The sequence below is a fragment of the Myodes glareolus genome, chromosome 22, assembly GCF_982192425.1.
Source record: "Myodes glareolus chromosome 22, mMyoGla1.1, whole genome shotgun sequence".
Classification (NCBI taxonomy): Eukaryota; Metazoa; Chordata; class Mammalia; order Rodentia; family Cricetidae; genus Myodes; species Myodes glareolus.
This window is the reverse complement of record NC_142047.1, coordinates 20214244-20342779: the sequence shown is the minus strand read 5'-3', so window position 1 is coordinate 20342779 and position 128536 is coordinate 20214244. Positions and strand designations below refer to the sequence as shown.

The 128536-nt window shown below is 44.1% G+C and overlaps 2 protein-coding genes and 2 long non-coding RNA genes across 6 annotated transcripts; 1 reads left to right on the top strand and 3 right to left on the bottom strand.

Annotated features, from left to right (window-relative positions):
* Positions 1-16049: 16049 nt before the first annotated feature.
* LOC125395418 (uncharacterized) lies at positions 16050-18184 on the bottom strand. Its single transcript, XR_014998971.2, has 2 exons — positions 17375-18184; positions 16050-16648 (listed from the first exon to the last, which is right to left on the bottom strand). It is a non-coding gene; the product is annotated as an uncharacterized LOC125395418 (long non-coding RNA).
* A 39096-nt stretch (positions 18185-57280) lies between these two features.
* Positions 57281-61876, bottom strand: LOC146890271 (uncharacterized). The gene is made up of 3 exons (XR_015735992.1): positions 61483-61876; positions 60019-60205; positions 57281-59765 (listed from the first exon to the last, which is right to left on the bottom strand). It is a non-coding gene; the product is annotated as an uncharacterized LOC146890271 (long non-coding RNA).
* A 2047-nt stretch (positions 61877-63923) lies between these two features.
* Aktip (AKT interacting protein) lies at positions 63924-74153 on the top strand. The gene is given in 10 exon segments (XM_085682026.2): positions 63924-63992; positions 63994-64143; positions 68281-68486; positions 71027-71091; positions 71176-71276; positions 71693-71781; positions 71859-71957; positions 72055-72162; positions 73153-73213; positions 73377-74153. Coding segments are annotated over 10 exon segments (1044 nt in total). The 5' UTR covers positions 63924-63938; the 3' UTR covers positions 73488-74153.
* A 43-nt stretch (positions 74154-74196) lies between these two features.
* Rbl2 (RB transcriptional corepressor like 2) lies at positions 74197-126790 on the bottom strand. 3 transcript variants are annotated; one of them, XM_048426767.3, is made up of 22 exons: positions 126471-126789; positions 125672-125802; positions 123890-124090; positions 121696-121760; positions 117653-117781; positions 115177-115322; positions 115033-115097; positions 113914-114100; positions 107292-107458; positions 102262-102371; positions 100183-100286; positions 97089-97226; positions 95524-95688; positions 95044-95155; positions 91323-91589; positions 90879-91159; positions 90615-90791; positions 84180-84251; positions 82824-82929; positions 81641-81843; positions 80885-81049; positions 74197-75747 (listed from the first exon to the last, which is right to left on the bottom strand). In XM_048426767.3, the coding sequence occupies exons 1-22, from the start codon at positions 126699-126701 to the stop codon at positions 75577-75579; spliced, it is 3393 nt and encodes a 1130-aa protein (XP_048282724.2). In that variant the 5' UTR covers positions 126702-126789; the 3' UTR covers positions 74197-75576. The 3 variants fall into 3 exon arrangements, with proteins under 3 accessions (XP_048282724.2, XP_048282725.2, XP_085538151.2); XM_048426768.3 differs by lacking the exon at positions 126471-126789 and adding an exon at positions 125934-125969; XM_085682025.2 differs by lacking the exon at positions 84180-84251 and having other exon boundaries at positions 126471-126790.
* Positions 126791-128536: the final 1746 nt, after the last annotated feature.

Here is a 128536-nt window from a genome sequence, read left to right as displayed (position 1 = left end):
GAGTGTCAGACACCCTGCCTGAAATCCCACCACTCGGGAGACTGAGGCAGGAGGATCAAGTTTGTGGCCAGCCTGGGATACCCTGTATCTAAAAGGGGCAGGAGGAAATCAGGAGAAAAAAGACTAGAAGATAGAAATATATATTCCAAAATATCAGGACTAGCTACTTGGGATTATGAGTTATTCCATTGTCTGCAACTTCTAATTCTACTAAGTACATATTATTTGTGGAACAAAGGTTTTTAAAATAAAAGACACAAGTGACGACGTTATAAGAATTCCTCTCCTGGGGGAATGTAAACAATGTCCCCTCCATCCTCTTATGGTCCATTCAGTGACAAACCAAAGTAAGAGTCCACCCTAGAGACCGGTGAGTTTGGCTTATTTATTGGGTATGGGTGAGGGTTTCCTGGCAGGAGTGTGGGAGATCCCCAGAGTAGGCACTCTGGGAAACCATCACGCAGCACAACTGACCACTTCCCCACAGAAGCCCATTAACCTCTCCCAGCCTCCTCCAGCACCTCTGAGGCTGGCCGATTAGGGCAGAATTGGACCCCGTGGCTAGAAAGAGCGGCTGAAATCTCAGGAGAAGATCTGATGATGCTCTCCACCTCCCTGATGGTGTCTTGGAGGCAAGCTGACCTAAAGAAGATGATGGGCTGTTTGACCTTGAGGACGCTGCTCTACAGACAGGTAAGAACTTGGCAGTCGGGGCCAGGGCTGTGCTGCATTGTGGGTGGGAAATGAAGGCCAGGCTCTGAGGTGGGAGAATTCTGAAAGAATGTAGACTGGGCTGTTTCTCACCCATTGGCTGCTTTAGCAAGAAAAGCGTGTGTGTTAGCACCAAGAAGAGACATTCACTGGGCATGCAATTTTCTGTATTCACAACGCTTGTGTTGACACTTTTGGAACTTCCCTGACTTCAGACAGAGGATCATCTGCCCTCTTCCCTCACCTTAAAACCGACCATGGGTAGAGTTTATCTGTGATTAGGGTTTCTATTGAGGCAGAACCCTTCTAGCCCTCTGCGTGAAGCTGGTGTATTTGGAAATGCATGCAACACGGTTAGCGAGGCGGCCTTGGAGGGAAACAAGCCTAGGAGTGTTGCTTGAGTTTTCTGAGTGATTGTGGTGGGTCCTGTACCACATGCAGTGACCACTCAGGAGATTGTTCTTTTATGCAGCACTTAAGAGAAAAAAAAAGTGTCTGGGTTTTTAACGATTGTCAGTACTGTTTGTCCGTTTGACACCTAGGAGGCAGGCCTCTGGGCACACCTGTATGGGGGTTGTCTAGATTAAGGTTAGCCTCTGGGAATAGCTGTAAGGATGATCTTGACTAATTCCAATGTTATGAGAGGGCAAGATGGGGAATGGGCAAGACCACTCCCTGGCGGAGATCCTGAGCTGTATCCATGGAGAGGACAAATGGGCCTAGCGTGCACGCACTGACTGTTGCTCTCCACATCTGACTAGGGATGTGAGCAGCTGCTTCAGGCTCGTCTGCCTGACTCCTCTGCCATGGTGAGGTGTAACCTGGAAGGGATCTCCTTAAATTGCTTTTCATCCAGGTATTTGTTTATCACAACAGAAAAGACACTAAGATCATCATCCTACAAAACAGCCCTTAACACATGACCCGTTCCCATCAGCAGCCAATCATTTGGTCCAAGACTGAAATCCTTTCTTCTTCAAGCCTTCATTTTCTTCGTGGTCGAATGGCGCAAAGACAGCTCCGAGGTCAGGATTGTCCCTTTAACCCTGTCATTCTCTAGATCTCAGCCCTCTCCGGGAGTTATATACCTTTCAGGATGGGAGACTAGGCCTAAGCCTCAGATCCTGATCTAGTGAGGGGTTTGTTGCCTTCAGAAAATAACGTCCTGGCTTGAGTTTTGATAAGGAGAAAGTGGGAGAAGTTGGTGTTGACTGAAAGACCCTAATTTCTAGGATTCAGGGAAGGATCCACCAGACTCAATTAGCCACACCAATGGATGCAAACAGCAAGAGGATTTTTTATTGTCGAAGGCGCCAATGGGAGACTCAGTACTCCAGTGAGACTGAGCCCCCCTTGCATTTTTCCAGCCAGCCATTATTTATAGGGTCTCAGGGTTACATAACGGGGAAGCATAGCAACATCATTGGCCAACTCAAATTAAATTAACATATGGGGTGGATCAACATCAGGACAGAAGCAAGTCTAAATTAAGCTAGTTTCAGTCAGTTTCTACCCCCTTGGGTTTCAATACACAAAGGACTGGGTGTTTTTCTCAAGACTGCTTCTGCCACCCACAGATATCCTGTTTTCATCCTCTTGGCAGGTGCAGCCGGTCTTAAGACTGCTTCTGCCGCCCACAGATATCCTGCTTTGCCCTGGACTAGTTGATCAAACATCTTAAGATGGAGACTAGGGTTGGGATCTTTCAATCTTAAGATGGAGACTAGGGTTGGGGTCTTTCAGACTAGGATACTAAACAAAATTCATTTCCAGAAGAAGCCAGCCCTGTTTAGAGAGGTCATCAGTACTCCCTGCTGGGCCTCCCTGGAAGCCTTGCTCTTGGCTTTTCTCTCCGGTAAATAGGAACCATTGGTTACTTGTGTAACAGCTCAGTGTTTTCCTCTTAACTTTTATCCACTGTCCAGGGAAGGCTCCCACATCCCTTCTACCTGTCCTGACTGCCATCGGCGTTAGTGAGGGAGTAGGAAGAGAACCATTCCCCTGGGATTTATGCGGAGAGAGTTAACATCTGGTTTTACAAGGGACTCTTGAGAAGGAAAAGAACCACAGGCCTGAAGCACTCTTAGCAGAGGGCAGAGGGTGGGCAGGCATTTGGTGTCCTAGGGCTCCTGCATAACCGAACGTTGTTTTCTGAAATGTACAGGAAAGCCAGGGAAAGATCCAAAGTAAGTTCGCATTGACAGAAAATCAAATCAACTCACCACTCATGTGGACCAGTGTGCCCCTTGGCTCTGTGCTCAGCATCTGCAGTCAGAGTCCCCGGAAGCTTGGATGCACGCAATGAAGTGTGAACATGAGGCTTGTCCCCAGATGAGCCTTTAAGGGGACACTTTTTTTCTCGTGGTGGTCAAGGGGTCTCAGGAAGTATCCCAGAGGTACATGGAACTTTCCCAGCACCCTCTAAGCTTTTAGAGAAGTAGCTCCCCACCTTCCTAATGCTGCGACATTTCGATACAGTTCCTCATGTTGTGATGACCCCCAACCATAAAATTATTTTGCTGCTACTTCATTACTGTCATTTTGCTACTGTTGGGAAACCTAATGTAAATATCTTCTATACAGGATATTTGATAGGCGACCTCCTCCAAAGGGGTTGTGACCCACAGGCTGAGAACCACTACTCTAGTGTCTAACGGTTCCAGAATCAAATTTAAAAATTTATTCTTTGGCTGTCCTGGATCTTGCTTTGTAGACCAGACTGGCCTCAAACTCACTGAGATCTGCCTGCATCCCAAGTGCTGGGATTAAAGATTTGAGCCACCACCACCCGGCTTAAAAACGTATTACTGAACACACAGGAGACTACAAGTACAAAATGCACAGAGAGGTGCTGGGGTTTAGAAATCATTTAAGTGTGCTCCCCAAAGCATGGTCCCTGCTGTGACAATTTGGAAGCTCATGGGACAGTTAAGAGGCATGGCTTGGTAGGAAGCATTAGGTCATGGAAGGCATGCCCTAGGAAGGAAGGAATGCTGGTCTCCTAGGGACTTGGTCAGTTCTGAGAGGTTTTTTATAAAAGAGCAAGCCTGGCTCCTCCATAGCCCCTCTCAGGCTCCTGTCACTGTGTGACCTCTCCTGCCAGGATGCCATCCACTCTGGGGTCTTCACCAGAACAAGGCTGACACTGGGACCCTACTGTAGAATCCCCAGACTGTTTCTCTTTCCTTTATGACAGAATCAGAATCTGGTGAGTTTGGTCTATTCTAACAGATAATGGGCTCGTACAGAGGACCTGATGGCTGCAGCTTCAATGCCCCTTAGGGGAGCAGAAAACATGGGTCATAGGCAATTTTAGAGGAGTAGATGACCTTCAGGGAACAGATGCCACTCAGGAGAGACTCTCCTGGGCTCTAAAAGTAGAGTTCAACTTTCGGCCTCTTTGACCTTGTTGGTCAGTGCAGAGTCTGAGGAAGGGCTTCATTGTCCTCTGTAGTTTTGTCATTCTGGGGGAACCTCCCCGAGCCAGGTTAGGAATGCCTCGGAGAAAGCCTGCCTTTTGCTCCTTGAGAAGTGTCCAACGGCAAGGCCAGAATGTGGGCAATAGTTCACAGGAGAAATGTCCCTGTAGGCTCAGATATTCGAACACTCAGTCCCCAGTGGGTGGCACTGTTTGCAGAGGTGGCACAACCTTACAGGAGAGCATGTAATGCAGGGTGACCCTTGCCCCACTTCCAGTTCATCTTCTGCTTTGTGTTTGCAGTGGAAGATGGGATCTTTCCCCTGCCTTCTCAGGCCACCTGCTGCCAGGACTCCGCCATTATGGATGTTCCCTTTAGGACCATAAGCCCCAAATGAAACGTGGTCATGGCAGTAGAGAAGAAACTAAGATGGGGTGGGGGGGGAGGTGGAATGGCACCACCTTTGGCTCAGCACTCTTCACCCAAAGTGCCGTGTTTGGGGTAGTGTTTCCTGAGTACAACCATACACTGCAGGAGCATCACCCAGGTGTCTGCCCTTCCCTACAAACCCGCTTAATCATGGAGTTCCTCCTCCGCTGCTCCTCTCCCCTCTTCTCTTCCTTTCTTCCTTTTCTTTTCTTTTGTTTGTTTGGTTGGTTGGTTGGTTGATTTTTTTTAAGTCTTGAGTTTTGCTATGTGGCACAGGCTGACCTGTAACTCTACTTCTTTATAACATACTCTCTCTCTCTCTGTCTCTCTCTCTCCCTAACTTTTTAATAAAGATAGGTTCTATGACACAATATTGTTCAGTTATATTTGAACCCAAGGCAAAAGCCAGTCATGCTAATTCTGTCTTTATTTAAATTCTTGCTATTTTATTCATTGTGGATTTTGTATTACATTTATGTATTTTTCAAATATTGCATTAGAATATGATCAGTCTTGATTTTCATACAGAAATATCTCACTTGCTGGCTCTTGTCCCAACCCAGCATGGTCACGAGATCTAAGCTTCCACCTTCATCACACCCTGTAAAGAGCAGCCTCTCCAGGATGCTGGATGGGAGCAATTATTTCCTGTATGTGCTGGGCCACAGACATTACAGCCTTTCTCCCCACTGTCAAGCATGTTCTAGCCAGCTAGCTCTCTTGGTCATGCCTCAGGAGTCCTATGCATGCTGCGATGTCACTATGGTCACAGACTATACTATTGTGTGTGACCTGTGTTTAGTTAAGGTCACAGGGTAGAACTCAAGCAATACAAGGGTCTTTAGAGTCAGTCACCATGTTGGTTGGAAGCTTCATGTTCCCTGAGTTGCCTGCTGGCACGTTCCTCAGACCTTGCACAGACCTGAGCAGTGTGAGACAGTTTGGGGGGGGGGGGAGGGACTTCTTCACCCTCACCTCTTTTGCAGGACTTTGGACTTCCTCCCAAGACCTCACAGAAACTCCAAAGTCCTCTGAAGACCTTCAGCCTCTTTTTCTCTAGGTCGTGACCTTGGGACAGTGCCTCTAGGACACGTCCCTGGATCATTCCTTAGGCTAGCATACCTGTGGGAAAGAATCCTGTCACTCAGCCAACCAGTTCATACGCAGCTCGCACTCACACTCAGTGATTTATGTTAAGCACCTCGCGGTGACTGGACCACCTATGCACAGGTCTCGGAGTCACAGTGCAAAAGCGACATCACCTCCATCTCTGTCCTCAGCCCCAAGAGCTGGCCGCCAAGAGCCGCCAAGAGCTGGTGCAGGGAGCAGCGGAGGGAGTGGGCTTCAGTGGCATGCACACGTGCATAGCCATTAAGCAGCTTGTCCTGAGTCACTTGCTACCAGAACCATAAGAGCTGTCCAGGAAGAACCAAGCCCAGTCCTCTTTTTCCATAATGTGTCCCTGCCTCATTCACATACCAAGACTCCTCCCTGAAGGTGCTTAGCTTCCCATTCAACAGCACAAAACCATGCCCATGAGTTTGCCCAGTTGGGGAAAGAAAAGAGCTTTTACCCCTCATTGCTCTGGTCCAGATCGTCCCCATCCCTTTCCCAGAACAGCCCATCTCAGCACAACAGACACTTTGGCAGGCAGCCCTCATTCTGGGAAACCTGCTCCAGATTCAGTGGATTCCAGTGGAGCACATGCACTAGGAATATACTGGCCAGTCCTGGGTTCAAGTGTGAAGAGGTGAATAAGAGGCAGCTATCCTGAGACCCTTGTCTAAATAGAAGGCAGGAGCCAACCCAAGGTCAAGTTCATTTCCTAACAAAACTCCACAGCCCCCTGCGGATGCTTTCTGCTTTCCTCCACTCTCTTGACGTCCTTGACCCAATGTATCAGATGACCCCAGTACCAGGTTTTTCTCAGTCTAGAATCTGCACAGCTGCAACAGGGCCATAGCTCAGCAGTCTCTGAAGCATCCCCCAGCCCAGTGTGCCAGGTCACTCCTCTGTCCTGTCCCTCCCACTTTTGTCCCCAGACTCCAGACCTGCTCCCCCGATGCTCAGGACCCTTTGCCTATTCTACCTGAGAAGAGTGTGTACTCCAATGTACACATTGACTCTTTCCCTCCAAGAAAGAAATTTACCCTGAAAATTTCCCTCCTGCAGCTAAGTCTAATCGCCCACCACATTCTCAGCCCAGGCTCTGCTTTGTCCCTTGTCAGAACCAATCATGTTCTCTATGGATGGAATTGTCCGCTCTGGACTCTTCCTGAAGGCCAATCACTTCTTACTTGTTAACACTCTGCCTAGGAAGGCTTTTCTGCACTAACTCGAGTAGGCAAAAGAAAGCAAGCTCATGGTGCTCGCTGTTTCTATATGAAGAGGGACTCTCAATAGAGAAAAATGCCTCCATAAGGTTTGCTTGTATGGACCAGGCTGCCAGGAGAGAAAGCCTCAGCAGCACGGTGAGCCACAGAGACAGCAGTGGCCTCCGGAGATTGCCTGAACACCAGAGCCTCAGCCTCAACCCCAACTGCAACCAGAGGAGTGATCATCTGAGCCATGGCCTATACATGCTTGGAAGAATGATTACAGATGGCTCTTCCTTGCTTATACCTGAAGGAATGTTCAAGGGAGCCACAGGCCCAACTACATCGACTGGAGAAAAAGAGACACCGCTGAAACACAGGCCCATCTGTTCCAACTGGAGGAAGAAATGGGTAAACCACAGAGTGAGAACACACTCAACCACATAAAGAGCAGTACAGCACCACCAGAAACCAGTGGTTCTACAACGGCAAGACCTGACCATCCCAACACAGATGAAGCAGATGACAATGACCTTAAAAATAACTATGAAGATGATTGAGGCCCTTAAAGAGGAAATGGAAAACTCCCTTAAAGAAGTGGAGGAAGAGACAAACAAAAAATTGGGAGAAATCAACAAATCCCTTAAAGAAAACCAAGAAAAAAAAGCAATCAAACAGGTGAAAGAAATGGTTCAAGACTTGAAAAGGGAAATAGAGGCAATAAAGAAAATACAAACCACAGGAAATCTGGAAATGAAAAATCAGGGTAAATGATCCGGAACTACAGAAGCAGGCATAAACAAAAGAATACAAGAGATGGAGGAGAAAAATCTCAGGTGTTGAAGATATGATAGAGGAAATAGATTCATCGGTCAAAAGAAAATGTTACATCCAACAAATCCTTAACAGAAAATATCCAGGAAATCTGGGACACCATGAAAAAACTGAACCTAAGAATAATATGAATTGAAGGAGAAGTTCAGCTTAAAGACACAGAAAATATATTCAATAAAATCATAGAAGAAAACTTTTCCAACCTAAAGGACATGCCTGTGAAAATACAAGAAGCTTAAAGAATACCAAATAAACTGGATCCATAAAAAGTCCCCTTGCCAAATAATAATCAAAACACTAAACATACAGAATAAAGAATATTAAGAGCTGCAAAGGAAAAAGGCCAAGTAGCATATAAAGGCAGACCTATCAGAATTTTTTTTGCTTGTTTGTTTTTTGTTTTTTGAGACAGGGTTTCTCTGTGGCTTTGGAGCCTGTCCTGGAACTAACTCTTATAGACCAGGCTGGCCTCGAACTCACAGAGACCTGCTTGCCTCTGCCTCCTGAGTGCTGGGATTAAAGGCATGTGCCACCACCGCCCAGCTCACCCAACTTCTCAATGGAAACAATGAAAGTCAGAAGGTCCTGGTCAGGCATCATGCAGACACTAAGAGACCACAGATGCCAGGCCAGACTACTATATCCAATAAAGCTTTCAACCAATATAGATGGAGAAAACAAGATATTCCATGACAAAACCTGATCAAATCAATACCTATCCACAAATCCAGCCCTACAGAAAGTACTAAAAGGAAAACTCTAACCCAAGAAAGTTAGCTATACCCACAAAAACACAGGAAATAGGTAATCTCACACCAGCAAATCCCAAAGAAGAGAAATGCACACACAATACCACCAACAACAAAAAAATAAATAAAATAAAAAATATAACAGAAACTAGTAATCACTGGTCATTAATATTCTTTAGTATCAATGGCTTCAATTCGCCTTTAAAAAGACACACACTAACAGATTGAGTACAAGAACAGAATCCGTTCTTCTGCTGCATACAAGAAACACATCTCAGCTACAAAGACAGACATTACCACAGAGTAAAGAGGTGAGAAAAGATTTTCTAATCAAATGGACCTAAGAAACAAGCTAGTATAGCTATCCTGATATCTAATAAAATAGGCTTCAAACTAAAATTAGTCAAAAGGATGAAGGTCATATCATATTCATCACAGAAAAAAAAATCCTTCAAGATGAAGTCTCAATACTGAATATCTACACTCCAAATACAAGGGCACCCTTATTCATAAAAGAAACATTACTAACCTTAAATCACACATCAAACCCCAAATAATAGTAGGAAACTTCAACACCTCACTCTCATCATTGGACAGGTCTACCAGACCAGAAACTTAACAGAGAAATAAAGGAAGTAGCAGATGTTATGACTCATGTGGGTTTAACAGACATCTATAGAACATTCCATCCAAATATAAAAGAATATACCTTCTTCTCAGCACCTCATGGATCCTTTTCCAAAATCGACCACATACTCAGTAACAAAGCAAATCTCAACAGATACAAAAAAAAAAAATGAAATAACCCCTTTTATCTTACCAGATCACCAAGGCTGAAAGTTACAATTCAGCAGAAACATTGACTACAGAAAGCTCACAAACTCATGGAAACCGAACAATGCTCAGATGAATCACCACTGGGTCACAGAAGAAATAGATGTTATGCTTAAAGTCCAGATCCCCAAAACATCACCATGAGACTATATTACCATGAGACTGTATCCGACAAAAAGCAGAGTCTTTATTGCGAGTTAATGCAGGTTGCTCTGTCCATCTGAAGCAGCAGCAGCCACCGCAGCAGCAGCAACAGGAACAGCACAGGAGAGACCCTGGACCGTGAAAATAGGTATCTTATATAGGGGAGGAGGTTTGAAGACTTCGAAGCCTCTGGGCTTGTGATTGGCTCCCTGCCACCCCCCACCCCGGGAATTCCAGGCTTGGGATTAGCTTGAATTGACCCTATACCCCTAAGGGAGAATTCCCAACTGCCAATAACTGTCTGAGGAGGAATACCAAGCCTCTAAGGGGCTCAGTGATTGGTCCATTTTCCCTGCTCTGGGATTGGCCAGTTTTGTGTCAGAGGCAGAGATGGCTCTGATTCTGGGGTCAAACTGTTTCTTTCTTTGGTTCTCCTTACCTTTTTGGGGGGATCAGGGTGAATATCTTTGGTATTCTCTAAATCTAGGGGCTTTAGTGCATTCTTTTGGTCCTGGTTTCAGGATCCAGGGACTTTTCTCCAGCTCTAGATTTGGAGACAAAGTGTCTCTTACCCTGGCTCTGGTCCCATTTTCAGGGTGTGTTTCTTTCCCTGGCTCTGAACCCCGAGCCAAACTGCTCAGGGATTGTGCTAGGGCCACAAACTTATTGAATCTGTGGTGTCTGGGCCTCTCAAAAGAAATTAAAGACTTCCTAAAATTCAATGAAAATACTGCACAGCATACCCAAACCTCTGGGACACAATGAAAGCAGTGCTAAGAGGAAAGTTCATAGCACTAAATGCCTGCATAAAGAAGTTGGAAATTCCCACACTAGCAAATTGATAGAACATCTGAAAGCTCTAGAACAAAAAGAATCAAACTCACCCAGGAGGTTTAGGCAACAAAACCTAAATCAAGTTGAGAGCTGAAATCAATAAAATAGAAACAAAGAAAACAATACAAAGGACCAATGAGACAAAGAGCTGGTTCTTCAAGAAAATCAACAAAATAGACAAACCTTTATCCAAACTAACCAAGAGGCAGAGAAAGAATATCCAAATTAACAAAATCGGAAATGAAAAGGGGGACATAACAACAGATACAGAGGAAATCCAGAGAATCATTAGGCCATACTTCAAAAACCTGTACTCCTCAAAATTGGAAAACTTAAAGGAAATGGACAATTGTCTGGATAAGTACCACATATCAAAATTAAATCAAGACCAGATAAGCAAATTAAATAGACCTATAACTACTAAGGAAATAGAAACAGTCATCAAAAGTCTCCCAGGCAAAACAAGCCAAGGACCAGATGGTTTCAGTGCAGAATTCTACAAGAACTTCAAAGAAGAACTCATACCAATACTCATCAAATTGTTCAACACAATAGAAACAGAAGAAACACTGCCAAACTCTTTATGAGGCTACAGTTACCCTGATACCCAAACTATACAAAGACACAACTAAGAAAGAGAATTACAGACCAAACTCTCTCAAAAACATTGTTGCAAAAATACTCAATAAAATACTGGCAAACTGAATCCAAAAAAAAAAAATCAGAAAAATTATTCACCATGACCAAGTAGGCTTCATTCCAGAGATGCAGGGATGATTTAACATTTGAAGATCTGTCAATGTAATCCACCATATAAACAAACTGAAAGAAAAAAACCCACATGATCATCTCATTAGATACTGAAAAGCCTTCGACAAAATTCAACACCCAACACCCCTCCATAGTAAAGGTCTTAAATACAATGTATTTTGGTCATATCCTCCTCTTTTTTCTCCCCCAGCTTCTCCCAGAATTTCTCCCATCCGTCCTCCTCCAAATTTCATGTTCTCTTCTTTTTTTTTAAATGTAGGAAATTTATGTGTGTGTCTGTATGTGTGATTGTGTGTCTGTGTTTGTGTTTGTGTGTCTGTGTGTTTGTGTGTCTGTGTGTGTGTCTTTGTGTATCAGCGTCTGTGTGTGTCTGTGTGTGTGCCTCTGTGTATCAGTGTCTGTGTGTGTCTTTGTGTCTGTGTGTGTGTTTGTGGTCTCTCATGTTTCCCTCCCTCTACTCCTCCCAGTTCATTCTCCTCGGCCTCCCCACTCGCCCAGGTCCACTGTTCCTCCGTTTCCCTTCAGAAAAGAACAAGCCTCCCAGGGTTATCAACCAAACACAGCATAACAAGATGCACTAAAACTAGGCACAAATCCTCATATCATATGAGGCAACCCAGTAAGAGGAAAAGGGTCCTGAGAGCAGGCAAAAAGAGTCAGAGACACCCCAACTCCCACCATTAGGAGTCCCACAAAACCTCAAGCTAAACAACCACAGCAAGTTTACCTAGGTCAGGCCCATACAGGCTCTGTGATTGTCACTGCAGTCGCTGTGAGCTCTGCTTAGTTGATTCTGTGTGCTATGTTCTCGTGGTGTCCTCAACCCCTTTGGCTCCTACATTACTTCCATCCCTGTGTTCTGAGTGGTTCCATTGGCTTGGTGTCCTTGTGGTACGCCCAACAATGGGAGTGGGTAGGCTGTTACCTCATCCAGCCTTGATATGAGAATTTGTGCCCAGTCTTATTGTATCTTGTTAGGCCATGTTCAGTGGATATCCCTGAGAATCTGCTTTGTTTTTTTTTTTTGTTTTTTTGTTTTTTTGTTTTGTAAGGGAAAACAGAGGAAGCTGATCTGGGGGAGAGGGAAGGTGGGGTGAGGAACTCGGAGGGGTAGGGTGAGGGGAAACTATAATGGAGATATAGTATATGAGAGAAAAATAAAAGTTTGATTTTTTTTAAAAAAAAGTTAGCCTATAAGCAAGTCTGTAGTGCATTTTCTTAACTGGTGATCTAGAGGGCCCAGCCAGGTACTGGGTGGTGGTGCCCCTGGGCAGGTAGTGATCCTGGGGAATATAAGAAAGCAGGCTGAGCAAGCCAGGAGAAACAATACTCCTCTTATGGCCTCTCATCAGTGCCTGCCTCCAGGTTCCTGCACGTTTGAGTTGCTACCTTGACTTCCCTTGGGATGGACTATGATAGGGAAGTGTAAGCTGAAATAAACCCTTTCCTCCCCAAGCTGCTGTTGGCCATGGTGTTTATCACAAGAAAGGAAACCCTAATTCAGACAACAAAGGCCAGTCTCCATGCTGGATACCTTTTTCCCTCCGTGAAGGAAAGTAAAGAGAAGGACTAGGTCTCCTTCACCCTGCCCCTCACTCCCCAAGCTTGCATTACAGGTTTGGGACCCAGGACCCAGCTCTGCACTCAGCAAAGCCCAGAGTTCAGTCAAGGACAGGAAGCCCAGGCCAGTGCAGGACAAGGCACTCAATGTGCTCAAACACCTAGTGAGTGCCTGAAGGCCTTTCCCAATCGGAAGTGACCCCTGGGAGCCCTTCAGGTGTGGGTAGAAGAAAGCCTTCCCCAAGGTCTGCTAATGCCCTCTCAAGTTCCTCCAAAACCATCTCTCTTGTTTCAAAGCAGAAATAGGAGCTGGCCCGGGCATCACAGACTTTGGGCCCAAATGAACAGTAGAAATGCCCATACCTGATATTAGGTGAGACAGAGCTACCAGGAGGAGCGGGTGGTCAGAGAGGTGAGGCCAAAAGCCATTTTGTGAGCAAATCTGATGCTGAGCGAGGGCCGCCGCACACCTAAAGGAATTCCAAAACTTTCCATGGTTTGATGTGTGGGGCACACCGTTGAAGTTCTGGGAGATCATTTGAAATCATTTTCTCAGCACTTTGTAAGGGATTTGGAGTGTATGCCACAGAAAGATTGGAGAGAACATGAATAATGACATCACCAGGGCCGGCCCTGTGCCGAGGAGTAGCTGGCCACACACCTTCTTCTTTGCCCAGCCTCTCTCCAGGTATGTAAGTCCACTTTTATGTTGTTACCCTTTGTAACCAGAAAAATAGTTCTACTAAATCCTTCAAAACTTGAGTTATATTTTTCAAGAACTTTATTTTTTTTTTTAAGAATATTAAGGCATTCTGAGACCAGAATGTTCATGAGTGTTCGTTCATGGACCCTCAGAATGCCTCTGTAGTACACACACGAAATTCTTCTTTAACAATGTTTCTCCCTTTCTCATTTTCTTCTCTATTCTCTCTCTCTCTCTCTCTCTCTCTCTCTCTCTCTCTCTCTCTCTCTCCCCCCCCTTCCTTCCTTCTCTCCCTCTGTCTCTCTCCCTCTCTCTCTTTGTGTGTGTGGGGAGGGACTGAACTCAGAACTTTGAAATGTGTTAAGCCACACCCAACCAAAGTTTTTTTTTTTGTACCTTTTTTTTTGGCTTTAACATGTGAAATAGTAAGTTCCATTATAACATTTTTATACACACACATCATCTTAGTGTGTGGTTACATCTAGGCTCAGCATGAAAAGAAACATTTGCTAATTGCCTATTTCCTCTCCGTTACCTTCTGTTCCCCTCCCTGCAGACCCTTTCCTCCCTTAGAAAGCAGGGTAGATGTTCTTTCCTGTGCCTGCCAGACAGACCTCCGCTGCTGGAACTGTAGCCTACCGGCATGCACTAGGCAACCTCTGGCAGCCAGAGAAACCCTTCTATAGAGATACCCAGGCACTAGCAGCTTGAGTGTAAGGCCTGCTAGCTAGGAGAAGACACCATTCGGGGTGAGGCGTCCTGCTCTCTGCTCCTGGGCCAGACTCTGTGTCCTAGAATCCTTCTTCATCACCACAGGCTAAAAGCAGCTACAGGACTCTCAGGCCTTTGCTCCCCAAGCCTAGAGAAGTCCGCTGAGGTCAAGGGGTTGCTGACTGGGGGGAAATGAAGGCTAACACCATCCCCCGTCTCCCCTCTTGCCCTGTAAGCTGCATGGAATACAGAAATGTCTGAGTTTTCTGGTTGTTCACCCTCAGAAGCTTGCAGCCTGGGAAGCGCCAAACATCTGCCTTTTACAGCCCCGCACCCCCAGCGTGTGCGCTGTGGTGGCCTTTTCGTAAGGCTATGGCTCCATCTACAGCCCGAGGAGGGAGCATCCACACTGGGGTTCAAATGGAGCAGCTTAGGGGCGGAGCACAGGCTCATTGCAATTAACACTAATAAAGTGGGTTTTTCCCCTCTAGCTGCACTGTTTATTCAACGCAGACGTGGACGATGCTGGAAGTTATTTATTTCAGACTATGTCTACAGTAACAGCTGTTCAGAATATACTAGAACCCTTTTAGCCAGAAATTGGCTTGGAATCTCTGTTTTAAACCACTGTTTGTTATGAATTGAGTTAAATAGCCTTTGCCACTTGTTTTTCTATTGTAACAATGGAGCCCATACAAGCCTTTAAAATGCCAAGACTGCATGTTCTTTTGTTCACTCCACAAACGTTTAATTAGCACCTCCCGTGGAGCTGGTATAGCGCTGAGCCTGAACCCATCCCAATTACCATCAGAGAGGGCTCCTCTTATTGACGGAAACACTTCTATATAGGTTGAGAAAGACAAAAAAGAGAGCTGGCTCATGAGTATATCAGAAATAGAGGCAGTGCAGAGGCAGCAGACATGGGATCCTTCGGTTCACAGCCACAGGGAAGGCGGAAGTCAACCTCGTACATCAGCTAGATGGTTGTCCTCTTCAATCGTTTTTTTCCCCTCAAAAGTCTAGTTTGGCTGGGCATGGTGTTGTACAACTGGAACAGGAGGACCATGAGTTCAAGGCTAGCCTGGGCTCAAGAGCAAGTTTGAGGCCAGCTTGTATCCAAAAATAAGGTGTCATTAGCTTTTTCCTAAATAAGTAACTGTTTTATGCTAAAAACAAGAAGAAAAGAGACCCATGAAAACACTACCAAGCAAAGCTAAACTGCACCCTGATAACCATGGTGTGGCCTTTTCCCTGGCCCCAGGAGAGGCGTGTTCTCCATCTGCCTGCTCAGTGTGATGCTGAGTTTCTACGGAGCATGTGTGAACACACCGTCACTTACGCTGTGTGTGGTCACCGGGCTTTCCGGTTACAGGCTTTGTATAGATGCCGCCGACACCCCCCAACAGATGTACAGATCAAGGAGCACGCGAGAGCTCCCAGCCCTCTGACATACATCCCTTTGCTGGCAAGGTCCAACCTCCTGGACTTTCCTGTCACATCTAAACTAAAGTCTACCTTCAGGAGCCCTGAGTGCTCAGCCACAGAGAGACCTGGCTGAGTGGCAAGTAGTGATCACTGGGATGGGGATGGGGACGGGCATTGGAGCACCCCAGCAGAGACTGGCTAGAGCAGGGCAGACTGGTGACAGGAGATTTAAATAATCGTGTACTGGGGACACGGGGAGTGTGGCATGCTTTTGACCTGATAAGCACTGAACTGATGGTCAGTTAGCTGGGGGTAAGAAATTATGGAAGACAGGATTGCTTTGTCCATCTTCAGCAGCCCCACCCCCAGCTTGTGACTAATGCCATTCCCATTTTGCTTTTCCTTCTTCCATGTCTTCCTCCCCATTCTGCTCTGGAAGCAACTACAGTTGTTCCTCAGTGTCTATGGCAATTGGTTCCTAGACCCTAAATCCAAGGTCACTAGCATCTCTTATATAAACCCCAAGGGTATGCCTATATAGAACCTCTGTGCATCCTCCTTGGGCTTAAAGCCCTCCCTAGACTTCATAGGGCACTCAGAACAACATCGGGGCTGTGCAAATGGTTTGTTTTACTGAATATTTAGGGGATAATGGCAAGGGGGAGCCATAAACATTCACTTCAGACACAATTCAGTTCAAATGGTTCCCATTTGTCCTTGGTTGAATCCAAAGGTGCAGAGGCTTGGGATGTGCAAGGCCAGTTCCTCTGGTCTTCGAGCCGACCCAGGCTGTTCTCAGTGTGAGGTGAGACCTCAGGGACCTCTGCACAACTAAAGGTGTCTTTCTTTGGAAGCGTCTTCCATCTTGTCTCCTTCAGTCCCTGGGTTCCTGTCCAGTTGAGAAGATGTCTCGAGGTTTAGTGAAAGGCAGATCTTACAAGGATGGAACCACAGCAGAAACAGAAACAAAAGAGCGAAAGACCGGAAGCGTCCCAGAGACTCCCAGGAAACTAGAACCGAACATCCTTCACGAGTGGAAACCGAGGCAGGACTGTCCCAGGCTGGAGTAACAAAGCACAAGGGTCTCGACTACTGGTTCAGGAATTCCTCCAAAGGTGATTCGCTCTTAGACGGGGTGGGAGCAGAATTATCTGGGAGGCTGGAATCTGCTGCGCAGAAACTATCTGCTGTCTGGTTTTCTCCGGCACGCTGAACCAAGAAGGTAGAAGGAGACCCTATGTCATTCTTCCCTCCCACTCGAGCTGCTACTGGTAAACACACACACTGTCCCAGCCCTGGCTTTAATGCCTGTCCTGTTGACTTCCTTAGTTCCTGAATGAGTATGTGTCGTGACTATGTTGGGGGTTCAGCTTCTCTACCTGAGCCCCATCTCCCATGGGTTTCTGGGTGCCTGGGGTGTGGGGAAGGGGCTCCAAGTAGCTGAGTGAGCAAAGGTACTGTCCTATAGGACACCCTTCCTCTATCCTCCATGCCCCTGGAGGATGGAACTATCCCAGTGCTCCAATTTCTTTCACCCGAGTGGAAAAACCATGAAACTGTCTTAAGACAGGCCGGAGGAAAAGTCCAAGGTGGAGCCCAGGCAGAGGTGGAGCCCAGCAGCCCTGGGCTTACAGACAGTTGTGAGCCACCATGTGAGCGCTGTGACTGTAACCCATGTTCCATGCAAGAGCAGCCGGTGCTCTTAACCATGGAGCTATCTCTCCAGCCCATAATAGCATTTCTGAGACTGGCATTTCGGTAGATCCCAGGTCATATGTAGTTACTGACCACATCCTTGGGCTTTGATTCCCCAGCTGGAAATGAAGGTTAGGAATTGTCCCTGCCCTCCCTCCCACAGCCGTCCTGGCCTCTCTCAGATGGAAAGACTACAGACATTTGCAGTGTCTGCTAGGCTTGTTCAATGCCAACACTCACCTGGAAACGTGTCCACGTATGGAACACATGCTAGGCTCCTCCAGGCGATAGCTGTAGGAGGGGCCTCAGCCTCCTAGTGCTTGGGCTCCCCGCTGATTGCTTGATCCAGTGATCAAGTGGCAGATTTGGACAAACTCAAGTTAATCGCGGAGAAGACACCAAACTGCACACTCAAAGGAATGTTGACTATGATTATATTACAGCATGATAGTGTTGTACTTGACAAATAAGAACACAGAATGTTCATTTACATTTGAACTTCAGACAAGCAAGGAATTGTTTGTCTGCATTATTTGGAGGACACACTTATATTAGAATTTCCTTCTACCTGGCCAGCCTGGCAGATGCTCTGAACCCCGTGTTATGGACAAGCATGAGTCTCACTGTGTTGTCTAGATTGGCCTGAAACTGTTGGGCTCATATGGTCCTCTCTCTTAGCCCCTCGGGTAGCTAGGACCACACCTGGTGTGAGCTGTCTAATCGTTAGAGGAAAACACACAACAGCATCGGCAGAGCGGTCGTTCTGACCCCGGCTCAGGGCGCCTCTTGGCTCAGCCCTTTGGGCTCACGGCTTTCCAAGATGCCGTGATTCTTAGCCTGGCCGCCAGCTCCATAAGTAGGTGAGGATGATCTTGAATTCTTGATCCACCTGCGTCCACCTTCCAAATGCCCGTGACAGCTGTGCCCCACCATGCCCCATGCTCACCATCCATGTGGTCACCACTCACCTGTCTGCCTGGAAGAGCAAGCCCCAGCCGGCACCCTTCCTCCTCCCCCTCCTCACAGAACTAAAACTTCAAAAAAGCTACTGTTCCGACAGAAAGACAAAGGTTTGTTTCTTGAGATGCCGAGTTTAAAACAACTCAGCTTTGCAATGAGGCCGAGAAGCGGGTTTGAGCATCAATGCCAGCCACTTCCTGGCGTGTTTACTGCTGTCAAAAATGATTTCTTTCTAAGCCACACGCATGTTGCATGCTTTCCATGACGACATTTTCCAAGCTCCTCAGCCTTCCGTGTGGGCAACTGTGACACCCTGACACCTGGGCAAGGGCCTCCCAACACAGATAAGGATGGATCAGTCTCTGCCGGAGAGGTTGGAAATAGCAAGGATTTGGAAATCTCATCGCCAATTAGAAAGCAGACCTCCCTCGAGGTGAGAGAAAGAAAAGTCAGAGATGAATATGAAATTCCATAGCCCTGGATGGTCTCAGAATGAAATGTTTTCTAAATCAAATGAAGCTACATGGTGGAAATTGAGGCGAAAGTCCTTAAGGTGGTTTTTAAATGAAAATGAAATGTCGGCTAGTAAGTTACAGGGGTGCGGTGACACTGTGTGGCAGGCTGGTGTCTCATTCATTTCCAACATAGGTTTTTATGTGAGCCTATTTGATTATAATTTGATTATCTGACCCTGTAATTAAAGTTTATTGCCAATTTGGAGGCATACATGTAAAATGAACTGGTTTTCTTCAAACCAATATACAATCTTTTGGACTCGCTGGCTTCTGCTTTTGCATTTAAATGGAAAAGTCAGCTCTAACGTGACAAACAGGTTGGGGTTTTGATCATTAATCCTGCTAAAGCAATATTCATAAATTCAATTCTGAATCAGTTGGAATACTTTTCTTTTATTAGTTTCTGTGTTATTAAATGAGATTGTTTCTGACTAATATATTTCTGGACTCAAACTGTAGCTCCGAGCTGTTATTCAAATCAAATAACATGCCCCTTACTTGTGCCTCGCACTAATAAATGCCAACTTGTGATACATTTGCAAGAGGCCGTCAGCAATATTAAAGGAGGCAATAACGCCAAGGAGGTCTCAAAGTGAACTGATTTTTCTAAAGATTTCTTCACATACATACGGATACTCAAACCTTTTGTCTTAAGGTTAAAAAAAAAAAAAACATGCTTTGGGTCACGGACACGGAACTATTGCCAGCAATTTCTTGGCCAAGAGATCGGCCTGAAAAACTCTGAACTTGAGGACCCTGAACATGAGAAGGGGGAAGTGGATTTCAGGGTGGTTATCTTTAGGAAACTAACTGGGGAGGAAAAGGTGGGGTTTTCTTCTAATCTGCAGGAGCAAAGAAAGAGGCTGCATCACTTTTGAAATTAGCTAGTGTCGTCACAAGCCATCGCTAGGTCTCCAAGCAGAGAGCCATCTCAGACCCTCTTTCTCCACTCAATTTTACAGACAGGAACTGAGAGCAAATCCCAAATGGAACCCACTCTTGATAATCCTGCCATTTTCCAGTACTTTCTTCACCAGTCAGCCTTGTTATTACTTTTAGAAACTGCACAGGAGGATTCAGAAGCCCAGCTCTGCCCTTCGGCCTTTTGGACCCCCAGAAGATGACAGCCTGAACCCCAGGAGCACCAGCCACTCACTACTGCTCCTACCTGTCCTTTCTCCCCATTAATAAGACCCGACTATAAAGTTCAAGAGGAAAACAGCTTAGACTCGCTGATCTTTAAAATACAACATTCTTCCCGGATAGTTACAATGGCAATGAGGTTTTCATTGCTCTGGAAACTTTCTCTGAGCACCCATATTTGGGCCTCAGAAAAGGTCCTCCAGACTAGGGTGCTGACTATGCCCTTGTCTTTACCGAGACACTCCAGCCCTACCTTCTGTAGTTCCAGGTCCTTCCAGGCTTCCTCCTCATCGCCATCATCGTGGGCAGGAGTTGTCGTCTCTCCAGCCTCAGAAAGAAAATATTTCAGAATCTTTGGTAAAATTTAAGTCTCCATGTTGCCGGAAGCCTTAGAGTTCACCATCTGCTCTGTTGACCATGCTCCCCATCAATAACGTCACCTGGGGTTCATCCACCCAGCCTGCACTCAGCAGGGGCCTGGCCTGCCCTCCCCTGGATCCTTGACTTAAGTGACTGAGTCAACCAGAGAAGCCATTAATTTTAGGGTCTCTCCGTTGTTCCCACCGTGAAGCAGGCACACTGCCGAGCGTTCCTCCTGGTCTGCTGGTACTCTACTGAGCAAATTTCCAGAAGGAACAGGGAAGACACCAAGGCCAGGAGATCTGGTTACTGAGGAGCAGGCTTCCTCTATCCCCTTCACCCTGCCGGCAGCTGTACCCCAACGCTGTGGGGGGCACAGCTCAGGCAGGAAGTGGCTGGTGCTGGCTCTTTTGGTTTTGTCATCAGAAATGGGTCCCCGGTCTTCCGTGGGTCTTTGCTGGCAGGTACTCTGTGATTGCTGGTACTCATGCTTTGATGATGCCTGGAAGGGGCGAGACCCCCAACCTCAGGCTGACCATGCTCCTGGTTGTGGCTTCTGGGGCAAAGGCCTACATAAGAGGTTGTCGTGGGTGTTGCTACAGGGCCGATCTAGAGTGACAGCTTAGCATTGTGCTGAGCCGAGGTAACCAGACGTGATGGCTAATCTTGATTTTCAACTTGACATGCCTAGGAAGAGAGAACTTTATTTGAGGAATGTCCTCCATCGGATTGGCCTGTGCGAGCATCTGGGGGCATTTTTTTCTGATTGCTAATTGATGGAAGAGGGCCTACTCCACTGTGGGCTATGCCACCCCTGTGCTAATAAGCCTGGAGTATGTCAGAAAGCCAGCTGAGTGGAAGCTGAGAGTTAGCCAGGAAGTAACTGCTCTCCAGAGTTCTGCCTCTGCTTCTGCTTGGGTTCCTGCGCTCACTTCCCTCAGATAAACTGGTACCTAAAGGTGTAAGATGAAATAAGCCCTTTCCTCTCCTAATTGTTTTGGGTCCTGGTGTTTATGACATCAACAGAAAGCAACCAGAACACCTGCGCTTGTGGGTCTCAGGTCTAATTGCTTGCTGCGTGCACCGGCAGCTCCTGCAGACTGGTGTGCGCCGGCTTTTTCAGGCTGGCAAGGGGGAACCTCTTTCCCAGGCTGTGGTGAAGTGCGGAAGCCTTTGCTGCCAGCCAAACACACGGGCCCTGCATCTGACTGCGCATCTACAGTATGAGCACTCCCTGTGACTCCGTACCCTGTCTTCATGTATCATAAAATCTGCCATCTAATGGTAGGGAGGCCATCCTCTCTAATGCGCTCTGCCTTCTGAGTGGGACCAGAGTCAAGGCTGTGACTGGGCATGGGTGCTGATACCATGATACCACAGCGGTTATTGTGCTGCTGTGCTGGATGAGTGCACATGGACACACATTGATGAAGTATGCACACAGATTTTGTGCAGTTCAAGTAGGTGGATGATGCTGTGACATGCTTGGGATCAGGTCTCGGGTAGTGGGCTTTTCTTTCCGCTGTCTACTGGCTCTGGCCCTCTGAACTTAGGAGCAATCTCTCTACAAGGGACATGCCCACTGTACCTAATTTTGTTTGTTTGTTTGTTGACACAGGGTTTCTCTGTGTAGCCCTGACTGTTCTAGAACCAGCTCTGTAGATCAGGCTGACCTCTAACTCACAGAGATCCCTCTGTCTCTGCCTCTTGTGTGCTGGGATTAAAAGTGTGCACCACTGTACACAGCCATATTAAGATTTTTATTATGGCAAAATGTGTATAACATATTACCATTCCAGTCATTTGAAGTGTGCACTTTGGTACACTGAAGACATTTACAGTGTCATACATCCATCACCACTACCCATTTCAACATCCCAAATGAAAACTGGGGGGCTGGAGAGGTGACCCGGTGATTGAGAATGTATACTGTTCTTCCCAAGGAACTGAGAATTTGACCACGTCCTCACATTGGGTGGCTCACAACTGACTGTAACTCCATCTCTTGGGGGAAGAAGTCAAGTCTCTGTGCTCACTGACACTCACTCACATACACTCACACACACATATACATACACACTCATATGCACACATAAACACACTGACATACATTCACACATGCACATACATACACAGACACACTGACATACACACACATACATACTCACACAAACACTCACTCACATACATTCACATACACACATACACTTACTGACACAAATACACACATATTCATAGACATATAGACATATACACACATTCATATATACAATCACACTCATATGCACGTATACACACACTGACATACACGAACACATATACAAACACACACGAACACTGATATACACACACATACTCACACAAAAACTCACTCACAAACATACATTCACATACACACACATTTGTAGACACACAGACACATACACTCATACACAGACACATACACAGACACTCACATACATACATGCACAGACATACAGACATAAACACACACACACTCACAGACATAAACAGACATACAGACATATATACATATTTACATGTGCACATATTCACATTTGCACATACACACAACTAAAAAATAAAGAAGAAATTCCACACTCATCAAACTCTGAGCCCTCCCCGCTCCCCAAGCCCTTGGTTTGGATCTAAATCTGTCCCCAAAGATTAGTTTGATGGTAATTGACCGCAGGGTGACCAGTGCTGGGAGATGGCATGGCACCTCCTGGAGGCGCTGCCCTTGGGAGAGCTTGGAGAGCCCCAGTCTCTCTGGCCCCTGCTTCACGATGTGGCCTCACTCCCCTTCCTGTTAGGACTGCAGCCTTGAATGCCTCTTCAAGAGAATCCCTCGTCAGAGTCAGGGCCGCATGCCGCTTTTCAACATCCAACCTTCTTGTAAGGCATTTCATTTTCTGATGAGGAGCGGGCCACTACAGTGACCCTCTGCGCTTCCTTTAAGAATGTCTTATTCTTGTTACCTCCCCGGCGAAATCCTTTTGTTTTTAACTGGCTTCGCCTAACGTGACATTTTCAAGGTTGGCCCATCTTGTCATTTGTATGAGGATTCCATTCTCCCTCTGGCTGAGTAACTGTATGTGTACCCCATGTTTTGAGGTTCTTCCCATCACCGCGTGTTCCCACTGTGGCTGTATCCTGTGGCAGGCCATCAGCAGTACACTTTCTCTGCACCCTTGACAACAGTATTTTGTGATCACAGATCATAGCTGTTCCTATCCCTAACTTGTGTTCAAAGTTCATAACGTGGAGAATGTTCTGTATGTTTGGGGGAATAAGGTATTTTTTATAATATTTTTATGGTTTATTTAACTTTATTTTATGTGCATTGGTGTGAAGGTGTCAGATCCCCTGCAAATGGATCTTCAGACAGTTGTGAGTTGTCATGTGGGTGCTAGGACTTGAACCTAGGTCCTCTGGAAGAGCAGTCTTAACTCTTAACCACTGGGCCATCTCTCCAATCCCAGGGGGTAAGGTATTATCAGTACAAATAAGGCTAGTCTGGGAAAGCACATGGGCACAGATGTTCTCTGGGCTCAGATTGCCTTATTATCTTGAGACCAATGTCTTGTTTTGTAGCCCAGGCTGCCTTCAATTCTTGATCCCCCTGCCTCAGCTTCCTGGGGGCTCAAATTCCAGACACACGCTACCATGTACAGCCGAGTTTATCTCCATTTGGAAGTTCTGCATCCCAGTGCTCACCACTACTCCTGGCTGTAAGAATCCCTGGGGAAATTTTGCTTTTTAAGATTTATTTCTTCGAGCTTCATGTGTAAGGGTGCATTCCTGTGCACCATGTGTGTGCAGTGTCCATAAAGGCCAGAAGAGGGCTGTGATCCCTGGAACTGGAGTTACAGACTGAGCCACCATGTGAATGCTGGGAATTGAACTCTGGTTCTCTTGTGACATCAACCAGTGCTCTTAACTGCAGAGTTGTTTCTCCAGCCCTGGCCAGGGGAAACTTCAAACTCTGGAGGCTGGCAGTGCCAGAACTTCTGCCGTGAAAAGTCTAGGTGGGGTCAGATGGGGACTCTGAAGCCACCCCACCATGGTTCTTCCATGCAGCCAGGGCCGCAAACCCTGCTCTGTACAAACATCATCAAGGATACGTCACCCACCACCAGCTACCTAGGCTCAAGCCCAACTGGTTCACGAAGCTGTCTAGTTTTTTGAAACCCGCTTTACTGAGATAATTCAAATTCCCATGTAATTTACCCTTTTAAATATACCAGCCAACATAAGATCCTATGGTTGAAGACACCACACGCTTTAGGGTTGCAGGCCACATAGAAATTAATTTGGAACTGACTGGAAACTTCCTCCCTGATAAATTGGGGAAGGGGTTAAACAGGCCACTAGGGTAGAGAAATCAATAGTATCTTCCTGGGAGCCAGACTGGGCCAAGACTGTCTCAGAGGCTCTGATGTAAGTGTAAAGAGAATTTCATTTTTATACCTTTGCTCAGGAGTGGACTTGACAAGACCAGTCAGTGTAAGGCTGGAGCCAGTGTCTCAGAGGAGTCAAAGCTGTGTTTTCTGGGAACCTGGTTCTTCCCCCTGGGCTGTGTGATCAGCTAAAGCAGTTGTGTCTGAGGTAGCCTCTGTGCTTTGTCAACACTGTCGGACTTAACTCTCTGCTGACCTTGGTCATTTTCCCTTGTTGATATATTTAGGATGCTGTACCTCTTAATACATTTGCTTGGTGTAAGTCGTCAGCTTATACAAGACCTCCTGATCCCAGTTAGTGCTTTTATCTCTTTATTGCACATTCCTGGCTCCTCCCACTCAACACCGTACCATTCAGCTCCCCTAGTCCTATGGGTTTGGGTCATTTATTACCCGCCTTTGGACCCTGTATGCTAAATACCCATTTGCCCGGCAAGGTGTGCTCACTGGTACAAATAGTGGCGTGACTATTAAAAGGGTAGGCAACAACTTTTTGGTTGGATTTGAGGCTGGCTCCACAGAAGGGAATTCGTGCCTGATACTATAAATCTAGGCAAAATCCCATGACTGAGCAGTCACAGGCTCTAGCGGGGGGAGCCTAATGTTGTTTTGCTAAATTCTCACTGTCAAGCTGCACTCTAAACATGTAAGCTTATACCCATACACACCCATACCCATAGTGATGTTTTCAGCCTTGGCCAGAGGGGCTAACTTTTTTTTTAACTTCTTTATTGACTCTTTGGGAGCTTCACATCATGTATCTCAATTCTGCTCACCTTCTGGTGCCCCCATATCCTCCCCTCACTCCTGCCATGCCCCCCCACCAAAGGAAAGAAATCAAAGTAAGCAAGCAAGCGAACAAAAGCAAAAACTAAACAACTACAACAACAGAAAAATCTCTTTGCTTCTCGTCCGTTCTTTCTTCTTCACCACCTCTTCATCCGTCTTGGTGGCAGTAGAGGCTTCAGTGTGCCGTACGGTATACCTCTTTGCCCGTCAGTCTTACTGGCAAATGGTTTTTTGTTGTTTTTGAGACAGGGCTTCTCTGTGTAGTCCTGGCTGTTCTGGAACTAGCTCTTGTAGACCAGGCTGGCCTCGAACTCACAGAGATCCGCCTGCCTCTGCCCCCCGAGTGCTAGGATTAAAGGCGTGCTGAGGAATTATTGGCAGTTCATGGCTGCTGGGCAGAGAGTCAGTTTTTTAAACGCTGTGGCCTCTTGTAGGTTGTCCCTGGTCCAGTGGACGGCTCCACACTCATGCACACATGGGAGACACTAGCTGGGCTCAGTGAGTTATTTAAAAACTGAGTTCATGAAGTGGTAAAGCAAGGATGGATTGTGCAGGATGTAGGGGAAGTGGAGAATGGATAATAAGGGCTGGATATGATCAAGATACATTATATATGTGTATGAAATTAACAAGGCTGGAGAGATGACTCTGACCATGGCCCAGAGGGGGAGTCGTTAAGAGGTGTACTCGTCTGTCAGAGGACCTGAGTTCAAGTTCCAGTGCCCATCACCTAAGGGTGCAGATACCGACACACACACAGTAGTAAAACAAACATTTAAATATGTGTTTGCGTACATTTGGATATATTTATATATTTAAATATACATGTATGTGTCAGTGGCTTTTGATATATTCCAAGTTTCTGAGCCATCATCACAATCGATCTTCAAATGCTTCACTGGAAGGAGAGGAGCAACTCCCACAAGTTCTCCTCTGACCCCCACTCAGGTCCCACATCATCCATTCTTTCACCACCCACCTCCCGCAACGCATACACGAAAGAAAGAAATGTGCTTTTTAATATGCTTAATTTTTTGAGATTAATATAGAGTTATTCCATTTTCTCTATGCCCTTTCCTCCCTCCAACCCCTTACCATGCACCTCCTTACTCTCGCAAATCGATGGCGCTAGTTCTTTAATTGCTGATGTGTGAGTGTATGCGCGCGCATGTGTGTGCGCATGCACATCCATCATCTCGAAAGGAGACCCTCTAGCCACCACCCCTGATCCCATCCTCCCCGACAGACAGCAGCCCCTTGGACCAACACAGCAGGCCAGCTGGCCACAGTTGTCCTTCTTTCTTCACTCTTGACCCACCTTCCTGAGGCTTAAGTTGGTTACACCCTCTGAGCGAAGGTCAGAGGAGACATGGGGGAGGGATGCAGAGAGGAAGCCACCAAGGTCCACCTGGTGGCTCACTGGGAGCTCAGTGAAGGTAAGCAGAAAACAGATTCATAGGTAAATAAACACAAAACAAGCCAAAGTGAGTGTGTTTCTGAGTGGGGACGTTTATCAGTAACCGATGAGAAGTGTTACTAATAGGCGCACAGACACAGAGCATTGTACCAGAGCAAGGGGAACATCTCAGTCTGCTGCTAACAGGTCTTCAGCACCTCTCTTCGACTGTATCTCCTTAAAGAAATACTGTCCTAAATTCAAGCCTCCGTCTGCCATGCTGCTGTGTTCGTCTTTCTTTTCCAGTTGGCTAGAATTTACTGACTGACCCCCCCATACCACCATTACTATTATAATATAAAGTTTACGGCTTAGAATATACATTTAATTTTAAGTTTTCAAAACTGAGTTTATTTGAAGGAAGCAATTACTTCAGCAGTAAAGCAGATGTGCCAGATGTCGCCCTAAGGACCCTAGGAAGTACTCGTGGTGGGTTTCTGGGGCTGAAGAAAGCCTCAGCTTAGCACACAGGAAGCCACTTGCTGGAAAACCACAGTCTGATGGCTAAGCATCTACAGCAGTGAGGACCTAGGCATCAGGTCCGGGACACATCCATTACAAGTAGGGGAAACTAAGGCTCTGAAATTCTTGGGTCCCTCACCTTGGCCCTGAGGGAGCAGCCCCAGGCCCTGTGGCTGTGGACTCTGCTAGGTAGGCGGTCTGGTCCCAGCGGCAGCCCGTGTGTCAGAGGGTGTCCCTCTTTTCCCAGCAGACTCAATAAGATAGCACATTTTGCTTCCAGGAACGTGAATAATGAGCGCCGTGGATCCCTCGGCTCTGTCGCTGCAGCTTCAGAAAGCTCCAAGGACGAGCCTCATTTGTGAGGAATCACAGGACTTCCCTGGAAGTAAGACAGCATCCTGCAGCTTCCACAGGCTTTCCTTCCGGAGACTGCGAAGGAGCTTGCTTCCCAGCCTATGATAGCTTTAGATATCGTTTTTTGGTTAGGTGACTAACTGGGCAGTGGTGACACACGCCTCTAATCCCAGCACTGGGAAGTCAGAGGCAGGTGGACCTCGGTGAGTTCGAGGTGAGCCTTATCTACCGAGCAAGTTCCAGGACAGCCAGGGCTACACAGAGAAACCCTGTCTCGAAACCCCCCAAAAAGAATAGGTGACTAGTATAAACCTCACCTTTGATTCCTCCTTCTGGTGCTGGGCATCAAACCCATGACTTTGTATATGACAAGCAATTGCCCTCCACAGAGATATGCCCCTACCTCCAAGGTCTGTCTTTTATCATTTAGCACAAAGTGTTTGAAATTCACCCCACGGCTGAAGAGCAACAACTTTTTCGGTTGCTGGCTGAGGAGGGAAGAGGGGAGAAGGGGAGAGCTTGAGATGCCAGGAACACGACTGCTCTCCAAGACATTGCTGCTTTCCATCTCTTTTGAAAGTTGTGGGGGTTTTTTTGTTTCTTTTTAAAGATTTATTTATTTTTATCATGCATACAACATTCTGCCTCCATGTATGCCTGCACGCCAGAAGAGGGCGCCAGATCTCATTTCAGATGGTTGTGATCCACCATGTGGTTGCTGGGAATTGTACTCAGGACCTCTGGAAGAGCAGCCTGTTTTAACTTCAAGTTTAACATAACGTTGATAGTTCCTTCTGATCCTTGAGGCCTGGTGTGAACTGGCTCCACTCACACCTCCCCCAGGGTGCTCCCCGCTGCTAAAATGATCTGTTCATCTTCAATAAAGCTTTGGTTTCAGCAGGCCATAAAAGCGAGGATTAGTGCACCCATATCTTATAGACCTTGGAGTACCTGATGCATATGGACCAGGGATGTGTCGGTTAACATTTCAAAGAGGTTAGAAGACTGATTTTAACCCTTAAAATGTCACAGAATTTAGAAGCCTATTATCCCCCAATATCAGACTTTATTTTTCCTTTAGACCAGTAAAATCAGAATTAAAGAGGGGTGACACTGTTATTGTATATAGTGTTGAATTGATGAATTGCAACAAGTCTTTCTCTGTCCTGCGAGCAAGCTCCCAAATTATGACATGAGGACTTCTTATTAATAATGAAAGCTCAGTCTTAGCTTAGATTTGTCTCACTAGCTCTTTTAACTTAAATTAGCCTGCTTTTATTAATCTACATTTTACTATGTGTTTTTTTTTAACCTTTCATTCTGTATGTCCGACTCCCTCCATGTCTCATTGGTGTCTCCCCTGCACCTTGACTATTTCCTTCTATTTCCTCTCTCTGCCTGGAAGTCCCACCTATACCTCCTACCTAACTATTGGCTGGTCAGCTCTTTATTACACCAATCACAACAATATATATTCTCACCGTATGCAAATATCCCACAACAATGGATAGAAAACATACTGGTGCATGTGTATCTCACTTTTACTTACAGTAATAGGATACTTGTAAAGACTTGATCAAGAACACACAATACAGGCTGTATTGCATGATGATCTATATATTCATTCTGATTTGTTTTGCTTTGATAAGACAGCGTCTGTCTATGTAGCCCAGGCTGGCCTCAAACTTACTTACCCACTCCCATACTTCCAGAGCCCTGGGATTAAGGTAAGCACCACCATGCTTGGGCCTATGAATTCGTATTAATTTATGGGCCCCTAAAACACTCATCCAGACCAATAACAAAAGTGGTGAGAGTGTTCATGATTGACAGAGAAACCTGAAACCACTGTTCGTCTCTCAGTCTCAGCCTGTTGGCAAATTCATGAAAGAATGCACAAATGTCTTCTGGGTTTGTGCTGACGTGACAAGCTGAGCCCCCAGCCCGTCTCAGACAGTCTTCCCTGAACCCCTAAAGAGACAACATTAAGGAGGTCCACACCCATTCTTTCTTAGCAGCCTTATCCAGCACCTCCCAAGTGTCCTTGGTTCTGTGGGTTTGTGGCAAGGTAGACAGACTCTCAGTCCCCTACAGCTTAGTCTAAAGGAGGCAGACGGCAGACCATATCCTGAGGACGGCCCCAACCTTGTCCTGGCAGCAGGAACCTGCCAGTCATTTGATTTAGCTTTCCTCGTGGCCTCGTGGACCTGTGCATGAACGCACATGTGGGGCTTGTAGGCACGAGACAGAGGATGGGACCTTGCCTAGTGTGACTCTGAGCTGCTCTGGAGGAAGGGTCCCCAAGGGCTGTCACATACACTACAAGGAAGGCAGAGAGTCTCAACGCATCAGGTGCGGACAGCAAAACACTCCAGAGGCCTGCAGTAGAAGTCATTAGAAAAAGCGTTGATTACCTATCCTTTGCCTTTTAGAAAGTGATCTCTCCCTCATTAGCTAGAGGCGTTAGGCTTCCTTGGGGAGTGTGAAAGGGTCACAGTTGCTTGCAGAAGAAACACAAGAGAGAAAATCATGCTTAGTTTGTGACATTCAGAATTGGATTTTGCATGGCAAGCCAGGCTTATCAGAATAGATCTCTCCCTCTCCGTCTTCCCTCCCTCTCTTCTTCCCTCCCCTCCTCCTTTCCTATCTCTGTCCTTCCCCCTTCATCAGATCAAGCACACAAGCCAAGAGGCATCAGTGTTTGGATATCTCCCAGTGTGCAGATGATGCCCTGGTGTCCCCTGGGATGCATGGTATACGACCCTGTAATAGCCACGAGCCTTAGCTACTCCAGAGGCCAAGGCAGAAGGGCGTCAAGTTCCAGCCTGTTAGGGTTTCAGTGCGAGGTTGAGGCCAACCTGGGTAATGAATGAGAACTTTCTACAAAATAGAAAGTCAAAGAGGGCTGAGGGTACTGCTCGTGGGATGGAGCGTTTGCCTAGGATGTTCAAAGTTCAATCCACGGTACATTAGTGGGGAGGGAAGCAAAAGACTTTTAGAAAACATTTTCTTATTTTTTTTTTAAATTCTATTTTGGGGGGTTGGAGTTGCGTGTGTCTGTGTGGGTATACCCTCAAACAAGTGTTGTGTGTGTGCACGCGCGCACATGTGCACAGTCAAATCCTCTATTGCTCTCCATCTGTTTTTTTTTTTTTCTTGAGACAGCGCCTCTCTCTGAACCTGAAGTTCACTAATTTGGCTAGACTGGGCAGACAGCAAACCTATTCCTCCACCACCATCAGATCTCCATGTCTTTACAACTCAGGACTGAGACCATGGGCATGAAGCACCACACTTGGCTTTCTCCATGAGTGCTGAGACCAAGCACATTCATGGCAAACACTTCTCAGCCACCCCTGCAGACACTCCGTTTTATTTTTGTTGATGTGGGTCACGACCCATTGACTTTCTTGCCTCCCCCAGGCCAGGCCTCAGTGTTCGGGAAACACTTGGCCATGTGGCAGTGAAGGCAGATGAGGAGGCAGGTGGATGTGTGTCCTGGACACATCTCCTGTGTCCCTTAGCTTGGCCTAGAGAAGGAAAGGGGGGACAGAAAGCAATGGGTGAGGGCAAAGGAAAAGGTGTTTCTGCCCAGCATCCCCTCAGACCCCAGATGGAAGTCCCTGGGTTAGTCCTCCTGAATTAGGCCACCACGAGGCACACCAAGGTTGTCTGCTTGCCAAAGAGGAAGTTGAGCCAGTCAGGGAGTGACCAGGATCAAGAGACACCAGGTCACAAGCCTACTAGGTAGAATGCCTTAAGGGACCAGAGACACTGTGCTGCTGAGCAAGGGAGCTACCAGGGTAGGGGGAAGACAGAAACTCGAGCCAAGTTCCTTCCTCAATGGGCAGGCAATATCTGAGGTGCTTTGCAATGATAGTATTCAGTGGAACTTTGTCTAGCTTCCCCCCACTCCCTTATTTTGTTCTAGACCAAAAGAAGCCATGTTCGCATGTCTCCATGGGGTAATGGTGGGACTGCAGAGACACACAGGCTCAATGAAAGTAAGATCTTCTTATCTTGCCCACCACCTACTGACCAGTGGGATGCCATATAAGTGTTTGCCAATGTCTGTGGTGTAGATTCCTCTTACTATGGTCAGCTTCAAGCTACCAGCAATAAAAGCAGAAAGGTTCAACTCTGAGGCACCCACAGGCTCTGTCGGGTCTGTATGAGGTGCCTGGGGTGCACTGAGCTCTTGGTCCACCCTATCTTTGCAGCCCAGACTTGTCACTTTCTTGGGTGACCAAGGACCACAAAACCTTTCCAGCACTTTCTCCAGAAGTGGGCGTCACTGCCTATGGAAAGGTCTCTCTGGCTCTGAGGAAAGCCCTAAAGGGGAGTGACCAGCCACCCTCCCCAGTTCCCACTTTTCTTCTCCAAGTTCTTCCGGGACCATTTTCAGGTCCCACCTACCCCAGAATGAGCCAGCCTGCATGACAGAATCAGAGCAAGCCACCCCCTGGGGGAAGCTCCAGAGGTCACCCCAGCTAGCCCCCTGCCTGCAGGCAGGTCTTTCCCTAAATCGTCCTAGACACAGCCTTGCCTGGGTTGGGCCATTTGCTTGGAGGGCCCCGGTAGCCCGGTAAAGTTTTGTGCTGACGCCATCTGGGAAGCGCCGACCTGCTCAGCGCCCGCTCCGCCTGCTCAGGAGGGAATCATTAGTGGAACGCAGGCATGCGAGGGCCCGAAGGCCTGTGGCAATTAATCACCTCGCCTCACCAGACAGCCTCAGCTGTCTGACTGCAGCCATCCTCAAGGTAGCCCCTTAATTGTCCCTGGAGAGGGCAGGTGGGTGAGGGCTAGCTCAGCCGGTGTTAGCCAGCAATCCTCCCAAATAAAAAAATAAAATAAAATAAAATAATTTTTTTTAGATATTCAAATATTTCTCCCTTACTTCCCAGAGTCTGTTATTGGTATAAAGGTTGAAGCTCAGGCAGCTTAACTGTTATGTGGGATGACCTTTAGTTTTAATATTAATATATTATCGTAAAGTCTGTGTGAATCATGAATGCAATTTTGGTATTCATATCAAATGCCACACGCTGAAGCCGCTGCAACTCCCCCCCTCCCTCCCGTCCTCCGGTGGGCTGCAAACTGGGTGAATTAATATGCGTTCTACTCCTCTCCCCTTTATTTGCGGAGCGAGGGTGGCCAGGCAACTTTATCAAGAGTAACATTATCAAGAGCTTTTCTGCAGGCTTCTTTATCATATTCACACCCGCGTCGGCTCGACACTTGTCAGTGTCAATCAAATCGCAATAATACGCAGATGATTTGCTCATTTGGTTTAATAAAATCTTTCTGCTTATTTGCGCTGCCTCCATTACACCACGTAATTGCCGAGCCGCGGAGGTGAAAGGCAGCCGGTTGCCTGGGGATAAGAGGAGACGATTGCTATATGAAGGATTTGTTTCTTTCCTCTGACTCTCCCCAGTCACTCATATCCCTAAAATTAATATTGTATTTGAATCCGGCCCTGCTATTCTTATGCAGGCTAACATTGTTATTACTTATTATTTGGATGTGAAGTCATTTATTTTCAGTTTTATGTCCTAGCTGTCAAGCTAAATTTCATTGTGAACTGCCACATACAATTTTTAACTGCCATTTAAAACGAGATTCAAACTCTAAATTATGGAGGGAGCTGGTTCAAAGGACTGGCCTGACAGGAAGTGCGGCAAGGGGTCTCGGTGGCCCTGGAAATCAAAGGGACTGGGTGATCATTTTCTCAGGAAGGCGCAAGGCTTTAGTACTTTATCACTTCCTAAACTGTGACTGGACGCCCAAGAGGGTTGGCCAAGGAGCCTGAGGCTGCGTTCAAGGCCCACTCAGCGCCCGGACTTGAGTTTGCTCCCTACTCGGAAAGAGTTAACCATCTGGGAAGGTGATGGGGTCTCGCGCGCGCCCTGCTAGGGTAGCTTGGCAGAGGGATTTCCATGTGCCACAGTTGGGAAGCCCTAGGATGACAGAATCGGAAACCTGGTAGGGTATAGCTGGGGAGAAGGCACAGTGAAGGCCAGAGCTCTTCACGCAATCTTCGGTATTCACAAAGATTCGACCTTTGCAGAACAGAAGCAGATATCTAGAGGTAGGACTTGTTCCCTGAGATGGCACCCTGGCTGCCTCACGAGAGCCATGTGAGAGTCGTGTGAGCAACAAGGAGCCCAGAGACCACTCTCCTCAAGAATAGGTAGGTGGGACAGACTGACCATCCATGGCGACCTCACAGGCCCGGCCCAAAGCGGTGCAAAGGGAGAGGGTGTCACCAGGAAGAGACCAAGCCAAGGCTGTCAGGGTGCCACAAGCAGCCTTGCAATATTTTTCCTTGCAATATTTTTTTCTGCTGGGTCACCCCTAAAGACCTAGGTTTTCTTTGCTCTCCGCAAAGGTCTAGTGTTAAAGGGAGCCAGGGTCAGAATGCCTGTCAGCTACGACCTTGCGAGTTTTAAGGTTTGCAGGCAAGCCCTGGGAAGCCAGAGTGCTGGGGGGGGGGGGGGGGGGGGGGCTCGGCTGACAAGTGCCAGCGTTTGGCTGGGCAATGGTGAGAACGAGGACCTGTGCTTAGAATTAGTCACAATGGACCACTGAGTCCCAACTCCTGCTCCGTTTGTCCCTACCAAGCCCCCTTCCCAGAAGGACCCTCAATGACTCGCTTCCCTGACACAGATTCTCCGGTTTCAAATCACACATATTGAAGAGATCTGAGTCCCTCCTCCTCCTAGAGGAGTCCCAGCTACTTCCTGGTACTAAAGAGACCTTAATTCTAAATGCACAGCCGCTTTCCTGGGTGGGTGTCAATTTGAGTTTACGAAACAGAGCGTGTAGTGTGATGCGCACCTGTGGGAAACTGAGACCCCGGCTCCGGAGAAGCGAGAATGGCTTCCTCTTCCTGTTGCCGTTTCAACCGGTGACTCCCACGCCAGATGGTCACTCTTCCACATCAAGCTCCCTCAGAACAAATTCCACAGGTCCAATATTGTAATCAACCATGGGGATCTTTCGAAAGCTACTGTACAAAGACCAGTGAACGAGTCAGCATGCTTGCTGAATAAAAACCTCCACAGAACCCGCATCATTTTCAGCCTCTCCCCTCCTCTGCCCAGTGCCCATCTACCTGCCCAGCCTTCAGTTTTCATTTTTTTTTTAGATTTATTTATTATGTATACAACATTCTGCCTCCATGTATGCCTGCACGCCAGAAGAGGGCACCAGATCTCATTACAGATGGTTGTGAGCCACCATTTGGTTGCTGGGAATTGAACTCAGGTCCTCTGGAAGAGCAGTCAGTGCTCTTAACCACTGAGCCATCTCTCCAGCCCAGTCTTCAGTCTTTATGCCCTTAATTTAGCTACTCTCAGATGCACCCAGGCTAGGCTTCGCTCCCACACATTTGCTTGCCCATGCATGGTGTGGCCTCCTTGGAAAAGGTCATTGAGAAATAGGACAGTCCTGACTGAACTCGTAACCTCTTACTAGGATCTCTAGAAAACAATGAGATGTTGGGTTGATGTTTCCTGCAATACTACAACTCTTGGTGAATCCCAGCCCAGGGATACCCCAGGCAACAGAATCAACTTTCTGCAGGATCGGCCGAGGATAGGGAAGTCACATACTAGTGGCTCTTAGGATGTCATTAATTAAAACCTTAGTTACTGAGAGGTATACCAGTTTTCTGTTTCTCAAAGTTGGGAATCCTATCATTTAAAAGCAACAAAACCAAGCCAGATAGGTTGGCACTGGCCTGTAATCTCAGCATCCAAGGCCATGCTCAATGACATAATGAATGTGATGCCATCCAGGGCTATACAAAACCCTGTCTCAAAGACAGCAGCCAGATTTCCAGTTTCTCTGGAGAAACCCAAATCCCCACCAGTACCTGGCACAGATTGATGAGTGAGTAACTGGTCACTCACTGAGCAATGCCTGCCCTGCCCCTCAGACTGGGCCTGTGACTCCCCAATGTTTCACTGGTCCACACCCATGACTGCCCTTTGGCTCTGGAGAGACCTCAGTACAGTGCTGAAGACAGAGCAGGTGTTGGAATATGGAGGTTGGCACAGCCAGGGACTGCTTAGCAGGTGCCAAGTGCTGAGCAGAAAGCAAAATGGGTAACAGGGAGAGTCTGACAGGGAAGCCACTCGGAGGAGCCTTTCCACAACAGTCCTGTGGGACCGTAACCGCCAACGCCCAGAGAACCACATGAGAGAACGGTAATGATTTTAACCACAGTAAAGCTGATACTTCTGGGTTCTAGGGGTCATGAGTGTGTAGACAAGCCCTCGGGCAGAAGTGCCTAATGGCCCCCTGGGATGTTAAAGGGCCCTGTGTGACCCACGTGCAGCGTGGATTACATCATCCAGGTATGACTCAGCTAAGCCCTTGCGCGCATTATGAGCCCTATTATCTACATATGGCGTAGCCACATCAACCCCCTGTGCGCATGCGCTAGGAAGCTTTTAAAAGCTGGGCGCGCCATCTTCCTCCCTCTCTCTCTCTCTCCCCCTCTCTCCCTCTCCACACTGACTTCCCAGGTCTGTACACGCCCCCTCTAATAAACCCCTAAGCAGGTTTGTTGCGTGTTCTGTGTTTCCTTCTCACTCACACCAGGTAATTTCAAGAACGACTCGTTCATTTCCTCGAGTGCTTATTGAACCTCCAGTGTGTGTTATTGTAGATCCAAAGAGCAGCTGTGGACAGCAGGCAAACCTTCCTGTCTTCAGGGAGAGGGCGTTCAAGTCCGGGAGGCAGATGACATACAAAGTAAGGGAACGAACATGTGGTTTGTTCCAGGATGAGATGGACTGCCAATAAGGAGGGAAGGGGAGGGGAGATGGAGGTGAGCAGAACAGACGGGGGGCTCAGGGTAGAGACAGAGCGTCCCAAGATATGTGCCAACTGAAGAGAGTGAGGAGGTGAGCTAGGAAGCAGTCTGGGAAAAAGAAATTTCCTGGTAGAGGGTACAGCAAGCATAAAGGTCCTGAACTCTGAATACTCAAGCAAGAGTACAAAGGTGGTACCCGTCTTTACTACCATCAGCTGGGAGGCAGAGGCCCACAGTGCTCTGTGGTAGGAGGCCCAGACTCCCGAAATAACCACACAGAAACTATATTAATTAAATCACTGCTTGGCCCATTAGCTCTAGCTTCTTTTTAGCTAATCTTTACATCTTAATTTAACCCATTTCTATTAATCTGTGTATCCCACGTGGCTGTGGCTCATTGACAAGGTTCTGGCTTGTCTGTTTGGCAACATCGCATCTCCCTGACTCCACCTTCTTTCTCCCAGCATTCAGTTTAGTTTTTCCTGCCTAGCTCTGTTCTGCCCTGCTATAGGCTCAAAGCAAGGTTCTGGCCTGTCTGTTTGGCAACATTTCATCTCCCTGACTCCACCTTCTTTCTCCCAGCATTCAGTTTAGTTTTCTCTGCCTAGCTCTGTTCTGCCCTGCTATAGGCTCATTGCAGTTTCTTTATTAACCAATGGTATTCTCAGCATACAGAGGGGAATCCCACATCAGAGCTCTGTGTGTTCAAGACCAGTCTGCAGAGTGAGTTCCAGCCCAGCCAGGGCTATATAATGAGAGCCTATTCAAAAGAGTGCAGAAACTACTGTGCCCGGAATCAGGAAGCAGGAAGAGACTGTGGGTGTTGACCCCTCTGTGGGGGTCAAACAACCCTTTCATAAAGGTCGCCTATGACTATCAGAAAACACAAATATTTACATTATCATTCACAACCGAAGGAAAATTACAGTCATGAAGTAGCAACAAAAAAAATTTTATGGTTGGGAGTCACCATCACATGAGGAACTGTATTAAAGGGTCACAGCATTGGTAAGGTTGAGAACCACACTGGTCTACAGTGTTATGGGATATGTATAAGAAACACTGGGAGTTGCAGCTAACAAATCTAAGTTAGGTTTTAGCAGGATTCTGTTGACTGTGTTTACAGAGTGTACTGGTCTTGAACTCACAGAGCTCTGTGGGCCTCTGCCTCCCAGATGATGGGGTTAAAGGCAGGTACTACCGTGCCTGGCTGGCATCCGTACTCTTGTTTGAGTACTCAGAGTACAGGACCTTCATGTTTGCTGTGCCCTCTGCCAAGAAACTCCTTTTTAGACTGCTAGGAGACTTGCTTCCTCGCTCTCTTCAGACAGCACACACAGAGGTCTTGGGGTGCCCTGTCTGTCTCTACCCCGGGCCCCTTCCCTCCTTTGTGGCAATCCATCTCAACCATGGAGCAAACCACGTTTGCTCACCTACCTTGGTTGTCGTCTGCCTCCTGGACTTGAAAGGCCTCTCCGAGAAGATAGGAAGACTTGTCTGTTGTCCACAGCTGCTCCTTGGGTCTGTAATAATGCACACACCGCATACAAAACTTATGGTTTAGATCTTAACTGCCCTCCCAAGACCCCTGTGTTGAAGGCTTGGCTCCTGCTGGTGATGCTGCAGGGAGGTGGTGGCACTCTTAAGAAGTGGGGCCTGGTTGGAAGAGTTAAGTCCCTAGAACATGACATTGAAGAGTGCCTTGTTCCTGGACCTTTGCTCTTTGTCACCTGCTGCCATGGGATTAGCATCTCTGCTCTGTCACTACTTCCATGATGTTCTCCTTCCCCTCAACCCTGGAACAATGGAACCAGTGACCCGGGGCTGAAAACCATGAGCCCAAATCACCTCTCCCTCCCTGAGGTTGAGCTCCTAAAGTAATTTTGTCATGGTGGCAGAAGGCTGATGGACACACGGTTGTAACCATGATCCAAGTGCACAAGAAGGGAAGGGAAAATGAGAAGGCTGGGTGGTAAGCAAGGCTGCATCTGGATGCAAGTAAGGCTGACAATTAAATGTCGGGTGTGAGGGGGAAATGGCTTTGAGGTTAGACCCGCCCAGCTGGCAGAGTAGCAGCTCCATGTACCCATCAGGGAGCCGGTACCTGGAAATGACCGGATTTGCTTGTTTTGAATGACAACACCGAAGGGAAGATGTTGAGTGAGCACTGAGTTATAAAAGCCAAGGTCTTGGGGGAGGTTCCAACTGGACACCCAGGCTGGAGCCCATCAGTGCACCTACTGGCTAAGGACACCAAGCACATTGACACAGACTGAAAAGAGGTCCCAGACTGAGCCCTCAACTCCCCAGCATAGAGCCTACATCAGCTCTAATCCGCCCCACTGACTCTCATACCAAATCCATTTGTTTTTCCAACATTTTGTTTCTCTCTGCTCCTCCAAAGAGATAGCCTTGGCGTTTGATTCCCCAATAAACCTTTCTTTCTACCCAGGGAGTGGTCCAGTTTGGCGGCTCACTGAGCCCTCACTTATAGATACCTGGGATCTGTAACTTAGGTGATCAGGCTTACCGCTCAGCTTTCCCCTCTGAGCAGGGGGTGTGTTCTGAAGGGAGTTAACTAAGAAAGGAAGACCTGCCCTGAACGTGAGAGGCACCATCCCCCATGCTGGGGGCCCAAATGGAATGAAGGGGAAAGGGAGCCAGCATTTTCTCTCTCCTTGCTTCCTGTCTGGCAAGAGGTGGATTTCTCCACCACGCTTCCTGCCATGGCGGTCTGAACATTCTGCAACTATGAAGCAACATGAATCACCCCTCCCTTTGCTTTGTTCTGCCAGATATCTCCATCACGGATCCAAAAAGATTAACATAGTCATTACGTGAAAACAAGGGCACGCTCTTACACGAGCTTAGATGCCTTTTGACATTGCAATATAAAATTACATTCTGCAAGTGTGGTCGTTTTCTTTATAGCTAATCCTGTATGCATGTGGTCTGCAGACCACAGGTGGGACACACCCAGAGAGCAGTCACTCAAGAGCTCCCTGATGCAACCAAGAGGGGTGGCGACTGAACCCGGAGGTGGCTGCTGACATAACAGGGCTGTGCCAAGTGTTTTAAAGTAAACTTTTTGGGAAAAATATAAACAGGCATACAGTCAAGTATGGTGGCATTCATCTGTAACGCCAGCATTCAAGACTGAAGCAAGAAGATTGTGAGTTCAAGGCCAGCCTGGTCCATATAGTAAATTCCAGGACCACCTGGGTTACATAGGAGGCCCTGTCTTTCAAAAAAAGCAAGCAAGCAAGTAAAAACAACAACTGGGCATGGCAGCACACATCTTTAATTCCAGCCCTTGGAGTCAGAGGCAGGAGGATCGCTGTGAGTTCAAGGCCAACCTGGACCATATAGCAATTCTCAGGCAGTCAGGGCTATATAGTGAGGCCTTTTCCTTCCATGTCCTGGGCATGAACTGAACAGTGTTCTTCCTCCATGTGTGTGACAAGCTGCTCTGCCTTACTCCATGAGTCTGCAACCCGCAGTGCTGAGTGACCATGACCGAAGTCTCTGGAATCGTGAGCTGAAGAAACCTTCCCTCTCTTTAAGTTGTTGTTTCAGGCATTTTGGCATTGCAGTGACAGTTGTGTTGATAGAGCCTCGTTTGGACCCATTTCTTGTTGGGCTTTGAAGAAAGGACAAAACTAGTCCGTCTACACTTAGCAGTCATGATGGTACCACGTGAGCCCCAGCAACTTAAGAAACTGAGGCAGGGGGATCAGTTGAGCCCCAGGGTTAGAACTCGGACTGAGCAGCACAGTCAGATCACAGTTCTGGAAAAGAACATTCTGGACTTGTTTATGTTCTATTCCTTCCCTCCATGCCTGCCTGCTATGGATTAAATCTAGCACCTTGTGCGTTCTAAACTATAGCCACACCCTGATGTGGAACCCTCTGGAGCTCATGAACTGCCAAGGTGCCTTTAGCAGAAGGCTGATCCTGCCCTTCTCTTCCACTGTCCTTCCCACAGCCTGTCTGCCTTTTGTGCAAAGGTGCCCAAAACAGTCTTAAGTCTTACTTTTCTTTTGACAATGAACTTGGTCTGTTTTTTAAGGTTAATCTATTCCCTTTGACTTCTTGCTGGATCATGTAGAGGACCCCCGGAGCACACTAGAATGCCCTCTGCCTCCCCACACTGCTGGCATTCCCCACTCACTGGCACATACTGACTCTGTCACCACCAGAGCACCCGTGCCCACTCCCATTTGCCTCTTTAATGAGCCGCTCTCTGCCTCTGTGCCTGGGATATCATCCATGGGAATGGAGGTGCCGGCTCTTTGTCGATTCCATGTCTAACTTAAGGAGGGAGTAAGAAATGTAAACCGTTTTCTGATGTCTCGCCAGCCTTAAAGTGTGGAGGTGATTTTGATCTTTGTTGGTCAATAAGTGAATGAGTTTTCACTTGGAGGAACAACAATTTTGATGCCTTTCATTCTGGCCTGGCCCCATTCCACAGCTCAGTTAGTGAAGTAACCATCCTCTGTGAGGAGACACTGGCACCTGTAGATCAGAAATGGTTTGCCAGGGTAGCCAGCATCGATTTCTGCAAGCCACATAGCACATTTGATTCTCTTAAATCTTCTTGCACAAGTGGATTTTTTAAGAATGTTTTTAATACAGGTTTGTCTACCTGACTCACCCATTTATCTTCAGATCTACCTGTGAAGTCTAGAAAATACCTGGGGGGATCTTTTAGGTGATGTCCTCTGCCTTTAGCCCCTCCCCTTGCACACATGCGTGCACACACCCCTTACTCAGCAGACAGCATTCCATAGGTGCAGCTAATTACCAGTTCAAGATCTAAACTTCCCTCTCCTGCAGAATCAGAGGAGTTGCTCTGAAGTTCTTTCTAGCTTGAGGTGTTGCTTGTTTTTCCAAGAAGGGACCTACTACCAAGGTAACCCACGACACCATCAAATTCACAATCCTCCTGCCTCAGCTTCTCGAGTGCGGAGATTTTAGGTGTATAACACCACATCTGATTCTAATTCAACATCTTTAGAGCAAAAATGATAAACCAGAAGGGACGAAGGAATCTCACTCCTCAGTGAGAAACTGGGCCTCTTCCTACAAATGGAGCAATGGCAGCAGAACACACTGTGATTCCATCTCTTGACTGCGTCTCCCCTTCTCCCACTGATGGGTGTTTCCTACCATGTTTCCCAAGAGCAGAAAATCCTTCACTCAGAGAAGCAGAGACCTTTCCCAGGGACCTCCAGCAAATGAGCTCACTGGAGTCTCAACAATGGTTGCTGGGACAGAGGGCTGAGAAGAGAGACAGCCAATGGGGGGAAGTCTTTTGAAACTAGTTAAAATCACGTATGGAGGGGCTAGATAAATGGCTCAGTTGTTAAGAGCACTGACTGCTCTTCCAGAGGACCCGGGTTCAATTCCCAGCACCCACATGGCAGCTCACAACTGTCTGAAAATCCAGTTCCAGGGGACCTGACACCTTCACACCAATGCACATAAAATAAAAGATAAATAAATCATTAAAATTTTTTTAAATCACATATGGAGGATGTAAGCAGCTGTGTGAAGAATCTGAAGCTGGACTCCATCCCCTCGCCACCTCCAATCATGGATGGATGAAGAAAGAACTGGAAACCAAGAAAATGGGAATCGTGGCTCCACAGAGCAAGGTCACCCTGAGGGTCTTGGGATCCAAGATCAGAGACAGCCGATCTGTGCCTAGTCTCCCAACCCTTCTTTGGGTCTAAGTTGCCAAGTTAATGATCTGTGGACCTGGCTCACCCAGGAAGTGGCAGGCCTAGCTCCTTCAAAAATGGCTCCTGATCACCTGCTTGGACTAGGATCCAAAAGGTGTCATTTCTCGTGACCTCACTTTCAACAGGTTGTCCCTGCGAATGTGTGTCTGAGGCCTCTTCCACTATGGGATGGATTTGCAGGAGGGAGAGGACCAGCAGAGGAACATGCATCACTGTCCCCTGTCTGTCACAGAGGGGCTTATTGGTACGCAGGCTGGTGTGTGCTGACATCCATATTCTTCAGCTCCTTTTAGCGAGTTGCAGGTAGATGTCCCAGAGAAGCAGAGCTGAGAGCCATGACCTACGCAGGCAGAGAACGACCCTGCAGTCTGGAGCCTCCCTGAGGCTCCACGAGGTTTCCACCAAGCCACCACATCCTCCCATTAAGACCCTGTTAATTGTAAAGCTCCCCTGCACCAGGTCTAGGTGGCAGAGCTATGAATGCACAGGCTGAATGCACAGAAGGCCACAGCTGATTGACAGGTCCCTTTATTCTTCAGTGCACTGTTCTCTCAGTTTTTGTAAGTTGTGTTTTAAATGACAACAACGGCACTTTGCCCGTGGGTTTGTTTGCATAGTGCAAATTAACAGTCAAATCTGGCCCCACTCCTGAATAACAGAGAGAGGTCTCAGCCGCCTTTGGAGAGTGGCAGGGTCACACAGTCAAGCCAAGAGAATTACCAGGCAGAGGCGGTTGAAGACTAACAGAGGTCTCTCTTTTCCGACACGTGGTTCCCACCTGGGCAAGACCAACCTGCCAAATTCAAAGTGTGGCCAACTTAGCTACCTCTTGTGCCTTAGGAGAGCCCAGCACGGGCCCATCCCTGGAGGAACAGCTGTGATAACTGCTCTCTCTCTCTCTCTCTCTCTCTCTCTCTCACACACACACACACACACACACACACACACACACACACACACATCCCTGCTCTCTGACTCAGAACACAAACAAGTTTCCAAAGAAGGGCAATGGTAAATCAGTGTTTTAGTTAATATAGTTTCTGTGTGATTATTTTGGTTCTGGGCGGCCAGGACGAACAAGCGGCTCCTTGCAACAGGGCAAGGCTATGCCCACTCCTCCCTTACACTGCAAGGGCTGATGAGTTGGTAAAGGAATGAGCAGGGATGCTATTTTCACTTTTCTGGTCATAGCTGGGTGTCAGCCCAGAATTTCTGCTTACACGACATTGAAAGGTTCTTTACGTCATCCCAAGCTAAGAGACTGGTTGGTGGACGGACTGACTGGCTGACTGGTTTATGTTTTATTGGTACACGTATTTCACCTGCATGTGTGTCTGTCCACCATTCGTATACCTTGTGCCCAGCCAATCTAGGACAGGGCATCAGATCCCCTGGAACTGGAGTTACAGACCATCGTGAGCCAGCATGTGGGTGCTGGGAACTGAACCCAGGTCTACAATAGCAGCAAGGGCTCCTAACCGCTGAGTCATCTCTCCAGCCGCTAGATTTTGCTTTGTTTTTCACTGTCTGTTCTTTGGATCATTGGTTCGTTTTTAGTTTGTTGAGACAAAGCCTCACTTTGTAGCCCAAGGTAGCCTTGAACCTAACCATCCTGTCTCAGTTTCCTGGGGGCTGGGACTGAAGATTCACGCCACCCGACTGGCCTATGTTCGTTCAGAGGTGGCGCTCTGAGAGTGCCTGGCTCACACCCGGCTGGATTCACACTTTCACCTCTGGGTGGGGCTCCTACAGACAGGAGCCTCTTGCCTACCCCTTGGCTATCAGCAGAGACCGTGAGTAGAATAGAAAGGTGTGCCGGGGTCAGGCTGTTGGGAACCAGTTTTACTCTCTGAGAGGTGTGACCTTGTCTTAGCTGTCATTTGTACCCTTTTGCGTTTTGTGGCGTCAGTCTCGATGCTAAGTGCGGCTCTGTCAACTTTTCTGTTGCTGTGATAAAACACCATGACCACGACCACTCGTGAAAAGCAAGTGTTGGATTTGAAGCTTATGATTTCAGAGGGTTAGAGTCCATGGTGGCAGAGTAAAGGCACGGCACAGAATGGCTGAGAGCTCACACCGTGGCCTGCAGGTTGCAGACATAGGGAGATACACTAGGGATGGCTCAAATCTTTTGAAACCTCAAAGGCTGCCCCCCCCCACCCCGTGACACTCCTCCTCCAATAAGGCTACACTTCCTAACCCTTCCCAAACAGTCCCACCAACCGGGGACCAAGAATTCAAATGCACGAGCCTATGGGGGCCATTCTCACTCAAACCACCATAGGCTCTATGTGTGCCACCCTACCCTCACATAGCCATGGGCAGTGGGGGATGATGGGAGTCAGTCTGAAGATGAGCCAGAGGAGAAACTGAGGCAGAAGAAGAGAGATTTTCTGCTGCACTCTTCAGAAGGTTTGTATCTTAGCAGCAGTGGGCAGGAGTGGGGCAGTAAGGAGGGAGCAGCAAGGAGGGGGCAGCGGTGAGGAGGGAGCAGCAGTGAGGAGGGGGCAGCGGTGAGCGGGGCAGCAATGGGTGGAGTCTTCTAAGACCATCAGGGACCCAGGCGCTTAGCCGTACAGGAACAAGCGTTTCTACTTCTGTATAGGCCTAGACCGAGACTAGTGTTGCTGCTTCCGGGTCACCACGGCCACAGCTGAGGCGCCTGCTGTACCACCGCTGACGACACCGTCACTGTCCTCTCCACCACTCTGCCTTGCCCTCGCTGTTGTCACTACGTCTCTGCAGTCTGCCACTCCACCGCGGCTCCTACCAGCCCCAGCTCTGCCCTATCGAGGCCACAGCAATTCCTGTAACTCCACCACCACTGCCGTCTGGACTCACTACTTCCACGGCACCACGTCTGCGGCCACCGAGGTCACTAGCCAGCCCCAGTGCAGCTCCAGTATTTCTGCACCTGCCAAAGCTGTCAAGTCTCCAGCTCTGCCGCTTCTGTTGCTCTCCTGGCGTCCCCGCTGCTGTTACTCCAGCATCTCCACCGCCACCTCTGCTCCTGTCCGTTTACCACATCAGCCCAACCCACTTTTCATGGCTATCAAAGGCAGACAGGAGCACTCGAGAGGGTCATTTTCTTGGTTTAATGCTACAACACCAGGAATCGGCGGCACAGAAGGGTGTCTCCCAAATGACCCCTGAAGCGAGCTGAGCAGCCAGCTTATTGGTTTGTACCAATCACCAACAAGCCTTCGAGCCAGTGAAGGATTGTGTTTCCACTGGTCTGGCAAAAGTCACAGGCATCCCTCTGCTAGGCCACCTGATAATATTTCCCCTTTGCCTGCTGTGAGAATGACAGCCATCATAGCTGGGGCCACATGTCAGCAGTAAGTAGCTGCAATATTGTGCGGCTTCCTCGGGACATCTGTGGAATGTTCAAGACAGCTGGAGCTATCCTGCTATAAGGCTGCCGGCTTGATTGGCATTTCTTGGTTCAAGGCTGTCAGGATACCAGGATAAAGTCGGTATAGCTGTCAATTAGAACATCAACTCTTTCCCCATGCCCCATCATCTTTCTCATTTAAAAAAGGAAAACATCAGAAGGTGTGCTTACAAGAAGAACTTACAATTAGCACTAATAGTGATTCTTAACATTCCTTTTAGCACTGGGAAAAGGTAGATGCCCTGGCTGTTTAAAGATGAAATGCCCCTCATAGGTTTATGGGTTGAACACTTGTCGTCCAGAAGGTGGCGCTGTTTGGAAAAGTGGTTGGATCTTTAAGGGGTGGAGTCTCACTTGGAAGAAGTAGACTGTGGTGGTGGGGGTACTGAAGTTTTATAGCCCCACCCCACTTCCCACTCATTCTCTCTGCTTCCTAAGTGTGGTTTCCTGACCATGGTGGACTATATCCCCTGGGACTGTCAGTTGACCTCTTCTCCCTTGAATTGCTTTCGTCAGGGTGTTATAGCAAGAGGAGAGTAACTAAGCCATTCCTCATCTGTCTCAGAGATGTGAAGAACTAAGTCCCGCTGAAAGTCATAATCAGGGCTAACATTCTGTCATTGTAATGATGGGAGTCTCTTGACCCTAAGGCGTCTGCCAGAGTCTAGAACTCCAGGACAAAGACTCCTACACTACAGATGGTCCCCAGCATATAAAAACTGAAGTTAAAATTCCTCAAACTCCCGCTTGTCTCGCTTGGCCTCCAGAACTTTCGTCTCAGCTGCTGTTTGGCCTGTTTCTTCATGCTACCAGCTCAGCCTAGAATACTACTGATGGCTAGCAAGAGAAGACAATGCAGGACTGGAAAGCTGGCTCTCCAGTTAGAGCACTTGCTGCTCTTCCAGAGGACCTGGGTTCAATTCCCAGCACCCACATGTGGTTTAACGGATGTTGGTACTAGTTCCAGGAGATGCCCTCTTCTGGCCTCTGCTGGTACTGCATGCACATTGTTTTGTTATTTGTTTGTTTATTTATTTATTTTACATCCCAACTACAGTGTCCCCTCCCTCCTCTCCTCCGACTCCCTCTCGTCCCTCCCCTTTGTTCCCTCAGCCCCCCTCCTCCATATTCACTCAGAAAGTGGCAGGCCTCCCGTGAGCATCAGCAAAGCATGGCATATCAAACTGCTGTAAGACAAAACACTCGCTCTGTGTTCATGCTGGGCAAGGTAGTCCAGCATGAGAAATATGCTCCCAAGATCCAGTCAAAGCCCCGGGGACAGGCCCTGTTCCCACGACCAGGAGCCCCCAAACCAACCAAGCTGCACCCTGTCACACACACACAGAGGTCCTAGGTCGATCCCATGCAGGCTCCTCGGTTGTTGGTTCAGACTCTGTGAGCTCCTATGAGTCAGGATAGCTGCTTCTGTGGGTTTTCCTTCGATGTCCCTGACCGCCCCCCTGGCTCCTACAACCACTCCTCCCTCTCCTCAGGAGGACTCCCCGAACCTAGCCCAATGCTTGGCTGTGGGGCTCTGAATCTGCCTCCCTCAGTCACTGAATGAAGAATGACAACTGGGGTAGTCACCAATCCGATCACAGGATGGCCAGATCAGACTATGCATTCACTGTCGTCAGGAGTCTTAGCTGGGGCCAGCCTTGTAGACTTGTGGGGGCTTCCTACTTGACCCTGTAAGCCCCCCATTTTCAGTTCCAGTCATCTCTCCCAGAAGTCTCCCCCTCCACCTACTCCCCAACCTGATTCCTCAAGTTCCCACCCCCACCCACCCCCAGTTCACCCAGGAGATCTCTATTTCCCCTTCCCAGAGAGATCCAAGCAGCCCCCTCCCCCCTTCCCCGTGCTCTCCTTGTTCCCCAACCTCTCTGGGTCTGTGGATTGTAGTCTCATTATCCTTAACTTTACAGTTAATATCTATGTATGAGTGAATACATACCATGTTTGTCTTTCTGAGTCAGGGTTACCTCACTCAGGATGGTTTTATTTTTCTAATCCAGCTCATTTGCCTTCAAATTTCCTGATGAGCAGTACTCCATTGGGTAAATAAATGTACCACATTTTTTTTTTAGCCATTCTTCGGTTGAGAGGCGTCTTGAGCTTGGTATTTCCAGGTTCTGGCTATTACAAATAAAGCTGCTATGAATATAGTTAAGCAAGTGTCCTTGTAGTATGATTGAGCATCCCTGGGTATATGCCCGAGAGTAGTATAGCTGGTTCTTGAGGTAGATTGATCCCCAATTTTCTGAAAAACCACCATACTGATTTCCAAGCTGGCTGCAGAAGTTTGCACTCCACCAGCAGTGGAGGGGTGTTCCCCTTGCTCCACATCCTCTCCAGTATGAGCTGCCCTTGTGTTTTTTTACCTTAGCCATTCTAACAGGTGTAAGATAGAATCTCAGAGTCATTTTGATTTGCATTACCCTGGTGGCTAAGGATGATGAACATTTTTTTAAGTGTTTCTCTGCCATTTGAGATTCTTCAGTTGAGAATTCTCTGTTTGGGCCTGGATCCCACTTTTTAAAATTAGATTATTTGGTTTTTTGATGCCTAGTTTTTTGAGTTCTTTATATATTTGAGAGATCAGCCCTTTACCAGATGTGGGGTGAAGATATTTTTTTCCCATTCTATAGGCTGCCCCCTTTGTCCTATGAGGTCCCATATATTTTATTTTATTTTATTTTATTGGTTTTTTGAGGCAGGGTTTCTCTGTGTAGCTTTGGAGCCTGTTCTAGAACTAATTCTTGTAGACCAGGCTGGCCTCGAATTCACAGAAATCCATCTGCCTCTGCCTCCCGAGTGCTGGGATTAAAGGTGTGTGCCACCACAGCCCAGCGAGGTTCCATTTATTAAGTGTTGATCTTAGTGTCTGTGCTATTGGTGTTCTGCTCAGGAAGTTGTCTCCTGTACCAACACGCTTAAGGCTACTCCCCACTTTCTCCTCTGTCAGGTTCAGTGTATCTGGATTTATGTTGAGGTCTCTGATCCACTTGAACTTGAGTTTTGTGCGGGATTTTTGTTCAGTTCCATGAATTTATATGCTGTCTGTAGTTTGTATTTTTGTCGAACTCAAACTTTAGTTCTTGGTGATCTGATTAAAAAAAAAGGGCCGTTATTCTAGGGTTTTTTGTTTTTTGTTTTTTGTATCTGTTGAAGTTTGCTTTGTGACTTAGTGTGTGGTAATTTTAGAGGCGGTTTCATGAGGTGCTAAGAAAAGGTTTCTTCTTTTGTGTTTATATGAAACATTCTGTAGGTATCTGTTAGGGCCTTTTGAGTCACACCTGTTAGTTCCATTATGTCCATTTAGTTTCTGTCTGGATGACCTGTCCATTGAGAATAGTGCTGGGGAACAATCCTTTCACACGCTGTGAAGATGTGTTGCTCTCATTGTTAATAAAAAGCTGATTAGCCAATGGCTAGGCAGAATTTTTGAGGCAGAGAGAAAGCTGGGGAGAAGGGCGGAGTCAGAGGAGATGGCAGGAGACGCAGTGAGCAGGATGGGAAGTAGAGAGATGAGGTAAACGAATCTTGGGGCAGCAGATAGATTAATGGAAGTGGGTTGATTTAATTTATAAGAGTTAGCTAAAAAAAAAGGCTAAGCTATCAGTTGAGCATTATAATTATTGTTAAGTCTCTATGTGGTTATTTGGGAACTGGCTGGTGTCCCAATAGAGTGCTATATAGAGTGGGGTGTTGAAGTCCCCCACAATTAATGTGTGGGCTTTGATATGTGATTTTAACTTTAGAAATGTTTCTTTCACAAATGTGGGTGCCCTTGTATTTGGGGCATAGATGTTCAGAACAGAGACATCATCTTGGTGAATTTTTCCTTTGATGAATATGAAATGTCCAACATGGTGTCTCTGTTGGGGATTTGGGGGCTTTGGGTCCCTTGATCCGGTCTGTCCTCCATTAAGCCGAAGTCTTGGGTCTCTAGTTCCAGCCTGGCCTCCAGTAAAGCCTGAGTCTTCTGCTGGGCCTTTCTTATGCATGGTGTAGACTGTATATGGGCCTATGGTGTCTGTTCTTCCAGCTGGTGTGGACCATGTCTGGGCCTGTGAAGCTTTTTAGGGTTCTGGGGAAGGGCACCTGTTAGCTGGTGAGGGCAGATGTGGCTTGTGTGGTCTGAGTCTCAGTGGTAGGAATCCACTGGGGTTGAGGGCAGGGCCCAGCAACAAGCAAGGCCAGGGACAAGCTGGGATGGCATTGGCCTGGTAAAGAGTCTTGGGGGTAATGGGGGAAGAGGGGTACAGTTCCACTTCTAGGGTGTCACTCACCCTTTCTAGCTTGTGTGGCCCGGGCCTGCTTGACTGAAGTCTTCTGGGATTGGGAGGAGGCCCAAGCATGGGGCTGATGGCTGGCTGGGATGATGTGGCCTTGGGGGATCCTGCATGGACATTATACAAAGTCTAGCATGCAGGCAAAATACCCTTGAAATGGAAATAAATGAATAAGAACGTCTAAAAAGGAAGGCAGAACAAAAATAAAACACCGCCAAGTGATAGTAATGCACGCCTTTAATCCCAGCATTCAGGAGGCAGAGCTTGAACTTTGTGAGTTCAAGGCCAGCCTGGTCTACAGAGTGAGTTCCAGGACAGTCAGAGTTACACAGAGAAACCCTGTTTCAAAAAGGAAAAAAAAAAAGTATGAATTTTGAATTTGTGTTTCTTCTAGGGCATCTTATCTGGCTTTTCTTTTGTGAGCAAGCACTGACCTAAACCAACTAGGGAAGGCAAGGGATTATTTTAGCTTATGCTGGGACCTGTCTCAGAAAACCAAAACAGGTAAGCAAAAGCGAAACTAGGCAGGCCCCCACCGCTGCTTCTGAAAGCAGCTTCTATACTAGCAGCGAAAGCAGAGAACAGCGTAATAGAAGTGCCGTGGGGATTAAAGACACATCCAAAACAAAGAAAAAAGTCAACATCAAAACGCCTGCATTCTTCGACTTTTGATGGTTTTGTGGCTAAGGAAGACAGATCGTGAACTCTTCGGTGTGCTCCAGGGTGATAAATGCTGCAGAACGAAATAAAGCAAGTACTAGATTCGGGGGCAAGATGGCTGGCTCTTCTCCATAAGTGGTCGGGGAAGCTGAGCCGTCCGTCGAGGCGCAGGGGATGGCGCTTACACAGGTCCCAGAGCAAGAGTGTGCCTGGCATGCTACAGCAGCAGCAGAGGCCATGGGCTGGAGGGAAGATGTGGTAGAGGATGTGCTGAGCAAGGGGCAGGTGGCAGGTGATGTAGGGATGGATTTCCGGGATCTCATAGGTCTTTGGTCTGTTGTGATCCAGCTGCCCTCACTCCCCCTGAGCGGAGCTTCCTTGTGGTCTGTAATTGACAAGGGTGTTTGTGTTCTTTCTGGCGGGTGGGTCTCCACAGAAGGAGTAGAGGTATAAAAGGTTGCTGGGCAAAATAAAGGTTGCTGTTCTTCCACCTGAAATGCAGCGTTGGTCCACTTGTGAAGGAACTCACTGGCTGTCTTGGGTAAAGAGTGGTGCACGGATCAGAGATCGGATCATTCTGTCTGCTGAGAAGAGCTGGGTGGCTGCGGATGGAACCCAGGGAGAAGGCAGACCCCAAACCAGAGGTCAGATGGCTTGGTGGCAGAAGTCAGTGACTGGGGACTTTTCCTGACCTGACTCTAGTTTCTCCCAGAATCCATTTCTGTCTAGTCTTGTTCTTTGGCATTTCTGATCAGGAAGCAAGAGCCACATACCATCTCATCAGCCCACGTTTACGGAAGGACGGGCAGGGCCTGGCACAGTTGGCTCAGGGCTAAATGACTATGGCCCTTCTAGAAGATTGCAGAAGCTAATTGGGACCTTGTGCCACACCTTGCCTTTGTGATTTATGGTAGAAAGCCCAGGTAACTCTGGCAGCCATCCTGGAGCTGTGGGCGGAAGGTGGCCTAGGGGGGTGAGGACTCCTCTTAGGCCCTCATGGGAGCTGAGCCATGCCAGCTGTCCATTATCCGGGTTATCAGCTCATTTAACCAGTTATTAAGGTAACCATTTGTCCTAAGAAGCTGGGTCACATGACCTAGATGCCTATTGCATGGTAACCAGAGCCACCATGCCAGCTTTCCAGCCTCCTTCTCACTCTGGTAGACAGGCGCAGGGCCAGCCTCAGTCTAGGTGGTGCCAATATACTCCCACGAAGTTCAGTGTGGGAGCCAGAGAAGAGGGTAGCCACCTCCACTCGCTCCAGCCCTCTCCAGCACCATCTCTCCAGGGTGGAAACCTTGGACTTCTATGGGTAACCCATCAATTAGCACTGCTCCATCCCGCTGATTCACGGCGTGGGGCCCCAGTGTGTGTTGACTAGTAAACTCTATTGTCATTTGTATCTAAGGAAATGAAAATTGTTAGTCATTTGGTTTGGGTGATTGAAGGGAAAAAAAAATGGAGATGGGAAGGTGGATTGGAGGGAGCAAAGAAGTCATGAACTTCCTTAGGCAGGTGTGGGGATGAGTTTTGAGACAGGCTGTTTAGAGAGGCTTGGGTGCCAGGCTTGGTGAAAGACTTCCCCTGAATCCACCTTGCACCTCTGTGACTAGAACGAATACTCTACAGATGTGCTGCCCTGCTTAGGACTCTTAAGGAAAATTTAAAATTTGAGTTTTCAGGAACTCAAATGTATGTTTTTTTTTTAATTTTATTCTTATCATGTGCACATTTGCATTGGGATTTTGCTTGCATGTATGTCTGTGAGGGGGTCGGATCCCCCTGGAACGGAAGTTACAGACAGGTGTGCGCTGCCATGTGAGTGCTGGGTCTTCTGAGAAGCCAATGTTCTTAACTGCAGAGCCAGCTCTCCAGACCATCGGGATTTTTACTTATTTATTTATTTCATATGCATTGGTGTTTTTGCCTTCATATATGTCTGTGTGAAGGTGTTGGATCCCGTGGAACTGGAGTCACAGACAGATGTGAACTGCCATGGGGGTGCTGGGAATCGAACCCTGGTCCTCTGGAAGAGCAGTCAGAGCTTCTTAACTGCGGAGCCATCTCTCCAGCCCGGGATTTTTTTTTTTAAGCATTTTTTTGTCCTGCTTCTGAGACGGGCTCTCGCCCCATAGCTCAGGCTTACCCTGAGTTTGAGGTTTTTCTGCCCCAATCAAGTGCTGAGCAGGGTTTTGCCACCATCCTCCGCGCACAGAACTGTTTAAGATTCTTCGGAACATTATTTTTGGCTCCGCTGCTTGCATTCTTCCAGGTGCCCACCAGAGGGCACTCGTCTATTCAGGAAGAGCAGCTGTTGGCTCCACTGGCTGCAAAGCTCATGTGTTTTTGCAGACCCAGTTAGACAAGTAGGGGAAGCGTTACCTGTTACAGATCAGCTGGAGGGGAGGGACCTGTATGAACAGCTGCAGCTATCGCTGGGAAAACACAAATTACGTTCCGAGGAGCTCACGAGCGTGCACATTCCTCTTTCTCTGCTTCTACCTTTGTGTAGATTCACTCTCCCAGAGCAAAGAACCAGTTAAGAGCGCGTCAAAACATACTCTTCCCTTCTCTGAACACACTGTCACATCGTAGGGATAAACAACAGCGATGGGCATTCCTAAAGAAGTTCACAGTGTGCCAGTTATCAGGGACCAGAGGAATCAGCTCAGTTACGTACATGGGCGTGTAGCAAATGTTTGTGTGCAGAACGCGAGACCCCGCCCCTCGGGTCCTGCTGTTTCCTGTTTACAGTGTTAATACTGCAATTCGCATCCACCTATTTTTAAACTGGATACTACTTGATTGGGATAAAGTACTAAACCGTGACCGTGGGAACCAGTCTGATTTATGGGCTCACAGATATTTGCAAGAACGAACTTATTGGAAGCAAATCAGTCATTAGAGCGGGTTAGAAATGATGACACTTTCCAATGGGATGCTTCAGATTTACTAGTATGTACAGTCCTGGGTTGTCAAGTAACTTCTGTTAGCACAGAGTAAGGTCCAAGAGGCAGATCTGTCTGGTCAAAGAAAGTATTAGGGACCGAAGAAGGTAGGAGGCTGTTCTAGAATAGAGAGTAAAGGGATATAACAGTTAATGTAACAACTGAATCTTGGCTGAATCTGTACTTAGCAAACTAAAATATTCTAAGCCTGTTTGGGATCAATAATAAAATACCATACAGTCACCTCTTGCAAGTGAGACTTCGGGCTGGGATATAGGTCAGTAGGTAAAGTGCCGGCTGAGCAAGCATGAGGACCAGAGTTCAATCCCCAGCACACACAAAAAATGAAGGGCACTGGTGTGGTGTGTGCCTGCAGTTCCATCTCTGGTAAAGTGGAGGCAGGAGGATGCCTGTGACTTGCTGATGACCAGGACAGCCTAATCGGCAAACTCCAGGTGCCGGTGGGGGCCTTGTCTCAAAAACAAAGTCGACAACTCCTGAGGAAGGATACGTGAGGTTGATGCACATGTGTGTACACCATGCGTGCGCCCGCGCGTGTGCTCGCACACACACACACACACACACACACACACACACACACGAATAGACCTCTCACAGTTTGGAGGCGGAGAAGTTTAAGACGGACAGGTCAGGAGGTCTCATGAGCACTGTGCCTACTTGATCATCCCTAGATGCCTTTTCTTTGTGTCTTTCCATAGTAAAGTTGATTAATTTGGTGGAGAGCATTTTAAGCCAACCAAGCATCCAAGCTGTGGCTCAGTTGTTCAATCTGCTTAGCCCGCCATTTACAGAGAGAGAGAGGAGATGGAGAGGGAGAAAGAGGGGGGCTTTAACATGACTGCCTAGAGCAATGTTTTCAACCTCTTTAATGCTGCGACCCTTTAATACAGTTCCTCATGTTGTGGTGACCCCCCCATCATAAAATTATTTCGTTATTCTTTCATAACTGTAATTTTGCTACTGTTATGAATCACAGTGTAAATATGTGATATGCAGGATATCTGATATGTGACTCCCGTGAAAGGGTCATCCACCCCCTAATAGGGGTTGTGTGACCCACAGGTTGAGAACTGTTGACCTAGAGAAATGTTTGCCCTGTCTAGCCGCTCGGGTTCTCGGAGGTTACAGCCTGGTTCAGTCTCAGGCCACACTGCTTCTTCGCCCACCAAGATGTGAGCGAGCAACCTTTGCCTCTGCCTCTGTGCCATGTTTTCTATACCATGATGGACTACAACCCCCTCAAACTGTGAGCCGAGTTCAAGCTCTCTTTTCTTGAGCTCTGTCTTTTGGGTAATAAAAAAAGCAATGAATATAGGCACTAAGCTCATGACCCGCCCACCTCCCTCAGTCCCTTCCCTGTATCGTTATATCGTTATATCGATATATCATTATATCGGTGATTCAAATTTCAGCGTAGGAATTTTGATAAGGAATATAAATATTCACCGCATACCAGTAACTACAAAGAACTAATTCCTTGGTGTATGACAATTAAAATTGATCTGCTATATTGTGGAATATTATTTTAAGATGTGTTACATTTGTTTATGCTGTGGAATATTTGTTTAATGATGCAAAGGTCTACTGCATTCTTTTATTTGTTTATGTAAAGCTGTGTTAATTCACCTGCCTAAAACATCTGATTGGTCTAATAAAGAGCTGAATGGTCAATAGCAAGGCAGAAGAAAAGATAGGCAGGGCTGGCAGGCAGGGAGAATAAATAGGAGAAATCTGGGAAGAGAAGATGAAGAAGCCAGAAAAGAAGGGGCCAGCCACCCAGCTCCACAGCAAGCCACAGAGTAAGAAGTAAAGAAAGGTAGACAGAAATAGAGAAAGGTAAAAGCCCAGAGACAAAAGGTGGATGGGATAATTTAAGTGAAGGAAAGCTGGCTAGAAACAAGCCAAGCTAAGACTGGGCATTTATAATAATAAGACTCCATGTGATTTATTTGGGAACTGGGTGGCGGCCCCCAAAGAGCAAAGAGAAAAACAGCAGCCCTGCCATTCAACAGTCTAGGTATGTGGAGTGGACGTTTTCAGATTTGGCTGTGGGGGTACCCTTGTTTCCGGGGATCCACACTGGAAGAGTATTTGGAGCTGAGGCGCGTGATGACTGTAGTGTATTTATAACAAACCAAGAGGGAAAATATCATATGAGAAATTAGTCATGTTTTTAGTAGGACTCAAAATTTTCCTGCTAAAATGTTGGAATAAGAAGAGATGGTTGTCTCATTCCCATTAGTTGGCGACTTTCAAAATCAAGTGATACCCTAATATAAGAAATAGAAGCCTCTGAACCATGCTGGGAACAGTCCTTTGCATGCAGGCTATTTCTTGACGAATGTTCTCTGTAGTTGGTTTTTTGTTTGTTTGTTTGTTTTCCTTGGGGGTCTACCACCCAGCTCCCAAATAAACACAGAGAAACTTGGTCTTATTTATGGACTGCCCAGCCTCGGCTTGGTTTGTTTCCAGTCAGCTTTTCTAACTTAAGCCATTCTGTTTCTCTTCATATTTGCCTCTGGGCTTTTACCTTTCTTTTCTCTATGTGTCTCTCTTTTCTTCTTACTCTGAGGCTGGTTGTGGGGTGTGTGACTGTGTGGGTGTGTGGCTGTGTGGCTGTGTGGCTGTGTGGCTGTGTGGCTGTGTGACTGGCCCCTAGCATCTTCTTGCTCCTGGCTCCTCTTCTCTCAAGCCTAGACTTTTCCTCCTATTTATTTTCTCTGCCTGGCAGCCCTCTCTTCTGCCTTGCTATTGGCCATTCAGCTCTTATTAGACTAACCAGGTATTTTAGGCAGGCAAAGTAACACAGGTTTACAGAATTAAACAAATGGAACATAAAAGAATGCAACACATCTTTGCATCATTAAACAAATATTTCACAGCATCACCACATCTTAAACTAATATTTCATGACAGTTCTCTCTCTTCTACCCCCTTATACCCATTCATTCATTTGTTTGTTTTGAAATAGGGTCTTGCTCTGACCCAGGCTGGCCTTGGACAGCAACGATTATCTTACTTCTGCCTCCCAAATGCAGGGACACAGGCACGAACCACCATGCCCAATTTTCTATTTCTTATTCTGCAGATCTGGTTACATGGAAACTAAGCATTTAACATTTTAGGGTTTTTATTTCAGTTTTTAAAATTATTTTTTAAACAATGTTTTCTCATTTTTCATACAAATCCCAGTTCCCTCTCCCGCCCCAGCATTTAACATTTTAAAAACTCTAAACCACAAAAAGAGGTGGTTTCCAAAAACCAAAGTCAACCAGCAAATTGCTCTTGTGGCTGGTGATACTATTGTCAGCATTGAAAAAGAGGCAGGCTCTTTGCAAGCTTTGTGTCATGTTCAAGATGCTGCTTGATCACAAAAGGAAACTGATTTTTCTCAGCCTACATGAGCATCAGTGTTGTATGTGGGTTGCTTTTCTTTAAGCTACAAATATTCAATGGTTCATAAACTAGTCTAATTTTTTTTAAAGACTGCTGTTTTCTGTAGGATTTGTTTTTTCAACTATCCATTTAGCAGTCTACCTACTCACTCAAACCTGGGGAGCTACTGTAACAACATAGACAGGACAGCCATGGCATCATCTCCCCAAAGCAGTACTTCTCAGGTCTGTGGTTTCTGATGCATCTGAAGGCCGTTGCTGTTAATTTCTGAATTGCTATAGAAAAATACATGACATAAAGGGGCCTACGGGTATGTCTTAGTTAGGGTTTCTATTGATGTGAAGAGAAACCACGACCATGACAACTCTTATAAAGGAAAATATTTAATTGGAACTGGGGAACTGGTGTACAATTTCAGAGGTTTAGTCCATTATCATCACGGCAAAAAAGCATGGCAGCATCCAGGCAGACACGGTGCTGGAGAAGGAGCTGAGAGTTCTACATCTTGATCTGTAGGCAACAGGAAGTGAACTGTCGCGTTGGTCATGACTTGAGCCTATGAGACCTCAACGCCAGCCTCCATAGTGAAGCACTTTCTCCAAAAAGGCCACACTTCCTCTAACAAAGCCACACCTCCTAACAGTGCCATTCTAGAATGATGGGCAAGCAAACCCATGAGTCTACAGGGGCCATACCTATTTAAACTACCATAGGGAGGAAGGATTCATTTTATTCATGGATTCAATCTATCATGGTGTGATAGTTTGAATAAGAATGGCCCCCAGAGGTTCATATGAATGCTTGATTCCCCAGTTAGTGGAACTGTTTGGGAAGGATAAGGAGGTGTGGCCTTGTTGAAGGGAAAGTGTCACTGGAGGTGGGCTATGAGATTTCAAAAGCCTGCGCTAGGCTCAATCTCACTCTCTCTGTCTCCAACTTATGAATCAGATGTAAGCCCTCAGCTCTGGCTCCAGTGCCATGCCTCACTTCCTGTTACCATCCTTCCTGCCATGATGGTCATGGACTAACCCTCTGAAACTGTAAGCAAATCCCCAATTCAATGCTTTGTCTTATAAGTTGCCTTGGTCATGGTGTTTTATCACAGAGATAGAATAGTAACTAAGACACATGACAAATAGGGCCTAATGGAATGCAGCCAGAAAGTAGGAATGAGCTCAGGGAGGGAAGGGTCAGGGCAAATTGTAAACCTCAACAAGTCTCCAGCAAGGTACTTCTTCCAGCCAGGCCACACCTCCTAAACTCTAGCCAATGTTGCAATGTTTACATTTCTATTTATTGAGTGTGTGTGTGTACATTTGTACATGCCGTGGCACACATGTGGAGGTCAGAAGACAGCTCACAGGAGTCTGTTCTCTCCTTCTACTGTGTGGGTTCTGGAGCTCTAACCCAAGGCCAGCAGGCCTGGCAGCAGGTACCCTTAGCCACTGAACCATTTCCCCAGCCCAACTTCTAGGTATTTCTCAACCCAACCAACTTGTCAGTCAAAATTGGTCATCACCATGATTAACAATGGACTCTTTGCGTATTTAATACACTCCTTTAAATCCATTTAGTTATAAAAAAGAAAAGTTAAATGATGTCCAACTGCTTTGATCTCACTACCCATAAAGTCTCTGATGTCTGAATTCCTTTTTCTGTCAGAAGTCAGCTGATTGTCTTGTGTGTGCTAAGCCATATGCGCAATCCGCAGACAGATAGAGGCTCCGTGCTTCGCGAAGAGCGTGGGACAAATGGCTCCAGGTAGAAAACAGGTTCAGCACTTCCCTACTTCTTTCTGTAAGATCTTTCATAGGAAATGAGAGATTAAATCGATTTGAACAATTAACTTCTGGGGACCAAAAGAAGAGCTTTCGCGACGGTTTTCTCGGTGGGACGTGACTCCCAGCTCCGAGCACAAGGACCTTTGAAGAAGCAATTTTCATATCAGATGCATTCCAGAGCTTTAGACTGGCAAACGCCATAAAATAAATGAGTACTTTGGAAGGCAAATGTGCTTGCCATCAAGCCTGGTGACCCGAGTTCCATCCCCCGGAACCACAGTGAAAGGAGAGGACCTACTTGACCCATTCCCACATAAATAAATGTAAAAAGGGTTTCTTAAGATAATTTTTTTTAAACTAGATGTCTCAGTTGTTCGTTGTTTGCTGTGATAAAATTACCCAGCAATGGCAACTTCAGGGCAGGCTTCTTTTGTCTCTATGCATCATGGGTAGGAGAGTGAAGGCAACAGAAGCTGGAAGCAGCTTCCCTGCCCTCTGAGCAATGAATGCTTGCTCCTGCTCGGTTCCCTTTCTCCATTTTCATAGTCTAGGATACCAGTCAGGGAATGGTGCCACCCACACTGGCCAGGCACGCTCACCTCAGTTAATATAGTCAAGCTACAGGCCTACGCACCCAGAGCGCTGTCTCCCAGGTGATCCTAGCTGGTCCAGGTAATGATTAGCTCGAATTGGCACAACAGGTCAAGTCCAGGGTGGATTGTTTCCCGAGCTCAACATTTATTAGCGATCGAATGTTCTTTGAGACTGCCTCCTCGTTTGCTGCTCTTTAAGTAAGCCATCCTGGTTTTCTGTTTCGTTTTGGTTTGGTTTTGAGACAATGCACAGCAAGGCTGACCTCAAACTCTGGATCCATTTGCTCAGACGGCAGTCAGGCGCACCTGGACCCATTGTCCTTTTCTTAGTGACCTCTGTCTTAGTCTGCTTTCTGTTACTGTAATAGAATACCTGAGACTTGGTGATCTGGAGGTTACCGAGTAGATTACTTCACTCATGGCTTCCCTAGGCTGAGATCCAGGAGTGTGGTGTTGGCATCTGGTGGGAGCTGGTGCTGCTTCGTTTCATGACAGAAAGCAGAAAGGCAATCAGGAAAGTAGAGAAAAAAGACATGTGGCCACATTTTGTAACATCATTGTGGTGACTGTAAAGGAACAGAACTGATAGAACGTGTGTGTGTGTGTGTGTGGTACCATCTATCTATCTATCTATCTATCTATCTATCTATCTATCTCTCACGTATATAAGTATATACATATTAGTTACCCCATATCTAATATATATATATATATATATATATATATTACCTTATAGTCTGGGTAGTCTCCCACTGGAGAGGCTACCGTGGTTGTTCAGCTCACGAGGCTGTGTGTCTCAACAGACCAGATCTGGGTCTGCTGTACTGGAGGGAAGCAAGGCTGGTTTTTGCCATCGAGAGTGAGGGAGAGCAGGTGAAAAAGCAGTTTCCCCCTCCATGTCCTTCTATCTGGGCGGCTGCAACAAAACACGGCCCAGATTTAGGGCGGGTCTTCCCGCTCCAAATGATCTGATCAAGAGAAGAGCGCCACCAGCTTGTGGTTTTTAGTGGATTGCAGATGCAGTCAAGCTGACAGGTCAGCCATCACAGTAGCTAATGGAGCCCACAAGAACGGTAACCCCCCTGTAAGGTGCCTCACCTCTGGACACTGCCTTTGGAAATGAGTTTCTTTCTGAATTTCAAGGACAAAGCATTTCAAGCCATTTTGATGCAGAGAGAGTACACAAACACACTTCAGCTGCCTTTTCCTTTTCTGCAGTTTTTGGGTCCCCACTCCATCCTGGCATGAGGCCCTACAGTCATGGCTCCTCCCTTTGCAGAGCTTACTGACCAGTGAGAGAGAAGGGCACGTGTCATGGCAGCCCCCCCCCAAAAAAAAACAGCACACTGCACTGCAACAGATTGTGCTGAGAGGGAAGGAGAGTATAGGGCAATGCCCCCTCATGTGGTGAGCGCACATCTTCAGGTATTGGAGGAGGCAGGCTTGGGGACAGCCTGTGCCAGACACAGCCATCATGAGAAGTCTGGTCTTTTCTTATTAGGAAACCAATGGGAAATCTCAGAAGGGTTGAACTCAACAAAAGCAAGGCTGTGTCGACAACAAAGGAGGGAATGATAACCATTCATTTCTTCCCCACTCCTACCAAACCCTCAATCACCAACCAACCTCCCTCAGACCCCAACAAGCCCCCCAGTCCCTCATCAAACCCCTCAACCCATGACCAAAGTCCTCACTTCCTCCACCAAATCCCTCAACCCCCAACAAACCCCCACTCCCCGCCCCCCACCAAACCGGCTCCCTTTCTCACTTTACAGAGTGGTCTGACCAGCCAGTAACTTAATGCAAATATCTACAGCAGTGGATCTCAACCTTCCTAATGCCATGACCCTTTAATACAGTTCCTCATGTTTGGGTGACCCCACCCCCCGTAAAATTATTTTTTGTTGCTACTTTATAACTGTAATTTTGCTACTGTTATGAATCATAATGTAAATATCTCTGCTGTCAGATGCTTGCAGGCGACTCCTATGAAAAGGAGGTCCTCAAAGGGGGTCACTACCCACAAGTGAGAACCACTGAGCTAGATCCTCATCCTTGGACGCCTCCTGTTGTAGCTCCCACCCCCATATCTAATCTATGGTTTGTTTGTCTCCACCCCCCCCCCCCCCCCCCCCCCCCGTCCTTAAATACTCTGGAACACGTTCAGTTCTCTAGCTCCGTCGCTAAACTCACGTGATCGCCTCCTGCGGGCCTCAGGTTGCCAGAAATACGCTCACAGAAAGCCGCAGGCTCTAAACCCCAGCGGCATTCACTGTACGTCGCCTCTCCTTGCTGTCCAGGGATCCAAGGCAAATGACTCTGCCTCTAATCGTGGCAGTTTAGTCCCTGGCTTTTGACTCCCGGATTATATTCAGAGACCCAGTGACTCCCGTCCGGTCGTTAAGATATTCCGGCATTTCTTGGAAAGAAAAGTATGCTTGCCCATCAAAATATTTTGCTTGACCTTGGGAACCCTCCTGGCTGCGGCCATTTTACTAACAGACGCACCATGAGGACTGCAGGGCTACTCTTTAGAGTAAGAAGCCCCTCTGTGACGTACAGTAGCTGGAGTTGGCGGCTGTTTGGCATGCACAGGAATAAGCTCTCTGACGTTGGAATTATGTGTCTGGGTATCCAGTGTGAGGTGGGCAGGTGCATGCATGCAGGAAACAAGCTCAGGGTGAGATACACACTGAGGAATGTTTGTGTGTCCACTCAGAGAACATTGAATTGGGGAAGCAGGAAGTCAGGGACAGTCTCAGAGGATGGCATCCCGGGGAGAAACCGGGCTGAAGAGATTCCAGAGATTTTCTGGGGCCAGGGGAGAAGACTTCCAGCTCTCCTTCGTTTTATGTAAAGGCCAGTACTAACAGGGCCAGAACATTCTTAAATGTATCCAAACTGATGAGAGGAAGCCGCTCAGGGCTGTTTTCAGCTGGGGGAGGAAGTTGGATATCAGAACCAATCTTCGGGATAGCCATCATGAGTTTTGGCTTCCTGCCACTTAGTAAGTCATTTACCATAATCTCAGTGGCAATCGAAATGGAAGAAGTAAACTGCTCAGACAGGACTTCTCTGGACTGAAGGCACCCCACGAGGCCATAGAAAAGACCCAAGTGTTGTGCCTAAAAAGGGGGGAAGGGGACCCGGGAGGAGGGTGGCCAGGATTGTACAGTACCGTGTGGTGACGGATTAGAGGATTTGAAGGCATTAAGGCCAATGGCAGCCTTCACAGAATTGGGTAGACCAGGAAGAGGTCAGGAAGGGAGTCTTGAAAGTCAGGGGAGGTTTGGGTTTTATTGAGCTTGAAATGTGCCCAGCGGGAGGCACCTGAGCAGGAAAAGGTCGCGAATGTTTCAGGTCAAAGTGACAGCTTCAGGCAGGAGTGGGAGACCTTGTAACACTGTCGTTCCAGGGGCCTCAGGGTGACCTGACAGGTAGGTGGAGGGGCTCCCACTGCAGGCCACCAGCTCCCCTGCCTCACCTGCAGAGATGGGTGCACCTCCTGAGGCAGAGGACTATGCCCTCCGGTGAGAACGCACTCTATATATATACACTCAGGAAAAATCCAGAAAAGCTGTGTAGCCAGAGCATCTCCTGGCTCTGGCTAACGCCTCAAAAGAAACCTGCCTCCAACAGAACAAGTTACTAACTTCCATAGGCTTTAGGCTTTTACCTTTCATTTATGCTGCCATCCTTAAATCTCTTTCAAGTCCTGGCCCCAGGTTACGGTTTAAACAATTGAAACAGAGGCTGCAATTCTGGCCACTTGGACAGAAGGGAGATTTGTGTACAGCGAAATATTGGCAGAATTATTTCTTTTTTCCTCCCTCCTTCCCTTTTTCTTTCTCTGCCTCGAGTGCTGGGATTACAGGCGTGCGCCGCCACCACCATCCAGCTAGAATTATTTCCTAAGTACATCAGTGTTGTTTTTTTCTAATAGTTACCCAGGGTCATCTTGCCCACCTGGCAGAACTACGCTTTTCTCCAGAAGAGAAACGGGCCTTTATTTCAGGCCAGTATTTAAGGACGTTTGTCCCCCTGCTCTACCTCCCTTGAACTGCCTGTTAGAGACGCGTTCTCTGCTATGGCAATGAGCTTAATGGCTGGTTGTAAATCAAGGTTGTCTCTTTTGGTTATGGGCAATCCCGGGGAACAAACACTTAGACAATTATTTCTAACAAGCCTGGTTAGTATAATTCTGTTCTTGGAGTTGGTTTATTAATAAATCTGGTAAAATATCAATTTTACAACTTCCAGTTTCTCCTACATTCCTTCCACTCCAGACACTGACTCAGAGTCCCCGACGTGGAGGTCCAGCCCTTTCCTGGGTACCAGGCGGTGCCCCGCGGAGCCAGGAGCTAGCAGCAATCACTGCCAGAGAATGGCTCCAGTGGCTGCCGCATAAACCGCTGGGCGGGTCTCCATGGTGATTGGCACACGCCGTGTCCAATGGCGGCCGGATGCCCCTTTGTTTCCCGCCCACCCTACCTCCCCAGGGATAGAAGCTCCTTTGATTGACAGCTTGTCTTGGGAGCTGTTACGTAAGGGGAGGGACGAGCGCGGCCCCACCCGAGCGGCGCTGATTTGATTGGCAGGATGGAGTGCCGACCCCCACCCTCCAAGCGCCTTCCGGAAGCACGTTCTTGATGGACAGCGAGAGAACCACTCGACAGGGGCGTCCAAGCGGAAGATCCCAGTCTGGGGGCGTGTCCAGGGCGTGTCCCGCCGAGGGCAGGGCGGGGCGGGGCGCTGCGGGAGAGGAGCGGCAGGGGCCGGCCTGCGCTGCGGCCGGAGATGCTGTCGGGCCGCGGTGGCGCTCGGCCGCCTGAGCTCCGCATCGAGGGCTTCCAGGTGAGCGTCCTGCCTTTTGGCCGGTGACCCCTGAGCTTTCGGGGCCGAGGGGTGTCGTCCGCGGCCGGGCGTTCGGTTCCCTGCGGAGCGCTGGGGGCTCGGGCGACGGCGGCCGCGCGGGGACACGGGGGCGGGGCCGCACCTGTGCGCTCCAAGGCACCTGCTGCGCGGCCTTGCGAACGACCGTGGAAGAAAGGGGAGGCAGGCTCGGTGGCTCCCCCGTCGGGCTTCCCGGCCCGCGCTGTGTCCGGTCGCTTCGCCGAGGGGCTGCTGCGAAGCCCCAGGCCCTCGGCCTCGACTGCAGACTCGCGGGCCCGGCCGGCCTCCAGCCAGCTTAGAGGCTAGGGCCGGGCACCAGCCTTGCATCACCTCGGGACAGGTTTGTCCAGATTCTCTACGTGCTCCGAGACGGGTTTGCGCCCCGAGCGAAGGTGCCCGGCCCTGCTAGCTACCCAGCCGGACTGTCTGAGGCCGGGGCTGTTTACTTTTCCTCGGTTCTCCCTGGTGGTCTCTTAACGTTGGATTTCATAAACCCGCTTTGGCGGTGGTGTATTAGTTAGTGCCCATGTTAGCTCTGTGTCACAGAGGAGGAACGATGGTAGTCAAGTCTCCCTTGCCCTCTGCGGTTTGCCCATCGTCGCACAGGTGAAAATGCCAACTTCACTCAGCTGTGAGGTGTAAAGCCACGCAAATCGTTTTTTATACTTAGAGCCAAAGGAGCAGAAAGCCTGGTGGTGGTTTTTGAGAGCAAGGATAGAGCCTGTTTTTCTTAGATCTGTCATTACTGCTGGACGATGTCATGCTATGCCTTTGGCAGATTGCTCATCAGGCAACCTAGGTAGTTTCTGAAAAGCTGGCTACAGTTCCATGTGCTTATCTTGCTACTGGGACCATCTCGTTAAAAATATCGCTGCGATGTCTCTTGGAGAAACTGAGGACAATGTACTGAATTTTTAAAGGCAAAAGACACAGACTTGAAAGGTACCTGCTGCCAGTGTATTTATAGAAGTAGGAAACACCAAGTCTCAATGGGCGAAGGACCCCGATAAAACAGGTGTTACCTAGACAGTGCAGTGCGGGTCCTGAAAACCCAATGTGGTTTTCATTGGAGCCAAACAGAAATATACCTCCTTCCCCATTTTCCGTGTCCTGGTGTGTCAGCCACCATTAAAAGCAGGTTAGCGAAGTCTGCTAACTGGCTGCGAACCAGCAAGTTAGTGAGGGAGCTGGCATCCCTGTCCTCCGATTTAATTACTGGGTGACACTGTCTCCTGGAAAGCACAACAGCAGTTATAGGCTCTGGCTGGGATGGTAGCGCTAGTAGCCACCCATGGATGCTGTAGACACTCCAGAGAACCTAAATCCCTGCCGGATAGAGACGCTGTCCAGCAGTGCCGCTTAGGAAGTTGAGGAAATGTTTCTAAGTTTTGGCCCTTTTCACTGCCATTCAGCTTTTCACTGATAAACACAGCAATTCAGATAAGGAGCCACACTTTAAAACCCAGCAGAACCTCGGGGAGACAGTTTCTGGTTGGGTTGGCTGTTTCTTCCTTTGCGTCTTTGTGTATTTAGTAAGTGACCCACTGACCTTGTGATCTTTGAAAGCTGCTTTCTTATCCACTACTTGATGCTTCAAGCATAACGTTAGTGAAATGTTTCATTTGAACCCTCCCTGAATTTATACATTCACAGTTCTTGGAGTGCCTAATACTACCGAATTTCCACTTTAGTACTTTGAACAAACCTCCTGTTGCTACGAACCTTTTGCCTGTGACTTGTATTTCAGTAGTGTAAGGCAGAGGCAGGAATGTGCAGAGTTTGAGGCCAGCCTGAGCTACATAGTGAATTCATGAACACTCTGGACCACATCATGAGCCCGTTTTTGTTTTTCGTTGTTGCTTTTTAAGGGCAGTTCCTTGGGGTAATGGGGACAGGATTCTATCTTCTTTCCTGATACAAGTATACTTGGTCTCCTGTGTTTTTTCTTACTTCATTGGCTCTTAGTTTTGTACTTGACACACTCATTCACGATGTTCCTAGTCACCCACGTTGACCCTGTGGGAACAGTGACACAGCTTGCCTGTAGGCGGTTAGTGCATCCTGAGTATAGTCAGGTGCCTGGATACAATGCTAGCAGCTGTGGCCGTGTGGTAGAGCAAGCTGACGAGCAAGTCTGCTCACGACTATTCTAAATGCTGGTCACATTTCTGTGACCCTGGCACATAGGTGATATTTCTGTCTGCTTGTTCTTGTGTGTCAGCGGGTCTCACTATGTAATCTAAACGGGCCTCAAACTCTGGATCCTCCTGCCTCAGCCTCCCAAGTACTGGGCTTGGCATGCTTGACTATGATGCAGTTTCATATAGATGTGAGGGTGTGAGAGGAACTGGAGCCCGCAATGGAAAGGTGTGGTGAGGAGATTATTAGAGTTCTCTGACGGCATCCTCAGGTCTCTCCATCTGTGCACTGCTTGGCGTGACGCGTGTCCAGGATGCTCGGCTCTGTCTTAACTGCTGGTGTCGGTGTGTTGTATTCTTTCTACCTGTTTCAAGGCAGCGTGAACGCTGAGGACAGAAGAGTTTGATGACACAGCACTGAAGTTCTTTGTTTGGAGTACACGTTATGAACCCTTTGTGGAGCATGTCTGCAAACTCTGTGCGCAAAGTAGGTACAGTCAAACAGCAATCTGATAGAAGGGAGGGCTAACAATCTCTTAGCAGGAGCACCTGTAATCTTTAACCAAAATTACTGGGGTTTGTTTCTGAGAAATCACTTTGTCCATTAAAATCAGTTTCTCGGGCTGAGTTCACATCAGCAGAAGTTCTGATGGATCACTATGCTAAGATTGTTTCATTTAGATTGTATGTATACTTGATGAAATTGTGATATATTCTGAATATTTCTCTGTTATAGTTTCAGGATTTGGTTTTTAGAGAAGCTTTGATCAAGTCAACTAAGATTTGGACAATAACTAAATGATCTAAATGAAATGTCTTTATTTTTTAGAGGTAAAGTCTTGCTATATAGCACAGAATAGCCTGATATTCCGTAGTCCAGGTTGCCTCAAACAGCAGTCTTCTTGCCTTAGCCTACTGAGTTTTGGGATTATAAGTGTGAGCTATCATGCAGTTTTATTATATATTAACTATAATATATATGTGGGCTGGCAAAATGGTTCAATGGATAAAGGCACTGGTTGCCAAGTCTGAATTTGTCCTCTGACCTCTATATGTGTGCCATGGCACACATGCACCCCAAATAAATAATGTAATTAAAAAAAACTTTAAAAAAATAAATTTTCCTATAAGCTTAAATTATACAAACGGGGCTGGAGAGATGGCTCAGAGGTTAAGAACACTGCCTTCTCTTCCAGAAGTCCTGAGTTCAATTCCCAGCAACCACATGGTGGCTCACAACCATCTGTAATGAAACCTAGTGCCCTCTTCTGGCCTGCAGGGATACATACATACAGAACACTGTATGTACATAATAAATCTTTAAAAAAAATATACAAACAGTAATTTAAAAGCTCAATTCTACCTGTAGCACAACATCATTATTACTTTTTTCCTTTGCACACAGTCAGAGTGTTTTGTACGATATATTAAATAGTCTCTGTTGTATTTGAGGTTCAGAAGCACTAGTGAACTAGATGCTAGTTTTCTGGTCATTACGAGCTCATTGACTAAGGACAGCAGTGTGTGCTAGTGTGGAAACATAGCGGGATCATATGCGACCTAAGCAGATGAGATAACGGCTTCATTTCTTTGTTCCTATCCCTGTGCTCACATCAGGGAGCAGCTAAGCTCGCCACCTACACTGTTTATTTTCAACTCCGTTTCTACAGTGTCTGCATGTACATGAGGCCTCTCTCATCTTGTTAATGGCTTTCCTGCTTCAGCTGCTCGTGAAAGGCCTGATTGACTACACTGTTCTTATGGATTCTTACTGCTTTAGTCATGCTTCAGTCTTATTGCTCCTTCCGTGACCTGCCCTCTCAAGGGATTTGAAGGCATCTTGAGCATGGTGTGAGAATTCCTATGGGAAGAGTAACTCTAGCTTAGAAGCCACAGTGGTGCTCTCCGTATGCTGCTTTCAGAGTTGCCATAAATGCTGTCACACTTTCGTTCTGAACAGCGAGCTGAAGCTGAAGAGACGACACTAGCAGGGGATGTGAAAACCAGTCCTCCACGGACTGCACCGAAAAAGCAGCTGCCGTCTGTTCCCAAAAGCGCCCTGCCCGTAACGAAGCCTGCATCTCCAGCCCCAGCAGCACGGTCAGCAAATGGCACCCATGCCTCTTACGGGCCCTTCTACCTGGAGTACTCGCTTCTTGCAGAATTGTGAGTCCTTCATGGATGACTGGTCAGTTATGAATGACTCCCTGCAAGTTAAGAATGAAGTCATGTCTCCTGATAGACTTGTGATTTGATCTTAAGGCTCAGACTTGTCTCCAGCTTGCTGTTCTTTGGAGAACAGGAAGGCAGGCAGGACTTTTGAGAACATACACTTGGTTAGGAACTTGGTAGATTAATTTCTGTCTTCTTTTCTGTGAGGCATTTCACTGAAGAGGTTTCTGTAGCAAGTGGGCAGAAGCTGAGCGGCATTCTCTTGGGTCGCATACATTGGGAAGTTTGGGCTCCATTTTGGCTTTCATGCTGTAGGAAGCGTTCTGACAGACTGGAGTAATTGCAGTAGGAAAGTGTTCGGAAGCCACAGTTAGTAGGTAAAGGAACTAGAAACACTGACTTAGAAGAAAAAACTCAAGAGTGCTTAAACGTTTTAAATTACATTTTTTTTATTGTATTGTGTTGGGGGTGTGTGCTATGGCACAGGTGGGGATCAGAGGATATCTTGTAGCTACTTCTCTTCCACCATGTGGGGCCCAGGGATTGATCTCAGGTTCCTATGCTTGGTGGCAGGTACCTTTACTGACTGAGCCATCTTGCCAGCCCTTAGAAAAGTATTTACCATGTTGTTTCATATGTCAGAAGGTCTATTATTAGAAGATTTATTTGATATAACCCTCAAAGGTCCATATCAGGAGGAAAGGTTGGGCAGTGTAGCTTGTCATAGGCCCTCCCTTGCACTGATGGTGTCCCTACCTAAGGAGAACAGGGACTGAGACTGCGCGGCACACCAGTAGCAACAACACACCGCTTGGCACATGGAAGAGCTCAGGTACCATGTAGTTTGGACCATTTGTTAAAGGGACAGAAAGTCTGGAGAATTCCTGATTTCTCTAATCCTTAAGTTTCTCTGTAGTTTGGTTATTTTCAAAGCATCTTGATCACTCCTCCTAGGGTACTGATGCTGTAATGGTCAGAGGGAATGAGGCCCCAGTGTAGTGTAGCAATGGTCTCTTCAGCTCTGTCATGAATGCCTTGTGTTTTCTGGCTGAGCCATGAGGTGGACAGGCTTCTATTGTGGAGACTGAAAGTTGGCTGTGTATTAAACACAAAACCGCCCTCTCTGACAAACATCTCTGGGTAGCTCTATCTGCTAGCCATGCTTCTGTAGGACCTGCTGAATCTCAGGGACTTGAAAAGGTAATAGCTACACCTGGTACAGTTGCAGTAAGAGCTGTTGTAGGTTCAAGGTCAGCCTGGAGTACAATAAGTAACTTAGAAAATGTTCAAGGTCAGCATGGAGCAGTAACTAACTTAGAAAAGTGAATGCAAGGTATTTAGGGAATAAACAAGGCCCCAGGGGCGAGAGAGATGGCTTAGCAGCTAAGAGCATTTAACACTTTTGCAGATAACCCGAGTTCAGTTCCCAGCACCCACATAGTAGCTCACAACCATTTGTTTCTACAGTTCTAGAGGATCTGATGCCCTTTTTGGCTTTTGTGGGGACTAGGGACTCAATGATGCATTTACATGCATGGCCGGAAAAATGCTCATACACATAAAAATCCGTTCCAGAAAAAGCTCCATAAACTGTTTCTCTGTGCATTTCAGGATTTGCAGGTAACTGTATTTAGGGTGCTTTGGTCAACACTGTCCTTTTCGGTGGCAGATCAAAGCTCATAGCTGCAACTTCAGGGAACCAAGAAAAATAGCTGCCGGTGTGTAACAGGGTCCCAGGAAAAGCAATAGCCTCATTCCGGCACGATACTTGTGTCTTGCCTTGTGTCAGCATGCACCTTCTCTAGCAAGGCCCAAAGAGTCTGCGCTCAGGGTGTTTGGGAGCTCCACAAGCAACACTGTACACCTAAAAGCCTGCCTGCCCTCCACTGACCCGGTGAGGCTGACTCAAAAGGACAGCTAAGTGATGGCAACTCTGGACTCTTAGTACCTGTGATTATAATTGAAAACAGTTTGCTTTCAGCTTAGTACTACAAAAGTAGTATGCTGAAGCCCAAAGGGAAAGTACATTTTTAATACTGAAAAATAATTTTTGAATTATTTATGAATATATGAATTCTAAAGCAATAATTTTTACCAATACATTTACCTCAATTTTATTGTGCGCTTTTGCTTTGATTTGTGTTGTTTTTTGAGACACAGTCTCACTATGTAGAAACTTGATTCATAAAGATCCACCACTCTCCGCCCCCAAGTGCTGGGACTGCATGTGGGGGCTGCCACATCAGCTCATTTACCTCAATTTTAGTGTTCAAAATGACCTGTTCCTGAGAGTAAAACTCGATTCTGTGACCCTATTTGGCATTCTGAGTCTTGCACCCTGTATTGGCTTGAGTTTCTCTGGACTGGTTTGGAAGGAAGAGGGTGTGTGGTAATCTAGGAGACTCGGGTGCAAGACCAGAATGACTCCATTGTACTTGGAGCACAGCGGCTACCTGTCTCAGAAAATGTGGGGTGGTTTGACTTAGATGCGTCGCTGGCATCTGTAGCAGCTCCTTATACTGCTCTTGTTTCAGTACATTGGTGGTGAAGCAGAAGCTACCGGGTGTCTATGTACAGCCATCGTATCGCTCTGCATTAGGTAAGATGTAGATTCAACCTTCATTTTTGTTGTGTGGGGTCTTCTGATACAGTTGGGACTTTAGCATGTGTATGTTCTCTGCAGTGTGGTTTGGAGTAATATTCATACGACACGGACTGTATCAGGATGGCGTATTCAAGTTTACGGTGTATATTCCTGATAACTATCCAGATGGCGACTGTCCAGTAAGTGGACTGTAGTTGATCTCTTCAGTCACTGAGGGGAAATCAAGGCTAACAGGCTTCTTGATTCTTCTCCTGACCTTAGATGTTGTAATGAAATCAGCTTCCTCCATGTATGTTTCCCACAGACAGCAGGGTTTGGTGCTTTATTACCTGGGGTCATGTACTCTGCCTGCGTCTTCCTCCTTTCTCCACTCAGGGGGGTGTGGGTGGGCTGGGGGGTGTGGGTGAGCTGGGGGGTGTGGGTGAGCTGGGGGGTGTGGGTGAGCTGGGGGCTGTGCTGCACCACCCACTGTCTGCCTGGTGATAGTTATGCTATGGGAGAGGAGAATCTCCTCTGTTGAAAACGGTTTCCAGGAAAGTGGTTGTAGTTAAGGCTCATGGCATCCTCCCACTCAAGTGTTTCTCTCTACATACAGCGCCTGCTGTTCGATATTCCCGTCTTTCACCCGCTGGTTGATTCCACCTCAGGTGAACTGGATGTGAAGAGAGCATTTGCAAAGTGGAGGTTAGTGTATCAGTGTTTCTTGTAGTAGCACAGCCACCAGGAACAAGCTGAAGTAGTCGTGCCCTGTTTCCCTGCAGGCGGAACCATAATCACATATGGCAAGTCTTAATGTACGCAAGGAGAGTCTTCTACAAGATCGACACCACAAGTCCCCTGAACCCAGAGGCTGCAGTACTGTATGTGATTTTTACTGTGTTACTTAATTAGGATAAGCTTATTGTTTACTATTACTATTTAAGATAAATTGGTAAAGCTTTAAAACTTTTACCACAGGTATGAGAAAGACATCCAGCTTTTTAAAAGTAAAGTGGTTGACAGTGTTAAAGTATGTACTGCTCGTTTGTTTGACCAGCCGAAAATAGAAGACCCCTACGCAATTAGGTAAGTAGTATGTCACCTGGCCTTTTACACTTCTGCTTTAGAGAAACATATGTAATGTTGGCCTGGGGCTTTCCACTTTCTGTCAGCTCAACTCCTAATGGCACTTGGGCTCTTGACCTTAAATCAGAGGCTTTGTGTGGCTACACACTGCCAATAATGAAATACTTAGTGACTTTGGTTTCCTGAGAATCTGTCAAGTGCTTATTCATTTTTTTTCATGTGAGGACAGTGTGAGTTACTCTCTATGCCCTTCATGGCCTAACACACATACAGCTGAAACCACCAGCTCCAAACTATTCCATAGTGCTTGCTCATTTCTTTCTACTCTTGTTAGTTGAAGTAAACATAACTTGCCTCTAATATATTCAGAAAAATGTATCTCAAGGTCCACAATAATTTGGATTACTGAACTACATCATCCAACCCAACTCCTTACCATATAGATTTGGTGGAGAGAACATTCTAGAATAGAATGGAGGCCCTATAGCTCTTGTGTTGTTGGAAAGCAGTGCTGTGTGTGGGCTCAGCTGATGGACTGCTTGGTTTCTGGACTTTCTAGCTTTGGATTATTCTGCCTTGTTTTTCTTCATCTTTAATATTTCAGGGGTGGTATGAGGTTTGTAGGGGCAAGTCTATTTATAAGAGGTAATTATGATATGAAACACTTTTAGATAACACTTTGAGATAATATCAGTGTACATGCTAGCAACTGATCAAAAATTGCTCTTTAGCCAGGGTTGAGGGGGAGGTGGTGGTGATGGTGGTAGCAGCACACGCCTTTAATCCCAGCACTCAGGAGTCAGAGGCAGGTGGATCTCTTTGAGTTTGAGGCCAGCCTGTTCTACAGAGCGAGTTCCAGGACAGTTAGGGCCAAACAGAGAAACCTTAAAAAAAAATTCTTCCTTCTTAAGTTTTATTAGAATTGTCTTACTTGGATGTTGTACATGTTTTGAAGCCATGAACTGCTTTTAATATTCTCTGCCCTTCAAGCTTTTCTCCATGGAACCCGTCTGTACACGATGAGGCCAGAGAGAAGATGCTCACTCAGAAAGTAAGTGCATAACCAGTTTTTGGAATGGCTATCCTGGTTTCTTTACTGTCTGTACTTGAGGTCACTGGTTACATACAGCTAACTCTTGGGGAAACTAGTCAGTATGATTCTGAACTTGCTCATCAGTATTTTTTTTTAAATGTCTGTTTTTGATTGTGCCTAGAAGAAGCCTGACGAACAGCACAATAAAAGTGTTCATGTTGCTGGCCTGTCATGGGTAAAGCCTGGCTCAGTGCAACCTTTCAGTAAAGAAGAGAAAACAGTAGCAACCTAAGAGATGGTGGATCTGGTGCACCATGCACTTTCCTGCTGGACTCTGGCCTAGTTAAAGCTGACTAATGGCAAAGGACTGCCTGAAGAGTAAACCGCGTGAACAGTGACTGGCTGTCAGTGTTGTGTATGCGTGGGTTCTAACAGCAGGCTGTGGAGACCTCTCATTAAGTAATGCGTTACTTCTGTCAGAAGTGTCGGGGTGAATCTAGTTCAGTGCTCCAAATTATTGGGGACCTTGAGGCTTAAGTATCTTTCTGAATATGGTAGAGGTGAGTTGTGTTTACTTTAACAGCGAAGAGAATGAACACTAGGTGGTAGTTGGAAGTTGGTGGTTTCAGCTGTACATACTTTAGGCCACAAAGAAGAAGGGTGTAGAGAAGAGATCCAGAGGGCAGCACTTTCAAGTAGAAGACTGGCTTTCCGGCTTCAGCCTGCTGACTTGCTGTAAACGTCTGTCTCAGAAGCATTAGGAAAGTAGGCAGAACCAGGATGCTTGTTCAGTTTTTTTGTTTTTGTTTTTGTTTTTTAAAGCAAATTACTGTATTTTTATGGCAGGAGGAAGAAAGAAGTGTTCAAACGGTTTCTAATGAAGTCAGGTATTTAAATGGTGGATGACCGATGTGTTAGTAGAGATGAAATAAACCAATAAATGATTGATTGTCATTTATGCAGGACACTAATGCTCTTTTTCAATATAACTAAACAGAGACTAATTTATAAGTGCTTTATTGAAAAATACACATATTTTCATATAAAATTACAGCAGCGGTACCAAGAGGTTTTATAAGTACTTCGCACAGCACTGCTCCAGTGGACAGTGCCAGGTCTGTTCTTTAGAGCAGTATCAAGTTACCTAGTAACTTGGCTTATAAAGATCCAATTTACAATTGAATTTTCTCCTTAGGATTATTAATCCAACTTAAAAACGACTGGAACAATAATGATTAATAAAGATATGTGTAGATAATCAATAGCTGTTAAATACTTTTCTAATTTGTATAAGTGGTACTGTGTACTAATAAAAACTTAAATTCATCAACCTATTTTTTTAACTTCCAGGTATACCCTCAAAGATACTTTCCTTTGGATAACTACCTCCAAAAGGAAGTGGTCATAATTTTTCAAATTCTCAATTCAACTTAATTTAAAAATCTTTACTTATCCAGATGATCCCTATGTAATGCCACTACCACAAACCGGAGCATTTTACACGTGCTCAGAACGTGTTGCTATATCAAGTTCTTTAAGAAAAGCATTAAAACATTGGCTGTTTAGCCTAGAAGTCTTGTACCTACTAAAGTCCACACTATAGAAAGTGCCATCATAAATATACAGCAAAATCTGGGTTACAGCGCCATGCATTTTACAGCCCTAAAGTGCCACCAATTACACAGGCTCATTCAGACATTGCACAACTTTTGCACTGTACTACATCTCCTGGGGAAGGGACAGTGCTCAAAGGGAACAGGAGCCTTGGGCAAGTGCCTGGAGACACCCAGGTCTGGGCCATCCCCTCTGTTCTGTTTCGTAAGTGTAAACATGGCAGGTGTTTTCATCCTAAAGCACATGGTTGGACCTGACCATATGCAAATAGGAATGACTTGAAATACAATTCCTCTGCTGGGGCACACCTATACAATCTCTAAAGTTTTGTTTTCTGCAATAGTTCTAAGCGTTTACCAGAGTTAAAAATCCAGGTTTCGATTCTGGGCAGTGTTGAAGGTAAGCACTCAATAGTAGAGGGAGAGGCAATTGGGATGAATAAAAATATCCTGAAGTAAGTCTAAATTCTTACCAAAATGTCCTTCCTTTTTTTGTTTCTGTTTTTGAGTCAGGGTTACATATATATAGCCCAAGATGGCCTCAGACATGCCATGTAGCCCAGGATGTCCTCAAACTTCTGGTCCTCTTGCTTTCTACCTCTTGGGTGCTAGGATAACAGGTATATACTGCTACACCCAGTCAGAGAGCTTCCCTTTTCTAACAGGCTCTAATCTATTGCTGGATTAAGGGGGCAATGTTCCATAATCCTGCATGCATTAACTGCTAAGCCTTTGATGTGAAGACAGTTTCCATACTGGAGGCTAACCTCAGTGTGAACCTCGGTCATTGGCTACATCTTGGAGACGACGTAACAGGGCAGAATGATTTTCTGGGCAAATTCTTTTGGCAGGTGATTCACTTCCATCGTCTAAGAGAATCCCTCTCTTTTTAGTTGGAGTCTCTCCGGTCCGTATCATACTGTTAATTTCTCTCAGTCTCTATGGTGAGGAAAAAACAGATATTAAAACTTTAAAAATGCTAAAGCACATTGCTAAGTATTAAGTTAGAATCTCATGGATTCAGCAGTTTAAGCATTTGAACGAACACCTTTGCAGAAAGAAAACCCAAGCAGATCCGCCAGGACACTGCTGACTCTGGGTCAAGCAGAGCCTTTGTGTTTTTAACAGACTTCCTTGGTGATTGTGGTACACATATCTACAACACACATACTCGATACTTTGAGATTTTTGTGTGAGTACATGTGTGGAGGTGTGCGTGCGTATGCATGCATGTGTATGGACGTCAGAGGACAACTGCAGAGTTTTTTCCTTCTACCTTTATGTGGGACTTTTGTGGAAAATGCCTTTACCCACTGAGCTGTCTTGACAGCATGACTTGGAAGTTCAGTGGCTCATTTCTATGATTTCACCATGTGGGAGCAGAAGCAAAGCATTGCTGTAGGTTCAAAGTCAGCCTAGCCTACAAAGGACCAGGTCAGCTGGAGTTATGTAGCAAGGCCTTGTCTTAGCACCACCCACCTCTTTTCTTGTTTTGAGACAGGTGTCACTGTAGCCCAGGCCAGCTTGTAACACACTCTAAAGCCCAAGTTGGCCTCAAACTCACAGCATCCCTCCTGCATCAGGCTCATTCATGTATGTTAGAATGAAAAATGTGAGCTACCATGCCAAGGTTTTTCTTAATTTTGAGACTAGCTTTGAACTCTGCAGTCAAGCAGGACTCAACCTTGTGGTTTTCCTGCCTCCCCGTCCCCAGTAGCTGGGACACCTGAGCCACTTGTTTTCTACCTTCTCAGCCATAGTTTCAGTAGAGAAATAAGCTTTGGTTCTGAAGGCTTTCATTACAGGTAATGGGTGCATCAGCGGCCTCTGGAGGTATAGGTTCTTCTAAGGGAGAACTGAGGGAGTTATTAAAATTATTTCTAATGTTCAGTGGCTTCGGTGAGCAGTCCAATGAAGAAAGAAATCAGAATATGTCATTAGGATTGTTTCTCGGGCCTCAGAGTCTGCTCAGAAACTATTCTGGTAACTGTTGGCTAGGATTTTTGTTCATGTTTCTTATTTAAAGATGATATTGAAAATGTTAACACACACATAGTTTAAGGAATCTCAAAGTAGTAAATTAATAGGGAATCCTCACACCCCCCTGCGTGGACAATTCTGGTCACTTTTCATCCCTCAGATTTTAAAATGCATATCCTAGGGCTAAAGCTGTAGCTCAGTTGGTAGAATGCTTTAGTCTAGCGTGGAAAAAGCCCTGTATTCAATTCCCAGCATTGCATAAATGGTATGGAGGTGCACACCTAGAATACCAGCACTCCGAGGTGGAGGCAGAAGGATCAGAAGTTCAAGGCCATCCTCAACTACACAACAGATTTAAGACCAGCCTGGGCTACATGAGACTTAAAGTCAAAAGAATAATATATCCTAGACATTTTGCTTACTTTTTTCTTTCTTTCTTTCTTTCTTTCTTTCTTTCTTTCTTTTTTTTTTTTTTTTGCCTTTTTGTGGTTCTGGGAATTAAACCCAGGGCCTAATGCATGCCAGATAAACACTCTACCACTGAGCTACACTCTAGCTCATCATTTTAATTCTTTACTCTGAAATAAATTGAAATTTTCAATTAAATGTATATTGTCAGCATATATATTTTCAAAAATTTAAGTGTCATAAGCAAAGCTTTCTTTGATCCTTTCTCTTCTATCCTTTGCATTCCTAAAGAAGTCTAGTCTGCATTTGCTGTCTCTGGGTCTCCAGCTTACCCCAGTATTCCTTATATTGCTCACTAACTACATCAGTTGATTAAATGCTACATAAATTATAAAGTTACTCTTCATTGTATAGTTAGATAACTTAATACATAGCACATTTATAAAGTACATTTTTGTGGGTAATTATGTTCATACAGTACATGGTATTTTTTTTTCACAGTTCAAACATTCAGATCTTAACATTTGGGGAGAGGTCACCAAGTTGTACTTGTGGGATCAGAGGGTAGCTTTCATGCTTTGTGGTTTTTCTATACACAATGCATACTTGTCTTCTTTATCTTGCCTTATTACACATAACAGAATCTACAGACCAGAGAGAAATACAAGTGAGAATGGACACCAGAAGGAAGGCATTCCGGGTCTCACCATTAGGGATGATGTTATATCAGCAAATTTGCATCAAATAATTTCAAAGATGTTTTTATTGATACGAAAAGATTTATTTTTATATTTTTTGAAGAGTTTATATAGAATTGGCATTACTTCTTCCTTTAATGTCTTGTAGAAGTCACTAATATAGCCGCTACCTGCAGCTCCAATTTTATTTGAAATGTTTTTAAACTAGAATGTTCAGACTGATGTAGTAGCCCTGCTTGTTTCCGCCACTTAGGAGGCTGAGGCAGGAAGGCAGCAGGAATCTGAGGTCAGCTTGGACTGTAACATATGAGAGCCTGTCTCAAAAATGAGTGGGCTGGAGGGACGGCTCAGGGTTTGCAGAGGACCTGAATTTGATTCCAGCACCCACATGGTGACTCACAACCATCTTTAACTCCCAATTCTAGGGGATCTGATGTCCACTTCAGACTTCCCCAGGCCAGGCACACAAATGGCATACATACACAAATGTAGGCAAAATACTCATACACATAAAATCTAAAAGCAAACAAATTTAATCAATATTGGGCTCCTAAGATACTTCTTATGTAGTGTAGGTATATCACAGAGTCTGTCCATTTCTTCTGTGCCTTCTCTTAATAGGCATGAAAGTTACCCCTTAATCCTCAAACTTCTTTCAGTGTGTGTATGTAGTGTGTCACTTAGAAATGCTGAGTGATACAACATTTACCTGTTAGCACTATTTCAGCTGTAACCTACTGGGGTGACTTGAATGAGAATGGCCCTCAAAGGCTCATAGATTTGAATGCTTAGTCACTAGTGAATGGCATTACTTGAAAGGATTAGGAGGTGTGGCCTTGTTGTGTGTCACTGGGGCTGGGCTTTGAGTTTCAAAAGCCTATGCCAAACCCTGCCCCCTGTGCCTATGGATCATAATCTAGAACTCTCAGCTTCTTCTCCAGCACCATGTCTGCCTGTGTGCTGCCATGCTCCCCCATGGATGATAATGGACTAACCTCTGAACCCTCAATTAAATGCTTTTTTAAAATAAGAATTGCCGTGGTTATGGTCTCTCATCAAAGCAATAGACAGTGACTAGGACACTTACAATGTTAACATTGTAGATTCTCATCAATATAAAATGCTTTTGTTTTCTCTTGTGATTTCTTCTTTGATCCACAGGAGGTTTCCAGAGAGCATTCTTGTTAATGTCTGATTGGCCTGCCATCATGGCAGGAAAAGAATGTATCTGAAACCTTTAATTTACTAAGAATGTGAGGATGTGGTTCAGTGGCCAAGCACCTACCATGGCCAAGTCACCAGATTAGTCACTGTACTAAGACCTGTTTTATAGTCTAGAGTGTGGTGTCTACAGTTGTAAAAATGTTCCACATGCAATTGGTACTGTTGGGTTATGTTCCCATCTTTTCTTATACTTATTAATTTTCTCTACCTATTTATCCTGTCAATTATGTTGAATTCTCAACTCTGACAGTATTTTTCTCTCATCTCACATCTCTCATATTGAGCACAGAGCTTCATACATGCGAGGCCAGTGCTTTAGCAGTGTACTATATTCCCGGCCCAGGAAATGAATCTCTTGGTCATATACTCATTGCTCTGAAGTCCAGTTTCCTGTTACATAACTACTCTAGTTCTCTTTTTACATGGTAGTAGTATATTTTTAACATATTCTTTAAAACAGCCTTATTGAGATATAATTTACATACCATATAGTTCACCCATTTAAAGTGTGTGACTCAAGTGATGTCTGCATTGTATCTCCACATACAACCTTACTGCTCCCAAAGAAATCTTTTCCTCTAGCAGAAATGTTTCCTTTTTCCCTAATTTCCTTTCTGCCTCTGTATATCTGCTCATTATGAGCATTTCACCAAAGTAGAATCATATGTAGTCTTTTATAACTAACCTCACTCACTGCCATGTTTCCAAGGCTAACCCACACTGGAGCATGTACTAGTACTTCATCTTTGAGGGCCACATACGTATTTGATTCATCAACTACTAGACATTTGGATTGCCATCTTGGAACTCACTCTGGAGACCAGGCTGGCCTCTGCCTGCCAAGTACTGGGATTAAAGGTGTGCACCACCACCACTAGGCGGGATTCCCATCCTTTAAACTGTTTGTGTTTTCACATTTGAAGCAATTGCATTAAGTTTTTATATCTAACTTCAAATGGCCTTAGTTAAACCTACAAACAGATTGATAGCAGTTGATTCCAAGAGCAATTGCAGTGGTATGAGATTTCCTATATTGGGACAGTATTACTTATAAAACTGGACTTGCAATTTTAACTAAATACATTGCCAAATGGGTTGGGGCAAGGGGAGGGGGAATCAAATAGGTAAGAGGGCTGGGGAGATGGCTCAGTCAACAGAGCTGTAACAAACCAAATTTGGCTTGTCATAGGTTCTTAAGGCCTCATCTGAGCCTGTCTACATCACTACCAATGAGATAACCCTTGCCTTAAGGACATCACTTTCTTCTCTGCTTCTTGGATGCACTTCTACATCTCGGGAACTACGTAATTCTTCACAATCAAGTCTCACGTTTCCCAACTCTCAGACTGAGGCAGATGCTACCACATATGTCTAACCCTGAGCTCTCTATTTTTTTCCCCTATAAACAGGGCCAAAAGACAGAGACACTGTCTGTTGCAGAAACAACTTGGTAACCAGTTTAGGGGTCCAAAGTTTCTATTATGAACAGAAATAGAAAAAAATAAAATCTTACAAGTGAAAGAAAACTCAACGTCCAAAACAGATAAGAAAGGAGGCAAGAAAAATGGAGTTAGTTCCCTTATTTTATTTCTAATCCTGATGTCCTCAGCAATCAAATCAGTTCACCCTGGGTTTTGTCCTTCGTGACTTTCTGCCTTCTGCTGCCTGGTAGTTGCCATTGCTCTAAGAAGTACACTTAGCAAAAGTTCTATTCCTAGCATCCCGATGCACTTTAGAGCTAGCTAAAGCCATTTATGTAGGCTTACCTTTGATGGGCTGTTGTTGAAGTAGTAAAAAATCTTCTCTCCAGGAGAGAGCAATGCTTCGTTTTTATGCGGGGAAATGTAGATAGCATGATTCTGAGATAACTGTACTCGGCGAGGGGAGCCTGCCCTCACAAATGGATAGGGAGAGAGGGACGGAGTGTCCATCTGTGAAAATAAAATCAATAATTCTGAGGAAGAAAACTTGTAGCGAGGTTGTATTAAAAGTCATCCATTTTACTGAGTGAAAGACATAATAAGCCAGAAGCTTTTGAATGCTGAACAGCGATGGGTCAGCAACGATCAAAGAAACTAAAGAAACTAAGACTAACAGCTAACACTTGCAGGTGCTTAGTTCCTGCCAGCCCCTCTGTTAAGCATCTTTATATATCATTTAATCCTTACAACAACAAGATAAACTATTAACTACTACTCTTCTCATTTAGTATATGAGGTGAGAGCAAGCACAAAGTTTAGTAATTTGCAAGGCCATCACTGTTAAATACTCCACAATCTGAATTCATGTAGTTTCTGTCTCCTGCTAGATGCAGAGAATTCTACACAGTCTTATTCATATTGCTCAACATCATCAGAAATTATATTGATTAGACAAGGTACTTGTGTTGGTTGGAGACGTCCTTAGTTTTATTTAATGAAAGAATTATTTGTAAGTCTAGTTTATGATGGAAACTAGGTCAAACAAATGATTCTTCCCCCTCAAGAGTAAAAGCAGCACCCAGTGATCCCTGATGCACTTACATTTGCCTGTGAGTACTTCATGGCAAATGTTTGGATTTGTTTGATATAGACGTTGTTGTAGAACTGAATGAGGTCTCCTCTTTCCTCCTCTTCAATGTCACTGTTGGCACCTGTCAGTCGAGTTGGTGTAGGAGGGGCACTGCTGGGCTGTGGAACTGGTAAGGTGCTGTTTGACCTCATAACTGGACTGGAATCTCTGCTGGCTGCAGCCAAGAGAACAAAGGGTAGTCTGGGTTGTTTGAAAAAAGACACTTCACTAGGAAAAGAGGGAAACAGCTATATGTGTGCATTAGTCATCAACGGCAATAAGCAGGCACTCTGATTCTTTGGAGTTTGGTGTGTGTCATTCGTGTGTATGCAGTACATGTGTGTGAAGGCCACAGGCCAACATTGGCTACCATTCCTTGGGAGCTGTCTACCTTCTTTCTGAGCCAAGGTCTGTCAGTGGGACCTGGGATGCATCAACCAGCAAACCCCAGTGATCTACTTGTCTCTGCCTCCCAAGATCTAGGATTACAAGTGCTTGCTACCATGTCTGGCTTCTTACATGGGGGCTAGGGATCAAACTGGTCTACATCCTTGTGCAGCACAGTTACTGACTGGGCTATGTCCTCAGCCCAGTTGTATTATTATCATCATCATCATCATCATCATCATCATTTATCATCCAGTGAGAGAAGGTCTCACTTTATAGACCAGGCAGGTCTGGAGCTCACAGTCCTCCTGCCTTAGTAGAGATGAAATTACAGGCATGGACCACCATCTCTGGATCTTGAGCTCTGTTTTTCATACCAAGAAGCAGAGCTCAAAAATAATAACTTTATTCCCTTATCATAACTGTACCACAGGTTGACTGAGTAGTTTATATTAGTAAGTTACACAGAGGTTTCTGGAACCTAAGCCCTGTACTAACAAGTTTAAGTCAAGAACCAGGAAGAACATTTCTATAGCACAGGTCTAATCAACAGGCAAGCTCTTTCTGGAATTCAGGCTAGAAATTCCTATCTGAAACATGTTATTCTCTAAGTGCCTCAAAGCACTGGAAGAAAGGACAACTGACCACCAAGTTAGTTTATTCCAACAAATTATCTGAGAATAAACTACTTCTATATGTATTTTTATTTTATAATTCTTAGTCTTTTGACCTAAAAATTAGATGTTCATAAAGATCTGTCTTTTTTACCTCTGTCTTTATTTAGTTCTGTTGGAGAATTCTGGTGGCTTCTGCTGTCACTGTTGCCAGAATTTCTTCTTTTCCTTTTCCCTTTTATCAAAACACTTCTGTACACCTGTAAAGAGCCAGCGAGAGGGGGACAGAAACTAGCATTCATTGAATCTATACCGGCTGGCAGGACCTTAATATATGCTCCTTGATCCTCACAAAAATACACTTAGTAATGGTTGTCTTCTGGGAATGTTAGGAACAGCAACCAAGTTAGGCATTGTGCATGTCTGTGATACCAGCTCTCAGAAGGCTAAGCAAGGAGTGTTGCAAGTTCAAGACCAGTTTGGGCTACTATCTCAAAAAAGAAAAAAATAACAAGCTTTGATCTAGCCAGATGTGGTTATATGGGCACACACACTACTTGTTAAGAGCAATAAACAGATACTCTGATTCTCTAGGGTTTCGTGTGTGTGTGTGTGTGTGTGTGTGTGTGTGTGTGTGTGTGTGTGTGTACATTCTTTAAAACCAGCACTGGGAAGCTAAGGCAGGCAGATCCCTGTGGGTTCAAGGCCAGCCTGATCTACACAGTGAGTTCCAGGCTAGCCAGGGCTACATAGCCTGTCTCAACAACAATAACAAAACTTTGTGATTTAGGTCCCAGAAGCTCTTCCCTAACAGCTTATATCAAAGCCTATCTCACTTCAAATTCCAAGTACTGCCTAAAACTCTACAGAGCAGTACCAATACCATCTGTAAAGTCAAGTTATTTTAAGAAACAAAAGTCTAACAACATTCTTGGTTTTCAGTGACAAATGAGCCATGTTCACGATAAAGTGGGTTTTTAATTTTCATTCAACATTGTCTTAGATGATTACTGTGTTTTTTACTAAGCCAGACTTGAAGGTGACATGAAAATCAGTTAACTTCTCTGAATTAAGAAATATGTCACAGGACGGAGAGATGGCCCAGTGGTTAAGTGAACAGCTGCTCTTCTAGGGGATCTAGGTTCAATTCTCAAAAACCTCACAAGATGGCTCCCAACAGTCTAACTCCAGTTCCAGGAGATGCAATGTCCTCTTCTGGCCTCTAAGGGCACCAGGCACCCATGTGGTGCAGAGATACACATGCAGGCAAAACACCCATATACATAAAAGTAAATATTTCACAGCATTTCTTTTGCAGGAAGAGAACTTTAAATAACTTGCATGAAATTGTATGCCAGTGATGTAAAAGATTAAAACAGCCAATCCCCTTAGATTCTTAGTTATAAATCCTGGTGGGGAGAAAGGCACAGAACTAACTACAGCTAATTGTTTTTTTTAATTCATCACAGACTTAAGCTTTACTTTCAGCCCTGAGAGAAAACATGGTTACCTGGCTCCGGGCCTGTGGCTGAGTCCTGTAACAACGCATGATATTCTGGAAGGATCTGTCTTCTTTTGTGACCTACAAACAGTGAGAATACTTAAGAGAGCCACATCAGGCATGACAGAATGAACAGCTCAGTGAACCTGTTGCCACTGTATTCAAAGACTGTAGAGCAAATGAACAAGCAACTATTCATGAAAATCTGAAGTTTAGTAAGGAGCCTGGTATGTAAACCACAACCCGTTATAGAAAAGTACAGTAACTAAACTGAAAAGTTGACTGGAAGTGGAACTTGGTAGATCTGAACTGGAAAAGAAAAAAGTCAACAAACTTGCCTAAGGAGTATATTGTCTGAAGAACAGAACAACAGAGAACAGCCCCAGAAAACTTGGACACGAGGAATCACATCAGCAGTCATGGAACAAGAGTGTCAGGAGAAGAGGACAGAGGTAGCGAAGCAAAAAAAGATGTTCAAAGAAATAAAGACTTAAGCTGAGCATCATGGTAGGCAAGGGCCGGAGGATCAAGAGGTTCAGGCTAGCCTGGGCTACATAGCAAGACACTGGGGAAAAAAAAACTGACAGCAGCCAAGTTTACTTTAAAACATTATTGTACACATTCAGGGAGCTTGTCAAACAGCAGACTGAATCAAGAGATCCATACCAGGTTTATCATAGTAAAAATGTAAAGCCATAGAAAGCATTGAGGAAACCATTTTCCTTTACAGGGAAGTCAGATATGGTAAGAGATGACTTCTCATCAGAAGCTACACAAGTGGAGCAGCAGATTCACAAAGGTCAAAAAGAAAAGCATCCTGTCCACTGCAAACTGTTCTTTCAGAAGTGAGTAAACAGTAAACAGTTTGCTGCTAACAGCAGCCCTTGTAGAGAGGCAATGGAAACAAGTGAGACAAATACACATGAAAAGGGCCAGGAACACTTGTAAAGCGTTAACATATCAGAAAGACAGGGTAAATGCATGTGTATGATGTTTTGTTGTAGCTGTAACAGAAATATACATTTACCAAAAATGTACAAAGGAGGTGGGTAGGGTATTAAACAAGTGACTGCAGACACCACTTAAACCCACAGGAACCAATAAGCAGAAATGTAAGGAAGGGCACCATAACAGCAGCTGTAAATACACACATGCCTTTTACTTGCTCCTTTATAAATCTTACCATTGAGTAAAGGTAATGGTGGATGCGCAGTACTTCCACTGGAATATATATAAATACATAAACAATACTTTCACAAAAAGGTAAATGGGGAAAGAAAACACTAATGCATGTATATCTTGTTGACATGAATTTGAAGCTAAGTTCTGAGGAGTTAAAAGTACGTGTGTGTGTGTGTGTGAGAGAGAGAGAGAGAGAGAGAAAGAGAGAGAGAGAAGAAAATACATAGCAGAGAGAGAGAAGAAAAAATATATAGCAAAAAACAACCTAATTCAAAAGAAAAAAAAAGGAGAAATAAAGGAACAGAGACATACAACAGAAAGCACTTATATAAGATACCTAGAAAACAAGTACCCAGGCCTCGTGGTGTCCCTTTAATCCCAACACTCAGAAAACAGAGGCAGGTGGATCTCTAAGAGTTCAAGACCAGCCTGGTCTACAGAGCAAATTCCAGGACAGTCAGGACTGTTACACAGAGAACCCTGTCTTGAAAAAACAGAAAGAAAAAGAAAAAATCCAGAAAACAGGTAAAATAGACAAATGTAGTAGAGTCAGTAACAACATAGGCAAATAATTAAACACAAGTTGTAAGACTAGGAAAACAAATTATTTTGGGAGACACTTTACTTTAAAAATGCAAATACGTTTGACAGTAAACAACAGATATGTTTACTATATAGTTATCCAAAGACAGCTGGGTAGCTATAAGCTATTAAACTGTAAAACAGGTTTTGGAACAAATACTACTGAAGAGTTAGTTCACAAAGATCAGTCCATCAAGAAGCTGTAATGAACATTAGTGTGTCTGTTAATAGGGCACCAAATAATAAACTCCATGACAGAAAAAAAGTAAAACAGACAACCTAAAAATAGAAAGATTTCAATATAACACTTTCAACAATAGAAGATCTAGGCAGAACCTCAAAGAGAAAACTTTAACAAGTCTGTTAAACAACTTGACCTAACCTAACAGACACCTAGAAAACACACTATTTTCTTGATGGCAATAAAATACTTGCTTTGGTTTTTTTTTTCTTTGGTTTTGGTTTTGGTTTTGTTTTGTTTCTGTTTGTTTGTTTTCTGAGATGGGGTTTCTCTGTGTAGCTTTAGTGCCTGTCCTGGAACTCGCTCTGGAGATCCGCCTGCCTGCCTCCCGAGTGCTGGGATTAAAGGCGCTAGCCACCACCACCCAGCTAATACTTGCTTTTCTTAAACAAACGTGGAAGGCTAGCGACACTGCTCAGTTGGTACAGTGCTTGCCTATCATGCACAAGCCCTGTTCAAGTCATTTTCAATCTCAGCACTGGGTAAACTGGCATGGCTGTACATACCTGTAACTCTAGCACTTAGGAATGAAGGACATTCAAGCCCCCTGTGGGCTACATGAGACCCTGTCATCAAGCAAACAGAAACTCTCAATACATTTAAAAGGACTTAAATATATAAAGTGTTTTTTCAGACACAGTGAAAAGGAAACTAGAAATCAGCAACAAAAGTCTGGGAAACTCACAAAACTGGAAGTTACATGGCCCTGCAGAATGTACAAGTTAAATAGAAGCCATATGAAAATCAAATATAATTTGAGATAAACATACATGTCAAGTTATGAGGTGCAGGTAATATAATGCCTACTTTTGTAGTTAGTGTCCATATTTACAAAGGATACGGAGATATTTTTTAAAGGCAATGGAAAAAATACTATAATCAGTTACCTAACCATCTAATGCACTAAGAAAAACAAAATAATCCAAGATCCTCTGAGATGGCCCATGGGAAAAGACACTAGATGCAAGCCTAATGACCTACAGGAAGAGAATCAACCTCTGGATATTGTTCTTTGACCCTGCGTGCATGTACACTCACACAACATCAGATACATGCAACTTTTAAAAAGGCCAGAATAGACTTAAAGAAGAAAATAATATTAGGGTGTATGTTAATAGAGAAAATGAATGAAATCAAATAGTCTTAGAAGTCATCAAAATTTACCAACCTTTAGTTAGATTGACTGATGAGAAATGAAAGAGGATCTTACTATAGACTTTAAAGTACTCGGGAGAGAGACAGACACTAAGTCTCAGAAAGATAGACACTGCCCAAACTGACTCTAGAAAAGACAGGTGACCTGAATGAACCCATGAGAAGAATGTGACTGAATTCATCAATAAATTACCCACAGAGAAAAGACCAGCTCCAGTGGTTTCTCTGCTAATACAAACTTAACAGAGTAAGATGAAACATTTCTTTTCCTAAAAGGCCAGATTTACCCCCGGAACAAAACCAGACAAAGCCATGCAATAAAATTTCAGACAACAGCTTGTGAGAAGCACAAAATTCAACAAACTAGTAAACCAAACATGAAAGCAAAACTTATCACCATAATTAAAAGGGATTTGCAAAGAGAATGCAAATGATCCACCATGAAACCCAACCAATGTAATATACTATATCCTTAGAGTATCAAAACTCACAATGAACACAGAAAAAGACCTTTAATAACATTCAACATTTTTAATGAAACAACACTCAATAAGCTAGGAAAATACCTTTACTGGATTAAAGCAGTCTACCCGAGGATACAGGTGAGGTGGGGGGATATACTTAACATATTCCAATAGTGAAAGACTTGTTATTTTCTCCCTAGGACCAGGAACCATATAAAGATTTCTGCTTTTAACATTGCACTGGAGGAGCCATGGTAATTAGGAAAGAAAAGTAATTTGGACAAGCAGTAGTACAATTATTAAAACTGCATAATCTGCACAAAGAGTTGACACAGAACATGATTAAAATCCACTAGACCAAGAGGTTCAAGACTGGGATTCAATAGAGTGCTTGTCTAGCATTTTAATGGCCCTAGGTTCAATCCCTGCACCAAAAACAGTCAACTAGCTTAACAAGGTTGTTGAACACTTAAGACAGAGAAATCAACTGTTCATTTACTTGCAATGAATACATCAAAAATGAAACAGTTGCATTTACAATACCATCAAAAATACAGGAAAATTAACAAGGGCAAGAGTTACATTCTGAAAAGCACAAATAATTGTTATTAAAAAGAGGAAGACCTAAATAAATGTGAAAACATGCCATGATGGTGACTGAAGACTGGACGTAAGATGAGTAAACTCCCCAAACTGAGCTGCAGGTTTTCTTTTTTTTTTTTTTTTTTTTTTTCGAGACAGGGTTTCTCTGTTGTTTTTGGTGCCTGTCCTGGAACTAGCTCTTGTAGACCAGGCTGGCCTCGAACTCACAAAGATTCGCCTGCCTCTGCCTCCCGAGTGCTGGGATTAAAGGCGTGCGCCACCACCGCCCGGCTGAGCTGCAGGTTTTCAAGGGACTCTTTTATGACAGTGATAGATTGATTCTAAACTTGGTGTGGAATTCCAAGAGACTCAGAATAGCTAAAATCACTGAAAAAAATAATAAAGTTAGGATTCACATCTCTCAATTTCAAAATTTACAAATAAACAAGAGCCATCAAGAGTGCAGAGTATGACGGATGCAGATCAACATAATAAGACCGACAGTCTCAACATAACCCATGTGTCCATGATAGCTGATTTCACAGAACATTCCTTCAGAGGAGAGATGTGTCTTCAGTAATGATGTGGCAACCAGAAAACAACATAAAATGAGGAAAACTAGACTGGAATCTCAGGATAAGCCAGAAACTATAAACTTTAGAGTGGGAAAGGTTCTTGATCTTGGCCCTCAAATTTGTCAGTGAAAAGTTCCTCCTCCCTCCAAACATATAATAAATCTTTTTTAAGTATTGATGAGTAGCTAGAGGAATTAAGGCTTTCATACATTGCATGTAGGAATATAAAATGGAACCATACTTTGAAAAGTAGACTGGTAGTTCTTCAATGTTTAAACATATAGTTCCCATATGATCGACAGATCATTACTAGGCATTCACTCAGGGAAATGGAAGCCGGTATCTACATAAAATCTCATCCACAATGCTCTCCACAGTGTTGTTCATAACTTTCAGAGAAAAACAACCCACATGTCCATTAATAGATGGCTAAAAATACTGCCCAATAGCTATAAAATGGAATATTTCACGTGTGTGATGACTGCACATACTTGAAAATGGTAGTGTCGATGCATAGCTATTAAAAATGTTCTGAATCATCCTGAGTAAGGTAACCCAGACGGGGAAGACAAACATGGCATGTACTCACTCATCTAGTGGATATGAGCTGTAAAATAAAGGATAACTGTGCTACAATCCACAGACTCAGAGAGACTAGGTAAACCTGGGAGGGATGCCCAGGTCTAAGAAGGGGAAATAGAAGCAACTTCATGAGTGAACCGAGGGCAGGTGAGGATGAGAACACAAGCAATCAGGCTGGTGGCGGGGGGAAGGGTGCTGAAAGAGATTACAGGAAAGGGGGTGCATTTCAGGGTCAGGTGAAAGCCTGGCACGAGGGAATCTCCCAGGAATCTACAAGGATGACCCCAACTAAGACTCCTAGCAAAACAGACTGCAGCCTGAACTGTCCATCTCCATAGCCAGATCGGCGCCCAGCCCAGCTGTCATCAGAGAGGTGCCACCTAGCAACTGACAGAAACAGATGCAGACCCACAGTCAAACATTAGGCAGGGTTCAGGGAATCCTGCATACAAGTGGGGAAAGGATTATGGAGCTAGAGGGGTCAAGAACACCACAAGAAAATCAACTAACCTGAGTTCATAGGGGCTCACAGAGACTGAAAGGACAACCATGGGAGCCTGCATGGGGCTGACATAGGCACTTGCATATATGTTACAGTTGTGTAGCTCGGTCCTCCCATGGGACTCCTAATAGTGGGAGACAGAGTCTGTCTCTGACTCTTTTACAGGCTTTTGGGACCCTATTCCTCATACTGGGTTGCCTTGGCCAGCCTTAATATGTGGAAAGGTGTTTAGTCTTACTGCAACTTGATATGGCATGTTTTATTGATATCCATGGGAGGCCTGCTCTTTTCTGAAAAGAAATGGAGGAGGGGTGGATTATGGGGCAGTGCAGGCAGAAGGGAGATGGGGGAAGGGACTTTGGAGGAGAAGAGGGAGGGAAAATTGTGGCCAGGATGTAAAATAAATAAATTTATTTTAAAAAATATCCTATAGCCAAAGCAGGCCATTGGGGCTGGAAGTTACTCCTTTGGCCTGTGAGCCTAAAGGTTATTCATCACAGTAAAGCCTCATGTTTTGTGGGGGGGAAATGTTCTGAGTAACAGTAGAACTTTTGCCTTTCCAGTCATGAATGTACTCACCTTTGCCATCACGTAAATGGCACACATTAACAACTGGTCCAGATGTCTGTCCATCATCAGTTCAGGACACTGGATTATAGAGAATTCAAAGCAGGTCCAAATTTTTTTCCTCAGTTCATCTGAAATATCTAGTTTTGCACAAAGATCCCGAAGGCGGACACCAGCTAAGTGATAAACCTAACAGAGAAACAGAAATATGTCAAACTTTATTTCATACTTAGACCTGCCAAGCTTGTGCTTCAGTAAAGGTACATGAAAAGTTACCTTTCTAAAGAAAAGTGATAAAGAGCTAGTCTTCCGGGCTCTACTACTGCCGCTGGTTAAAGGCTGGCCTTGTTTCTGCTGTTGTCCACCTGGGGAAATCTGCTGAACGGCCACCTGACCAGGGACTTGCAAGGTTGTTCCTGTCACCTGTTGGGAACTCAGGCTTCCAGCCAGGGCTTGAGCACTGAGGGGCTGGAGAGAGCCCGTCACAGCTTGTGCCTGGCCTCCAACATTGACCTGGACTGGGAAGAACGTTATCCCTCCATTCTCATTGGCAATACCTACAGTTTATTACAAAGGAAAAGAAAAAGGATTGTTCACAGGTTTCCATTTCTTTCCTGCCCATCTTCCATCATTGCTATTTTATATTGACACTCTTTCCAAGTCTTAGGTGATTGTCTAACAAATGCCAGAGAACTCAATCCCTAACTCTGCCTTCCTTACCTTGTACAGGAATGGTCACTGTTTGTCCATTGTTGGCTGTGACAGTGGCTGTTGCCATGGTGACCAAGGTCTGTCCAGGAACTGGTGTGACAGATACAGCCTCCCCAGATACATTCTGCACAGGGACAGCATTGACCAGGGGCTGTGGGGGGATGCGCCCAGATGTGCCTCCTTCAGGGGGACTGTCATTCTCAAATAGCCGCCGTCTAATAGTGCTGGCTGTTGGGGAACTGTACCTGTCATATAATGTGGTTGGAGATGCTATACCTACAACCAAAAGAAACCAGACTCTTTAACACAGAAACAAATCTGACTTCCACTTAAGCTCTTGTTCCAAAGGAAATCCAGTGTGTTTCAGATATTGTATAATGTTTAAAGCAGATAAAGTATACAGAAGTCATAGGACACCATAGCTGTTCTAGTGCAAACTCAAGGAAAGCATTTCACAAAAGAAATACCCTGTCTGCAGCTGTCTCTTCTTGGTCTTCCTTCCCAGAAGTCAGACTGGACCTTGTCCTCCACCACCTTGTCCTCTGCCATATTTTGACATGGGGTAATTTAAGGAATCATTTAATTTCCCCCATACTCAGATTTGAACAAACATTACCTGACCAAGAGACATGATGGCATGCCATCCAGCAGTATTTTCCCTCAGCTTCCTATGAATATTCCTCTGTCCTTCCCACTCAGGGATGATTACTAACATTCGATATTCTTCAGTAAGGTAGACATATAAGGTTTAGATTTAATAAACTTAGTTTTAAATAACTTTATTGAGATATAATTCATGTGATATACATACCATCTACTTAAGTTATATAATTCAATGGCTTATATATTAAATAATTTTAAAATTGTTGCAAAAAGCGATATAACATTATCAGCATTTGTTATCTTTAAATACATATAGACAGCATTGCTTAATTATTAATACTTTCTTGAATGTTCATTTTTTGAGACAAGGTCGCTCTATGTAGCTCTAGCTGTCCTAGAACTCACTGTGTAGCACAGGTTGGCCTCAAGCTCCCAGACAGCTACCTGCCCCTGCCTCCAAATCTAGCATTAAAGGCATGCACCTCCATGCCCAGAGAAACTGTTTTTTTCTGTCTTAGTCACTCTACACAAAAAACAATTGTTATGGCTTAGTTTATTTTTAAGATTCTTACTGACATGTGAGTTTTTGGAATGTGAGCGTTCCTTTCATCCCTGTCCACCATCTGTAAGACCTTCATGAAACAGCTCTTCCAGATTTAAAAATAAAAGTAAGGAGTTTATAACAGACACCAACACAAGTGAGTCCTGAAAGCTGTGTCCTAACGCTCCCTAGGTTACATACAAGATGACATAAAGACGGACAGAGTTGTGGACCCAACCATGTAGATTCATAAAGAGAGAAGTACCAAGTACAAAGAAATGGACGTTTAATGTAAATATTAATTCAGAGACTTGGGGAGGGGAAAACTACAAAAATGGAACTGAAAAAAGACCAGCTTATCAGATCTGAAACCAGGTCTGTGTACTGAAACAATTATTACTGTTCTTTGAGAGATGAGAAAGGGCTAGAGATGCCTCAGCACTTCTTGCAGGGTTTGGTTTGGTTCTCAGCACCCAAATGGTAGCTCACAACTATCCATAATTATTCACTTACAGAGGACACCTTCTGACCTCTGCAGGCACCAGGCATGTACATGGTGCATAAGACATACATGCAGGTGAAACACTCATAAAATAAATCTACAAACAATTTCTTAAATGAGAAAGTTTCATGAAGTATTCAATTAGTGAGTTAGTTTGGTTTTCTGTTGTTTGTTGTTGTTTTGAGTCAGGGTCTGATTGGGTAGCTAAATTATGTAGACTGGCCTTAAAGCTAGGTTCCTCCTACCTTAGTCTTCCATTACAGAAGTATGCCACCACACCCTGAATCATCTATGTTTATTGAGTAGGCACTGACTTAGAGTAAACTTAATTTTAAAACCAATTCTTTTATAGCTAATGTTTATCAAGTACATTTTGAAACTGACCTAGTAATAGCAATGTTCTAATGGATTAGGAGCTCTTTGGAGCTATATAATTGTTCTTTAAAATAGTTGTGGAACTGAAAGTATACTCAATAGTTGAATGTGTACTGTGTATTTGGGAGACCCTGGCTTCAATGTCCAGCCCCAGGGGGAAAAATAGAAAAAAAAAACAAAGAAGACAAACTCCCATACATAAATATAAATCCTGCACATAGGCAGTCATATAAGGAGCCAGCTAAAACCTAAGCCTGTATTTTCTGTACAGCCGAGCAGGGATGTCACATTAACCTAAGTAGCACAGCGCTAATAACAAAGCTGAATATGGTCCAGCCATGGAGCCATCCTGTCTCACTGTATCTAACTGGATCCCATAGCTAACCTTAATATGTCAGGTGTGGTGGTACACACCTATATTCTCAGAGGCTGAGTCAGAAAGACCAAGGATTGGAAATCAGCCTGGGCAAGACAGCAAGACTCTTATCTCTAATAAACATAACAAAACAAAACCATAAAAGGGAAGACATATTTGAAAGATTGAGAGAATTCACTGAGAATTCTATAGTTGGCAATAAGTTATTGTTAATAGTTTGTTTTCCTATTTCTGCCCTTTTGTGTGTTTATAGATGAAAATTCACTTACAAATGAAGACCAAATTAAATGTAAAGTGTTCTAAAAAGATACCTGTAAGTATGGCATAGGGACACACCCCTGTAATCTTTGTAGTGGGGATGTGGATGCAAGAAGATTTTAAATTCAAGGTCAGCCTGGGCCCTTATACAGCCAGGCCCTCTCTCAGAAAGGTTTTTTATGTTAATATTTCTTTAAAACATATTTAAACTGGGTGGTGGTAGTGTACACCTTTAATCCCAGCACTCAAAGGCAAAGACAGGAGGATCTCTGTGAGTTCGAGGCCAGTCTGGTCTACAGAGCAAGTTCCAAGTTCCAGAACAGGCTCCAAGCTACCACGAAACCCATTTCAAAAGAAAAAAAAAAAAGCATATTTAAGTCAGGTGTGGTAGTGTGTAACATGAGGGCCAGCTTGTTGGGGTATCTGTCCCGCCCGGTACTCCACAGCCGGCAAACCCCAAAGAAAATCACACACAAGACTCCATAAGATTATAAACTGATTGGCCCAATAGGTCAGGCTTATTATTAGTCCTTGTAACTTATATTAATCCATTATCATTATCTATGTTAGCCATAATGGCTCAGTACCTTTTCCAGCTGGGCAGCTTACATGTTTCCTCTCTAGTGGTCTGCGCAGGAGTGGCTAAGGGAGTTTCCTCCTCCCTAGCCTTATCCTATTCTCATTGCCCCGCCTCTACTTCCTGTCTGGTTGACCCACCTATACTTCCTGTCTGGCCAATCAGCGTTTTATTAAAATACATGATTGACAGAATACAGACGATTCTCCCGCACCAGTAGTGTAGTGGTACACAACTGGAATCCAGCATTTGGAAAGTGGACAGTCAGGAGTTCAGGGTCATCACTGGCTACATAGTGAATTGAAGACCAGCCTAAACTACACAAGATGCCGTCACAACCCTCTTGAACAGAAAAAAAGCATTTTAAATGATTGCTATATCACTAAAACACAGAATATTCTTTACTCTGCACGGCCTATTAACTTTACTTACAGGGTCAGATGAAGTTTAAGCATCTAGACTCAGGACGCGAACATTGCTTTAGTGTTCTAGACTCACCTCCTCCAAGTCCTCCAGCATCAGCACGTATTTCATTCACCCTTCTCGGGGGTAAGGGAGAGCCAGCAATACAAATTTCATCTGTCCTTTCTAGGTTTTGAGGTGGCATGACCTATAAAGAATTGTTTCCATAAAATCTTAATAGGCAAAAACATTTCACTAGAAATAAAGTAACAGTCTAAGGCAAAAAGGAAATTTTTGTCTGATTAGTTATTTCTTAACTGAACTACTAAAAGATTCAAACCAGTTACTGGATTGAATTGTCTGAACCAATGTTCCTGACTGATCTGGAGAGTCGGAATTTTTACTGTCATGGAAATTGATGACAGTTACAGGTTCTCAAGGAACCTGATTCTGTTTCCTTTTTGATACAGGAATAAACCATTAATCACACTGCAAACCCCTGACCCCTAGGGCAGAGCCTATAAACAATATTGATGTGCTCCCCTTACAGACAGACGGTAAGATACTGTCACAAACCTCCTCACACGTAGGCACTCTGTTTTCATTCTCTCTAATTCTGTCCCACAGTGGGGACTCTGTTCTCCATGCCAAATGATCTAAAATTTGCCCTTCAATCTGGTTGAGGTGTTTGACCACTTCTCTGCAAAGACCATCTTCTGCTCTAATAAATATTTCTATTACCTGAAATAAAGAAAATTCCCGGGTTAAATAATAATTACTATGGTTTTTAATGTAAAAGTTTTATGAGTATAAAAGCAAAATAAAACATCTAAATATTTAAAAATATTCAATTTATCAGAAATCACAAGTTTAATAAAGCAATACCATATGTAGCAAGCTGCTCTTACTTTTATAATATTTGTAAATAATCTACACATATGAATAATATACAATATTTTGTATAATTATATATTTCAAAATTTACAAACAAAAAATATACTTTATAAGTCAAGCCTGAAAACAATACTCTTAAAATTTTATATTAAGGGGTGTGTGTTTGTAGGCTAAAGGCCAAAGACTCACTTTCCATTATCAATAAAACAAAAAATAATATTAAAAATCTCTGAACATAAGTGGAGTGTGGGGGCTCATGCCTGTCATCCTAGTACTCAGGAAGTGAAGGCAAAAGAATCAAAAGTTTCAAGTTATCCTTGAGTTTGATGCCAGCCTGGGCTAGATTATACCTTGTCTCAGAAATAAGTAGAATGATAGAAAATTAATTTTTTTCCTGAAAGATCTTTAATACTAAGCTTTCATGAGTAAGAAAGGCTGGTATACAGAACTGGTGCCACGAATGCCGCTGCTTCAAAAGGATGTGTGCTGCTCTGACTGCTCTGACGATACAGCTGACCTAATTACCCACGGAGGTTTGGGACCACTGAGAGGGGAGACAGGAAGTAGTAAGGTGAGGTGGGGAGCCTGGGGCTGCTCCCCTGCTTCTCTGCTCTCTCAGGTTTTTACCCCCATTTCTGACTCCTGTGTCTTTATTGATAAAATCAGTTAGATTTACACTTTCAAAAAGATTTATTTTTAATTTATATGTGTGTGTCTTTATGTCCTGTATATGGATGGGAAGGAAGACAGACGGGGGTTTCAGGTCCTTTGAGAACTGAACTTAGGTCCTCCCGGAGCAGGAAGCACGCTTAACTGCTGAGCTGTCTCTCCAGTCCCAGCATCCCCTCTTCTTACACCCCGACCCCTTGCTTCTCTTTTCCCTTCCTTTCTGAGGCAGCCCTTGCTATGAAGCCCAGGTCAAGGTCACAATCCTCCTACCTAAGCTTTCCAAGTACTGGATTATAAATGTAATCCACCACATCTGGCCCCTCTTAGGTCTTCATCACAGTAATCTGCAGTCCTTCGGCAGATGGTAGAAGAAATCGGGTGAATGTTTCAGCCAAAAGAAATCTGCCATACTACTGTATATTACAAGAATTTATATAGGTCTTAAGACTCTGTTTTATTTTAGTTCCCTACGTAGAGATTATTAAATATTTAATAGGATAGATTTATATGTTTAATGTGAACAAGGTGGGTAGCAAGAGGTTGGTCTCATTCATAATCATCAGTATAATTTTAAATACCTTATAAAAATGATAATGTGGTACATCAAATATTTCAGCAATAAATGGAAAATTCCCAGGAGGCTTATAGGAAAAAGCGACAACCTCAAGGCAGCAGGCCAAGAGTGACTTATGGAATGCGTCTTGTTCCAGAACACCCTATAAAAAAAAGTAGCATTTAGAAACAGTAGCTCACTCTGAAAACCATTTCATATCCTGTTTAAATATACTCATTGTTTTATTAAAATATAGATTAAAGGAATATATAAGAACTTCCAAAAACGTATGCTATGAAATACTTTTTTAAAAATATTTTAAAATGACAAACAAGCTTTTGAGGCTACGATAAAAGTACAGCCCTATGGATTGCTGGCGGGAACGTAAAATATGAAGTGCTGCTTTGACAAATAGTACGGTGGCTTTCAAAAGTTAAACATAAAATTACTGTATGAGACACTTGCCTCACCTCTGTGAGATTCTGGTCCAGTCTACAGAACTACCATATGACACACCAATCCTAATTCTAGGAATAAAGAGCCATCGAGGACCAAAAGAAAGCACTCAAAACAGATGCCTTGCACACCAGCAACCATGGCAGCACTGTTCACAACAGCCAGAGGCAGAACGATCCTAGTGTCTATCAACAAACAAGTCAGAAACGAAAGATTTAAATACAAGGAAAGAAGTTGTAATACTTGCTAGAGCATGGATAAACAGTGAAAGCAAACTTAAGTCAAACACAAAAGAGCAAATATGATTCCAACTATCTGGGGAACCTTAAATAGGTAAACTCAAAAAGCTGGAAGACAGTACACAGAGGGCCAGAGAGAAGGAGGAATGGAGAATTAGTGTTTAATAGTGGAAGATGGTGAGGATGATGGCTGCAAAGCTCTGCCAATGTACATTGAAATGTAACCTTCAAGATGATGAAAAATGCGTTCTTAAGTAAATTTCACCATAATAAAAATCTTTTAAAAGAGATTAAACTATATGTTCATCTAAATAATATATTAAGTACCTACTTGATATTAGTCCCTAAGTTGTAGCTATGGTTTATATGCAATTCAGTATGTGTTTCATGCACACAAAGTTAAGTCATATAGTAGTATATATATATGGTGGCCTACAAGCATCTGTATCTCTCTCCACTTTCAGAGGATTCAACACCCTTTTCTGACCTTTGAGGATACCAGGAGCCACACACATGGTGCATATGCATAAGCATGCAGGCAAACACTCATACACATAAAATAAAATATAAAAAAATTAAAACAAACCAAAAAAGAAACAATAGTATGTCCCTGTAGTCGCAGCATTTGGGAGACTGGGGCAGGAAGATTAGAAGTTTAAGGCCAGTGTGGGTTATACTAAGTTTAAAGTCTACATGTACTACATAGTAAGACCTTGTCTCAAATTTTAATAAAAGAAAAAGAGCTAAATGTTACAAGAAATTCAAACTAATTACTGGCCAATTTTATAACTTTTAAAATGTCATTTTAAAAATTAGCTCTCTTTTAAAAATTTGTCTTATCCCTATGTATGAGTGTTCCACGTCCATATTTTCTGTGCAGCACTCTCTGCTGCTCTGGTGTCTGGAGAGGCAGGAAGAGCGCATCAGATATCCTGGAACTGGAGGTAGAGAGTCGTAAGCCACCATGGGCGCAGTCCACTGAACCCACTGTGCGGGCGGCCAGTGCTTTAACCTCTGAGTCAGCTCCTCAGCTCCAAAGCCAGCAAGCTTTTTTCTTCCCGCCCTTTTGTTGTTGCTGTTGTTCAAGATCGGTTCCTCTGTGCATCCCTGGAACTCGCTCTGTAGCCCAGGCTAGCCTCGAACTCACAGAGATCTGCCTGCCTCTGCCTCCCCAGTGCTGGAACTAAAGGTGTGCACCACCACCGCCCAGCTCAAAATTAGCACTCTAATTGTAAAGAGTCTCTTTTAAGTTAATGTGAGTGATAGGTAGATAACCATGAAAGTGCTACGGTGCTTTCCCATAGTTCTCACAGTTCATGCTCCTAGCCTTATTTTTATTAATTGAGTAGTTCTGGTTTTCCCTAGCTTCATCTTTATAAGAGACTATTTTTAAATGCCACATAAAATACATAAAATTATGTATAATTATAAGACACTACTGTTTGTTTAGGGTATTTTACTAGTTTATAAAGATCATTTTGGGAAAAAAAAATCTTTTTTTTTTTTTTTGGTGATACTCCCCAAGACCTTGCAATGCTAAGCCATCGTAATGGAATGAATTCATCCCCAGCCCGTCTTTGGTTTTTTTGTTGCACAGGATGGCCTCAAACTTGTTAAGAACCTCAGGCAGACCCTAAAATTGTGATTCTACTGGTCAGCCTCCAAAGCAGGTAAGATTAAAGGGTAAGCCATGGGAAAATATAAGAAAAATCATCTGAGCGAAAGGATGCTTGGAGACTTAAGTTCAAGTCCCATCCAATCAACAGCCTGTGTTTTCCTTCTATCAGACAACCCCGCTCAAGTCCAGTCTGAGTATTTTAACACTTGACTACTGGGGTATGAATAAGAATGTCACTCATACACTCAGGGGTTTGATTACGTGGTCCCTATTTGGTGGTATTGTTTGGGAAAGATTTAGGAAGTGTGGCCTTGTTGGACCAGGTTTGTCACTGGAGGCAACCTTACAGTTTCAAAGCCTCACACTCTTCCCACTCTCTCTGCCTTGTGCTTGCTGGTAAAGATGTGAGTCTTCAGCTTTCTGTTCCTGTCACTGTGCCCTCACTCAGCCATCATGGACTCCTTCCCTCTGGAACTGTTAGCCCAAATAAACTCTTTCTTCTATAAGTTGCTTTCATCATTGTATCTTATCACAATAAAGAAGTAATGAATACATCTACAGATTCCTCCTATTCTAAAATCAGTGTTATAATGTATGACCTGCCACAGTGAGAATCACTCCTTTACTCCACTCCATATACCTTACACTGTTAGGGCCGAGGGCTCTGTGTATAAGTTTGTTTCCTTCGGTGCTAATCTTATTCCCTAAAGAATACATCATCTCTTTGTAACGGCCTTTTGTTTGGGGTGAGGGTGAGGATGAAGCTCCGTTTTACTGCAGTGATCAATACATCATATTGTACTCACAGATAAATCCGTGTCTCCCAATCTTTTCTGTTCCTGCTCAATAACAGACTCTAATACTTTATAGTAAAGCATTTCTGCAAAACGAAAATATTTGTTGGCAATTTCTGTTGAAATAAGAAAAGTCACAAAAATTAAACACGAATTAAGTAAATATCATGGAAAAGATTAATCCCTCCCTTCTCTATTCACAAAATAAAATCTAAAAACCAAATCCATACTTTCAATTATTTTAATTAAATTTATTTATTTAATGTATATTGATGTTCTGCTTGCACATATATCTGTGCCATGTGTGCCTGGTTCCCCAAGAGGCAAGAAAAGGGCATCGGATCCCCTGGGACTGGGGCTATAGATGCTCTGAGCCGTTGTGTGGGTGCTGGGAATTGAACCTGGGTCCTCTGGAAGAGCTCTTAACTGTGAGCCAGTGCTTTTCAAACTGTCTAGTGCTGTGACCCTTTAATATAGTTCCTCATGGTTTGGGAGGAAAATTATTTTTGTTGTTACTTCATAACTGCAATTTCATTGCTGTTATGAATCGTAATGTAAATATCTGATATGCAACCCCTGTGAAAGTTTCACCTGAACCCCAAAGGGGTCTTGACCCACTGATTGAGAACCTCTGTGTTGAGCCATCTCTCTGGCCCAAATTCATACTTTCTATAGTTGATGTTTCAATTATCCCTAAAAATTTCTCAATATTCCTTTTTTCCCTGAGTCAGGGTGCACTCTGTAGCCCAGGCTGGCCTTTAGCTTTAATCACTAGTCCTGCCACAGCCTCCCAAGCACTGGAATTATAAATGTGAGCTCCACAACTGGCTTAAGTACCGTTAATGTTAACGTTTTCATACTTTCTAAAACTGACACAAAAGCAGCATATAAAGAACTTAGTATCTCTACATGAGACGCACACACTATCACTGTCTCTGCATGAGACGCACACACTATCACTGTCTCTACATGAGACGCACACACTATCACTGTCTCTGCATGAGACGCACACACTATCATTGTCTCTATATTAGACACACACACTATCATTTTGAACATAACAATTCCATTCCACTATGGCTTGGTGTTGGAAGTCCTTCAAAGACTTATGTGTTTAAGCTTTGGTACCCTTGGTGGCACTGTTGGAAAGTAGTGGGACCATTAAGAGGTAGGGCCTCAAGAGAGGTTCTTAAGTCATTAGAGGCATAGCCTCTAAAGGGATTGTGGGCTCCTGGATTCTTGATGAGTGTGTATACCCTGCTCTCCCTGCCATGACAATTCCACTCACAGAGGTCAAAGCAACTGTACTACTAGTCATAAGCTGAAACTTACAAATCAGGAGCTGAACAAACTTTTAGTTTCAGAAGTTAATTATCTTAGATATTCATAGAAACAAGAGCTAACTAGTACATACTATATTAAGCAGTATATAACTGGTTTATTATTCTAGTATACTTGGTTTTGATTCATGACATGAAGAAATTCCCAGCCAGCTTTAGGCCCTGTACCAGTTACAGACTGAGAACTGCTAAAGCAGAAATCCAAAGTCTGAGACTTTTTGAAAATCAACATCATGCCACAAGATGTGTAAGTCAGATACAAGCGCACTGAAGAGTGATGGAAAGGACCAGACTATATGCAGGATACACGAAACGTAAGTTACTTTTGTCTTTAGATTTCAGTTCCATGTCCAAAGTATTTCATTTTGTATATGCAACAATCTACAGCTGAAAAAAAAACCTGAATATTTCTGGTCCCATGCCTTTCAGAGAAGGGAGAGTCAAGCTGTGCAGCTTCTGTCTTTCTTTGTTTTTGATTTATTTTTTCTATGCTGTTTTTCTATGCTGAAGAACCAAATACAAATTTCCAGCTCACAAATAAAAACTTACAAATCAAACAGTGCTAAAGGTACAATTAACAGATATTAGACTAAACCTTCTGTTTCTGAACAGGGCCCAGCAATCACGTCACTGATGGAAAAGACGGACTGCTACACCACAGCCTTCGGTTTACAGGTCTAGTCTTTCCTTGTCTGACTGCACGTAGTCAGACGTCTAAGTGAGGAGCAGTCTGGACAACAGTAAATCTTACCTTTAGCACAATTACTAGAATCCTCATCTGGTTGAAAATGCTGAGAATACAGTTCATGCATTTCTTTCAGTCTGTTAGCAATAGCATGAGTTGGGTCTCGGGAACATGTCCTAAAAAGTAATGTGAGATTATCTAATGTAACATGTTTTGGCCACAAAGAAATGCAATGTCTAAAAGTATAAATTTTGTTAACATATAAATAGAAAATGCTTTGAGCAGACACTATATACTTTGCAAATGAATGAAGGAAATCTCATACTTTCTTTTCAAAGACGGTATTACTATTTCAAGTGGTAGAAGTATTTCTGTGTAGAGTTGTTCACTTTTTTGCACTTGATCTGGGGCTCATTTTATGCTGTGACTGACCCCACAACCTTATATTTTACATCATTAACAGCAACCAAACTGCCCTCAAGTGACTGTCTAGTGGGGAGTGAAACTTCTGGGAAGAACCACTGGGGGAAAAAAAATAATAAAGGGGTACAGAACCTATACTATAAGCACATATAAGCCAATATTGACATTTTTAATTCCCCCATATGAGGCTTATTTCATTGACTTTTAAATATATTATTTGTGTATGGAGTGTTTATATATGTGTATGTTCAAATATTTATGGGCACACATGTGTGGGGACCTATGCAAGTATGAGCTTATGTTTGTGGAATCCACGGATCAACCTCAGAGGTTGTCCCTCAGCAGATATACACCTGTTGTTAAAACAGGGTCTCTCACTGAGAACCTGGAGATCACTGATTAAGCTAGGATGACTGGCCAGCAGCCTCGGGGATCCACCTGTCTCCGACCTAGCACTGAGGTACTAAGCCTTTGCCACCAAACTTTTTATGTGGGAGATAGGGAGAAATGTCAGGTTCTTATATAAAGCAAGCACTTTACCAGCTGAACCATCTCTCTCACCCTCTTGTTCATTGTTTGTTTTTATTAGCAATATATGTTCAGTGCAGAAGTGTCACACAGATCATTACCTTTGGGGCTTTTATAACAACTGTTTTAATCTGATCACAACTGTTTAATTTGATAATACACACACATATATAAATAATCAAATTATAACTATTATATATTTAAACAACTATGTTTTAACTTGATCATATGCATGTATATAATTATATATGATTAAATATTCATACATAGCAAAACTTTAGCCAGTTTATAAAATTACAAAAAAGTTCCATACTTGTGAGACATAACTAGAGTTAACTATATAAAAAAGTATAGAATTTTATTTATGAATATATACATATACTTTAAAGTTTATCTGTAGCAGTATTTTAATTGTATTTTAATAAATAAAGCTTGCTTGGGGATCAGGAGAGTAAACAGCCACACTGGTCAGCCTTACAGCCAGACAGTGATAACACACACCTTTAATCCAGTAACCACATTAGTCGTCATACAAACTGGGCAGTGTATGCCTTTAATCCCAGAACTAGAGAAGATTATAAAATGGGAGAAAATAGCTCCCAGACACAGTTTCATTCTGAGATCCTGGAGGCAGGATTGCCATTTTGAACTGAGGTCAAGGTAAGAGCCAGTGGCTGGCTATTTTGCCTTTCTGACCTTCAGGTTGAACCCCAATCTGTTGCCAAGCTTTTATTAATCATGCATCATTTATCAAAAAAAGTTGGCTTTACCTGGCATCTACTGATAATATATAATTCTATTAATAATATCTAAGATTAGAGCTGTCATGACTAGAGATTATAAAAAGATCTGAAAGATTTTAGACTTTTATAAAATACATCTAAAATGCTTCTCTTAGCTACTCTAGCAGCTGAGGCAGGAGAATAATGAGTTTAAGGCCAACCTGGACTACATGGTGAGTTCAATTTCAGCTTCAGTAACACAGACTTGATTTGTAATATGGCCTCATTCTGTAATGCAGGCTAGCCTTGAATTTATGATCCTCCTGCTCAGCCCTAAGTGCTAGGATCATGGCCATGTGTCTGGCCAAGACCCTGTTTCCAAAAAGAGTAAATAATTACTCCTTTGAAGCAACATCCAGACCGGTATTTGGTAAAATTAGGTACTGTAACCTAGCCAAACTGACACATAAAATTAACTACCATATCATATCTAAGTCACAAAGTCATATCTCAGCATTAGATTCTACAGGCTCGTTTTCTTATTTTTTCATATGAGGAACAGATGAGAAAGAAAATACACTCAGATTATGCATAGGACTTTGTGCACACCTAAATTCCCAGAATTTTTTGTCAATTGCCCACTACCAAATTCATTGGAAAGATAAAAATAAAATGCTCCTAAATTCAAGACATATAGAGGTCATCTGAAAAATCTGACTTAGGAAGAAGCCACTGAAACGTGGGCTGTTCAGTGCGAATCATAATCAAGTTGTTTTTTTTTTAAAAAAAAAAAAGAGGACTGTGAAATACAAAGGGAAAGTAATCATCCTTGAACTTCAGTTAGCCTAGTTAGCTATGGATGGAAATTGTTGAGGTTTATATATATATATATATATTACTCTATATTACCAGAATAAGCTCATACTGCAGAACATCTATACAATCAAACCATAAAGTCTTAGGAATTTTGGAATGGGCTTTCTCAAATCAAGTTGCCTAAGTTATACACAGAAGTACACTGTGAGCTGGAGATGTCTCTCAGCTGGTGGACATGCATGAAGCTGTGAGTTCCACCAGCACTACATGACTCTGGTGGTTCAGGCCGGAGAGTCCAGCACTGGGGAGGTGACAGCAGGAGACTCAGAGGCTTCAAGGTCACCCTCTACTACCTCTGTAGTTGGAGGCTAGCCCGAGTTACGCACAAACAAATAAAAATTACATTCCGCCTACTGTGTTTTTCTTGAAAACTCACTGATACTCCTATGAGCCTTGGGCAGAACAAAGAACTAAAGTAGGTCTCCCCAGGTTAGGAGTGTTCTACAGAGCTCGCAGAAACTAAGGACCTGACACAGTGAGTGCTTCCAATCTTTTCAAATCTGAGCCACCCTTCAGAATTTTGTTCTAGATCAATCCCCCCTACCGTCACTGACATTCCACCCCCCTCCTTCAACTCCCTAAACAGCTGGGACTAAGACAGTCTGAGATATTTATAACCACTATTGTACCATCGCCGCTCTTTTAAGCAATGCCACTTCTAGCTTGCCGAGTCCCAGCAGGAGTGGTAAATGAGAAGTTTCTATATTGTGGTTCATACAAAGCAGACTGGCCACAGACCTACCAGTGGGAAATCAGAGGCAGCAACTGCCTACAAAAACACTCACAAAACGTGGCTCTAGTGGAAGAGTACGGAGATCTTACTGTTGCTACTGTGGCACTTGGTGAGCTATCAGAATCCCTGAACCTCTGACACACAAACTCCCCTCTTTTCAAGTATGAGAAATTGCTCAAGACTTCAAAATAAATTTGGGCTTCCAGAACAGAGCTATTAGTGTTTTGCAAGAGGCAAGTGAACTTACCTGGTTGGCCGATTTGAAGGTAACTATATGCTCCCAAATACCCAGCTATCAGGGTGCAAATGTGGATCATGTGCTTTGGGAACCATGATGAGACGGCACTTGGGAGTGGAGGGAGGAGCAGCAGGAGTGACTACTTAGAAGGTTGAGGTCAGTTTGGACCGCATTAGACCCTGACATACAAACGTATTTTTTTTTCCTACTCTTCCTTCATCAGTAGTTCTGAATAGGATCAAAAGTATTTAAGTATATGATTGTGAGAGAAAAAACAGGGAACAGGGGAGCTGGAGAGATGGCTCAGTGGTTAAAAGCATTGCCTGCTCTTCCAAAGGTCCTGAGTTCAATTCCCAACAACCACATGGTGGCTCACAACCATCTATAATGGCCTTCTTCTGGCCTTCAGGCATACACGCAGATAGAATATTGTATACATAATAAATAAACAAATAAATAAATTATAAAAAACAGGGAACAGAAACAAAGTAATGGCTGTTCCTCTCACTTTTATGTATATGTGAATTTTTTAATATAAATGTTGAGATGTAAAGTATTGATGCAAGTCAAAATGTTATTATGATCAAGATCCAGAAGAGCAACCTCTTATCAATTACAAAAGTATTTCTAGTTAGGAAAAATATTTAGCCCAGGTTGGTGTCATATATGTTCATAATCACAGTACTCAAGAAGCAGAGGCAGGGGGAATCATAAGTTTAAGACCAGTTTGGTCTACATAGTGAATTCAAGACAGCTAGGACTGTTCAAAACAAACAAACAAACAAACAAAAAGTTTGTAAAACAAAATTTGAAAAAAAACCAACAGATTTATAACAATTAGAGTAATAAACCTGCTTTTTTTCCAAATAATGCTAGAATTTTATTTTTTAAGTATGTAAATTTCCTTATTGATATTAACTACATAGTATTTTAATATTTTTATTATACAGTAGATTCCATCTATGAACTGTATTTTTCTGAATTATCCTACATGTAAGCACATGTTTTTTTGCTTGGTTGTTTGGTTTGGGGGTGCTCTTTCTAAGACGGGGCTTTATGCAGTCCAGCTGGCCTCAAGCTCCTGTGGTGGAGGACAACCTTGAATTCCTGGCCTTCCTGCTTTCACTCCCAGGCCTCGGATGGAGGCGTGTGCCGGCTGTGCTGTTCCTTTACATTTGCTGCTAACAAACAGGAAACTGTACAGTGTCTATTGTAGTCACTGTCTGCTATACCACATGTAAATAAGTCTGAGCAAGCGACTGTTTTCTACTTACATATCTTCTTTAAAATTGCTTATTTATGAGACAGAGTCTCACTCTGTGGCCCAGGCTAGCCTCACACTTGTGATCTTCCTGTCTCAGATTCCTGAGTCATGGAATTACAAGCAAATACCACCATGAATGCTTGCTTACACATTTCATATTGCTATATCATTTACTGATTAATAAGGCTAGCTATACAATTAATGCAAGACCGTGAAAGAGCAACTTGGTAAGGCACTAATACTGAAAATTTATGGTAAATTGAAAAATGGTCAACAACTAACTCTTGGAAGGCAGACAAAATTAAAACCAACCTGAGTATCTGTTCAAGCCTCTCACTGGGTGCATTCCTGAGGCCACTCAGCATGGTGTGAAGGCGACTCAGGCTATATGCAGTTGTGGAGACGGGGGTCACTGAAGGGTTGTTCTCCTGAACATACCTCACGCCAGTCAGTGGTGTGCAGACTCTAAGTGCTTTAGACTAGAGGACAGAAATTAAGTTTCCTTAAATTACACCACAAATAGGAATTCAAGACAATGAGATTTTCTATCAACATATTTTAGTATATCAAACATTGCCATTTTGAGAATTTAAACATAATTCCACTCAGAACTTCTATTATCCAAACATGTTCTCCCAAATAAGAACAATACATACATAGTCTAGACAATTAAAAGTTCTCTTTACAACGGCACAGTGTGACTTACGCATATGGGCTCTATCTCTCTAGGAGCTCCCCTCCAGAGCCCATGCTCAGCACACAGGGAAATCAGGTTTGAAAACACTAAGAGCATCACTCCCACAGCTTCAGTCCACTGCTGGGGAGTGACATGCAAAGACATGGAAGCAAAGGCTGGAATCCGGCCTAAATAAAAACCAATGCATCAGATCTACTTCAGAAGGTAAACATTTCAAAAATAAATAAATACTAAGTAAAAGGAAAATCTGATGCACTGCAAGTCCTCATCAGTCACCGCCAGACTTTAGTTCCACGACAGTTCCTCTCAAGCAGACAGGTCTTCAGAGGAGCAAGCTGGTGAACATTTAACATGCATATGAAAAATATGCGAGCAAGAATTTAAACATGAATACATATACTAGCAAATCAGTTTTTCCAACTTTTTAAAGAAACTCTAAAAGGTTGTTAGCTTAAAGCATTTTTAATACTCAGAACTCAGCATTTTTGCCAAGTATTGAATGTACTCACCCTAGACTTTCAAATGCTTAGCAAAGCTTTCACTTAGTAACAGAACAAACTGTTCAATTCCCAGGACACATGAAGGCACAAACCATTCACTAAATTGAAATAAATATGTGTTCTATGTCTTAGCTACAGACATGAGGAAATTCTTATTATTATTTAAAGGCAATAAGATGGTCTGGGTAGATGAGGTGAATCAGATGGCTGCTATTTTGGCTTCTGCACTGCCCACATCCCTGCACATGAACCACTACCTGCCTGTCATGTGAGATAAAAATGTCCTGGATACATGTGAAGAAGTCATAGCAGCCAGCAACACATAAAGCAGTCTCACTCACAAGCAGCATTGGTTTTATAGAAACTAGGTGATATAGGAGGGTCTTCTGTATATGTGTTACTTTCATTGGTTAAATAAAGAGTCTGCCTTGGACTTTTGATAGGACAGCAGCTTAGATAGGCGGAGTAGACAGAATAGAATGCTGGGAGAAAGAAGCAGAGGCAGGGAGATGCCATGGCTCTCCTCTCCGAGGTGGACGTAGGTTAGACTCATCCCAGTAAGCCACAGTCACGTGGTGATACACAGATTATTAGAAATGGGTTAATTAAGATGTGAGAGTTAGCCAAAAAGAGGCTAGAACTAATAGGCCAGGCAGTGTTTAAATGAATACAGTTTCTGTGTTATTATTTCCAGGGCTAAGCTAGCCGTGCAGGAGCTGGGCAGGATGAAAAGCAGGCCTGCTTGCCTCATCACTACAATTGGCACCTCAACGTGGTGAACTAGATCCATGAAAAACCTGAGAGAGCTTAATTTTAAACACAGAAAAAAACAGAGTTTAAAGCAGCTTTTTGCTGTTTGTTAGTGGCGTGCCGCAGAGAAATTTTCCTGACTCAGCAGCCGCAAGAGGAAAAAAGCTGCAGGAGACAGAGCTTTTGAATGGAGCATTTGGAGTAAAGTTCTATGGTTTGTTTGATGGCAACTAGACTCACTGTGTGCCTAAAAGGGGGACATTGACTGCTGTGGCCCAGAGGCACAAGCAGCTCCTCCATGCTAGTGTGCAATGTGCACGGCTCAGAGGCACAAGCAGCTCCAACATGTTGGACTGGGCAGGGCAAGCCCACAACACCTGTTTTTTATCTAGGAATGTCACAGCTTAGATTCTTAAGCACTTAGCGATTTAAAAGCACAAAGCAAAAATGTACCTGGAGGGTAGAAAATTAAAGACAATACAATAGGACAGATTCAGACATAAAAGACCTCTAAATGGGTCATAGTGTTAGACATACATAGGCTTGGGAGAGAGAAGAAAAATATAGAGAATAAAGTTTATGCCTTAAAAAAAGGGTAAAGTCTTTAAAGAGACAGAGTACAGATAGTTATAGATTAAAAGAAATAAAGAAAAATAAGCCATGTAAAAATGGAAAATTCACAGAGAGTCTGAATTCTTTGTATTATTGTGTTTTCTTTGAATTTTTTTTACTGTAAAGGAGCTAAGTACAGAGAGACATTTCATTATATGAGCTGCCAAGCTAAACCAGAATGGATATCATAAGGCTATTATGACTTCAGAATTTGGGTCTAAGGATATGATGCTTTGGAAAAGAGGTTCTTCTTTTGTTTTCACAGAGGATGACACCCTGTGTATTGCTTCTATCCCAATATGGCATGATAGACCATGCCCTCCTGAAAGTTTGCTGTGAACACCCTCAAAAATTACTTTGTTCAACTGCCGACTGAGATAAACCTAGCAGACAGGTTATATCATGAAAGACTTAAATAACAGTGCCCCCATTCAGCATGAAGCAGTTTGGAGAGAAATAACTGAGCCCATATTCCCAAATATTGTTTATAAATATTCTTTTACATTTAAAGGGGATATGATATAGATATGAATAATTTGCATTTGTATAAATCTTGGTTTATTGATATAAATTTAAGGTCAATCTTTTTATATGTTTATGTATTTCTGATCTTGATTAAGGTATTGTGATTGTGTAGCTCATTTAAAACTGTAATGTAAAATTAGAAATATAGGTTAATGGATAATCATTGATAATAGTCAAGCTTATAGTCATGTTAGTTAGATTTTCTAGATATGTAGAGATATATTTCAGTTAAATATGCATTTTTCATATCTTTCAAAGACTACAGAATATGGCATTTAATGTTTTAATAACTTAGGGCTTTTCATGACAATGAGACACGTCTGCTCCTGGCAGCACCAATTACTTCAAGAGGAAGATGGGCATTTAAGAGGCTCCTTATGGAGTTTGATAGTCATTTGGACAAGAAACTGCTCTTGCCTGGACTGTTGCATAAACTGGACACAGAGAACCCGAAGAGAGAGGACTGCTAAACTGGCCTAAAGGTGAGATGATCCTTCGGGGTTTCTGCTTCATGAAAGAGTCTGCAAGACATTCTTCAGGATACAAAAGAAAGTGACTGAACTGTCTTTGAAATTTCCTGCTTCATGGAAATGTCTGCTGGATACTATGGGCCTGTAGGCCGAAGATGGATGCCCCAACAGTACAGAGGAACTTTGGGTGACTGTCCAGGCAGCAAGATGTCTCTGTCATTTCTAGAGTTTGGAAGTTGCTTATTTCTTGTTTACTTAGGTAATATTATATCCTTCTGGAGTCTTCGATGAAGTTGAAGTATATATAAATAGATAGTTACAGTTTTCCTTAGTTATGATAAAAGATAAAATAGACATAAATATTGTAACTGTAATTCTTGCTTGATAACTGTTTTGTTATATGTAATTTTACTATGTCAAAGTGAAAGCCTTTCTTTTTTGTTTAAACAGAAAAAAGGGGAAATGATGTAGGAGGGTCATCTGCCTATGTGTTACTTTCATTGGTTAAATAAAGAGACTGCCTTGGACTTTTGATAAGACAGCAGCTTAGATAGGCGGAGTAGACAGAACAGAATGCTGGGAGAAAGAAGCAGAGGCAGACAGATGCCATGGCTCTCCTCTCCGAGGAGGACGTAGGTTAGACTCATCCCAGTAAGCCTCAGTCACATGGTGATATACAGATTATTAGAAATGGGTTAATTAAGATGTGAGAGTTAGCCAAGAAGGGGCTAGATATAATGGGCCATGCAGTGTTGAAATGAATACAGTTTCTGTGTAATTATTTCCGGGGCTAAGCTAGCCGTGCGGGAGCCAGGCAGGATGAAAAGCAGGCCTGCTTGCCTCATCACTACAGGTTGCCTCATCACCACAGCTTCCTGCCCGAAGTCCTCAAGGTCAGCACGGGGTTTCCCTATGTTGTGGCACTAGTAATGGGCTTAGCTTTAGTTCCCTGTGCATTCTCTTACAGGGTACAGAGCTGATATTAAAAATACTAGGCCAGGTGTGGTGCCGCATGCCTTTAATCCTAGCACTTGAGAGGCAGAGAGAGGTAGATCTCTGAATTTGAGGCCAGCCTGGTCTACATGGAGAGTTCCAGGACAGACAGGGGTATAGAGAGATTCTGTCTCCAAAAATCAAAACAACAACTAGGATGCACCTTTCTCTAGTAGAGACAGGGTTTGGTGTGCTCCAGAAATCCGCCTTTAGATCTTTATTCTCCAACAACTCACCAATGGGACTCTTCATTTCCTGATTTTAACCATCCATGCCCAGCTGACTCAGAACATAAAACCACAACTCCAACCTCTCTGGGATGCTCCAGTAATACATTTCTAAACTGCCTTCTCAGTGACTCAACCAGGATCCCCAAAAGACATCTCAAATACAATGTGCTAATAACCCTCACTTTAAATCCACCCCACACTCGCGCTTCCCTCTTGATAAATATCAATAGTAAAAGTTTAGGGATAACTACTACATGGCAGGCACTGTACACGGCACTAGCTGCAGCCCTCCTGATGCCTGTATTCTAACACAGACGACAGAGCAGTTCAATTACCTACTTATTTACTACGAGGGCACCCACAGCAGAGTAAGGGAAATGGAGTCTTGAGGGTGGGAGTGTGTTGGGCTATTGTTTCACAGGAATCAACTTAGCAGAGAACAGAAAAAAATGAGGAAGTAAGCCACATGAGTATCTTGAAGAAACATGTCTAGGCAGAGGTGGGAGGGTCAAGGTTTTGAGCTGGTGGCATGCTTGGTATACCTGAAGAATGAAAAAAGTGGAATGGTGAGGAGAACAGGAGGAGATGAATACACAGGCGACATGACCAGACTACTCAGGACCTCACAGGCATTTATCAGGACTTACACTTATATCATTCACCCAATAATGCCATAATCCAAATATCAGTAAGTCCTGTGGATGCTATTTCTGAAATATGGTCCAAATACAAATGTCTCTATAAACCAAGCCACCATGAAGAGTTGCTAAAACAGCCTCTTAACTTTCTCTTGCCCTGAGCCTGCCTCTCCCAGGCCCTTTAAAAATGTTCATTAGGGGAGGGAGAGGGAAATGGGAGGAGGTGGAAATTTTTAATAAAAAAAATAAAATAAATAAAATAAAAATGTTCATTAGATTACGTAGGGGTCATCTTTCCCAATACTCTGTTGAAACATTTCATCTCAACTACAGCCAAAGTCCTTACAATGGCTTCCAAAGACTAATAGACCTCTTACCTCCTTCTTGCACCCTCACCTTGAGACTCTTCCCTTATGAACTATGTTCTTACCACATGGGCCTTCTCACCACGCCTCCAACACCAGACATGTTCCTACCTTCTATCTTAGGAGTTGCTATTCTCCCGGCTTCAAATCAGTTCCGTCTGTCCCCAAGTATCTTAGTATCTGTCCCTCAGGTATCTTAGGACGATTAATACTAACCTTCAGAGCCACTCCAGCCTCTGTGTCTACTGTGGACCCAGGTCCATACACTCTGTCCCATTCACAATACTCTGTACTATCTATTTTATTTGCCCTATGTACCATCATCGAGCATATTATATATTTAACTATTTGGTTAGCTATTGTCTACCTTTCCCAAATAAAACTAAGTTTCTTTAGGACAGGCTGTTTGTTGTTGCTGTTTTGCTCACTGCTGTATTTCTGAGAGTCCAGAACATAACCTAGCACATGAAAACATTTGAGTTTTATCAAATGGTGTTCATGTCTGTAATCTCAGCACTTAGGCAGCTGAGGCATGATTGCTATGAATTTGAAGTTAACCTGGGAAGCATTGTGAGACCTGTCTCAACAACAAAAAAGAAAAGGAAAGGAGAGAGAGAGAAAGAGAGAGAGAGAGGGAGAGAGAAAGAGACAGAGAAACAAGTGGACCAGTGTCAAGTCTGAAGCTTCTCAGTTATAGGGAAGGGGAAACTAGGGGAAACTAGTCACCAATTTTCATTATCTTAAAATTTGGTTTCAGTTCAACAGAATTTTCTTAAAATTAGACTACAGATCCACAAACCCCAATTAGAGTTGACTGCTATTTCCTAAGTGTCTGCCATGTAGACTGAATAGCACAGCCCATCTTTCCAAAAGCAAAGACTGCCGGCAAAACATAGCTGTTGAGATTAACAGTCAATTCCCTTCTCAGACCCAAGTAAATATTTGAAAGTTGGTACTAAATCAAAAAATAAACCAATACAATAACTTGAATTTTCTTTTCCTTACCACAGCACTTAAAGCATGCATACACACAGGATTATGGACAGCGAGCAGAAGCCCGTTTTCCCCTCGTCCCAGACCCCCTCTCCCAAGACCTTGAGACATGCTCATTACGTCACACAGGGCTCACCTGCTTTCTACTTGGCTTGGCTCACCTTGTCAAGATGCTGCTGCAAGATGTCTTTCACCTGTGTTCGTTCAGCACTCTCTGTACCTGAGGCAGCATTCAGACACCGCGAGAGACTCCCAACTTCCTCCTCAGCATCCTCACCAAGAAATATCCGTTCATCCAAATTCCCAGCGGCTAACACATATTCTTCATAAGCCTTATTAACAGCCTTACTATGGGGAAACAGGGCCGCCATTTCAGCTCATGGTCCATAGCATGAACTTCATTTTTACTATAAAATCTGGTAAGTTTTTCAAAGTCATATTTTAATAGAATAATTGCTCATTACAAAAAGTTTGCTTTACTCTGTATATCCAGCACACACTGAGCATAGTTTTTCCAACAGTGTATCAAGATAGGGACCCTGAACCAATCTGCCTTCAGTAAGCTAATAAGAATAGCAAATGATAGCACACATTCAATATGCTACATTAAACTGAACTGAGTATAAGCAATAGTGAGCCTGGGTGATCTATAACTGGCATAAGATCATGTAGGAACACTTCAGCCACTGTTCTTGGCACCTCTGAAGACCTGGTACTGTCACATTTTGTCACCTCTTTAGTTCCAAAAACCTGTCTTCTGGTCCCTTTTCTTAACTTTTTATTTATTTATTTTTTTAAACAAAGTAGCCTCAAACTTACAGTCTTCTTACCTCAGGTCCCAAGTGCTGGGATGTCAGACATGTATCCTGATGGCCAGCTACAAAATTTCTTTTTTCTCTTTTTTGTTTTTTTGTTTTTTTGTTTTTGTTTTTTTGAGACAGGATTTCCTTGTGTGACCTTGGCTGTCCTAGAACTAGCTCTATGAACCAAGAAGCCTTGAACTCTGATCCACTTGCCTCTGCCTCTTGAGTGCTGGGATTAAAGACAAGTGCCACCACACCTGGCACAAAAGCATTTCTTAATTTCAAAATTTATAATCTAAAATCCTGACTAATAAAACTTTAAGCAGAACAAAAACAAGTAGATGTTTCTAGACCTGTTTGTTGCTTCCCAAGTTCTCCCATACAGTACTGAAAGCATCTGAGCACAGAGCACAGAGGCCGAGACTGAGCCCCCGCCCCATAACCCAGTGTCACCGCAGGCTGCAGCGCACTACTCACAAGCTCTCCCCAAAGTTGCCGGGCTCCAGGAAGCCGGTGAGATTTTCTTCCTTCCCCTTAAGGAGCTAGGATGAAAAGAGGGCCTTAGATTACACGCCACCAACTCTTTATCCAGAAAGCATGCTTATGTCATTGCTTACAAACCTTTTTTTCGAAAAGTTTCCTAATATAGGGTTTCCAGAAATGCTCCTTTATTCCCTTTGCCTCCAACACCAGGCCGTCGTGTAAGGAGCAGAGCTTCTCAATGACACAAGGTGGGTCAGAGGAAGGCTTAGGATCCTCTGATGTGCCTATGATGTATAAAATCACAGAACAGAGACAGGTCAGCGTCAGTTAGCTAACATATAATACACTGAAACATAAATATCCGTGAGTCTGCTCAGGATATGATTGGCATGTGTATCTAATTTATATATGCCTCAGAAAATGAAGAGAGAGCTGGACATGTAGCATCCCAGTACAAACAAACAAAAAGGGCACTTTAGCCCAGACACATTGCCTCACACCGATACTCCAGTGGCTGGACTGTTGTGAATGAGGACAGCCTGAGCTATAACATCCTGTCCCACATAAAGAGATGACTACTTACATTATAAATTAAATACTTTTTTAAATGGAAATGAACAAAGTACATCACCACTCAAATGATTTGTTATGTGACTATAGATTGTTAGAAAACTTAAAGAAAAAGTTGTTGTAAGAATGTCTGAAAAAATAAGAACTGTATTGTGCAAATGAGCTTTACATACAAATTAAAAAAAACCCCACTTAACAAATTACATAGTTCTGCCGGGTGTGGTGGTGCACACCTTTAATCATAGCACTCAGGAGTAGGCAGGCAGGGTGGATCTCTGTGAGCATGGGGCCAATGTGGCCTACATAGCGAGATCCACAACAGCCAGAGCTTCAGAGACTCTGCCTCAAAAAAACAATCATCATTGCATCATAAACTATTTTATTTCATATAATAATATATTATATATTTTTATCTTATATACAATAATATGTATTATTATATGTAACAATAATATATTATTATTGTTATTATTAATTACCCAATTCAGGCTGGTGAGATGGCACATCAGTAAAGCCCCACTTCCAAGCCTCACATCCTGAGTTTGGTCCACAACAACTGATTCCCTCAAGTTGGTTTCTCACATGTGTACTGTGGTATACATATGCCTCCTCCCTGCCCCCTGACTAAAATGTAACAATTGTTTTAATTATACAACTCAAAAATTATCCACTTTGAGTTGATTATATTAGATGTATTTATACTCATTTACAGTGTACTCTTTCAAAAGAACACAAAATTTTCAAAGAAAATTGAAGGAGGTAAAAATAGAAGAAAACATAAAATAACAAATGGAAGCAATAGCTACATCACAGGACTGGGGTGTCCTGGACTCAGTTTCCAGTAAGATAAAGCGTAAGAATAAACTGAAAGGGAAAGGAAAGGAGTACAGAAAGGGTAAAGGTCAAGTGTTCCTTGTCCAAAATGCTTGGACCAGAAGGTTTAGAGAGCACACTTGAATTTCAGATATCTGCATCATCTTTATTTGAAGAACATGCATAATCTAAAGAATCTTAAATGGAATCTAAAATCTTATTTTTGTTTTGTTTTTCTACTTTTTTGTTTGTTCTATAAACTGAAGATAACACTCGGGTAAGGCAAGCAATCTGGCAAGGAATCTATCTGCAGTTCTACATCTCAAACAGGTAATTACAGTAGCTAACTCCACTAATTCTGAAATCAACCCTGATAGGGTAGTTGAAATTCTAATTGAAACCATGCCAAACTGACAATCAGAATTCTTCCACAGTGTTCTTCAAACAGAATCAGCAGTAAAGATTAGACTATATATCCTCGGTATTCACATGTATGGTTTATAGCAATTACATAATTTAAAGCATAATATATACGTTGCTAAAATGAGTATGACTCTCATACTTGTCACCTAGAGAATAAAGATTTTATTTTAGAATTTTATTTTCCTATAGCAAAAGAATTGAAATGATATTCTTTAATTAAATTCTTTTTGCTACCTGGAGTGCACAAAACTTGCTAACAGTCAAAAATAGTACCATGACTTTAGAGTGATCTTTGATACTCTCCGTTTCTAAGTTCTTCTCTTTTCAATGTATTTTTCAAAAGCTTCTAAAGTTCTCACTTAAGACTAAATGATATTTTAGTGGTGACATTTGCTTTTGTTTTTAAAGGGGGGTGGGTTAGGGACTGGAGTGATGGTTCAGCAGTGAAGAGCACTGGTTACTCTTCCAGAAAACCCAGGTTCAATTCCCAGCACCCATGGTTCACAGCCATCTGTAAGCCCAGTTCCACGGGATTGGACACTCCCCTTCTGGTTGGCCTCTGAGAGCACCAGGCATGCATGTGGTACACAAACACCACATGCAGACAAAACACTCATATGCGCAGGATAAAATAAAACTTTAAAGAAATGCAGATGTGCTGACTCCAGTCTAAGCACTCTGTACAGTTCCATGGCGAAGCGTCCTGATACTCGGTCCTCTGATGCTAGCAGACCTGGATTTGGGAACAATTCCCAAGAGTAAATCTTGTGGAAACATGGGTTGTCAAATGTTTCACATATAAACTTACCTTTGAAATTAGGGTTCACAAGTTCTTTGCGATTAGAACACTGTAGGGCGTTTCCATAAACTAGATCTAACGCACACAGCAGAAGGTGGTAAGAGTTCACCAGATCATCACTAATCATGGGGAAGTTGCCTATGGGGTTACAGAAAGTCAGAGAGTTACACTGACATCCACTCCACAATAGTTTAAAATAATCCCTTTCTTTCATTATAATGACTCATACACCATTATACCAACTTGATTCAAGAGTGATAAAGTGTTTTGGCAAATTTACATTTTGGGGGACTGATATTTTAATGTATGTCTAAGAATTCAATGAAGACTAAAACTTTACTTAAATTCAATACACATTTAATAGGCATCTATTAAGTAGCTAGTAACTTACTAAAACTAATTATTACTGGTCTAGTCTTTGGATTTCTGAACACACAAAAATTTACCAACTCTCTTAAACTGTAATACATTATTTTACATAAAAAAGTTTTTCTACAGTAAAAATTACTAGAAATATTTAGAGGTAAACACTGGATTCGTATATGATTTTTCTCATATACATACTCTAGAGAAGGAAGCCTTTCTTCAGAGCACTAATGGTAATATTTTAAAATACTTTTCTATATAGTAATAAGCATTTATACACATTAATCCAACAGAACAGCAATACAGACATTTGACTCGGCAGCCACTACCCTGAGGATAACGGCCAATGCTTGTAGCGGAAAAGCAAACATAAGCCCGAGCAGACAAGCTCGCCCTTGGTGCGGTGCTGCCCTAAGAATACTGAACAGCTCCACTGAATTGCTAGCAGTGTCTGTCTAAAAGCTGTTGTCACAGCTCTGCATTTGCACGCATAGTGCCGACCAAAGGCGCGAACCACACTTCCACACATAGTGCCACCTGCATGTCTGCATCACATACACTTGGCTTTGTCTCATTGGGTCTATCTTAGACGTTCCTCCTTTACTTCCTTCCAAAGAAAGTTACCACCTACCTTAGGTCTCCAGATACATGATGCTTTTTCTTTAGAGGATACATTGAAGTAAAAAATAAGTAAATATAAGCCTGCTGCTGCCAGAAAGGCAAATGAATACTAAGATTAAACTCTGTATTGATATAATCCAGCTTACTTGCTTGCCTCTAGTATAAAAGGTCGAATATTAAAAATCTACTCCTATTCTTGTACATAAACTAGGAAGCCACACCCACTGGTTATAAGCTACAACCACCACTGGCAAGTCTAAACTTGTTCCTGTGTGCTCTTGCAGGGGGAGACAAGAACAGCAGCACTGTAACTCCTACCCAAAGTCTTCAGGCCCCGAAACAGTGTGTTCTAGTTGAGATTCCAGGACAGTCCCCACACGGGAAAGTTCTCACTTCAGACCCTGGCCTTACTTTACAGGCTATTTTATTGTTTAATTAAGAGGTAACGAAAACTGGAAAGACTCTAGATTTGGCTTACCTGTCCAGGAATGTGACCATATGAAAACAGGAAGTGGTCTTCTGCTCAAAAACCCCTTCATGAGTGACAGCTCATACTTGTCACTTGCCATACCAAATCCACAAACATACAAATAATTAGCTTCTTATTGGGAATGAGATCATCTAAAATGTCCATATGCTGCATGCTCAGTCTGTCTTCCCCACAAATACACCCAACACTGAACGAAAACAACTAAGTTACCCACGAGAACTGATCCAAGCACACCACAGTCACTGAGCTGTGCTGTGCTGTGCACCTGAACGCAATACTTGGATGCAACAGAGACTCCCAGAAGCTAAGTGTGGTGTCTCCTGCCTAACTGAGACTCTGCCATCATTTTAATAGTCCTAATGCTAGCAAATACATTTGCTCCTAAGCACACAAAATAGATTAAAATCCTGGTAGCCAGGCAGTCATCCACTACAATCATAAGATTACTATCATATGTAATATCAGTCATACAAACTAACATGGCAGCCTTCACAGAAAGTTTATCTACGTCTAAACTTTTATTTTATGTTACCAATTTATGTCACATTTATTTTATTTTGTTTTATATTTGTGGTGCTTAGGAGGAAATCCAGGGTCTTGTGTACACTAAGCAAACACCTACCCTGGGTCACAACTGTGACTTCTGACTGCACTAAAGAAAGCAGCCAACATCATTGTTATGGAAAGCATAACTAAAAAGTTCACAAAGACTCTGCCTTCAGCTGGGCGCACAGCTGATGGAGGACTCCTCTCCGGGGTTAGAGAGGCCCAGCTGCTATCTCGTCACACCTGGGGACCACATCTGCACGTTCAGCATCAAGCCAGGAGACAAGAAATCTGGATTCAAATCCTAGCATTATTCTTAACATTTCTGGGCATTAACTGCCTAATCTTGAAATCAAGTCAGTTGAGATAGTCGATCTGATAAAGGGAATCTCTTAGTAATTTGTCCTTTACCCATGATTTTATTTTTATAGTTTCAGTTACCTTTGATCAATAGACAAAAAAAAATATACCAAATGGAAAATTTAAGAAATAATTCTCAGGCAAGGATATCTGTAATCTAAGACTAGGGAGACTGAAGCAGGAGGGTCACAGGTTCCAGGTCAGCCTGGCCTACATTGTAAGCCTCAGACAAATAAAGACTAAGTTTAAAATTGCATGTTTTTCTGCTCTGTCCAGCTCTGTGCCACTTGGAACATGAATCATCCCTGTGTTCTGCATATCCAGGTTGAATATGCTATGCATCCACTAGCCAATTAGTTGCTTTCACGGTTATATGATCTATTGTCTCCATACGGCAGTGATTTTATTCAAGTAATCTGTAGCTTACTTAATAATGACCCTAAAGTAATGCAGCAATTTGCCAAAGAAAAGCCAAAACATGGAAGTGTTTCTGTTGAGTGAAAAGATGACTGTCCTTAATTTGAATAAAAACGTAAGTTTATTATTGGAGAGATTGCTCAGTGGTTAAGAGCACAGTTGCTTTTTCAGATAACTCAGTGTTTGGCTCCCAGCACCCATATGGAGCCTCACAATGATCTCTATCTCCAGGTTCAAGATATCGGATGCACCCTTCTGACCTCCTCTGGTACTGCACGCACATGGTGCACAGGTATACAAGAAGGCAAAACATCCATACATATAAAACAAAACTAAATCTTTAAAAGAATCATATGTGGATGCTGCTAAGATTTAGAGTACAATAAGATAATTGATAGAGATAACATTTATATAACCTCTATATATCAACATAACAGCTCTGTTCTTATTATCACTAATGTCATTTATCTCTTATTGTGCCTAATATGTAAATTAAACTTAATGTAGGTATATATAGCAACAAAGTATACAGGGGTTGGAACTATCTTTGGCTTCAGGTCTTAGAACGTATCCTGAATACATAAAGGTGGGACTATGGTATACATGAAGCTCCTTCCAGTTCTGACAATTTTCAGCTTATTGAACTATTTTAGTGGCAGTCATATGCCACAGTCTATAGAGAAAAAGCTACAGACTCTCTCTCTCTCTCTCTCTCTCTCTCTATATATATATATATATATATATATATATAAAGAATGAATATAACTGTACCTTCTCCTTAGATTGTTAAGAATTATCACTATATAGAGATGTATTACAGTGCATGCAAACCTTGGATAGAGTAACAGAATGAAAAGAGGAGAGAAAAAGATTCTAAGTATCTGATTAAGTTTAGACATGAGTTACCTGTGGACATGCAGAAAGTCATCAGAACCACTGTGAGGACTTCAGTCCCACTCAATGAATCAGACACATCTTATGGAGATCTGAGCCCTAGATACAAGCTGATACAGAGTGGGGTTCCATTCACAATTCAAAACGATAGCTTCGCGTCACAGAGACATAGAGCACAGAGTATAAAATGAACAGGCATGCCACTTAATACGAGGAAATGTGGATACTGTAAAGATAGTTCAAGGATCCTGTTGAGAACAGTGGGCCTTTCTTCCTGATCATAATACAGCTGATAGAACCAGCGCCTGAAAATGCAGGTTAGCAATTCCTATCCAAAGAAATGTTCCTCTTCTCTTACCTTTTGCATATATAAAAAGCACCCAGCAAAAGTGGAAAATTTCAGATGTGGTACAGGGCTGTCGCCTGGAGGGGGAAAAAAATAAAGTCACAAGACAAATACAAAGAGACATCCAAAATGACTAAATCAGTGGAGACAAGCCCACAGACACAGGAGGAAAAGCAGACTTGGCTTGACGGGGAAATGTGCAAGCAGCTCTGCCCCAACCAAATACTAAGAGCCAACAGCTGGGAGACAGAAAAAGCAGTTCAGAGGGAGAAAAGACTTTCTAAGTCTTTGGGGGTCAAGATACATAGGGCACAAAATAAAAAGGAAACAACCATTTCTGTTTTTATAAAATCACATTCCTGGACATGTAAGCCAAATCTAGAGGGTAAGTCTTTCCATTTCTCTGACACTGCCATGTGCTAGGATCACAGGTGGGTGTCATCGTGCCCAGCTTTACGGAGCCGATTTTAATAAGGATCAAGAAAAGCAGCGCACCCCAGAGACGAGCAGGAGACTTAGTGTAGTTCTGGCGCTAGCATGAGCAGCCACTTGCTTCTCTTGGCCTCTGTCCTTCACCCATCAAAGTTCCTGTATTTGGGAGTAACACTAGACAATCTACTCGGCCACAGTCACAAGAGTTGGACTTCTAAAAGTAGCTTCTTACAGCACTGAGGAGGTGGAAGCAGGAGACTTCTATAGTTCATGGCTGTGCGTGGATACTTAACATGTTCAAGGATACCTGGGCTAGATGACACCCTGTCTCAAAAAAAGAAAAAAAGATATGGCCTTTTGCCATTGTATATGATAAACTATTTATTGATTGGCCTCAAACAAAAAATTTAGGCTCTTTTGCTTGTAACATATAAGCCACTCTAACATTTAGTATTTTCTTTAAATAATCATGGTAGCCTTACTAAGACTCAAAGATAGCTTGAAGCGAGAGTTCAGAACACATAGCTACAAAGCTGGGGACAGTGGGGCCAAGGAGAGCTCCACTCAGGAGACTGAGATAGGACAGAACAAGCTTGAGGCCAGCCTGGGCTACCTAGTGAGTTTAAGGCTAGCCTGTCTACACAGTGATATTCCTTCCCCCATTTCAGGGGCTTTTGATTTTGTTTTGTTTCTCTTTTTGGCCGAGACAGGATCTCTCTTATACAGTCCAGGTGATCCTCCTGCTTCAGCCTCCTTAATGCTGGAATTACAGTTGTGTGTAACTATACCTGGCCTCTTGAACACTTTTTTTTTGTTATTGTTGTTGTTTTTCTACACAGGGTTTCTCTGAGGACACTGACCATCCTGGAACTCACTTTGTAGATTGCCTGCCTCTGCCTTCAAAGAGTTGGGACCAAGGTGTGCACCACCACACACAGCCTTCTTGTACCTTTTTTAAATTTCATTTTACATTCCAATCGCAGTTTGTACATTTCTTATGAATACTGTTTTAAAGGAAATTCCTTGATATACTTTAAAAACAAAATTTCCCTCTCTCTGTTTTAAACAAACTTGGATGTTAAACGAGGGCAGTTTTTAATCTTGTAATTGCCCATAGCTGTCAAGACCGAAAACACTAAACCAGATAAGCTGATTTTGTAGAACTTGACCAGAAAACAAGTCCAGAGTAGTAAAATTCCCCTATTCTCACTCAGTCTAGTTTCTCTGATGTTGATTGGCTATGAACATCAAACTGACTTCAGGGGACTATCATTCATTCAGTTTGACACAAAGGTTAAATAATAGAAAAAGAAAATATGAGATTCTGATCTATACCAAGGAAGTCAACTGGAGAAAGTACTTAAGATCTGATGTGTCAACCTGCATAAAAAATAAATAAAAAGGAAATTTTATATCAGTATAAAACCCAAACATTTTGCATTATGAAAGAAGCCAGACAACTTCTAACATACAGCAAAGAACAACAACAAATTATCATTTTAAAAAAACAAAACAAAAAACATATGAAGTCAGATGTGGAAGCTCACATCTTTAATACCAGGACTGTGAGGCAGAGGCGGGCAGATCTCTATGAATTGGAGGCCAGTCTGGTCTACAGAGTGAATTCCATGCCCCCAAGTCTACAAAGTGAGACCCTGTCTCAAAAAAAGCCCAACTTCTTAGGAAAAAGTAATTTCTGAAATCATGTTTCCTTTTAAAGAGTTCTGAACTGTGCTCAGAGAAAGGCTGTTCCCAAACACACACAGAAGCATACCTCTGCTTTCGTCCTCTTTGCTGGCGAGGTTGTTCTTCTTGGGGATATTTAAAAATATCTTGAAACATGGGTTCATATTTCTTAAAAATCACAGCAGACACAGTGAAGTTTCTTTCTAATCTTTCAGTACGTTCTCTGAATTGTGGGGGTAGATTTGCCATGTCTTCCCACTTCTTCATCTTGTTAAAAAATTCAATTAGGCTGATATGAAAAATAAAAGTGAGCACCTTAATAACATAAAGGTGATGTTATGCCAATACAATTAGCAATAAACCCAAATCACTTCATCAAATCATATTTCGGCAATGACAAAATCAACGCATGCCTTTGGCTAGCTTTACCTCCTACCGTTTGTCTATCACTCCAATCTCCTAAACAACTTTGCTCAGACTATGATTGCTTAGGTTTCCGTGTGTGTATGTGTGTGTGTGTTCACCAGGCAGTGTGAGGAAATGCACAGGAAGTCAGAAATTGATGCTGGGTGCCTCCTTCAACCACTGTCCACCTTACTGCTTACATTTTCCTACTGGGTGTGGCAGGAGCTCTTACCCGTGGCATCATCTCACTGGCCCCTGCTCAGATCTTTTAAATACTAAAACTGTGGAGCTGGAGAGATGGCTCAGCAGTTAAGAATGTTTGCTTTTCTGGTAGGATCTTTGTTCAATGCCCAGCACCTACAAGGTAGCTTATGACTCTGTCTCACTTTAGTCCCAGGAGATCTGATGTCTCCTTCTGACCTCCTTGGGCACTAAACATGCACAAGGTACATGTTCATACATGAAGGCAAAATACTCATACATATAAAATAAATCTTAATTTTTTTTAAAAAAATAAGACACTGAAGTTAGTATGGAAACAGTCAAAATTTCAATATATACATCTTCCTAATCTCATTCTCTACTTCCCCCCAATAAAACCCCCATTCTGGACTTAATTTTCCATACATATATTCATAAAAAGTAGAATTTTGTGTTTGCTTTTACATTTTACACTGTATCTGTAAATACACAAATAGATATCAGATCACTTTTTATAATGGTGTGTTTTAGGCTCACAAAACATATTAGATAATCAACTGATACTCTCTTTACTGACAAAAAGTCTTTCTGCTCTCCTCCTTTTCCATATTTGTATAAACTTTCGTTCTCCTGAGCTGTCCTCTTTCCACAATAACAAGTCATATTTAAGCAATCATGCAGAGGATGCAGGTCTGTTCCAGCACCCACATGGTGACTCACAACCACCTGGAACTCCAGGCCCAGGGCATCCAGTGCTCTCTTCTGGCCTCACAGACACCAGAAACACATGTACACACATGCATGTGGAAAAACACCATGCACATACAAAAATCATGAATTTTCAAATGGTAATAAACATATTGGTATGTGGACAGGACTTTCTTTAGGGTCAGAGAACATGAATTTCTACACATTCCACGTACATTAAAACACAAACTTAATGTATCTGAGCATAATGCCACATAATAGGCTGTTCTACCTTTGATTCGTTGTATCTTCAAAAGCTCAATATCTTTATTTAAATTTATATTAACATTACACAATGAGTCATAACCTTTAATGCATTAAAATGCAAATAAATTTGTTGGTAAAATGTGAGTCTGACTCTGAATTAGTAAAGGAAAACCATGACTCAGTTTCTAAATTCAGCAGTCTACATGTTAGAGGCTCAGAGAAAAGTATACAAAGAGAATTGTCATTACCAGCGGGATTTGTAAGCTTTTATTTTAGCTACATTCTACTTTTCAAGCTCTAATATAGTTACCTCTGCTCCGAACATCGAAGGATCCTAGTTAAAGACACATAGTTTCCTTCAACGGTCCCTTTGCTTACAGTTGGGACAGATTTTCTGCAAGCCACATATAAGGCACATGCTAACCAGTGAAGATCATTTCCCTGAAAAAGAAAACAGTGCTTAAAAACTTGTTCAGAGTCACTCAGATTTTTAAGGGCTGTAACAACGGAGAGGGGTGAATTCGATGTGTGAAGAGATGAAAAAATATATATATATTTCAAAATACACCGACCCGGCAAAATGGCACGGACATAACCACCGCGTTATAGGTAATTGCTTATAGGTATTGCTTAGCCTTCGAATCATGAGCCTCTATGCCCTGCTCCTTCCATAAGCTATATATAAAATAAAAGGGCCGTAAGCACAGGCAGCTGATAAACAATCCGGACTTCCGTGTCACTTCCTATTGGCCCATGCATGGGAGGTGCCTGCAGAGTTGACAGGCACTGGCCCGAATGGCCATTTTTTGTCAACCTCAAGCCCCGTCCCAAGAACGGGACATAACAAACCTATAAGTGCGTGACAGCCAAAAAGAGTGCCCGAGCTCAGCAACAAATGTGTGTGTCTACACCGGTTTTCAACTGCCAGGGGGAAGTAGGCAGAGGGGTGACAAATCTTAAGCCGTTCTCACACGTAACTTAACGCGAAACTTAACGCGTCTCCTCTGACGGCAAAGCCACAGCAGAGGCAATGGTGCAGAGCAAACGACCAAGCGACCCCAGAGCCACACCGAGCCCCCCCGACCTCGCCGGATGGTCTGCGCGCGCACCTCCAGCGTGTAGCTCTCGCTCATGCTGCGGTAGCTGCCCCAGGCCTCAGCTCGCGCCGCCTCGTCCATGTTGAGGCGGCTGCATAGCTCCTCGAACCGCTGCTGGATCTGAGGGCCCGGTGACCCCGCGGGCTGAGCGCCGTCTGCGGCGTCGCCATCCTCCTCCTCCTCCTCCGAGCTGGCTGCGGCCGGAGGAGGAGGCGGTGGCGACTGATTGCCTCCAGATGGCATGGCGCACCGGAGGCCGCGGCTCTTCAGACGCGCCGAGGGCCCGGGCCCGCAGCCATTCAAACCGCGAAGCGCCGGCCCGTCAGCAGCTGGCACCACGACTGTGCCGCCCCCAGAGCCCCTCGGTCCCATGCGGGCATCCGTAAGTCTGAGCACAGCCTGCTGGGAAATGTAGTCTCGGCTGGCATCTCAGGGGGACCAAAAATCGTGGAAGAAGAGCAAAAGGAGCTGTGCTTCATATAGGGGCAAATGAACGCTCCCTCCCATTTTAAGTGTCTCTCAACAGTGAGACCATTCAGAAGACTCTTTTGAAGAGAAAATAACCAAGAAATATCGACAGGAGAAGCCTTAGTATCTAAGCTCTTCACGCAAACACTTCCTTTTCACCTAGAATTCCTCAGATAATAGTAAAGATTAAAAGGTCCAAAGTCTAGATAATAACTTAGCTGCACGTTCTAATTTGCGTCTCTGTTACTGAGATAAACACTGACAGAAACCAACTCGGGGAGGAAAGGGCTTATTGTATCTTATTTTACAGTCCATCACTGAGGGAGGCTAAAGCAGGACGCTTGCAGGCTAGCTCCTCCTTGCTGGGTCAGTTGCACTTCTAAAACAGCCCCCCATCTGCCTAGAGATGGCCCACTGGCCAATTCAACAGAGAGGATTCCTCAAGAGATGCTCCTGTGTCAACACTATCTATGGCAAAGATATATTAGGCCAAGAAAGATCTCATTAACCAAACAAAAACAACAACAACAATAACAACAAAAAAACCCTCTCAACCAAACTAGTAATCATGAATGTGTTTTCAAAAATAAAGATTATATTAGCCAACACCCTTGCAGGATTGACACCCCTAACTTCCAGACCTTTCACATTTAACGTTGTGTGAGTAAGGACAGGCAACGGGAAATCCAACTGAACAAGGTAGCAGTGCAGACCAGGGACTGGGGAAGCTGATCCTTCTCCATCTAAGATGGAAAGGCATTTCAGGACAGGTGACTGAAATTAGGGAAATTACTTGGCGTGAGTGAGAAGGAAACACAAAACACGCAACAATCCTGCAACACAAAACACGCAACAAAGCCGCTTAAGAGTTTAGATCCTGATGATTAGTTGGTAGATAGCGGGGTTTGGGGGTGGGTGGAGGAGGGAATTTCCCAGGGGTTCCCAAGACTAGGAATGATAAGGGAAGAATAAAATGATACTTATTCTGGGTCAGTCTGGTCCATTTAGATAGGTTCAATTGGCTCCCTGGAGCTTATGAAAAAAATGTTTGAAAAGAAATAAATTTTAAAAGCTTACGATTATGATGATATAGTGTTGGAATGAAAGACAGTGGGTAGGAGGGAAGAAAAGGGAGAATGATTAGAAAGGGGAATTATTAGACCCCTTAATGTTTTACCTGAAGCAAATCTTAATGCACTTGTTCTCCTTAGCATCATGGTGTTACCTTAACATCCAGGAGACACTGCTGCAGTCAGTGATAAACCTGTTATGTTAAAGTCTGTTTTGTGAGTTTTTGAAGTTTGGGGCTGTGAATTCCCCAAACTCGTTAGTTTCTTACCACCTGGGCTTTTGGCAGTCCTTGTATCTTTGGCTCTATGTTTAGTGATGGTCCCTGTAATAACAGCTGAGTGGTTAACTGGAAATTTAAGTATGACTTTGGAGATATAGAGAGGTTGGTAAAGCAGATAGGAGAAAGAGGGAGAGTATATGAAGTTTTTGGCACAGGAGGGATGAGTAGGGTGATGAAACTTTTATTTTTCTGGAACTGGAGAAAAAGTGACTGATCTTGGTGTCCCCTGGAACTTAAGGGAGCAGGGCCCTGTTTGAGT

Bases quoted from the DNA above. Each gene is read 5' to 3' on its own strand.
- Rbl2 (XM_048426767.3), bottom strand. From the start codon at position 126,701: ATGCCATCTGGAGGCAATCAGTCGCCACCGCCTCCTCCTCCGGCCGCA. The intron at 115,098-115,176 runs GTTTGTAAGCAA...TTTTCATCCTAG, and splicing joins GGAAACTTTTCGAAAAAAAG to CTCCTTAAGGGGAAGGAAGA. The intron at 95,156-95,523 runs GTTTGTGACAGT...AATTCTTTATAG, and splicing joins GAGTGCCTACGTGTGAGGAG to GTCATGCCACCTCAAAACCT.